Source organism: Equus quagga, chromosome 13 (assembly GCF_021613505.1).
Source record: "Equus quagga isolate Etosha38 chromosome 13, UCLA_HA_Equagga_1.0, whole genome shotgun sequence".
NCBI classification, from domain to species: domain Eukaryota; kingdom Metazoa; phylum Chordata; class Mammalia; order Perissodactyla; family Equidae; genus Equus; species Equus quagga.
Genome location: NC_060279.1, coordinates 90,825,601 through 90,944,712, shown reverse-complemented (window position 1 = coordinate 90,944,712; position 119,112 = coordinate 90,825,601). Strand labels below are relative to the sequence as shown.

Here is a 119,112-nt window from a genome sequence, read left to right as displayed (position 1 = left end):
CTCTTGGTGGGGCCCCCACCCCGCACCCGCCCCTCCGCCCGGCCCATCCATCACGGAGCTGGCAACTCCGGCGGCTCATTTGTCACTCGCCGCCTGCCGCCCCGCCAAGCAATCATACCATTAGCCATGGCTCGGCAGAGGCCACCGGGGCCGCCCGACCCGGCGGGGGGAGGGGCACGGCCCGCGACCCCCAGGGCCCCTTCCTGTCCCTGTCCTTTCTCTCCTTGTCCTCGGAATCTGCCTTCCTCGGCCCCTTTCTCTTTGTGCCTCTGGGTCTCCTTCCTGGGCTCTCTATCTCTGTGGCTCTCTTTCTCTGGATGATTCTCTGCGTCTCTGTCTCCGTCTCTCTCTCGCTCGCTCTCAGTCTCTCCTGTTCTCTCTCTGTCTCCCCGCCCTGGGCCCCCATCCCCATCTCTCTCTTTCTCTGGAGGCCCCTGTCTCCCCGCCTTTGTGTCTCCATTCTCCCACCTCTGCTCCCCAGTGCTGGGTCCCTGGTGCCTCTTGGTCTCTGTGTCTCTTTGTCTCTCCCTCTCTCTCCCTCACTGTCTCTCTGCCCCTGTGTCTCTCGGTGGCTCCAGGTCTCAGTGTCTCTGCTGTCTCTCTCCTTCTGTCTCTGTCTGTCCGTCTCTCCCCAGCCTCGCTCTGCTCTGGGCCCCGTCTGGCCATCCGCCGTCTCTGGTTTTCTCTCCACGCATCCTGGGGCCCTGGGTGCCGGCTGAGGACTGGAGGACCGCGTTGAGCTCTGGCACCGTCTCTGCGGGGGTCTCTCCCTCTCATGTCTCTCAGCGTTGCGTCAAGTCTCTCTTGGTCTCATTCTGTGTGTCTCCCGTCTGTCTCTGTCTCTGTCCCCCGTTTGGCTCTGTGACCCCCTCCCCCTTCTCCTTTCCTCTTCCCCTCCGCCGTGTGGTCCCTCCTTCGCTGACCCCGGCTGCCCCTTTTCATCCATCATCCTTGACATTTCCTTCCCTCCGCCTCGCAGGGAGAAAATTGCAGACAGAGGCCGGGGAACCGGGAGGCAAACAGCTGGGGTGGGACAAGAGGGCAAGTGCCTTGGGAAGCCCTGAGGACCGGCCTCTCAAGGCCTGAGAGGCCCATCCCTTCTCTCTCCAGGCCTGAGCGCCTGGAAGTTCTTGCTAGAGTCTGACTTCAATCCTCAGGAGGAGGCAGGACACAGCCCTCTCTCCCAACCTACATCTGTGGCCAGGCAGGGACATGGTGGATGGGCAGAGGCGGGGCACGGGGAGAAGAGAACCCCCGGTGACAGTGAATGGTATCCGTCCACTTGGCTAGGCTGTGGTGCTCGGATGTTTGGCCAAACATTATTCTAGATGTTGCTGCGATGGTATTTTTCAGATGAGATTAACATTTAAATCAGTTGACTTTGAGCAATGCAGATGACCCTCCGTGGTGTGGGTGGGCCTCATCCAATCAGTTGAAGGCCTTACGGGAATAAGACTGCGGTCCCCTGAGAAAGAGGGAATTCTGCTTCCAGACGGCCTTTGGACTTGAGCTGTGGCATCAGTGCTTCCCTGGGGCTCCCACCTGCCGGCCCGGCCTGCACGACTGGACTTGCCAGCCCCCACAATTGCACCAGCCAGTTCTTTAAAAGAAATCTCTATCTATCTACACATCCTGTTGGTCCTGTTTCTGTGGCAAACGCTCAGTAGTATAAACCCCAATTCTAAGATGCTGAGCGTGGGAGACACGGCCAAGAAACGAAAAGAACGCAAGAGTTCAAGATGTAGCATCCATCAACAGAGGAATGCAGAAACCAAATGGGCTACAGCCATGCAGTGGAATATTACTGAGCCAGAAAAAGGAACGAAGCTCCCATCCAGGCTACCACGTGGACAAACCTTGAAAACATGATGCTGAACGAAAGAAGCCAGACTCAAAAGGCCACGTATCGTAGGATTCTGTTTACAGGAAATGCCCAGAATAGGCAAAGCCAGGGCGACAGGAAGTGGATGAGGGGTTGGCAGGGGTGGAGGAGGGGAGATTGGGGAGCGACTGCTAATGGGTGTGGGGTTACCTTTGGGCTGATGAAATAATGCTGGAACCGGATAGTGGTGATGGTTGCACAAATCACAAATGTACTAACTACCACCGAATTGTACACTTGAAAATGGTTAAGATGGTAAATTTTATGTTGTGTGTATTTTACACATTTTTTTTAAAAAAGAGCTCAAGATGTAAAGATACATAGAAACAAAAAGACAAGAGGCAGTGATGAGTCAGCTCTAAGGATGCTGTGTTAGTTCCCTGTGTGCTGTAACGAAACAGCACACACTCAGGGCTGGCCCCGTAGCCGAGTGGTTATGTTCAGCTCTGTTTCAGCGGCCCAGGTTCACGGGTTCGGATCCTGGGCACAGACCTATGCTGCTCGTCAGCCGTGCTGTGGTGGCTCCCACATATAAAATGGAGGAAGATGGGCATGGATGTGAGCTCAGGGCTAATCTTCATCAGCAAAAAAAAAAAAAAAAAAAAAGTGCACAAAGTCAGTGGCTTACAACAATACACACCTCTTCTCTCACAGTTCTAGAAGCTCAAAGTCCACAGTCAGTCCCAGTGGGCCCAAAGCAAGGGGTCAGCAGGGCTGCAATCTGTGGAGACCCTCCTGGGGACTGTGGCATTCCTTGGCTTGTGACCACGTTGCCCCAACCCTCAAGACCAGCGTCCTCAAGTCTCTGCCCCATCTCCACACGGCCTCCCTCTCCATGTGCGGTGTCCTCCCCCTTCTTACAAGGATCCGTGGGATAGCATTTGGGGCCGACCCAGATCGCCCAGGGTCACCTCCCCATCTCAAGGTCCTTAACTGAACCACCCCCCCCAAAATCCTCTTTTGTCACAGAAGGTAACACATTCACAGGCTTTGGGTTTTGGGGGGTGGCTGCCTTTTGGGAGATTATTAATCAGCCCACCGTGAATGGCCACCAACGATTTCTCCCGCCCCCTGTGCACACGCGCCACCCGTCGAGAGGTGGCCTCTATGCCCCCATCCCTTGAATCTGGGGACTTGCTTTGGCCAACCGAATGTGGCAGAAGTGACCGAGGCCTGGAAGCTTCCACTGTGGGTCTTTTGGAACCCAGCCGCCATGCTGCTAAGAAGTTGGTCCAGCCAAACGGGGGATGGGGAGGGCTGCAGGGGGAAGGGAAGCGGACCAGCCCGAAGACTGCCACTGCCAGCCACCAGGGGGGGCGTCCTGCACGTCCTAGCCCCAGCCAAGGTCCAAGTGAATGGGCCACCCGAGGACCTCAGCCAACACCACACAGAACAGAAGAGCCACTGTCAACACACAGAATCATGAGAAATAATACTTTTTGTTTTTTTTTTGCTGAGGAAGATTCTCCCTGAGCTAACATCTGTACCCATCTTCCTCTATGTCATATGTGGGCCACCACCACAGCACAGCTGATGAGTGGAGGAGGTCCGTGCCCGGCATCCGAACCGGTGAACCCCAGGCTGCCGAAGTGGAGCTCACGAACTTAACCGCTATGTCACCAGGCTGGCGCCCCCTACATGTTTTTTTTAAGCCGCCAAATTCCAGGGTAGGTTGTTCTTCAGTCTAGGGGGCGGGGCTGACATTTGGAAACAGAGATAAAGACAGAAGGAGTGAAGATGCAGAGGGAGACAGCACGGCAGCCACAGAGAGAGAGAGAGAGAGAGGGAGCACGAGGTGGAATTAAGGGAACGGAGGAGCCAGAGTCACAAAGCCACAGAGACCTTTGGAAGCAGAGACAGAGGGAGCGACCAGAGGCAAAGACAGAGCGAGACGGGAACCGTCAAGAAGGGGGGGGGGGGGGGGGGGGGGGGGGGGGCTGGGGGGGGGGGGGGGGGGGGCTCCAGGTGACTGCAGCTGGCTGGCGTCTGCCCGCTGTTGTGTGAGGGGCCCCAGTGAAGACCGCCCAGACCCACCCGGGGGCCTCGGAACCCGAGAGGGAGCGCTGACTCATCATTTTGAGCACTGAGCTTTGGGGGTTTGGTTTTGCAGCGACAGACAAACCTTTCTGCAGAAGGGGCTGGTCATTGTCCCTCAACCTCCCATCTCTGACATCTTAAAAATCCTTGATGATTGCTTTTTCTTTTTAGACTCATCCAGACAGGCCAACGACCATCTTTTTTTTTTTTTTTTAATTTTTTGCTGGGGAAGATTGGCCCTGAGCTCACAGCTGTAACATTTGTTGTCAATCTCCTCTTTTCTTCTTCCTCCCCGAAGCCTCAGTACATAGCTGCATATTCTAGTTGTACGTCCTTCTAGATCTTCTATGTGAGCCCCCGCCACAGCATGGCTACTGACAGACGAGTGGTGTGGTCCCTCGGCCGGGAACTGAACCCGGGCCGCCGAAGCAGAGCGTGTTGAACTTTAACCACTAGGCCGTCAGGGCTGGCTCTCCTCTGTGACTTTAAATATGATGAGTCAGAATAAAAATGACATTTTTCCAGCTCCTCTTGCAGCTAAATGTGGCCGTGTGAGTCCCGTCGGGTCTCCGGGCCGTGGAAGGAGGCGATGTGTGGAGCCCCCAGGTCACAGCCTTACAGAGGGCAGGGGGCCTGGCCCCTCCCCCCCCTCCAGCTGAAACGATGCCAGGGCCACGACCCGTCCTGGCCTGAACAGACGAGGGCCGTCCTTGCTCTGTCCGAGCGACAGGATAGAAGAAATCTGGGTTTTTACTGCCCTCGTGAAGCAGGGCTGCCGTACCGCATGTGGACTGTCACACACGAGAGAAATAAACTCTGATCTTATTGGAGCCACTATTATTTGGGATCCTTGTCATTCCAAACCCATATCTAACTACTATTAATAAAAACATTAATGGGAGGCCCTTACGAGGGCTTCCGATACGTCAGGCACTGTTCGAATCACTTTACATACACGTCCTCCTATCATCTGTTATCATCTCCATTTTACAGATGAAGAAACTGAGGCCCAGAGAGGTTAAGGAGCTTGCTCAAGGTGGCACAGCTCGTGAGCAGTGGAGCTGGGGTTTGAATCCAGCCAGTCTGACTCCAGGACCAACATCTTCGAGTCTCTTAAGTCATTAACCCAGTTTGAAAGTCCGATGAACGTTATCGGCTCTCTCCTAGGGAAAACGCTGCTGCGTGTGCGGGATGCACACAAGTTCGGAGAGCTCCTGAAACCTGCGCACTGACCTGCTCGGTCTGTGTGGACTCCAGCTTAAGAATCCTCACCTAGGGGGCCGGCCCTGTGGCCGAGTGGTTAGGTTTGTGTGCTCTGCTTTGGCGGCCCAGGGTTGGTGGGTTCGGATCCTGGGTGTGGACATGGCACTGCTCACCAAGCCATGCTGTGGTGGCGTCCCACATAGAAGAACTAGAATGACCTATAACTAGAATACACAACTATGTACTGGGGCTTTGGGGAGAAAAAATTAAAAAGAGGATGATTGGTAACAGATGTTAGCTCAGGGCCAATCTTCCTCACCAAAAAAAAAGAACAACAAAAAAAAACCCTGAATCCTCATCTAGTCTATTCCCTCAGCCTCTGTCAGGGTTCTTGGGTACAGAAGTTGACTGACTGATTTTACAAAGCAAACTGTCCCAGTCAGCTCAGGCTGGGTTATGCTGCCATAACAAACATCCCCAAAACCTTCGTTCAATGAAATACAAATTTCTTTCTTGATCAAGCTACAAGCCCACTGCAAGTTGGCTGCACGTCAGCTTCACTCCAGGACGCCAGGCTGTTAGAGCCGTCACTCCCTATGACATTACGGGTCATCGAGGCCGAGGAAAAAGTGACAGGGCAAAGCGTGCGCTGGTTTCTAAAGCTTCTACCCACGGGGGTCACACGGCGCTTCCGCCCTCTTTCCTTAGCGGAGGCAAGTGGCTTGGCCACTACTGAATTCGAAAGGGCGGGAATGTGCAACCTCCCCACGGGGAAGGCAAAGGGACAATCTACCATTTGGGGTTTGTGAAAAAGGAGCGGAGGGGCTCAGAGGAGGCCTGAGTGGCCTGGAGAGCCCAGCACGAGGCTGTTTCTAGAAAGACAGCCCGAAACCACACCCAGAACTGAGCCGACGGCGGCTGAGCGAGCAGAGTCTTAGGCGCCCCTGTTTGCGTTGCCGCGGGACGGTGGCTGCTCCTGCCCCCAGCATCCGGGTCACTTCTGTGTCTGCCACCATCCATCCACCGGGAGTCAGACGGTGCCTGTCCCACCGTCCTCGCCAGCTAAGCGGGTCCCACGTGGAGCCTCCTTCCCAATTCAAGACTCGTGCTCGTGAGTCTGTCTGGTGGCACCTGAGTCACGTGTCTGGGCCCTGGAGGCAAAGGAGGCTGGGAAAGCGAGTTTCCCTCTGGAGGACGGGGGACTCTCCAGGCTGGAAATCCCCCCAGACGTCGTGAGCGTGTTCAGCAGCCAGAAATACGAGAAATATCCTCCACATTCTCACGTCGCAGATGAAAAACTGAGGTCCAGAGGGATCCGAGTTGGGACGAGAAGTTACCACCAACTCAGGGGCTGAAAACATCATTTATGCTCTTCCGGTTCTGGAGGCCAGAGGTCAAGTCAAGGTGACGGCAGGCCTGCCGTCCTGCTGGAGGCCGTCAGGGATGGTCCACGTCCTTGCCGTCTCCAGCTCCCAGGCGCCGCCCGCATTCCTTGGCTAGTGGCCCCTTCCTCACGTCGCTTCCACGGCTCGCTGCCCTTGTCGCATCTCCTGGATGTCGACTGGAGTCTTGTCTCCCTCTGCCCCTCTCTTCTAAGGAGCCTTGTGACCACACGCAGGGCCCCCCCAGATACGCCAGGAGAATGTCCCCCTCTGAAGATCTTGAGCTTAAGTCCATCTGTCAAGTCCCTTTTGCCACGAAAGGGAACAGTGTCACACATTCTGAGGATCAGGATGTGGATGTCTTGGGGGCCGTTACTCAGCCGACCACCGTGCCCACCAGCCTGGTCTCCTGGGATTGTGTCCTCTGGACCCCGGGAGGGCTGGGCCACTGGAGGCACTGGGGGGAGGTCGGGGGTCTGCCGGGCAGCTCCCACCGAGCTGGGCACCCTGGGGGCGCTGAATGCCGGCACCGAAGCCGCAACTCTGGAGGGGCAGCCCCCCCTCCAGATTCCAGAAGTCACCCGCGTCCTGCCGCGTCTTGCTACAGACCCTTGCCCTCACAGCTCCCATCCGGACCCCCACCTCCTGCCCTTTGATCGGCATGTGCCCCGCACTGCGCTGAGAGCCCCGGAGAGCAGGGCTCAGGGACATTTTGGTCCCTGCGGCGTCCCCGGCATAGCACCAGCCACACAGCAGGTGGGCAATGGAGAGAAGGAATTAGAGAACCCCGGGGAGGCGCTGGGCAGAGAGGAACCGACATTGCCCTCGGCCCTTTCTTCTCCCCCGGGTTTGGGGATCTAACAACTGGGACTCAAGTGGCAAAGCAGGTCCGTGGCGGGTCTGCGTTTCTCCGTCCTTCTGAGGCTGTTTGTTCCAGGGTGGCGACTGCCGGGTGTGTGTGTGTGAGAGAGAATGTGACATATGAAAGGGAGCAAGCAAGCTGGGGATAGCCACAAAGTATATTTCCATCCACGAGCCCTTCCTGTGAGCCAGGTATTATTCTGAAATAGAAATGTAAATACAACAGCCCAGTGAAGTAAGTAGCATTCGTCCCCATTTTTGTCCCATGATTATTATTGTCCCCCTTTGCTAGACGAGGGAGCTGAGACACCGAGAAAGCACATCATTGTGCCGTGTCATCGTTTAAATGCCTCCCAGGCTGACTCCCTCGGGACTCTTTGCATCCAGGTGAGAAGCGTGAGGTTTGGGATGGGATGACAGGACATCTGTGTGTCCCCCTTCTCGTCCACGTCCCCAGCTCTGGATATGCCCCTCTTTGAAGCCGAGCCCTTACGCATCTCCCAGCCACATCTTCCTGCCTCTATAGTGCCCTCCTTGCTCACGCCTGCTAAGACAGGGGCATCCTTGTCCCATTCTGCAGCCGGACCTCATTCTCCTCCCGGGCTGCGAGACTTCAGGCAGGTTGCTTTCCCTCTCGGAGCCTCCGTCTGCTCCCCTGGGGGACGGGGCGATTCCTGGGACCGGTGGTGGACTGAACGGGGCTGTGCCTAGGCAAGCCCAGCACAGGTGCCAGCAGCAGGGGTCACTGTTCTCTGGGACGTCAGACCCCAAATGCTCCCTGATGCCCTTGCACACCATGCTGGGGGTTCATGCCCTTTTCTCACACTACACGCCCTCTGGGCAGCCGCGCCTCCTCTCGTGGCTTGGTGACACCTCATGGCCAACAAATCCCAAATCTCTCGCAAGTGCAGCCCCATCTCCTGAGCTCCAGAGGTCCTTTCCCTGACATCTCTGGACGTCGCAGAGGGTTCTCACCCTCGGCATGTCCTCACCCGGATCCAGCATATTCTCCAAACCTGTTCTTCCTACTTATCCCCACTTGGTTTCCCAAGCCCAGGAGAGACCTCACTGTCTGTGCTGGAAATTCGCTCCCCACCCGCTTCCCAGATCCAGTCTCCCACCTCCCCCTCCCGCTCTGAGCCCCAGAGGCTGACCTGTATGCCCTATGCCCTATGCCAATGACCTCTGGCTTCTGGTGGAGTTCCTGCAGGGGGAGACACCAGCAGGAGGCTGGGGATCGGGGGAGAGTAAGGATGGGGCGCTCAGTCTCCAGCCCCCTCCTCTCTCGGGCGTGGTGGGCGGGGCCTGCCCCCCTCTCCGCCAAAGCTGCAAAGCTACAAGGCTTGGTCGTCCAGGTAGCGATCGGCTCACACCTGCAAGCTCGGGCAGCTCCCTCTACCGCTAGCCCCGGGTACTGCGCCTCCCCGCCTTTGTTCTCCCGGGCCCCGCCCACCCCTTAAGCGCTTGCTTTTTTTTTGGTGATTGTGCCAGTCTTCCTCTATTTTGCATGTGGGACCCGCCACAGCATGGCTTGAGAGAGGCGTGTAAGTCGGCCCCCGGGATCCGAACCCACGAACCCAGCCACCTTCCCCACTCTGACCCGGGCAGGCCCCAATAGGGCTTTCTCTAAACTCTCCCAGGCTGCTCCACTCCAGTGCACGATTTCAGTCCTGCCAGGGCCCTGCCCATCTCCAGGCCTCCAGTCTCGCAGGCAGCCAGAAGGAACGGTTGAAAATGTCAATCAGGCGGTATCAACGGCCCCGGCCCCCTCCCCCCTCATTTAAATCCTTCCAAAGCTCCCCTTTGCTCTTAGGGTAACTCTCAAGCTCCCTGGAGGGGCTGACGAGGTGTCTTGAGCTCTCACTCCCCACCCGCCCTGCACCCCACAATCCACTCACGCTAACCATTTGCAGGAATATGAAAGGCCGGTAACTCACGGGTCTGCACGCCTCTACAAAGGCTGTGCCGTGCGTCTGGAGTCACACACACTCACACACACACTCACCCCTCCTCCCATGTCAGGATTCTGAGAAAGGTACTCGCTTTATTCAGGAGACCCCCATCCACCCCAGCTCTCCTGCTCCGGCAAATTCGGGCCTTCCTTTTTTGTGTTCCCAGGAGGTCGGATGGAGAGGAATAATTTGTGGCTGATGGAATGTGGGCGGGACTGGGGAAGATCCCGGGAGACGACTGGGGGCGTGGCCAGGACGCCCCTGGGCGATGGTGGGGGCGGGGTTAGGGACGCTGCAGGGTGATGGTGCGGGCGTGGCTAGAGAAGCTCCTAGGAGATAAGTGGGGCATAAGATAAGGCTCCTGTGTGACGAGTGAGGCCATGGCAAGGGTATGCTTCTGGGTGACAGGTGGAGGGGGCGGCCACGAAGTTCCTGGGTGATGATGTGGCGGGGCTAGGGAAGCTCCTGGGTGACGAGTCGGGGCGTGGCCGAGGAACCTACTCGGTACTAAATGGGGCGTGGCTAAGGAAGCTCCTGGGTGATGGTGGGGGCGTGGCCAGGAGGTTCCCGGGTGATGGTGGGGGCGTGGCCAGGAAGCTCCCGGATGATGATGGGGGCTTTCCTAGGGGAAACTCCCGGGTGATGGGCGGGGACGTGGCCAGAGAGCATGACCAGGAGAAGCTCATTTGGACGTTTAGTGCAGCTGGTGCATGTGAGGGTAACCTGCAGCGGACTGGGGGCATGGAAATACCCAGATTACTTGGTCTATTTCACAGCTGCCCAAATCTCAGTCAGAGACCTCACTAGCTCCCTCCTCCTGAATCCCAGCTTCCCACGGGCAGGCTGTTGTTCAGGCAGAATTTCAAAGTTTTATGGCAACTTTTACAGAAATCACAGAGAAAAGAGACAGCGACTGGTGCTGATGAGCTAGGAGTAGAGGGGAGAGTGGGTAACAGGTCCGGGATGTTGAGGTGATGCACAACAGGACGATAGAACGCTAAAAACCTGTGGGAAGTAGGGCGTTACAGGGGTTGCAGGGTCATCCTCAGGGTCCCAAGAAGTGGGCAGCACTCCCCATACCCCGAGTGTGTCCTTTAGGCAGGAAACATCAACAGTAAGAAAATGCCGATGGCCTACCGACAGACGGGTGGCCTCCAAAGTTAAAAATGCCCACCCAGACCCTCTGGCCCCAGTCCCACCCTCCCACCCAACCCTGCTCCCCATCAGGCAGAGATGTGGCAGCATTTGCTGGCTTGTAGCATTGGTCCTCTGGGACCCTCGGTCTCCTCTTCGAGGGTCCTGCCCGGATTGGCTGGCACTGAGGGCAAAATGAGCCTTCTAGATTGTCAGGGGAGATCGGCTGGGCTCCCTTTTTCATTCCTGGCCTCCTCCCCAAAGCTGATTCTCATGGCCGGGGGAGTCTGCTGCCCTCTCAGAAAGAAAGTCTGTCACCCCCCCCCTTCCCCAAGACATGCACCCTCCCGAAACCCCCCTCCCCCAAACACACTATATACACACACACAGGCCCCCCCCTCCAAGGCGTGGCTGGGCTCTCGGAGGTAGTGGAGGCCAGTAGGGGCGCTGGAATGTGAGAAGTTGCAGGTTCCAATTCGCCTCCTCCAGCTCTGAAACCCCCAATTCTCCCCTCCCTTCTCCAAGCCTTGAGAATGAGGGTCCTCCAAGGGTCTGAGCCGAGAAATCAGGGAAGGTGTGCCCCTCCCTTAGGCCCACCTGTTCTTCCCCCAAACCCGGACTGAACGGAGCGCCCTTAGGGCGGGGCGAAGGGCTGAGATGTGTGACATCTGGGGATGGCTCAGCCTCCTTCAAGAGCCCCCCTGGGGGAGGGCTACGTTCTGAGGCCCCAGGGGCACAGGTCCGCAGTGGGGGGTCTTCTAGAGGAATGGGGTCTTAAGGGATGGAGCGAGGCTGAGTGTCTGGGCTGAGATGACATTCTCTAGAGGGTCGCTGGGGGGAGGTCCTCAGGGGAGGGGCCTCGAGCTGGAAATTCCCCCAGGGGTGTAGACAGCAGCGAACAAGGATGGGCTGCCTGGCGAGGCTCCCGAGGGGAAGGGAGGAGGCTGTTCGTGGGGACAGAGGACGGCGGGAGATGGGTTCCCAGGAGGAAGGGAGGCCGCGTCCCAGGAGAGGAGGCTGACTCTGGAGGCCACTGGAGGCGGGCGGGTGGGCAGCAGGTGCAGCGGTCTCCAGGGGGCGGCCCTAGAAGCCCCGGATGTGGCAGTAAGCCTCGAGGCTGGCGAAGAGAATATAGAGGAACCAGAGGCCCAGGAAGAGCGCGGTGGTGGCGAGCTTGGGGCCGCGCGGGCCGCCCAGCTCGCCGCCGATGTGCGGCCGGCGCCGGTAGAGCAGCACGGCGATGCCCACGAAGGCGAAGACGGTGAAGAGCGTGACGGAGAAGGCCAGCGTGCCGGTGCGCACCTCGAAGGGGCGGCCCTGCACCGCCCAGTACACGGCGGCCACCGACCAGGCCACGCCGAGCCCCAGGAACACGTTCACCGCGTTCGAGCCCGTCACGTTGCCGATGGACGCGTCCGCGCACTGGTCCTGCAGCGCCGCCACCTTGCTGGCGAACGTGTCTGCGGGGACAGCGACGCGGCCGTCATGGGGGGCCCCAGAGCAGGGATGCCGCCGGCCTGGCCCGGCGCCTGCTTTCTGTAAGACCCAACGCCACCCCCAGGGTCCAGACCCCCGTGTAGGGCAGGCCCCCTCCACGCCTGGAGCTCTGTGCAGGCGGGGTTCGAGGCCGTGGACCCCACCCAAGAGGCACGGCTGGTCACCCTCCCTGTGCCTACTCTCCCTGGGACCCGCTGCCCTATTTCTGTGGGACTCAATGCCTGCTTTCTCCGGGACATGTCTGCATTCAGTGGGACGCACTACCTATTTTCTAGGGGACTCACGGCCATTTTCTATGGGACATGTGACCTACTTTCCGTGGCACCCATTACCCATATTCTGTGAAATGGGCTGCCTATTTTCTATAGGACTCGCTGCCTGCTTTCTATAGAACTCACTGCCTGCTCTCCATGGGACTCGCTGCCTGCTCTCTCTAGAACCCACTGCCTGCTTTCTGTGGGACTCGCTGCCTGATTTTCTGGGAGTCAATCTCTGCATTCTATGGGGCCTGCTGCCTGCTTTCTATGGCACTCGCTGCCTGCTTTCGATGGCAATCACGATCTGCTTCCCATGAACCCACTGCTTGTTCTTCTAGGCGCCCGTCATCCTGTTGCCACCTGGCTGGACAAAACAGAAGGGCTAAGCCCCAGGCACATGCACACCTTTCCTGTCAATTCCCCCCTGAGTTGCTATCAAGCAAACAACAGCCTGGCTTCTCTGGCCGCCACCCATCCCTGAACATTGTGCTAGTAACTCAAGTCTCTCGTATGGGAGGCAGGCCTCAGAAGGCCCTTCACCAGTGCTCGCTCTCTACAGGACCCGCCGTCGGCCCTCCATCTGGGCCTCCAGCCACCGCCTGACTGGGGGACACACTGATGAGAAAACAAAGGCATCAGCTCCCCACACCCCTGTCTCTTCAATGCCCTGCCACCTGCTTTCTATGGAATCCCTCGTCTGCTTTCTACGTGTCCCACCACTTTAGTTCTATGGGACGTTCCACCCAGTTGCTTTGGGGAGGATTCAATCCACATATTGAATTTATGGGCTCCCCCGCCTAGTTTCTATTTTGCCACTGCCATATTTCTATGGGACCCAGCCTATGGGTTCTGGATGACTCCACCACCTTATTTCGGTAGGACCTTTCTCAGGCTCTATGCCTGGCTTCTCTGAGGCCCCACCCCAACAAGCGGTCTCCTGGGGGGTGTTACCGGGGATGGAGGTGCCCAGGGCCACGAAGACGACGGCATTGACGGAATCCTTGAGGCCAACGGTGCAGCCGAAGTGGGAGGCGAGGTCCCCAATGAGGGCGGTGAGCAGGCCAATGACCAGGATGCAGACGCCGAAGCAGGCCCAGCCGTGGCAGTACTCGGTGGGGGGCACGCAGGCGAACAGCACCTTCCAGAACACCGTCAGGAAGTGCATGACGTAGTCAAAGCAGGACGGCAGCCGCTCCTCCCGGGACCCGTCCTCCTCCTCCTCCTCGTCCCCTGTGGGCACACGACCCAGCTGGGGACACACCCATGCCTCCTTCCTTGCCTACGGAGCCCCCATCTCGTTCACCTTCCAGACTGTGAGTCCCATAAAACTGTTTTCCCAGAATCCCTTGCAGCTAGGAGACTGTAGGGGTCCAGGCAAAAATATTCACTTTCCCAGAATCCCTTGCAGCGAGAGAAGGCCATATGCCCAGCCAAAAATATCCAGCTTCCCAGTTTCCCTTGCGCCTAAGGAAGGCCATATCCGTAGCTAAAAATATTCCTTTTTCCAGAAGCCTTTACAGCTACCCACAGCCATGACCTCAGCTAGAAATATTGCCCTTCTCTGATTTATTGCAGGTAACAGTAGCCACCTGCTCAGCTAAAGACTCACTTTCCCAGAATCCCTTGCAGCTAGAGAGAGCCACACACCCAGCTAACATCAGTCACTTTCCCAGAATCCCTTGCTGCTGGAGAAGGCCACACACTCAGCTAACAGTCACTTTCCCAAAATCCCTTGTGTCTGGAGAAGGCCACACACCCAGCTAACATCAGTCACTTTCCCAGAATCCCTTGTGGCTGGAGAAAGCCACACACCCAGCTAACATCAGTCACTTTCCCAGAATCCCTTGCAGCTGGAGAAGGCCACACACTCAGCTAACAGTCACTTTCCCAGAACCTATTAAGGCTAGCAACACCCATGCCCTCAGATAAAAAAAAAATTACTTTCCCAGAATTCCCTGCAGCTAGGGGCAGTTACATCCTCAGCAAAATACTTGCCTTCCCAGAACCCCTTGCAGCAGCAGCCACGTGACCCAGCCTGGCAATAAGACATAAACAGGGTTTCTGGGAGGCACTGGCTTTGAGGGAGTGAGGGACTGGAGAGTGCCAAGCATTACATCCAGAAGGATGCTGACAAGAAACACGGCAACCCAGGACAGTCACTCAGAGCGAGGCAGGGAACAAAAGCCAGGCCGGCACCAGATCAGGAAGCCAGCGAGCAGAGGACACCCGGTGGCGGTGGAGGCAGACTGACAGATCCGAGGATTCAGGTCTGTATCCCCTTCCCACTTGTCTAGCTTACTGAGCCACTTGCGCTGTTAAAGAAAGAAATGCTTGACTCTGTAAGCGCTTAACTCAGTGGTCTGCGTGGTTTCTTGGTTCTGCATGTTCCATCTCAAAGAATGAGGTTTTCTTGGCCTCATTTGGAAACTAAAAGTGGGAACTCAAATGCAACAAGCATGCTGCCCCTTCCTAATCCCTCTTTCTTCCTGCCTGGAATATGGACTTGAGAGCTGGAGGTGCAGCAGCCATCTAGCAACCATGAGGGCAAAAGCTAAGAATGGGTAAGAAAAATAAAGGAGGAGCCTGGGCATTTAGTGACATTGCTGAGCTGCTGCTAACGTGATCTTGCCTCCTACGGGTTTTGTGGTTTCGTGAGAAAAATAAACTCTAGTGTGCTTAAGCCACTTGTGGTCAAGTTTTCAGTTGTCTGCCGCAGAAGGCATCTCTAACTGACCACACTGAGACACGCGAGGTCAGAGCAGGGAGGACGCCCTCTGGGGAGGGAGGGGGCTGTTATCCCTCCATCTCCAGGGGCTTTTCCCTGCCCTGCTCCAAACCCTGCAGGCTCTGGCCTCTGCTCACTCCTCCAGCCTTTCCCATCTACAGGGAGCTTCATGGTTATGTCTGTGGTCCTGGAGTCACCTCTCTGGTGTCAAACCCTGGATCTCCTGTGTGACCTTGAATCAGTGTCCTAACCTCTCTGAGCCTCCCTATCTGAAGAAATAGGAGTAATAATTGGGCCTGCCTCAAAGAAGGTTGTGATGACTTTACATGACATGAGTCAGGCCACGTAAAGTGCTCTCCATGGTGCCTGGCATGTGTCCTGTGTGACTGCTATTGTTGCGGTCATTGTTGAAGGCCCCTTCTGGGGCCTGCGGGGGATTCAAAGATGCTCCAAAGCAAGTCCAGCCTGCAAAGAGCTGATGGTCAAGGCAGGGAGTAAAAGAAATATGAAGCCCCCCTTAATGAAAGATGGGACGTGATTCAGGGCTGGCCCGGTGGTGTAGTGGTTAAGTTCACACACTCCGCTTCAGTGGCCCAGGGTTCACAGGTCCGGACCTAGCATTGTTCATCAAGCCACGCTGTGACAGCGTCCCACATAAAATAGAGGAAGATGGGCACAGATGTTAGCTCAGGGCCAATCTTCCTCAGCAAAAAAAAAAAAAAAAAAAAAAGAGGGATGTGATTCATCCCCTAAGGGAGCGAGCATCACCCTTCTTGTGCTCACATAAAGAATCAAGTGGCATTTGTTGAACAAAATGTAAAATGCTCAGGCCCCGACCCTGATACTGGGGCACATGAATTCAATGAGTTCACGCAGGAAACGGACTTCGAGGCTGCTGGACCCTCCACGCATCCTCATCCCCATGATGGTGGATCCTGTTACTGTTCCCACTGCCATTATGGCTTCCTTCCTCCACCTCCTCCGGTCCCATCACTGGCTTTCAACAGCCCCACGGCTGCCATCCGTTGGCCCCGTGACCCTCTAACGCCCCCGGGGTTGGTTTCACGCACCCTCTGATCTCCGCCAGGCCCCTCAAGGAACCGCTGTGGCTCCCACTGCTCTTGGAATGAAGCTCAGACTCCCCGCTCGCCTCCTCCAAGACCCCGCGCGGCCCGGCTCTGGCCACTTCCGACAGCCTCGGCTCACACCCCCCGCCTGCGCTCGCCCTCTCCCTCCCACGAGCCCGCTCTGGCTCCCGGAGCTTCCCCACTCAGAATCCTCCACGGCGCCGCAGCGCCCCCACAATGACACCCACGCTCCAAAATGGCGTAGTCTGGACCCTGCTCACCTCCGGGCTCATCCCCTGCCTCCTCTTCACGCCTTCTCCAAACACGCCACAATCGCGCACACTTCCAGACCGTTCTTGGTTTCCCTGGAACGCCTCCCCGTCTTCTCCCTCCTCCTGGCTAACTCCTATTTCCACCTGAAGACTCAGCTCAGAAGCCCCCTCCTCCAGGAAGCCCTCTCTGACCTTCAAGCTGGTCCAGATACCCCATCGGGGCTCCCAAGCTCCCTGGGGTCCCTCTTCCCGGCCCTGCCCACGGTGGGTGGTCACTCTCTCGTGACAGATCTGTTTCCCTCCCTGGGATGTAAGCTCTGAGAGGACGGGGCCTGAGCCGTCACGGTCATCTCCTTGTCCCCAGCAACATCCTGCACAGAGCCGGGGACAGAGCATCCAGCAGAAACAGGGGTCGAAAGACTGCAGCTTCAGAGCGAGACACCACAGCGTTTCTATTAGTCTGTCAATCTGGTGTCTCTAGATTGCGACTCGGTGTTTTTCCATCCCCGAAGCCTGCTTTCTTTGGATCCCACCGACCGGTTTCTTTCCAACCACAACTCCTCGTGTGTTGTCAGTTCCCACCGGCCAGGCCTCCCTGAGGGCAACCTGATGTTACATAAGGGACAGAAGCCCTGAGTTCCTGGATGAACCGTGGGACTTCAGGCCAGTCCCTGCTCTGTCTCTGGGCCTCAGTTTCCCCAATCTGTATCCCAAAGGGCCAAGATTGTCTGTGAATCCAAGTGTCATAATGTCTACGGCCACAGGGGGGCAGTGTGGGCCCATCTGCGGCCTAAGGAGGGTGGGAACCACACAGGTGGGAGAGGCAGGCCCGGTGGTGGCGGCCTCCATGGCAACCGAGGAGCCCAGGCTCTGTCTGGGGAGGCCCCGCCTCTAACCTGTTCCCACCCTCCAACCACCTGCGCCAGGCCCCCTCCTCCCCGCAGCTCCCCGATGGCCTTCGTGCCTCCGTGTCCACCCGCCTCTCTCCCCGGCCCTCCGAGGTTGACTGACTTCCTTCTCTACATCTCTGGTGCTCCCTCCGCATCTCTGTTCTCCGTGATTCCCTGTGCGCCTCTCTCGGTGTGCCTGTCCCTCCTGTTTGCATCTCTTCCCTGGCTTTTCCTTGTCTTTCTGTAGCTCGCTGTTTGTCTTTTTTCTCTGTGTCTGTCTCTCCACCTTTCCTGTCCTCTTTCTCTCCTCTGTGGTGCTTTGTCCTTCTCTCCCCATCCCTGTTTCTGTCTCTCTGTGTCTCTCTCTGCCTCCCTCTCTCTCTCTCTCTCTCTCTGTCTCTCCATCCCTCTCTCTTCCTCTCTCCTCCCTCCCCACTTACCTGCGCTCACCGTAATTGCCTCTAAAAACTGCTCCCTCCACGAGTGGGTCCCAATCACCAAGGCCAGGTTGGTTTTCTTGATGAGTTTGTCCACTGTGTTCTGGGGACGAGAGAGGCGGGCAGAGATCACCGGCCACGATCACCCCAGGCAGCTCCACGGGCGAAGCTGGGGTTGGGGGCTCACACCCCGTGCTCAGGGGTCACCCTTCCACACCCCCGTTCCAACAGCAAGCAGGTAAAAGGGGGGGAGGGGTGCTGTCCATGGTGCTAATGGAGGGACCTGGAGGACGGCCTCGGACCCTGGGTCCCCCCTCTCTGTGACTCTCACCATTGACCCCTCTTGGACCCTCCCCACGGAAACGACTCAGGCAGGACTCCAGGAAGGGGAGGCCCCGGAAAATCACCTTGAAGTCATACGACTCCTCGATGATGACCTCCAGCCGGCAGTTTTCCCCGAGAACCGGCTTGCCCATTTCCGCTATCCTCCGCGCCTCCTCCTCCTCGGCCGACAGCTTCCTGTCCCCGTCCCCTGGAGCAGGAGGGACGGGAGTCAGACTCCAGGGAGGCCTCCCTCTCCCCACCCTCTTAACCGGGCCTGCGCTCCTTTACTGCCTGCTCCCACAGATGAAGTAAACCCTTGGCTGCCCGCCTCTGCCCTCCCCGCCTGCCCCAGCCTGCTGTCTGACCACCAGCTTCCCCCACCTGAGACCCAGCTCCCGTGGCTGGCCCGTGAGGTTCAGTGGGTGGGCTCTGGGGTTCATCTGGTGGGGGCTGTGTGACCTTGGGCCATGCCTTAGCCTCTCTGTGCCCCAGTGCTCATAATGTAAAAAGGGCACAATCACAGTACCTACCTCAGAGGGTGGTTGTGAGGGTGAAAGGAGTTAATGCATGGGAGGTGCTTAGAACAGTGCCTGGCACATGATACATAGATAGTCAAAAATGTTACTTTCTTTCTTATTTATTTCCTTACTCTTTATTATTATTATTTATTTCTTTATTATCACCAACAGCGTCCTCATCAGCATCACCACCCTGGTGGAGGAGGCCTGGGCTATCAGATCGAAGCTCTGAAAGCATCCTAGGGTGTGTCTGAGGTGGTGAGGAAAGAGGGGAGTCCCGGTTTGGGTACGAATCTTGGACCCAGACCCCTACAGCCGGCCTTGAGCTCATTGTCTCCCCGGAGTATGCTGACCCTTTACTCCGAGCCCAGCACCAACGGAACTCTGGGTCTCAACACTGAGTGTGATTCTAACCATCACCCCAAATGTAATTCTGTCACCAACCCTGGCTCTGACTCCACTCCACCCCTAGGCCTAAACCCCATTCCCAACGCTCACTCTGCCTTGAACCTGACCATCAATAACCCCAACCAAATCCCACATTGGAACGCCAGTCCCAAGCCGGACCCCAAACCTCAGTACCAACCCCCGACTCTGACACCATCACTGACAACGAACTTGACCTTGGGGCAGAGACTGTGATGTGTGGTCCCCTTTCCCTCCTGGGCAAACAGCTGGACTACATTTCCCAGACTTCCTTGCAGTTGGGTGTGATCATGTGACAGTAATGGCCAATAGAACGCGGGCACGCATGATGGACAGCGCTCCCAGGCTTGGCCCACGGATCCTGGGATCCTCCGTATTCTCTCTTCTCCTGTTTGCCAGCTGGATGCAGAGGGTCCAGGGAGAATACCAAAGCTCCACGGGATGATGGAGCCACAAGATGGAATGACCATATGGCAGAAGAGAGCCACCCACCAGCCAGGAACCCTTTCACCAAACTTTGCCCGAGCAAGAAATAACTTTTATTGCATTAAGCTACTGGGATTGGTTACAGCAGCTTCCACTGCTTACCCTGACTAACACGATCTTTAGTCTGACCCGAACCCTAACCCCAAACCCCAATTCTGATCTCAACTCCGAAACTCCTCTTTCACTCTCTCCAAGCCGCTGACCTCAGCCGCAACTCCCACCCCAGTCTCTGCTCCGGGCCCCAATTCCAACCACAAGCCCCTCAAACTCCTCTCGGACTCCAACCTCAGCTTTGACCCAAATCTGACCCCAATTCTAACGTGATCCCATTGGGAACCCAGCAACACCCTCCATCTTAACTAGCTCTCCCCTTGACCCACTCCTAGGCCAGCTCCCAAATCCCAGCGCCACCCTGGTCCTGAGCAGCCCCAAACCTGACTCCCTCTGACCCCACCCCAAACCCAAAGTGGATTCTTTGACTTCCTTTTCCCGCAACCTCAACTACAAACAAGACAGAAGCTTGGTCTCCAAGCCTTGAACCGTGAGCCCAACTCACACTGGCTCCGCCAACTCTAAGGCCAGCCCCCAGCCCTGAATCTCCCCTTATCTCACCCCCAGCCTGCCTCTAACCCGACCTGGAAGGGTAGCTTGAGGCTCCGACCTTCCCCCAAGACCCCCTCCAACCCCCCCCCCCCCCCCCCCCGAGTCAAAGGCCGCAGGTCACTCTACTCACCCTGATTGAGCAGCAGAGCTGGGGAGAGACAGACAAGGAGAAAGTGAGATCCCTGCCCTGGGAAGCCCCAATCCATGAGCTTGAAGGAGCACCCACAACGGAGCCCCCAGGGGTGCCCCCACCCCGGGACCCTCCCCTCTCCACAGCCCGCCCCCCAGCCCTCACCTGAAATCCCTCGCTTCAGCCACTGCGGCTGGCCCAGCTCGATGAAGAAGTTATCCTTCTTCTCATATTCCTCATCATCAACTATCTTCACCTGCAGAGTTTTCCTGGGGAAGCGGGAGGCAGGACGCCCGGATAACTCGCCCATGAGCCCCCCAGTGTCTTGAGCGCCCACGCCACCCCAGGCTCGGCGATCGCATTAAACCCTCACAACCCCCCTGGGAGGAAGGCCCTCTTCTTGTTTCCATTGGACAGAAACGAGCCCCGAAGCACCTGAGGAAGCTGAGGTTTATTCAACAGCCATCAGAGGGATCCCGACAAAATCTAAGTTAGATCGGGTCCCTCCGCTGCTCAAAACATTCCCATGGCTCCCATCTCACCCAGAATAAAAGCCAAAGTCCTTAGAATGGCCAGCAAGGCCCCAGGCCATCTGGCCCTTATTCCCTTTCTGGCCTCCCACCTCCATCCTCTTTGCTCACTCCCTCCAGCTACATTGGCCTCCTAGCTGCTCCTTGAACATACCAGGCCTGCTGGTGCCTCAGGGCCTTTGCACTGGCTGCTACTTCCACCTAGAACACTCTTCCCCTAGGCTCATTCTCTCTGTTCCTCCAGTTCTCTGTTCAAACTTCACCTTCTTAATGAAGCCCACTCCCACCACCTAATTTAATACTGAAATCCATCCTTGCCCCCCCGCCCCAGCCCCTCTGGCTCCCTCACCCTGCTCTGCGTCTTCTTGGTTCCACGTCACCTTCGAACACACCATCTAATGTGTTTATTTTTGTTTATTTCCCTCCTTCCATTAAAATGTCAGTTCCACCAGGTCAGTGTCTTTGTCCATTTATGTTCTTTGCCTAGAACAGTGCCTGACATACAGTACGTCCTCCACAAACAGGAGACCCTCGGCTTCCTGCCCTCCGTCTCTACCACACTCGGAAGGTTAGCCGAGTACTCACTGATCTTCTCAGAGTCCCTGCTGCCATGGTAACCAGGGGGTGGCAGGGGAGGAACAGCCATAAGTTATCCGTCCCCCTCAGACACACGACCCACCCCCGTCCATCACAAAGACCCACAACCCCAGAAAGCCCACGGCTCTGCCCCTAGCAGCTCTTTCCGCTGCAGGAACCACAAAGCCTGGCCCCAGAACCCAGAAACACAAACACCCAGCCCACACAGTCACCCAGCAGAGGAAGCACAGCCAATCACACCGCCCACGCCCACACGCCATCACACCCCGCAGCCATTCCCTATGCAGTGGCAAAGTCGCACGGACCAGATGCCCGTTCGCACGACACCCCCACCACAGCCTGCAGCCTGGGCGCCGTCGCCAACCTGCAGACCCCCTCTGGGGTACCGGGCAGCCCTCCTTCCTTCCTTCCACCTCGCTCTTTATGCCTCCTGGTGTCTGTTTACTCCCTTCCCTGTGTCTCTGTCTGCATCTCTGTCTCTCTGCCCATCTCTCAGCCTCTCTGCGTCTCTCTCTCCATCTCTCTGACTCTCTCTGTCTCTGACCCTCTCTCCTCACCTCTCTGCCTTTCTTCGTCTGTGTTCATCTCTCCCCCTCCAGGTTCCTCAGTGTCCAGAGAATGGAATAACCAAAGTGAACACAATCCATGCAAAAGGGTCACTCAACGGACCCATCTCACTCACAGACGCCCAGGACACAGCAACACTCGTGCAAAGACAGACGCACACAAGACGGTCGTGTGGGGACACACGCCCACCCTCCACCCTCGCCCCCTCCCAGTGTCTGGATATTTTAAATTTTCGGGGGGTGGGGGGAGAAATGAGCTCCCCCTCCCCCCCAAAAAAGCGGGCGGGGAGCTGTCCGCGGTGCTGAAACGCCGCAGTTACGCGCAAGGCGCGGGGTCTCCTGAGACGCGCAGCTCACACACCGTGACACACGCGGACGGCCGCGGGCACGGCGACACGCTGGCGGGGTGACACACACACCCCTCCGGCGCTCCCTCTCTCGCAGACACGCCGTGATCCACTGTCACGCAGTGACGGACACGCAGGGACACGCGAGCCCTCGGGGGACCCCGAAGGAGGAGAAACTCAACCGGCAGGGGGACAGCAAGAGGGACTCGAGCTAGATCAGAGCAGAACTTGCCGAGAGCAAAGGAAGTAGCCTGCCTCCCCAGCCTGACATCCCGTCACCGTCACGCCTGCTCTCCTGTTTTCTGGAAGCTCCACTCTCCTGCCCCTGGTGACCTTTGATCTCTGACCCAGTGTCTTTCTCATCCTGTCTCCCGCCGTCTCTCGCTGACCCAAACTCTCCTCTCCCTGTCGCATCAGCTCTCCTTCCCTGAGTCCCACTGAGTCTCTCTCAGTGAGAAGAATGTCTCTCACCTCCCCGCCATCTCTCTCCCTTTCGGTCCTCCTCCATCTCAGTCTGTCTCTCCCTCCTCGGGTGCATCTCTGTCACTCAGTTTCCTTCTCCCTTTGTGTCTCTCTCTAAGTTCCTGTCTCTCTCTTGCGTTGTCTCTCCGCCACCCCATCTCTGGGCGTCTCTCCTCCGTCTCTGTGTTGATCCTGCCCGGGGCTGCTTCCAAGCACCTCTAATTAGCGCCTGCCCATCAGAGGAAGGATGTGTTTCCCTAATCGCTAATTAGCCTCCTGTTCTCTGTCTCCTGAAGCCACAGCTGGAAGCCTGGGCGGGGGCGGGGGACAGAGGGTGTCCCAGCCTGGGGAAGCCGTGTGGGGGAGGAGAGGGCCTGTGGGGTCGCAGCAGCAGCAGCAGGAGGGAAGCGGGTTAGACTCCAGGAAGGACCGGAACAAGCAGAAAGACAACTCTCTCCATTCTCTCAGCCTCTTGGGTGTGAGAGATGGGGCCTGGGATGGTGCCCTCAGCCCCCAACCCGAGTTCTCAACCCCCAGGCAAAGTGAGAGAGAGAGAGAGAGATGGAAAGGTATGACTGAAATAAAAGCCGAGTCAGAGAGCTGGATACTGGAGACAGAGATCTACAGATTAACAGAGATGCAGAGATGCGAGACAGGGAGCGCCGTGAGAAGCCGAGCGTAGCTGGAGGAGGAGGGGGAAGAGGAGCGCGGCGGGGGCTCCGCTCGGTGGGAGGAGCGTGGGCGGCAGGAGGAGGGAGACAGACGGGCGCGCGGGGGCGGCAGGGAGCGGGCAGAGCGGGGAGGCGCCGTCTGCATCCCAGGCAGGCGGTGGGGGAAGTGAGGCTGCAGGCACACATGGGGGGACTGGACATCTGTGGAAGGGGGTGGCCGGTGTCTGGGCCTGTGAACAGCCCTGACTCTGTTTCTGCGTGCGCGTCTGCGACTCTGTGTGTCCGTATGTGCCAGAGTGTGTGCTGCTTGTGTCTGTGTGCCTACAGACGCATCCACTTCCCCAGACCCCACCCCATCCTCCCAAATCCCAGCCCGCCAGCTTCCCCAGGCCCCGCCCCCACCGTCCCAGTTCCCCATATTCCTACTCAGTCTTTTCTCAAAGCCTCGCCCACCTCCCCCTTAGGTCTCCTGCTCTCTCCCCAGGTTCTTCGTTCTGCCCACAGGCTCCACCCTTCCATCGGCCCCTGCCCCATCTCCTTAGGCCCCGCCCATCTCCTTAGGCCCCGCCCATCTCCCTAGGCCCCGCCCCTTTCCCCTACCCCAGTCTATTTCCCTGCGTCTCTGCACAGACCCCACCCATCGCCTTAGGCCCTGCACCGGCTCCGTTCTGCAGACTCACCCTCCATTTCCACAGCCACCGTCTCACCTCCACAGGACCCTCCCCTCATCCCCACCAGAGCCCCCTCCTCAGGCCACACTCCCTCCCCACCAGCTAACAATGAAGTCCTCCACACTCTCTCCAGGCCCCTCTCCTATCTCCTCTCCCCTCTCTCCTCACCTGGCCCTTCCTCCTCCGCTCTCACCCTCTTCTCCCCAAACTGGCCGCCTCGTTCTCCCAGACCCGCTCACGTCTCATCCCATCACTTGGCCCCGCCCCGTCACTCCCGTCTCCTCCCTCCTCTGCCCTGCCCCGCCTTTCCAGACCTCTCCATTTCATGAGGTTTGGCCCTACCCAGGCACTGACCATTATAGAGCAGACCCCACCCATTCCCAAGGCCCTGCCCCTTTGCAAGACCCACCCACTCTCCAGCCACGCCTACCACCCGGGTTCCGCCCCTCCAAACGACCCACCCAGTCCCTAGCCACGCCCACCAGCCCCCGCCCCTTCAAAAGACCCACCCACTCTCAAGCCACGCCCACCATCCAGGCCCCGCCCCCTTAGAGCTACCTACCCACTCTCCAGCCACGCCCACCAGGCTCCACCCCTTCAGACAACCTACCCACTCTTCAGCCATGCCTGTCACCCAGGCCCCGCCCCTTCAGAAGACCCACCTACTCCCCAGCCAACCAGGCCCCGCCCCTTCAAACAACCCACCCACGCCCACCCAGCTCCTGCCTCTTTTGTCGGCCTGCCCCTTCGAATGACCCACCCACTCCCCAGCCTCGCCCACCAGGCCACGCCCCTCCGAACATCCCACCCACTCCCCAGCCACGCCCACCAGGCCCCGCCCCTTCGAGTGACCCACCCACTCCCCAGCCTCGCCCACCAGGCCACGCCCCTCCGAACATCCCACCCACTCCCCAGCCACGCCCACCAGGCCCCGCCCCTTTGGACGACCCACCCACTCCCCAGCCGCGCCCACCCAGGCCCCGCCCCTTTCGCCGGCCCCGCCCCAGCCACGCCCACAGGCCCCGCCCCTCTCGGCGGCCCCGCCCCTTCCCGCGGCCGGCGCGCTCACATGGTCTCGTCGTCGCCGAACTCGAGCTCGCCGCACGCGTCCTCGTAGTGCACGCCGCCGCCGCGCGCCGTGCCGTCCACCGTGCGGTAGGGCAGACGCACGGTGCCGCGCGCCCCCGAGCTGCGCACGACGCGCACGTCCACGGTGCCCATGCACTCGCTCACGTGCAGCAGGCGGTCCTGGAAGGAGAAGATGCCCGCGTGGTCGTCGTCCAGGATGGTGACCGTGGCCAGCAGCGGCGCCACCAGCCGCCCCTTGGGCCGCCCGCCGCCGTCGGGCTCGAACATGCCCTGCGCGTCGCCCACGCGCAGGTTCAGCAGCCGCACGAAGAAGTGCTCGTCCTCCTCGAAGATGTCGTCGTCGATGATGCCGATGCGCAGCTCCTTCTGCGTCTCGCCCGGCTTGAACACCAGCGTGCCCTCGCTGCGGCGGAGGAGGGGGGAAGACAGGGGTGAAGCTCGGTCCGCGGCTCTGGCGGTGCGGGGAGTCGGGGCGGGCTTCCCGGAGGAGGGGGCGGCGCCCCCGGAGAACTCACAAGTGTGAGGTCGGACAGGCATGAAACAAATAATCCTGAGGGTGAATCAGGGTGGGCTTCCCGAGGGGAGGGGATTCAGAAAGGGAACAAGGCAGAGTTGGTGCCTCCCCCTATGGAACCCATCAGGGTTAGGAGGGCCTGCATTAAATAGATGATGATGGAGATGCCATCAGGGCAGGCTTCCCGGGGATAGGCTTTCCTGGGCTGGAGTGCTCCAGGCAGAGGGAACAGCCAGTGCAAAGGCCCTGAGGCACGGGCGGGCCTGGAGCTTTTGAGGACCAGCGGGGAGGCCAGTGTGGCTGCAGCGGAGGGAGCCACGGGGAGAGGGTGGGAGATCATGTCCCAGACGGAACAGGGGCAGATGTCATAGGGCCTGGGTGGGCCACGGTGAGGACCTTGGCGTTTACTCGGAGTGAGATGGGAGCCGTGGGAACAGAGGACTGGGCTCCAGATGCCCAAGAGAAGCCCAGCCCTGTGGGAGGTGCAGTGGGAATCCCAAGATTCTGGAAAGGTGTAGAAGCAGAGGACAAGACCTGGAGTGGAGGGGTAAGGGGCTTCCCGTGGCTGCAGCCCTCAGCTTGGGGAACGCGGTCCATGGTGGCCAGGGACCCCCAGAGGGTGGGCGGGCCTGCTCTAAGCCCGGCTCCCTCATCTGTAAAATGGAGCTAGTGAGGGTGTCTAGCTCCTGGCGGTGGCATAAGGATTGAGTGAATCCCGAAGAAGCGCTCAACAAACTTAGCTAGTGAGATTTGCATATTAACGTTAGAATCTTAGAATCCTCAAGTTATGGGATGTTTGCAACGGCAACTGAAGGGAAAGTAGGACGAGAGATCCTAGCACCATCTTTGCCCAACTGTTAACGGATGTCACCAGTAAAGGGCCAAGCGGGTGGCAGGTGCCTCCTGGAATGATGCACCGAGGAGGACACAGCATCCTTTCCGCGGATCCCTGCCCCCGTGCATCGCCTGCAGCTGCTCATGACGATGCGTCAGACAGACCAGAGGGAGGGACGTTCTAGGAACGGGCCCGTCATCTTCGGGAGGGTCGGGCTCATGAGAGTCGTGGGAAGCCTGAGGGATGGCTCAGACCGAAGGAGACTCAGGAGGGATGACGAGCAGACACAGCGTGTGGCTCCGGAGAGACCGGAAGAGAGGACGGGAGTGGAAACTCAACCCTAAGGGATGTTACGGGGACAATGGGGGCAGCCAGGCCAGAGCGGTAGACCGGGTGATGATGTGGATTCAGGGTTAAGTTCCCCGAGTGTGGTCATCGGACTCCGACTGTGTAGGAGAATGTCATTAGTCCTAGCAGACGCACCCTCGAATGTCTGTGGGTGGGGGGTCATGCTGTCTGCACCTCACTCTCATATGGTACTCCAATTATTAATATTATTTTTTTTGAAGAAGAAGATTAGCCCTGAGCTAACATCTGCTGCCAATCCTCCTCTTTTTGCTGAGGAAGACTGGCCCTGAGCTAACATCCATGCCCATCTTCCTCCACTTTATATGTGGAACACCTACCACTGCATGGCGTGCTAAGCGGTGCCATGTCCGCACTCGGGATCCGAACCAGCGAACCCCAGGCCGCCAAAGCGGAATGTGCATACTAAACCGCTGCGCCACCCGACTGGCCCTATTAATATTCTTATATATTAAAATGAGGAGGATGCAAATGGAACAAAGTACGAACAATTGGTGAATCTGGGTGAAGCTTAGGTGAGGGCTCGTCAGACTTCTTGCAGCCCTTCTGTCCGTGTGAAATTTTTCAAAATAAAAAGTTTGGGAGAAAAAGAACATGGGGATTGCAGAAACCAGGCATCAGAATCACAGAAGGCTAGACCCACAGGATTCATATTCCCACACTGGATACACAGAATCTGAGAAGATGAAATTCGGAGGACCATCCAGTCAGAAACTGGATTGGAATACCAAAATGTGGGAATCCTGGAATTTTAGGACTTTAGATGCTTAGCATGTTAGGATCATAGAAGCTTAAGTCTGAGAATCTCGGAAGAGCTATGCTGTTTAGGGGCTTCAGAGATCATGTTTAATCTGGAGAAACTGAGGCTCACATGGCCACCCTAGCCCATGTCATACCTTTGGGCAAATTAGAAAAAGGCTTCTCTCCTTCAAGAAACATTATTTCCATGAGTCAGAAAATTGTCATAATGGACATACAAATCTACATTGGCCACTATGTGAAAAGAGCTTCCTTAGAGATAGTGCTCTTGGGCAGTGCACAACCTCAACAACTGTACATGGCAGCCCTGCCTGCCTAGACTGAGGCAAGAACTTGCCCAAGGAACACAGTCCAGGGCTAAGCTCGGACTTGAACCCAGGTGTTCTCCCTCCCAGTCCTGGAGTTCAGCTGCCTTGATAAGCGATCATGAATGTGAATGCCGACTGGGATGGAAGAGCAGGGATGGGCAGGAAGGTGTCAATGCTTCCTAGCTCTTTGGTTCCACCACCAAGCAGCACGTACTTACTCCTTCTCTTCAAGATCTGTGAAACAGAGAACTCGGCCCCCAGCAAGAGAAGGGCCAAGGATGAGGGACTGGCTGCTGCCCGATGGCAGAACCAAAGATCTGTGAACGGTTCAGCCTCAGCTTTACTCCAGGGAGAGGATGAAACGGAGGTGCGGCCGGCAGTTTAGCAGGGGAAGCTCTGCAAAGTCCCGCCAGCAACACTCTCTCTCCCGGGCTCGGCTTGATGTTGTCTCCTCAGTTCTTCCCACTCCCTGACATTTTTGCCTGTTCGCTGTCTGCTTCCTAATGGTCTTTCCCAGGAGGGTGTCAGCCACACTCGGGCGAGGATTTATGTGTTTTGTTCACTGCCGGTCTCCGCTGCCCTGATCTGCTTCTGGCGCATAGTGGACACGTGATCAATGGGATTAGGATGGAAACTACAGGAGACTCTGCACGTCACTTAACAAAATAGAGTGTGGGGCACTGATTCTTGAAAGAGTGTGGCACGGACAGAGGGACTACAAATAAGGAATCTCGCGGGCCGCATGAGGACAGAGGAGCTGTCTGACTTGTTTATTTTCTTATGTTGAGCTCCTAAAAAAAAAAGCATTCTGGCTTTCTGATGGAACCAAAGACCTGGGGACAATGGGCCGGCCTGGTGGCGCAGCGGTTAAATTCGCACTTTCCGCTTCTCGGCGGCCCGGGGTTCACCGGTTCGGATCCCGGGTGCGGACATGGCACCGCTCGTCAAGCCATGCTGTGGTAGGCGTCCCACAGATAAAGTAGAGGAGGATGGGCACGGATGTTAGCTCAGGGCCAGTCTTCCTCAGCAAAAAGAGGATTGGCAGCCGTTAGGTCAGGGCTAATCTTCCTCAAAAATAAATAAATAAATTAAATTAAATAAAGACCTGGGGACAACGTGGCCACCGTCTCTGTCTTCTTACCCTACTTAATTTTCCCACCTCGTGCTTAGCATCCCCTGACGGTTTTACATCTTTAATAGTTCATGACCTTATTGCAACTTGAGGGTAGGGATCTCAGCTGTCTTATTCACTGCAGTATGCCCCTGGCATATAATAGGTGTTCAATAAACATGCTTCCTTTAGTGATGCTGTGGCAGGGGAGGGTCCTTGTTCTCCCAAGTAACAATACACATCATGCAGCTGGAATCCGTCCAGTGCAAGAACCAACAGGTAGATAATGCACGTGGGAGGGACGGCTGCGGGCCGTGGACCTGCCACGCTCTCTGCCTTGTCCAGGCGGTGTGACACATGCCAGGGACGGCGTCTGACACAAAGCCGGCTCCCCAGAATGAATGAATGAATCAATCAATGAATGCATCCTGCAGGTCTGCTCAGGGCAGGTAAGGATGGGTGCAGGAGGGAGCCGGGTGTCGCATGCCTGGGACAGGGTCTGACGGCAAAGCCAGCTCCCCAGAGTGAATGAATGCATGAATGAATGAATGCATCCGGCAGGTCTGCTCAGGGCAGGTAAGGATGGGCGCAGGAGGGAGCCAGGTGTCACAGGACTGGGACAGGGTCTGACACAAAGCCGACTCCCCAGAACGAATGCACGCATGAATGAATGAATGCATCCTGCAGGTCTGCCCAGGGCAGGTAAGCATGGGCGCAGGAGGGAGCCTGGAGGCTGCGGGACATGGGAACCTGCCCCTTGCCAACAGCCGACCCCACTGCCCCGCCCCCCGCCCCGAGGGCACCGGGGACCCCCCGCCCCCCCGGGGCGCACCTGTACTCGTAGTCGGAGCCGGCCTTGGCCGAGCCGTCCTCCGTGCGGTAGTCCACGTAGAAGGTGCTGTTGCCCTCGCCGCCCTGGCACGTGACGGACAGCAGCACCGAGCCGCAGTTCTCCAGGCAGTGGTAGAGGCTGGGCTCGAAGAAGATGCGGCTGGCGCCGTCGTCCTCGTCCTCGCCGGGGCCCTCGGCCGGGCCGGCCCTGCGCGACGCGTCGGCCGCGTGTCTCCGCAGCACGTTGCCCGCGCCGGTCATCAGCCGCGTGGCCTGGATGCGGTAGAAGGCGCGGCTCTTCTGCTGGTGCAGCAGCGCGTAGTAGTTGGCGATGCCCACCAGCTGCTCCAGGTCCTTGTCCGGGTGCTTCTGCTTGAGGTCCTTGAGGATCTGGATGACCTCGCGGCGGCTGGCGTCCAGCTCGCGGGCCTCGGCGGGGCCCGGGCCCAGCCCGCCCAGCTCGCCCGGCGCGTCGGCGCCCACGAACGTGCCGTCCAGCTCGATGCTCTTCGGGGGGTCGCCCTCGGCGCCGATGATGATGCCGCTGCGCGGGTCGGTGCGGTAGCGCTTGTACACGTATTTGTAGAAGAGCAGGCGCTTGTCGGCCATCCAGGCGAACACCACGCACACCGGGAAGAACACGAGGGTCAGCAGCGCCTCCCACACCTGCGGGCGGGGGGCGCGCGCGCGCGCGGGTCAGGACCGCGGCGCACGGAGGGGGCGCGCACGCAGCCCGCCCGCCAGCCGCGTCCGTCCTCCCGGCCGCGGGTCCCCCGCATCCCTCTCCATCCTCGCCTGGACCCGCCCCCGCCTCTCCCCATCTCCCCCCCGCCTGGACCCCTCATTCATCCATCTCGCCCCCTTTGATCGCGCCGAGGACCACGCCCAGCTGCCCGAGCGCCGGCAGCTCGGACCACCGCGGCCACCACCGCCCAGCCAGACAGGGGACCCCCCCAGCCCCGCGCTCCCCGCCGCGCCGCCACCTGGCAGAGCCGGGGTCTCTTTCTGCCTCGCTCCTCCTCCATCTTTTTTTTTTTTTTTCTCCCTGCTGCCCCCCATCCGAGTCCCACCCGGGATGCCTCCACTTCTCCCAACCCCACCCACCGCCCCGGGGGCTGCTCTCTGCTCAGCCCCTCCCCGAGCTCCCTCCCTTCGCCCCCCACCCCCCACCGCCAGTGCATCTGGCCCTCGCCCGGACTTTCTCCTTCCTTAGAGTTCGTGGGGTCCTTGGGGACGGGATCCTGACTCTAAAAGAGGCACAGGCTTAGCTCGTCATCACACAGACTCCTAAACCCAGTTCCCGTGTTTACACGCCACCTCCCCAAGAAAGAAGGGCGATGCCGAGTTCAGACCCGGGTTCTAGAAGAGGGATGCTCGGCCCAGCCTCTCGTCTGAGCAATGGGGACATCCCCAAGACGGAGTGAGCTCACACACCCCCGGCACTTCGCATCGCGGGTTCCTGACACGTGGGAAACACTCGCGACGTGAATTAACATCACCATTATTATGACTACCAGCGCTCTTATCCTGGGCTCAGTGAGGTCCCCGACAGTCTGCCCACGGCTTGGCACAGGCCTTGGCCCCTACAGGCAGCATCCGCCAACTTGGCAGTTCGCCGTAGAGGCTCAAATGTTACCTTTCTCCTTAAAGATAAGGAAGCAAAGATTCAAGAGTATTTGCAACCGGATGGCCCCAGAGGTGTCTTTAAAGCGAGCCTGGTAGGGAAATTATCTTTTAGGATCCGATCGCGGCAACCCCTCTTCGCCCCGTGTTTACTGATGGCTGAGAGAAAAGGCAGGACTTGGAACCAGGGAAACCACACAAAGCCACCAGACAGGTGTGGGGAGCAGCCGAGCTCTCAGCATAAACTGTAAAATGAACCCTCTCGCCTTGTGTTAATTGAACGGGCCACTGTGTGTATTGTGGGGGATTCTCTCTCTCTCTTTTTTTTCTTTTTGAGGAGGATTAGCCCTGAGCTAACATCTGCTGCCAGTCCTCCTCTTTTTTTTTTTTTTTTTTTTGCTGAGGAAGACTGGCCCTGAGCTAACATCCGTGCCCATCTTCCTCTACTTTATATGTGGGACGCCTGCCACAGCATGGTGTGCCAAGCAGTGCCATGTCCGCACCCGGGATCCGAACCGGCAAACCCCGGGCTGCCAAGAAGCGGAAGGTATGCACTAACCGCTGTGCCACGAGGCCGGTCCTGGATTCTCTCTTAATCAGAAGACAATCTCAAATGCCTAGGAGTTGTTTTCCTGCCTGCAAGTCAATAAAAGGTGATTCTAGTAGATTCGCATCTTCCTTCAAGGAAGGAATGGGTGAGAGGACGTGTCCACCCTGGGAGCTGGGTGGGACGCCTTCCCATCTCGGTGAGCAGAACGCCCCCAAGAGGGAGTATGGGACATCTCGGGGGGTTATGGGTTGCCACCATAATTGGGGGGGGCATGTGGCCCCAGGGGGATGTCCAGCCACTTGTGGGACAGTCCCACATGATACAGAACCATGTCCCACCTGACTTTAGAACGATCTGCTGGACATTCAGGTTGGTGACAACCCTGCTTAGAATAAGTGAAGTGTAGATTCAGCTCTTTTTAAGTATCTATGAAGCATTTTCCTGGATGGTTTAAGATATGCTAGAGAGGGGCCGTCCAGGTGGCGCAGCGGTTAAGTGCACACGTTCTGTTTTAGCGGCCTGGAGTTCGCCGGTTCAGTTCCTGGGTGCAGACATGGCACCACTTGTCAGGCCATGCTGTGGCAGGCGTCCCACATAGAAAGTAGAGGAAGATGGGCACAGATGTTAGCTCAGGGCCAGGCTTCCTCAGCAAAAAGAGGGGGATTGGCAGCAGAGGTTAGCTCAGGGCTAATCTTCCTCAAAAAAAAAAAAAACATGCCAAAGACACTCATTTTTAATCTCGTGGCTACCTGCTCCTCTGCTGGACTCCTTCCATGGAAGGGTTTCTGGTCTTTCTCTTAAAGCCAAGCTTGTTCATTACGCTGAGGTGCTCGTGTCTGGCTCCCTCGTCATGACTTTTAACGTGGTGCTGCCTGAGCATCTGCATGTGGAAATGCAGCCTGTTCTATTCGAGATGCCTTTATATCAAGTTCGGGCATTGGACTGACTTTTTGGGGAAGCTAACTGCACAGGCACGTTCGTTAATGGGAAGACCAGCTCAAATTTACTCTGTTCCAGGCTCGCTATTCCAAGCCCTTCCGCACGTAGCAATTCACTTGGTCCTCAGAGCAGCCCTCTCAAGTCGGGACTGTGATGACCCCCACACGACAGGGGAGGACACTGAGGCACAGAGCAGGCAAGGAACTTGCCCAAGGTCACACAGCTAGGAAGCAGCAGAGGTGGGATTTGAACCCAGACCCTCCAGCTCCAGGGTCCCCACACCAAACTTGGAGGCTGTATTATGGAAGAATGTTCCATGAGCAGCGTAAAGGGATGTAACAAAATATCTGTTACAAATGGGAACACTGGGTATGACGGTCAGGAGGCGTTGGTCTAGTCCAACCCCTTCCATGGTTCAGACGTGGAAACGGCACCTGCAGAGGAAAGCTGGGGCAGACCCAGCTTCTCACTCTCCCTGTTCACTGCGTCTGGGAGGGATTGGCAGCATCTTTATTCCGTGCCAGTCCTTTCCTGAAAATGTCTCCTAATTCTGGCGTCCAGGTTCCTCCCTAAGGGGTCCTCTGTGGCTGCTTCTCCACCCACAGCTCCTTCTTAGGGGGAACTCTCTCCTCCACCCCCATCCCTACCCCACCTCTCGCCCGTGGGGTCTAAACTTCTTTTTCACAGTTTTAGCGTAAATTCTCATCGAAGACGATTTTGAAAACCGAAGCCAGGAGACCATCCTTTTTAACAGCGCCCGAGAACTGCCTGACGCATCGTTCTGTACTTTTCGCCGTGGCAGCCAGGAAACTCGGAACGACAGTCATGAATCAATCGCAGCAACTGTCTTGTCTCCCCGTGCCCTCCCTGGGCCACTGTCTCCCCCTTTCCTCACTGTCCTTTCTGACCCCTCAGTGCTGCCTTTAGAGCATCTGCAAAGATCCTTCCTAGAAAGAAACTGGCAAAACCTTACCGATATGCATGAATGAATTATACACGCGTGTGAATGGATCCTGGGCAGCCGCAAGTAAATTATGCATGTGTGTGAAGGAATTAGGCCAGGCCCATAAATAAATTATGCAAATGTAGGTGGCAGCCGTGGGACTGCGGGAAATAAATTAGGCAAATGTTTTAAAGGCAGCAGTATGCCAGTTAAGACACTGGACAAATGAGAGGCAAACGATGATGTGAATGTGGATGTAAATGATGCAGCTGTGGGGCTAAATTTTGTCTCGCTATTGGAATAAATTAGGCAAAGCGGTCTTTGCCGTGGACCGGGTTTCTACCTGTGTTGGATTGGATGTGAGTATGAATTACACTGACGCGGCATAAATTATCCTAACGTCAGAAGTCAATTATGAATAATGAATGAATTATGCAAACCACGATGACATATCTGGCAAATACAGAGCTCGATGCTGCAGATGTGGGGCTGGATCTAGACAAGCTCATGGATAAATTATGCAGATTGCACCAAGTTACCCGAGCCAATTAGCACCATCAGAAAACACAAGGCTGGATTATGCAAGCGTAGCATGAATTATGCAAATGGAGAATGTTTTATTGCAAAATTGGGAATAAATTATGCAAAAGACAGGGAGCGTAAGAAAACATGTGGACATATCTAGCTAGACTGTGAACGTGCAGCGTGCGCAACACAGATCACAGGGACTGTGTTAGCACTCGTGGCACCCTGGTGACAGTTAAAAGGTGCCCCTTCTGGATGGGTATATTGCCAAACAGCACCCCCTCTGGGCAGATGAGCCCTTTCCAGAGTCTGCAGCACCATCCAGACATGGCTTAAGAGCACCCGCTGGACTCCAGCCCTGACTTGCCTTCTCCAGGCCAATGCCCTTGTGCAGTGTGTGACCTGCACAACCATACCTGGCAGCCCCCTCAGATGTAAGCACGCATTTCTGCAAATATACGAATCGACTCTCCAAGCCCAGGGAGCCACCCCTCTGGATTGTGCAGACACACATGCATCAAGGAGGCGTCCATGGGTCCTTGCTCACCTGGACCACACCTGGGGAAAAGACGGCCAAGATGAGATAAAGCCAGACGTAAGCAAAGATACTCCAGGAGGCGGTGACAAAGAAGACCCTCAGGTGCTTGATCTTGCGGCTCTCGCCGGCCGGGATGACGTAGATACACACGGCGATGACCACAAACATGTTGAAGGCCGCGCTGCCCACGATGGTGCCGGGGCCCAGCTCACCCGCCTGGAAGTTGTGGCCGCAGACCTCGATGACTGACAGGAGGATCTCGGGCGCCGAGGAGCCCAGGGCCATGAGCGTGAGGTTGGACACCGTCTCGTTCCAGATGCGGACGGTGCCCACGCTGGTCTCGCCGTTGGCCTTGGTGATGGTGATCTCCTTTTCCTTCGACGTGATGACCTCGATGGATGCCATGAAGCGGTCAGCGATGATGGACACGCCCAGGAACATGTAGACCATGGCCACAAAGTAGACCACGGCCCGGGCTGCCTTGTCACCCAGCGACGGGTCGTCGGGCTCCCAAACGGGGAGCAGGACCCCCGGCTGGCAGCGGTTGGAGCCCTGGCAGCCCCCTGTGCTGGTGTCGCTGTCGTTGGCCGGGGGAGGTGGCAGGGAGGGGGTCGGGGTGGCCGCCCCCGAGCACGGGGGAGCCCCCAGGAGGAGCGCAAACCCCACCAAGGCCAGGGGAGCCATGGAGGGTGGTGGGGTCCTGTGGGGGAGGAGGAAGTCTGGGTCAGGAGGGCAAACTGCTGCCTGTCACACAGGAGAAGGGGAGTGGGGACAGGACTAACAGAGGGAGAGACAGAGATGCAGAGACACAGAGAGCTCCAGACAGAGACCAAGAGAGAAAGACACAGAAAGATCAAGGCAGAAGGACCCTCCTGCGATGCTGATGGGAGTGTAAATTGCTCTGAGCAATTCAGAAAACTACAACTGAACAGCACGCCTCCTAGGACTCAGCAATTCCGCTCCCAGGTATGGACCCGAGAGGAACAGGTCATGCATCTCCCCAAAGACACATACGAGAATGTTCATCGCAGCTTTATTCATACAGGCTCCCATCCTGAAACGACCCAGATGCCTATCAGCAATAAAATGCAGAAGGCTTTATGGAGTATAACATGGTGGAATATTACACAGCACTGAAAAGGGAGTAAGCTACTGACACGCTCAACAACACAGACGAATCTCACAGACATACAAGGGATGAATGAAGCCAGGCACAAAAGAACACTGACTTGAATAATTGAGTGTGGGAGGCAAGGGGCTGGAGGCCCTGAATTCATTAGGTGACTCTTAACGGGTTCCACCTTGAAACCCTCAGAGGGCGCCTGCTCGGCATTTGGGCAGGGGTGTCTGTCCGTCTGCCTGTCACAGGTGTGGTTGGGGAGGGGCTCCTGGAGAGTCTCTCACTCGCATATTTCCTCACAGTGGTGGCAAGTGTCTCTCTCCAGTATCCCCGGGTCTCTGTGAGGCATTCAATTCTGAGTGGCTGTGACATAGGAGGCCCTGTGTTGCTTTTCTTGGCCGGTTTGTGGGCGTGGGGTCTCTAGGGTTTCACTACTTCTCTTCTTGCCTCTGGTCCTGGCTCTGAGTGGCTATTTCTGTGCCCTGTCTAGGTTTTCTTTAAAAACACAAATCAGCTCACGTCCCCCCTCTGCTCACAACCCTCCATGGCTCCCATCTCAGGGACAGGACCAAAGTCCTCTCCCTGGCCCAGAAGCTCTCGCACGATTTGGCCCCCCGGTTCCCTGTCTGGCCTCTTCAGTCTCCCTGTCCCCCTGGCTCACTTGGCCCCAGCCACCAGACCTCCTCGCTCTTCCTCACACACCAGACCGGTTCGTGCCTCAGGGTCTTTGCACCTGCTGTTCCCCCTTCCTGGGACACTCTTCCTCACACATCCACTCCCTCTCTTCCTTCAGGCCTCCACGCAGAGGTCACCTTCCCTGACCACCCTATTCCAAAGACTCCATCCCCCTCTCAGGGGGCCCAACCACTTCACAGATGAGAGGACCAACCCTCAGAGAGGTTAAATGACTTGCCCATCCTCCCCCTGCCGTTGCTGTCGTAACCCAGTAGCCTATAAAAGGGGGACTGAGGAAGGCAGGGAGGGGTCCTCGGAGGGTCCGCCCTCCCTGACCTCTCTCTTGGGCGGCCTCCCTTCTCCCAGGAACTTCCACCTCTGTCTGAAAAGTTCTTCTCAGAGTCTAACCCACAGCCTTGCTCCCAAAACACACCCACATACGCACGCACGGTCTGGGAGCTGGCTCCTCCGGGGGAGAGAGGAAGAATGTTGGCAGAACTTCCCTGAGAGGGAGCGTGTGTGCACGTGTGTGCGTGTGTGTGTGTGTGTGTGTGTGTGTGTGTGTGTGTGTCTGTAGGCGGGGGAGAGGGGTGATCCTTAAAGGGCCACTGCACCATTAGTCCCCTTAGCGAGGCCCCTAATGATACATCTAATTAGCAGCCCCCTAATTAGCAACAACTGAGGCATAATTACAAACCCACCAGGATCCCAAGCAAAGACTCACGCTCTCTTCCCCCTCCTTCCTCCCCAGCTTTCAGGAGAAACCAGGGCCACCTGGGAGTCAAGAATTCAGCTAAAGCCTGGAACTCCTTCTCTCCCAGAAGGGCCGTGGCCTGGGACGTCCAGCCGGCGGGTGTTCCCGTCCCTGCCCTCCTGGCCCAGGGGCCGGGCGACTCAGCCTCATTCAGTCCCTTTTCCTGCAAAACCTGGTTTCCTCTCACTGAGGCCTTAGCGGAGGGGCGGCCAGGAAGAGAAAGCACTAGATAAATATTTGTGGAATGAATGGCCAAGAGGTCTGAGCCCTGTCACAGGGGACAGCTGCGCGCCCTCTGCTCGAGCCTCCTGCCTCTGCTGCATGCGTGCCCCGGAAACCTGATCTGGGTTTAGATTGGAGGGGCAGAAGGATCAGGTTGAGGCCGGGGTGGGAGCGGGGAGGGAGGGCAGCCGGCGGCGGGGGCCAGCTCTCCCCACCCTCGTGGGCCACCGGCCAGCTGGGTCAGTGGTGTGAGCCCCAGTTCTGCCTCCCACGCCTCCTGGGGCCTCGGAGACCTGATGCGTAGAGTCTGGCCTGCCGGGTGGGACCCCCTCCGTCCTGTCCCTCACCGTGGACAGGGGTGATGGTTTGGGGTGGGCAGGGGGTGCCTGACGCCCCTTGGAGGAATGCGGGAGGTGGGGTCAGGGGCCTCTAATTCTAAACACGCACACTCACTGCCAGAGTGAGAGCTAGGCTCTCCCACCACCATGCAAAGTCCCAGCTTGGGGATCCCACACACACACACACACATATAGGCTATGATACACCAGCGGGTAAACTGAGGCCCGGAGCAGGAAAGAGCTTGGCCAAGTCCTGCAGCTTCCAGTCAGGGGCGGAGCAGAAACGGAAACTCAAGGTGTGGGACTCCCAACCTGGTGCTCTGTTTAGCCCACCTGGAGCCCCACGCGGGCACCCAAGGACCTCACCCCGTCACCGCGTGGGCTCACACCTCTGCCCTTGCCACTCCCTCCCGCACACCTTCTCTGGGGCCCCCTCCCCTCCGGGAAGGAAGAGGATGTGCTGGCCAGGGACCTCTAGACTCAGAAGGACCCTCTCAGAACCCCCAAGGGGTGGTGGAGACGCTTCTGAGATCCATCCCCAAGGAGAGACAGGTCTGAGGCTGGCACGCCATGAGAGGGATGGAGGCGAGACTGCTGGAAGGACCGGCCTGGCCCAACCCAGTACCTCCTGCTGGGTCTGGAGTAGGAAAGGCGCCTAGTGATTGTCAAAAGGATGAATGAGGCAAGAGATGGACACCCGGCAAAAGAGGGATGCAAGTTAGGCTGCAGGCAGGACTGGCTCGGGCTCTCGGAAGAGGAGTGGGGAGGCTGGATTGAAGGGAGCCTGGCTCACCCTCCCTTACGAAGCGTCCAGGTTAGGCTGCCCACAGGACTGGTCTCAGGATGCCAGAAACCAGGCAGGGGAGGGGAGAGGAGCCCTCTCCTCAGGGGAGGGGTGGGGCGGATGCCAGCCCGGAGGGGGGAGGGAGCTCGGCTGAGGAAGGCAGAGGAGTTTGGGGGACTCCGCGCCTTCTCGGGGAGCCCACTCTGCGGGGGGGATCTTCTTCCTCCAGGTGCCCCCCCGCCCCCCGCCAAGGGGCGGAGACAAAGGTGTGTAGGAGGAGAGTTAAGCGGCTCCCAGGGAGAGGAAGAGAAGAGGAAAGGGAGAAACAGGGACCAGATGCCTGGAGACAGAGATGGGGATGAGAGGGAGACAGGGGTAGCGGGGAGAGAGGGAGACGCACGCGGAGATGGGAAGAGACGGAGACCCGGGAAAGCCGAGGCCCTGGAGAGACGGAGACAGACCCAGAGATGGCGAGAGAGGAAGGCAGAGGGAAGCCTCGCACGGAGAGACCCAGAACAGACCCAGGCGCAGAGACAGACAGAGAGACGGAGACGGGAGGGAGAGACCGAGAGACACGGGGAGAGACAGGGGAGAGGGACTCCGAGAGGCAGCCAGACTCCGCAGGACAGAGACCCCCGAACCGGGTGGAGAGACGGAGACGAGACCCAGACACAGGAAGACGGGGGCGGAGGGAGAGAACGCGAGAGGGGGGCTGCCCCGGACGGGGTGGGGTGTTCTCGCCCCCTCGGAGCCCAGGAGGCACCCCCTTCCCCAGCCAGCCATGCTCCCGGGGACGCAGGAGGCTGAGGATGTCGGCTGCTGCTGGCGCCCCCCGCCCCAGGAAGGGCCCTGGTCTCTGCACCCGGGATATGCAGCCCCCTGGTCCCCCCAAGAATCGAGCTCAGGGAAGAGCCGCTCGGGCGCCTCAGAGGCCCCCCCCGCCTCAGCCCGCCTAGGGTAACACCGTCCTTCCCCCACGCCGCCTCACTGGGGGTCTCTTACCTGCAGCTACAGCCTGGAGCAGGTCCCCCCAGCACTGGGCTGGCCGTGGTGGGCGACTCCGCCCGACAGAGAGAAAGAGAGGGAGAGGGAGAGAGGGAGAGAGAAAGAGAGAGAAGCTGGAGACTGAGAGGAAGAGCCAGGGAGGAGGGGAGGGAGAGGGGATGGAGGGAGGAGAGGAGGAGGGGGGAGGGACACGGGGGAGGGGGAGTCTGCGAGAGAGGAAGGAGGAGGGAAGGGGGAGAGCGCTGGGAGGGAGGAGGAGGAGCCAGCGAGAGAGGGGAGGCGGGCCGGAGGCAGGGGCGGGGCCTGGAGAGAGGCGGGGCGGGAGGAGGGGGGAGGAGGGAGCCCGGGCCACCCGCCCACCCTCCGGGTTCAGCACCACCGGCGAGGGACAGCGGCGGAGGGCGCTCGCGCGCACGTGTGTGCCGTGTGTGTGCGCGCGCGCGCGTGTTTTCCGGGGATGGTCATTCAGAGGCATCCCCCCCAGCACACACAGTCTCTGATCCATAAAAGGGCCAAAGATGCAAAAACAGCTACAAATAGTTCCAGGCTCACAGAACTGAGGGGAGGGCGAGGATGTGGAGCCAGAGTCAGATCCGAATTCACACCGGCAGACACACCCTTACAAAGCAAGCCGGAAACAACCTCAAAGGCACCCACTGATAACAGTAACAGCGGCCATGCCTATGTCCCTTACCACATGCCAGGCACTGCTGTAAAATTTTTTCTAAGTGCTTGACGCACGTTGACATAACCAATCCTCATGACAGCCCTTTGAGGTAGATGCTATTAGCCCCTAATTTTACAGATGGGGAAACTGAGGCAGAGTGGTGAAGTGGGCCTTCAAGCTCTACACTCTGAGGTGCTATATACTACACGCTGTCCTGGGCTGGGGAGCTGGCAAGAAGTCACGAAGCAGACAACAGAGGACCAGGGGCTAGCCCAGACGCTGAAGACAGACTTGAGCCCTGAAGTGGACACACACACACACACTCACCTCCCCAGGGTGCACACATGTCCCAGACCCACATCATCACTAAATTCACCCCCAGATCCCACCCCAGGGTCCCACTCCCACCCAGGATGGGAGATGATGGAGCGCCCCCACCCCCAGCAGGCAGTGGGGGGGACCCTGCCTGTGCCAAGAGTCCGTACCCACCGCCAGGCCTGGCTGGACACCCTCGGCCGGCTGCCAGGAGGGGAGGGACACAGTCCAGCTCCCTGCAATTTCCCACGCTGGAGCCTGGTTCTGGGAGATGGATGAAGACAGGGGTGGCCAAGAATCGGTGGGCTCCTATCTCTGAAAAACCCACTCTGAGACCGGGGGGCTTGGTCTTCACGGTCAGGGCGGGTGGTCAGACTAACAGGTGGACTTCCATAGTAGGAGGCAGACCCAACCCCTGCCCCAGGAAGGAAGGAGCACCGCCCCCCCCCCACCAGCCCCCAGCCTGGATCCCACTGGGAATTCCTCCCTGACCCTCCTGACCTGGATTCTATTCCTGGCCTGCAGTGGGGGAGGCTAAGACGCGTTCCATCGTCTCCGCCCTCCACTGGTCCCTGAGATGAAGGCCTCTGACTCCTCCTCCTGGAACCACAGAAGGGGCCACCGGAGGGGGCAGTTCCCACAGCCACAGGTTGGGGCAGCCAGCCCTGTCCCCATCTCCCCCATTCTCCAATCCTCTGAGCTTTTCAATTCAGTCTAATCTTAGTCCCCTCCAATGCAGTACATCCCAGGCCCTATCTGCCTGGGTCTCGTCTCAGTACTCCTCAACTGGGATCTAACCTCAGCTACTTTCTGCTGGGGTCTAAACTCAGCCCTTGGCACTGGGTCTAACTATAGTACTTTTTGTTAGGGTCCAACCTCAGCATTACTCATAGGGGGTCTAGCCTCAGACCCTCTGCTGCAATGTGACCATGGCATTCCCACAACAGTAATTTCCACCCATAACCTTTCCTCTGAGGCTCAATTTCCTTGTCTTTCCATTGGGGTCTAACCACAGCTCTCTCCACTAGGGTCTAACTTCAGCCCTTTCCCTTACATTCTAGTCTTTTCCACGGTGGTTTAACTTTGGCCTTTCTGCTAGTACCTAAGTAACCTCATTTCTTTCCTCTGAGGTCTACACTATGATTTCACCTCAATCCTGCTTCTGGGTCTAACCTTGGATCCTTTCTCCCCACATCCCCCCTCCCTCCACTCTTTCAGGCGAATCCAGCACCCAACGCAGAGCCTGGCACACATCAGGCACTCATGAAACGCTTGCCAAACGAAAGAACAAAGACAACTGAAAGTCTGGTTTCTCTGGACATATAAATAATGGTCAGTTGACCAGTTCTCATCAGGAGTGGCAGAGGGATCGGGTGAGATCATCCCATTTTCAAATGGGGACACCGAGGCACAGAGAGAGGAATGGGTTAGCTGGGGTCACAGGGCACACAGGGGCGGAGCTGGAGCAGGAACTCACAGCCCCACAGCCCTGGGGCTTCTGGAGAGACCACCCCTCCTTCAGGATGCTCCCCCGACCACGAGCAGCTGGAGGTGACTCCCCCAGTGAACCGCTCCAGGCTGGGGCTGGGTGGTGGGTGGGTGCTCAGGGAGCCGGGGTCTCCGCAGGCCCTGGACCCACCGCGTCCCCCAGCCTTTGTGGCTGACGTCTCCTCTGCTCCACCTGGTGCCGAAGCCGGGTCAGGACCAGCTCCGAGGCCTGGATCAGGCTGTGCTGTAGGGAACAGGAGAAGCGGGAGGGCGGGGCTGAGGCAGAGCGGCGGGCCTGAATGAGACAACCCTGGCGGCCGGGAGCTCGGCCACGGTGGGAGGTCAGAGAACAGACACAGCGTGTGGGGTGGAGACCGGTCTCTGTGACGGGGTGAAGGTTAGACCCAGGGGGACGGTCTTCAGTCAATTTCCAGGGGAGCAAACGGCCTAGACCCAAATGTATGGGTCTGAGGTTAGACCTCGGTGGAAGGGATGAGGATGGATCAAAATATGAGTGAGAGATTGCATTATATGGGAGTGAGGTTTGACCACTGGAGAGAGGCTGAGGTTAGACCACGGTGGGGGAGACAAAGGAGAGACCCTGGCAGACAAGGACAGGCCAACAGGACAGAGGAGGAGCACAGCAAAGTGGAGAATGGAGGAATCTACCACCACATGAGAAACGGAGTTAGAGCCTGGTTGGAGGGTCTGAGGTTAGACCCTATTGGAAACGACAGAGAGGAGATCACAGGGGAATGGCTTGAAAGAGACCATAATGAGGGATGACAGGATGGTGAAACCACAGTAAAAGGGAAGTCCTTTCTCCCCTAGTTGGACCACTGCCTCTTCCACTGTGGTCTAGCCTATGCCCTTTCCATTAGGGTCTAACCTTAGACCTCTCCCCTGGGTCTAACCTCAGACCTCTCCACTGGGTCTAACCTCATTCTCTTTTACTAGGGTCTAACCTTTGTCCCGTCCACTGTGGTTCAACCTCAGATCTTTTCACTGGGCTCCAACCTGTATCTTTTCTCCTGAGGTCTAACCTAGAGCATTCCATTAGGGAATGGATGGTAGGAAAAGGCGCTGGCAAAGAGTGCAGAAGAGGCAGCAAGGTCAGGCTCCAGGAGAAAGAACCAGGCTAGACCACACAAGAAGAGATCCTGGAGCCAGAGCAGAGGGAAGGAGAAGGCAAAGCCCAGATCAGGCGACAAAGGGAGCTGTCCTTGGCCCAGAGGACCCTGCCCTCCCCCAGTAGGGGCCTCCAGCCAAAGACCCCCTTGCCCGAAAGTGGGCTCAGGCTTCCCATGGGATGCAGCTGAGGCCTGATGGCCCGTGAATCCACCTCCTCGCGTGGCTTCTCCCCTCCCGCGACACGTCCCTGGGTGGACACGCCCCCGAGAAAGCGAGTGTGCAAAAACCCCCAGTGCAGGGTCCGCTCCGAGGCGGCCCAGCCCAAGAACCCTGGCTACCTGCAGGATGTGCACGCCCTTGAGGGAGACCACGGCCAGCTCCCGCAGCCCGTCCCCGGTCAGGTCCACGTGAGCCATGGCCAGCAGCGGGCTGGAGAAACTCCGCCGCCACAGCAGGCGGAATCCGCGCTCGGACTCGGGGCCACAGTACTTATAACAGAGCAGCTCCTGCAGCGGGGGGTGAGGGGTCGGGGTCACATGGGGAGGACGGGGGCGGGGGGCGGTGGAGGGAACAGGCGGTGGCCGCCCTACCCCTCAGGTCCCACCTGTCCGTAGGTGGCCACCAGGACTTCCGGCCGCCCGTCCAAATCGACATCGGTGACCAGGGCACAGAGGATGCTGTCAAACTGGTCGCTGCCGGGCAGGAGAAGCTGGTCCTCCAGGCCCCGGCTCAGGAGGTCCCTGAGGGTCCCCAGACGCGCTGGTCAGACTGCAGCGCCCACCCCCCGTGGAGCCAGACCCTGGGCCGGGCGCTCCTGTTCTCAGGTCTGGACACCCGCGTCTCCAACCCGGACATCTTCACATCCACAAGGGGAACTCGAATCATTCGCTCACACTGGCAGCACCCTACTCCCTGCTCTGGACACCCACACTGTCCCCTGGGGGCGGGACCCTCCCTCTCCCACATGGAAACCCACACGGCTCCTTCTGGGCATCCAGACACCCTGGTCCCAGCCTGGACCCCCGAGGAGCCTGGACAGCTTCCCCGCCCGCCACGGGCGCCACAGCTGGCTCGTCCTGGCCCACAAGAGCCGACTAGGGAGATTGTCAGAAATCCTGCAAGCCGGCTGGTCTCGTGCTGGTGGCTCAAAATTCACCCTGGTGGGTGTATTTACAGCATGGAAACCGGCACGCACCAGGGCTTTCTCGCACACGGAGCCAGGTGTTAAGCACCTGTCAGCACACTTTGTCTACCTACTCCTGGAGGAGTGGGCCTCTCGGTCCCCATCCCAAGGCCTCAACATAGCCCTACAAGTTCCAGACTTACACACTTGCGTTCCCCTCCCTGGATCATGCACACCTTTCCCTGCCCAACCCCGAAAAACCTCCCCCAAAAGCACTTTCTGCTGAGCTTGACAAGGTTAGACCACGGCCCGAAGGCATGAGGTCAGACAGCAAGCGTGTGCCCCAGGCCCCTCACCGATACACCACTGCTGGCTCCAACATGCTGGCCACGAGCACGCTGTACTCGTCCTGCTGGGGCCTGTCCTTGGTCTCTGCAGAAGGGATGTGAAGGGGAGGGGGTGGGTCTGAGGGGACAGGGTCCAGGCTCCTCATATCCCACCCCCTGTGGTAAGAGGGATGCAGGAGGAAGACTTGAGGTTGTGCTACAGAGGGAAGGTTAGAGGTTAGACCCTGAGAGCACGACTGAGGTGAGATAGCAGTAGGTGGAATGGGCATCAGACAACAGTTTAGAAAGTCTGAGGTTAGACCACCATAGTAGAAGAGACGAAGGTTAGATGACAGCAAAAAAAAGTCTGAGGTTAGACCATAGCGGAAGTGGGAAGCCTGAGGTTAGCTCACAGAAAGGAATAGTGAAGAAGCCAGAGGGGGGGATCAGAGGAAGTCACCCTAGGGGTAAAGGTTAGCCCACCAAGAGAAAGGCAGCAGTTCAACTCTAGAATAAGGGTCTAAGGTTAGCCCACCAGGGCGAGTAGCTAGAAGTGAAAATCAAGAGTAGAGGCAAGGGAAAGGGCACACAGGAGGGTGGGCTGGGGAGCTGGACACTCAGGAAGAGGGGGACAAACATGGGGGGGAGCTGGGCCTGCAGAGTTGCCCCACCCCCACCCACCCCATGCCCAGAGCTCACCCTCGGGGGCCGAGAGGCTGAACAGGATCACCCGGGAGATGGGGCCATCCTGCAGGACTGTCCACGTCTGCAGAACCTCTGCGTGGAGGGCGAGGACTCAGGACCCTGCCCCAGCCCTCAGCCGCCCCCCAAGGTCCCCGCCTGCCGCCCCGGCCATCACCTCGACTCCGCTGGTCCACGTGGGCGACACGGACATATCCGCTCTGACAGCCGAGAGCCGAGAGTCGCCGGGATGTGCCGGGGAGGTTGTGGACGTGAAGCCAGAGGACGCTGGTGGGTGGGCGGGGGGACAGAGGGGCCAGAGGGCCATCACCGGGTCCCAGCCCCACATTCTGCCTCCCCAGGAGCATCTACCCGCTCCCTGTAGCCCTGGGATCCCACTGGGCCTGATTTCTCCGAGGTAACCCCCGCTGCCCAATTTCTCTAGTGGTTACTCCCCACCACCTGATTTCTCTGAGTCCATTTCCCGTTTCCTCTGGGTTCACCACTGTGGACCAACTGCTCTGAAGTCAGGCCCATGGCCTGCTTTTTCTGAGTTCACCCCCGCTGCCCAATTTCTCTAAGGTCATCCCCACCACCTGATTTCTCTGAGGCTGCCCGTGTCGGTCCCCGCTGGCCTCTCTCGGGGGCTCTCCTACCTGCTGGTGAGGTTCGTGAGCTCCGGGAAGAGGTTTTCCACGGGCTGTTCCTCAAACTGATGCAGCCCCTCATTCTGGGGGAACCAAGCCCCGGCCCCACTTGGAGTCAGAGGCCTCCCCAGGGGTGACGCCAGCAGGGCTGTCCCCACCACGCGCCACCCCACCTCCGGCCCCACCTCACCTCCTTGTAGAGATGAATGGCAGGGTCATTCCCACTCAGGAGAAACACGGTCTCCAGTTGATCCCCGACCTGAACCCTGAAAGCAGAGAAATCTAGCACCCCAGTATGGCAGAACCTGAGTGTGATGTGTTTTAAAGCCCTCCGCTTGCAAAACTCCTTGTCTGCAAGAACCCTAACATTCTGGGGTCCACCCACTGGATCCTGGGCTAGAATCTCAGAGTCTGAGCTCCTTACTATCCTATCTCCTTGAAATGCAGAACTGGAGAAACGAGCCCTCACGGAATCTCAGAATCACCGAAACTTGGCGAGCTAGAACCTTCCACTTCTAGAGCCCTCACCTACCAGAATCTTCATTCTGGATGTGGATTCAGGAACGGAACACGGAGCTCTAGAACCGGCTGCAGAACCTCAGAACACTGAAACCTCTCTAACCGAGAGCCCGGTGTTCCAGAAGTTCTGTTTTCTGTCTCCTTTGAAATACCAGAACTTTTAGAAATTGCCATCATGGACATGCAGACTCAGAAAATGGTAGAACATCCAAATCCTAGAAGCCAGAATTCTCACCTGCCAGACCAGAGGTTGGCAAACTATGACCTCAGGCCAAATCCTCTATTTTTTTTTTTTTTTTAAAGATTGGCACCTGAGCTAACATCTGTTATCAATCTTCCTTTTTTTCCCTTCTTCTCCCCAAAGCCCCCAGTACATAGTTGTATATTTTTAGTTGTGGGTCCTTCTAGTTGTGGCACGTGGGACGCCACCTCAGCATGGCCTGATGAGCGGTGCCACGTCTGCGTGCAGGATCTGAACCAGTGAAACCCTGGGCCGCTGAAGCAGAGTGTGCAAACTTAACCACTCAGCCCCGGGCTGGCCCCCAAATCCTGTTTTTGTCAATAAAGTTTTATTGAAACAGCCACGCCCATTCATCTACATAGTGCCAAAGGCTGTCTTCTCCCTACAATGGCAGACTTGCTCACTTGTGACAGAGACTGTCTGGTCCCTAACAGAAAAGGTTTGCCAACCACGGCGCTAGACCATTGGTGTTCTAGAATGGAATCCAGAGCTCTAGAAAGGAATTCTCATACTCAGGGTTCTAGAACCTGAGGATTCTATCTCCTTGAAATACGACCAACGTTAGGACTTGATTGTTACAGAACCTCAGAATTACCAAACTGTAGAACTTTCAAGTCTTGGAATCTCGGAGTTGACAATTCTAGAAAACTCGGCATCTCGGGATCTTGGAATGTCCGAATCTAGAACATCAGAACCTGAGACTTCTAGATGTCTAGAACACAGGCATTCAATTAACTCTCAGGTTATCTAGTTCAGGGACGACACAACACTAGCCAAGTCTGGTCCATGGCCGCCTTAAAATGATGCTCTAAAAACAAAACTAGAGTCCGCTTCTCTGTGGGCAGGTGTGTGGCCTCCAGTTCGCTACAGCATCCCTCCCCACGCACACATACTCATTGTATGACGCCCGCGGCTTACGCACTCTGCATGGCACAGCTGGAAAGGCGTGAACTGGAGCTCCAGGTTCAGGCAGCTCTCTGCAGGGGGAGCACGGGCTGATGTGCAAGGGGCCCCGCAGGCCCCCTCCCGCCCTCCCCATCCCTCCTTCCTTCCGGGCCACACTTACGGGCAATGGAGTCGAGGTTGTACTCAGAGCCAGGCTCGTAGTCACAGTAAATGTTAAGAAAGGGGCTGCCCTTGTCCCCGGAATCCTGGGGGAGGAAACTGGCCTCAGCGGAGAGTAGAGGCGGCAAGAAGGATGCGGACCAGCCTCCGTGGGACGCAACCCGTGTGCCCGGAGGAGGGAGCGGGTAGGTGGAGGGGGCCTGGGTACCTTGATGAACGTGATCCCCACAACTAGGCCCCGCTTTGGGGGCGACTTGTTGAAGGTGTCGATGGAGACAATCTCGGCGTCCACTGGGAGGGGACAGTTCAAAGTTCGCGTTTCAGGCAGGCTCGTGACCCCAATATCCCCAATCACGGTGACCCCTGACCTCTAGGACTCGGTCATCTCTATCCACTGCAATTACCATGACCTCTGGGTCCGCTTGAGTTCTCACCACCGACACCACGGAATGAGGGATTCTAACCTGAGTCTGAGCAACCTGGAACCCTAACTTCTTCCGGGCCCCTGTTATCCCTGCCCTCTGACCCAGTGCCTCCTGATGTATAACCCTTGACCCCTCCTCAACCATTGCGGTGACCCGCCCCCGAGCCTCAGGGGCCTTCTCAACACCACGTCCCAGGACCCCCGGCCCCAGGGCGCCACGCACCGGGGATGTAGTTGAACTGCAGCTCCTTGGCCACCGGCCGGATTTTCTGTCGGAGGTCCTGGTAGCGGAAGCCCAGCACCTTGCCTTTAAGGGTGGCGGCCAGCAGCTCCCCGCGCCCGCCCGCGCCGCCAGCCAGCCCGTACACGTTGCTCTGCGAGGAGAAGCGCGTGAAGCTGTCCTCGCGCAGCGGGCAAGGCCCCACTGCCACGGCCGCCTCCCCCATCACGCCCCTCGGCCGTGCACCCCCGGCCGCCCCCGCCGCTCCCGAAGCGATCTGGCCCGCCGGCGGCCCGCCCGCCGCGCAGACTGATGACGCAGAGACGCCGCCGCCGCTGCCCTTGACCAAGATGGCTGCCAACCGGGCTGCCTGGGTCACCGCCGATACTTTGCCCCAACGCGCCTGCGCGCTCCTCCCGTTCCTGTGGAGGGCCAGGGAGGGGGCTGCCGCGAGCGGACTGTGGCCCGAAGATGGGAGGTGGCGGCCCTCGCTGTGGCTTGTGCGCGCAAGGTAAAAATAAGAATCATCATCATAAAACTCACTATAGCCCTCACGTGCCAGGAGCCGTTCTGAGCGCTTTCCATCTGTCGATTTATTTAAAACTCACAAGCCGCCTGGGGCGGGGACTACGACATCTGTTTTAAGGATGAAGGAATTGCGGCACAGAGAGGTAAAGTATTTGTCTAAGATCACACAGCTAGCAAGAAGCAGTCAGTATTGGAGCCCAAAAAAGATAGCTCCATAGTTTATTACTTTGTAAAATGCATTCTTCTTACCCCAAGGAAAAAACATCTGGCTGGCTGTTTTGGCAAATAACCACCTCCTTTATCGAACGCCTACTTTGTGCCAGTCAATGTTGGCCCTGATTATGTCATTGAATCCTCACGACCACCCTGCTATTGTTACCCCGCATGCATTTATTCAGCTTTACTATGTGCCAAGACGTCCTATACAAATTTATCTCAATAAACGTTTGCAACGACCCTGGAAAGAGGTTTATCATCCCATGTAGGGAGTGAAACAGGCTCAAAGAAAGTCCCCTGACTGATACGCTAGTGAGTGGTGGAGAAAGGATGCACCCTGGCTTTCTGACCCCGAGGTCTTCAGCGGGGTTCCTGTGTATGCTTTTTTGTCCCTAGAAGGGTCTCAGGGGTTTGGGGACTCTCTGTACACTTGCATATCGTTTCCAGAAGATGTGAGCTGGCCAACCGTTCTGGCCACCTGGAGTCAGCTCGTCACCCCCGTCCACACAGAAACACGCACTCGCACACGCACACCACGAGATCCGTGACAGCAGGGACTGGGTCTCCTGTGGTCACGGTCGCACCCCCAGCACCTGGGCAGCAGGGCGTGACACCACGCAAGCACTCTGTAATGTGTGTTAAACCCACAAACCCCGCAAGGCCCTGTGCCCAGCACCTAGCACACCATTCCCTACGGGCCGGGAGAGGAAAGTCCCCCAGGACAGAGTGGGTCTGCAGGGCGGCGAGGAGAGGAGTGGGTGTCCTCTCCAGGGTTCCGGCTTGGTGACCTCCCGAGCTCCCGGAGGGCAGGGCTGGCCGTGGTGTCTGGGGCTGCGTCCCTGTGTCCAGGCCAGGGCACGGCACACGGCAGGTGCCGGGTGAACACTTGTCGAGTGAAAGAACGTGTGGTGTAGTTCCGCCACTTCTCAAGAAGGTTTCCTCTGGGCTGCCCTCTCCTCACGTGGTCAAGTCTAAACTATGGTCATTGAGTGTGTGTTGAGTGAAGGAAGGAAGGAAGTTGTAGGGTGCAAAGGAGAGAATTGCCCTGTCCAGTGGTTTCCAACACTAGCTGCACATCTGAATCACCTGTGGAACTTTCAGGACAAAGCAAAAAACAAAAAGCCCCAAAGGGTGAGGAAGCTCGCCAAACCAGTTCAGGGTGTGAGCCAAGCCTGCGCCCCCCCATCCACCTGAAGCTCCCCCGGGCTGGGGGACCGCGGTGCAGGTCCCTGATGGCACAGACTCGGCGCTGCCCCCCAGCCCGTGCCGTGGCAGACGTCGGTGACCCAGCTCAGGGCCAGGGGCCCCCGCTGAGCTCCAGAAGGCCAATGTCCATCTATGGCAGCTGGGGAGCCGACGGGACAGAGGAGCAGGGCGGGGGGTCTGCCTCAACAGGGCAAACCTGGGCCTCCCCAGGACTTCTTCCAGGCTCCAGGCTGGATGGAGCGCCTCCAGGGGAGCTGCCCTGCCTCCACCCCGGCCTGTGGCAACTGTCCGCCTGGGCACTGAGCCTCTGCTGTCCCCGCAGGGAGGAGGGCCCGCGCAACGCACTCAGGCCTCTCAGAGGCAGGCCCGCCGATGTGACAGGGTGTGTGGCGGGGTGCGGAGCAGGGTGGCTGAGGGCTCCTGGCACCTCTCCTCCACTCCCCGTACCTATGGGCCCTTGTTCTCTGCCCCCGGGGCTGCTTCCTCCTCCCCTCTCCTGCAACAGAAGGAACAAGAGCCACTGGGGCCTCCCACCCTCCTTCCAGGGAAACGTGGACATGGGGCGAGGACGGGAGATTTGGGGGGCCTCTGCCACCCCTTCTCACCCACTGTTGCATCCCATGCTCCAGCCAGCTCTGTGGGGTGGCACTGCCACCTACTGTCCCAGCCTAGGAACCCGAGGCCCACAGAGCCCAAGGGCCCAGAGGGCGCTCGCTGCATCCAGACAGGTATTCCCAGACTCCCAAGCCACGCCCGTCCCCGCCCCATGGCCCGAGCTCCCCTCCCCAGACCCCTGGCCCCGTCCCCTCTCCGGGCCAGGCTCGCCCTGAGGACGCGCACCCTCCTTTCCCAGAGTGTGCCCAGGACCCGAGGGGCACCAGGAAGGACAGAAGACGGAACGCAGGCCCTGAGGGTGAAGGGGCAGCACAGGTGAGCAGGAAGAGACTCATGCCGCAGTGCTGTTTTTATTTCCTTTCTTGAGCCAGCTGCAGCTTCTGCCCAGCAAGACCCCACAGCACTAGGGAAGGAGCGGAGGGCGGGCGCGGGATGTCCCTCTGCGCTCAGGGCCTGGGGTCTCTCCTGAGAGGTCAGCTGTGGAGGCTGGGGGAGGCTCCTGGTGCGGGGCTGGGGGGGAGCCCACCCCAACAGCGAGAGCACATGTTGGGGCTACCTGTGCTCAGGGCTCGGCTGGGGGACGAAGTGGGGAGACCGAAGGCAACCTCACGACTCAGCTGGTTGGAGGACGGGGGTCAGATGCTGACCCCACCCCCTGGCAGCAGCTACAGCAAATAGGTCTGTGTCAAAGATTGCGTCTTTTGGGGTGGAGAAGGGCACCTTTGGGGGCTTAAATAAAGGGGCAGAGGGCGAGGGATGCAGCGAGAACAGAGGGGCCGCCTGGCCGGCAGGCCCGCCCGAGGCCGAGGCCGCGCTGGACCCCGCTGTGGCAAGGAGGCTCCGTGTGCAGGGAGGGGCGCGCAGCCAGGCCTCAGGTCCACCTCTCCGGGCTCACGTGATCCTTGCTGGAGGGAGAGCGCGGGCAGGAGGGGCTAGCGCAGGTCCTCCTCGTCGCCCTGGATGGTCTTCTTGACGCGGAGCAGCATGGTGGTGAGCCACTGGTCCAGCCGCGAGATGGAGTCGTACTCCTTCACCTGCGACAGGGCACGCGGGGGACCTGCCGGGGCGGCCAAGCCCACGCTGGGCCGAGGTTCCCTCCCTGCCCCCCGGCCGGGAGCTCGAGGGCCCCAGGCCCTGGATTCTCTGGACGTGCCCCGCTGGCCTCGGGCCCTGAGGAGCGAGGGGAGGTGAGGCCCCAGCCAGCCAGAGCGGCTCCCTGTGTCTTCACGAGCCTGAGGTAGGGCTTCCCTCGGGGGGAAGAGATTTTGCAGATTAAAGGAAAGAGGTCCAGCCTCCTTGTTTCATGGATGGGAAACTGAGGCCTGCAGATGGGAAAAAGGCCTGTTCCTTGTGCCCTGGGAGGGGGAGGCCAGAGAGGGACCCATGCCCTGTGGTGCCGCCTCCTCTCCCTTCTCCGTGCTCCCTGGCTGAGCTTCCCAAGGCCCCCCATAGGGGCTGTGATGCCTGAGGGGCACCCAAGGAGACACACGCCTGACAGACACGGTCTAGAGAACCGGAGGAGAACTTGAGCTGGACACACCTGGTTCCAGAATGTTCAGAACAGAGGGAGGGAGGGAGAAACCACTCTGTGGGGCGGCTCCCTCAGGGAAGGTGGCGCTGGATGGCGGGGCCCTCCCAAGCGCTGCTTCTGCCCCCCAGCTCCACTCCCCCTTCCCCTGGAGAGGGGATGACACGACTCGTCTCCCTCCCCATCTGTGCCTGTGGGTCGCCAAAGCGCCCGAGGTGGGACGGCCCTCACCTGCTCACCCGGGGATCTGAGTGGTGCACAGGCCTCGGCCTTCAAGGGCAGACGGATGCGGGTTCGAATCCCAGCTCCGCCCCAAGGCACCAAGGACGAGTGTCCGCACCCCATTTGGCCTCAGGGCCACCATCTTCCAGAGGGCAGAACACACCCTGCACCTCTCAGGGCAACTCGTGAGTGAGGATTCCGGGGTGACTGGAGAGAGCAGGGAGCACACAGCAGGGGCCGCGGCCGGAGACAAAGGGAGAGGCTCACAGAGAGTCTGAGAGGACGGCCACCCCGCCTGCCACTCACCGCCTCGGTGTAGCCGTCCACGTTCTGCTCCTCGTGGGCTTCTAGCAACTTCTGTGGGGAAAGTGGCAGGCAGGGGTCAGGACCCAGGCTGGCCCGAGGGCTGCCCTGATCAGATCCACACCCCCATCGGGGTGGGAGAGTCGGGGGCACCCCCATGCTGACGGACAGCAAACAAGGGGCTGTGTTCCAAGTCTGCCCTTGGCTTCAGAAGTGGCTCTCGACCTCCCTGACACAGAACCTCGTGTGTGCGTGCGTGCATGCGTGTGAGTGTGTGTGCGTGCATGCCATCACGCGGCCTCCCAGCTCTGGCCCTGGCTCCAGTGCTGCCTGAGCCCTACTGCTCTCACGCTAACGGGACCCCAGGCCTCCAGCTTCCCCATCCACGGCTCCGGCCACCGGCCTCCAGGCCCAGAGGCAGGAGAGGGGTGGCAGGCGCCCAGCACCCACCTTCATCAGCTTGCACTCTCGGGAGTCGGAGAACGCGGGGAACAGCTCTTCGTACTTCTGGACAGCCAGCTGAGCATCGGCGAGGGCAGAGGAAAGGGAGGGGGCAACCTGATCAAGCGGCCTTCAGAGCCGCTGGCCTAGCAGCTGAGGGCACCTGGGCACACCTGGGCCCTGAGCCAGCTCTGCGCCCCTCTCCTAGCCCCCAGTGTCACCTGGCTCTGCGCCTGGTGGCAGAGACAGCTGCGGGCGGAGGAGGGCGGGGGGCCAATGAGAACCCTGCCTCCCCGATACAGCCCCCATGCCAGGCCTGGCGCTGCGCACTTCTCACATGGGACCGTCAGGAGGACCCAGGAGGCTCAGGGGACAGTGACCCGATTTAGAAAGCGGGGACAGACCAGAGGGCAGTGATCCACTCAGGGAACAGGGTAAGCGGTGGGGCAGGGACCTGAACAGCCCAACGCCTAAGCCTGAGCTCTCATCTGCCGTGCCAGGTGCAGGAGCAGGAAATGCCAACTCCGGCGGAGTACCAGCTCCTCCCCTCCGCATTCTCTGCTCCCCCTGCCCAGCCCTGGCCCCTCCCTTGCCAAGAAGCCCTGAAAACGGGTGGTTCAAATCATGGCGCTGGGAGTCAGAAAGATCTAGAATCCTGGGCTGCACTTGACTCGCCATGTGGCCTTGAACAGGGACTCTGGTCTCAGCCTCAGGGTCTTCATCTATAAACGGATGAAGGGGAGCCGGCCTCACGGGGCGCAGTAAGGATTTGACACGTGCTCTCACGAAAGAGAGAGCCTGGCACCGAGGGAGCCAGGAGCTGGCAACTCCAATGCTACAGAGACCAGGCAGGTAACATCAGAGACCGAACCGTGCTAGTGCGAACAGGCATTTCCTGCCCGAGGCCAAAGGTCAGGGGCCAGATGTGAGAGAGACTTGCCTCTGCTAAGGGGCTGAGGGGTCACTTGGCCTAGTGAGCCACAGTGCGGGGGCGGTGACCCAGGGTGGGGGCAAGCTCAGGTGGGCTCACTGGCCGGGCTCACCTTGGCGTTGAGCATGTCGATGCAGAAGTGGCAGAGGGCCGCCTTGAAGAAGTAGTCCTTGGCGCTGTACTTGAGGAGGGGGCTGTCCATGGCAGTGGTCCCCACCTGTGGGCACGTGGAAGCAGCTGTGTGAGCTTGGGTCGGGCAGCCAGAGGGCCAGGTCACTACCAGCACCGGGGAGCAGCTGGAGCTGGGTCTGTGCCCGGGGTGAGGCCTGTGGGGGACCCTGAGGGCAGGAGGCCAGGGACCAGTCCTGGGGGATTGGCAACCGCCACACGAGTGACCGAGGGCCAGGGCATGATGGGGCGGTGTTGCCACAGGGCTGAAGCCAGGTGTCCGTGGGCCTCCTGAAGTGCCGACATGGTGGGAGGTGGCGGCCCTGCTGTCATGCCCGACAGGAGGCTGGCATGTCGGCGGGCAGGGGGCGGCAGGCTGCAGGAACACGGGAGGCGGCGCCCGCCCCTCTCTCCTCCAAGGCCAGCTGCCTGCCTTTCTCCGGGCCAGGCTGAGCCCACCAGGACGGCTCGGGCCCGCCCAGCCCGCCCCGCACAGCAGAAGAGAGTCTGTGCGCCCACGTCACGCTCCTCCCCGCTCCCGCCATGCTGAGGGGCTGGGCACCCCAGGCCAGGGCAACTCTTCTCGCTCCCACCCGCCTCTGCTTCTTCAGTTGGCCTCGCTCGGGGGCCACGCAGGACGCGCTCTGTGAGGAGCGTGGGAAGGGCACGTCCAGGGAGAGGGCGGTGGCACCAAGTGGGGCTGTGGCTGGAGAAAGTGTCTGGCCAGGCTGAGCAGAGGGCGAGGGCGAGACGACAGAGGGAAGTGGAGAGAGAGGGAGGGCGGCAGAGGAGCGCTGTGGGACACCAGCCCCCAACCTGTGCCCACCTGCTCGTAGATGTCAATGGCCTTCTGATACTGCTCCAGCTGCGCGGCGTAACCGGCCACCTTCAGCAGACACTTGTTGGCCGAGCTGCACAGGGCAGAGAGGAGACGGGGGCGGTCGGTGGCTGGGCAGGGCCCCAGGGCTGGGGCGGCAGGGGGGAGCCGGATGCCAGTACCTGTTGGACTCCTCGCCTTTGTAGTAGTCGGCAGACTGCTCGTAGTGGGCGATCGCCTGCGGCACGGAGGGAGGAGAGGGCGAGCGGCCGTGGTGCAGCCCGGGTCACTTGCAGGCCCGCCCTCGCTCTGAGTGCTGCCAGCGCCCCACGCCCCTTCCCAGTACTCAGACCCAGAGGGCTCCCCCAGTTGCTAGCAGAGAGGGGCCCTGGTCCCGAGACGGGCTGCTGCAGCCCTGGCCTCTGCTGGCCTGGCAGGCCCTGGCGGCCACTCACCTTCTCGATGTCCACCAGCTCCGTCTCATAGATCTCAGCAATGGAGATGTGGTGCTTGGCTGCGATGGTGAACCGGCCCTGGGTGCGACACGGAAGGGTCGGCCTGTGACCAGTGGCGACCTGAATGCCTCCAGCTCAGCCACGCCCCTCCGGTCCCCAAGGCTGGTGGACTGCTGCCCCCCCCCGCCGCCCGAGGGGAGGTGTGTGGAAGAGACCGCCCATCAAGAGGCAGAGATGCTTCAGGGGCTCTCGAGGGGGGCCCAGGTCTGTGTGCTGCCCTGACCGGGTAGCCCTGGGCAGTCACTGCACATCCAGCCTCCACCTCCATCCTGGCCACGGGGGCAGGTGGCGTGGCGCCAGGGAGAATGGGACTGAGCACCAAGCCTGCACCCACCCCCAGGGCTGGTCCATGGCCACCCGGTTGCTGAGGGCAGCAGGAAAGGGCAAGGCCCCGGGTTCAGCCAGGCCTAGTGTAGGGTCTCAGAGACCCGTGTGGAGGCCTGTGTCCCCGGGCTCAGCCAGGCCCTGTCTGGGGTCTCAGTGACCCCTGTGTGGAGGCATGTCCCCTCGGGCTCAGCCAGGCCCTGTCTGGGGCATCAGTGACCCCTGTATGGAGGTGTGTGCCCCCGGGCTCAGCCAGGCCCTGTCTGGGGTCTCAGTGACCCCTGTGTGGAGGTGTGTGCCCCCGGGCTCAGCCAGGCCTAATGTGGGGTCTCCGTGACCCCTGTGTGGAGGCATGTCTACCCGGGCTCAGCCAGGCCCCGTCTGGGGTCTCAGCGACCCCTGTGTGTCCCTGGGCAAGTCACATCACTTGTCGGGCCCCCTCTGCTGCCTGTCGAATGGGATGACCCCAGGGCCCCCACTGGGCCCCCACTGAGCCCCCGCATAGGGCTGCTGGAGAGGATTAAATCCCTCAGCTGGGGTGCTTGGTCCAGAACGGGCACCACAGTCACTGTTGTAAGTACAATGCGACAGCATCGCCTGGGCCCCACAGGGGCAGGACCCCTGGTTCTTGCCTGGAGGAGGGATATGACAACACAGAGGTCGAGCGTGAAGAGGCAAACAAGAGAATGACCAGGAGCCTGCCCAGTTTGGTCCATGGTCCCAGCTCCCTGGCCTTGGCTGGCAGCCGCCTCTCCGGGGCTCCTGTCAATGGGGATGCTCCCTGGGGCAGGGCAGGCCTGAGCCGACTCTGGGCCCTGCCTCCCTACCCCCTGGCCTGCCAGGAGCTGCTGATCAAATGGGATACTGGTGGGCAGGCTGGGCAAGGGGAAAGCGCTGGACACACATGCCCCAGTCACCGTATCTTCTACAGATGAAGACAATGACGGCCCATGGGGAGGGGAGAGGCAGGACCCGATCTGGGGTGGGGCCATCAGCCCCTGGGATGTGCTGGGACTGCAGCCAGGAACCATGCGGGTGGGGAGCTGGGTGAGGACCCAGCCAGCCCAGCCCAGCTCAGTGACCAAACTTCCCTGGCTCCCACTCCCCTCCCCGCCTGCTTCTGGTGCTGGAAGAGAGGAGGTGAGGCTGGGGCAGTAAGGTGGACCAGGAGGGGGACAGACGGACGTGCGGCAACCCTTACCATGTCTGTGTAGATCTCAATTGCTCTCATCAAACAGTTAATGGCCTCTGGGGAGAGAAGAAGGGAGGAGGGAGGAGAAAGGAGTAAGTGAAGGCACTGCCGCAGCAGCTGAGGAGAGGAGGATGCCGGGCAGGCGCTGCGGCCACTGCGCAGAGACCAGCAGGCACTGGGAGATGCCGGGTCTATGCTCTGCGGGGCTGGGAGGGAGGGAGAAGGCGGCCCTGAGTCTCAGGATACCTAGTTGCACTAATTTATTCTGTAGATGGTGACCTGCTGGTCACAACTTCAGGGAGGAGCCCTGCCGACGTGGCTGCCTCTCCCTCGGGCCGCCATGATGCCACCACATTCCCAGCAACCCCAGGGACACAGCTGGCCCTGGGTCGGGCTGACATCCCGACTCCCATCCCATGGGTGTTTTGAGCCAGATCTGTCAAGGCCCTGCCTCAAAGGCCAGAGCTGCTGGCAAGGGGAGAGGCGGGGCCCGAGGCAGCCAGGCCTGCATCGCCGGACACCCAGGGTCCACCCGGGCTTGGCCACCTGTTCACTGTGGGACCTGAATCAGCCACATGCCCCACACCTGTCATGGCAGGAGGAGGCGGGATGCCGTGACACCAAGGCCCCTTCAGCGGGAATCTCACCACGTCTCTGCCCAGGCCTCGGCCCTCGGCAGAGCTGTCCATGCCCTCTCTAACCCAGCACAGCTCCCCACCAGCTCCTCAACCACAGGTTTCACCAACAAACCCACCCAGCGGGATGGGGTGGCACCTGAGAGGACCAACTGGGCCACTTCTGATTTACTATCTCTTGCAAGACTTCAAATTGGGGGATGCTTTTTTTCTTTTTTGACAAGTTATTTGGAAGAGAGAGAGAAGCACGAGTGGGAGGCATTTTCTAGCAGACAGAGATGAGCTCTCGGGCGGATTTTTTTTTTAACATCGTTTTAATGCATCTCAGGAGGAAAGGGTGTGGGGGAGGGGGAAAGACAGAGAGTCTGGACAGACCACAGGACCTGGTCTCTGAGCCGGGGCCAGGCTGAAAGTTTGGCCCGCAGTCCAGGACGTTTGCAAGGCTCCTGATGCACCACTGGGTCTCCAGTCGGCCGGGCGCACTGGGCCTGAGGTCACGCGGTGCAAGGCCTGGCGGCTGCTCTCAATGGACTAACAGCCTCCCTGCCCGGGGGACACGAACAGAGGCCCTGAGCCTCAGACCGTGGCTGGGACTTCGGGGAGCCCACACGGCCCCTAAACTTACATGGAGAAAGTGGGTATCTGTGAGCACTGTTCCGGGGGAGGAAGGAAGGGTCTATAGGTTTGGTCCAATTCTGAAAGGCCTCCGGGGCCCCAAAAAGATCCAGAGTCCACCATTTGGTCACAGCTCCCTGGCCAACAGTTGGAAGCTGGGCCAGTGGAGAAGAGGAAAAGAAGGAAAAAGGGGGCAGAGGAGAAGGCAAGGGAGAGAACACAGAAATCATGGCTGGAAGCGGTGGTACTTCAGCACTCACGCACTCTCTAACAGAGCGCTTCTGGAAGGAACTGATCAGCTAACCACAGGGTGCAACCCAGATCGCAACACCGTGATAAGGACCGTGATAAGGACAGAGAGCAGAGCGTGGGGCGGCAGGGAGGGGCTCTGCACAGGCTCCTCCTCCATCCTCTGCCCCAGGGGGAGGGGAGTGGCCGGCAGGCCCCCAGGCAGGTGACTGGTGGACCCCCCTCCCTCTCCTGGAAACACCTGGGGTGCCCCGCCTGGCACCTCAGGCAGGGGTGGCAAAGGCTGCCCCAGTGAGATCAGCAGCCGCAGAGGGGAGAGGCTAGAAGTCCCCCGGCAGGACACCCCGCAGCTGCCACCCTGGGCCTGCTGGCGCTGGCGTGCCGTCAGCAAAGAGCAACAGCAAGGAGCAACAGCGGGGAAGAAAGCTTAGCCGAGGGCGGCAGCACGGAGGCACCGGGCTAAGCCCCTTCACGCCTGTCCTTGCTCTGCGACAGCTGGCTCTGAAGGCAGCAGGCTGCCAGCTGACGCCCACATGAGTGCCACCGACGCACTGGCTGCAGCTGGCTTATCTCGTCACCAGGACCCTGAGGAGAAGCAACCAGCACACCCATGGCGGGCACAGCAAAACCCACCACACATGTCCACCACCCCCTCTGTCCACCCTCAGAAAACTGGAGCCAGAAAGGGGCTCCGCAGTGATGCAGCCCGGGATGGCGCGGGGGCATGAGGCCAGAGAGGGAAGGCGCAGCTCAGGGAGACAGGGCGTCTGCCACCCAGGGCCCTCTCCCCAGCCCTGTGCTCCAGCCCCTCCGGTCAGCGGCAGGCCCTCTCCCATCACGCCTCCGGACTCAGCCCCAGGTGCCTCCTCAGTAAAACGGGGGTCAAATGACAGAACCCCACGAGGACATGGAATGGCTTAAAGGAAGATGCTGAGTGTCTGGGTGGGCAGTAGGCACCCGGTAAATGGCAGCAGGGGTAGGGCACGTGGGGCCACTTCCCCGGCTCAGGTGCATGCAAGCACACGTGCGTCCTGAGGTCCAGCCATCAGACAGGCAGGTAAAGGCCTCCCTGGCCTGCGTCCACCCGGAGCAGCCGGCAGTGGCTGAGAAACTCTGGGGAAGCACGGCTATGGGCGTCACCTCCCCACCTCCAGCCACCAAGAGGGCAGCAGGCCACCCTGGCCCACACTCAGAGGGAGAGAGCGAGGACAGGAGCCAACTCCTCTCCTTCCGCCCCACCCAGCTCCGGCAGGCCTTCGGCAAAGGTGCACCCAGCTGCCTCGAGGGGAGCGCCTCCAGGACTCCTGTCGGAAGTGCTGCCACACCGAGGCGTTCCAGGCAGGTGAGGCAACCAGCAAGGCCCCGGGCAGCTGGCTGCTGCTGGGGAAACTGGGCGAGTTTCCAAGGGGGCCCTCCAGCTCTGTTTCACAAAGCACGGGGCCAAGGGGCGGAGGCTAGGGGAGCCCAGGCCAGGACCCTGCCTGACGGGAGCCAAGGGCCGCCCTCACCGGATTGTTCACTACAGGCCAGATGCCACACGGGCAAGTCTGTGCTTCATCTCACGTGTAGGACCCCGCTTTACCAGACCAGGAGATGGAGCCCAGAAGATTAAGTGACTGCAAGGTCATGGGGCCAGGCTCCACCCAGACCTCAGAGAGCATGCTGCCCACATCCCCCCGGGCCCTGACTGGGCGGCAGTGGCGCTGGGACAGCTCAGTGCTCCTCCCTGCTTGGCACTGAGAACCAGGGCTCCAGCCGAGGCACCCGCGCCCAGCTCTGCCCAAACAAGGCTCTCCTCCACACCACCGCCTCTCACGTTTCCTGAAAGGTACCCCACCCCAACCCCACCCCCCAGGGCAGTGAACTGTGCTTGCTGATCCCTGGAGAAACCAAGTTGGTCTCTGTGCCCTACAATGGGCACGTCATCACCCCTAACGACAGCTGCTTTCTCATTGGCCTGGGACGCCTCAGCCACCCCGCCGGGCTTCCTAAGGCCAGGCATGGCCATGCCCCTGACCCTGGCCCTAGCACCCAACACACACCCTGCAGAGCCTGGAAAGGCTCAGACCAGAGGCCTGGGAAGAAGGCGACATCACAGAGCCAGGTGGGGCCTGCTTGTGCAAAGCGCTGGGCTTGATCAGAGAGCAAATGGTGTTGAGCACACGTCACGCAGCCTGGCACTCCGCCGCAGCCCAAAACAAGGCCTTCCAGTCACTCCGGAGCAGCAGCTGAATGTCACAGATGCTAGGGCCACATCTCCAGGCCAACCAGTTCCCCAGGGAGCAGAGGAAGGGCTGGGGTAGGGGTTCCATGAGGGACACACAGATGTCCCTGGGCGATTCTCGATGAAAACAAACCCAGGGTCGCCTGGGGTCATCATCACAACACCCACGCGGCCTGCTGTGCCCAGCGCCACCAGCCAGTCGCACTCAGCTTTGTGCACAGAGTGACAGGGCCCCCCCAGCCACGAGGCCTCCCTTCGGGTTCTTGCTAAGCCTGAGCCCACCATGTGACCGCTCAGATCAACATTTGTGAGACCCCCGGCTGCAGACGAGTGACTGGTCAAGTCTAGGGGACAGAGAAGAGCTCCCTGGTCGACAGAGATCAAACCCCTGACTGGGCACTGAATGTCCCCGAAGGCGGTAACGGACCTGCCAGCAACGCCAGAGCACTGGTATGTGAGCCGGCGCTCGCCAATCTTTGCAGAGACCTCCGGGAACTGCTGCAAACTGTCCTCTCCTGGGAAGGATGAGTCTTTATTCCAAGATTATGCAGCTTTTTTTTAAAAAAAATTCATGTACTTCCTATTCTGAGAGGACGGTGACCATAGATGGTCATTAAAAAAAAGTCTTTGCTTGCTAAAATTAAAAGTTAGCAACCTACGTCTGGCACCAAGATTAAAAAGATAAATTAAAATTCCAGCTCCATGAGACTTGAAAGCCTGGCACCCGTCGGGCTGCGCTTCCACTTCAGGATGAGCCCAGTGGGACAAAAACGGTCTCTCATGATGAGTCAGTCCCCAGCACGCGCTCACTTTAAGGAGCCTGCTCTCCAGCGCTGGCAGCCCAGGCTCTCCGACTCTGGGGGGCGGGGGGTGGGGGGGTAGCCAGGTTAGCCAGGTTAGGAGGATTTCCGGTAGGTTTCGGTAACGACTCCTACCTGGCTCTGGCTGGCCTCGGGAGCCCCTCCCAGCCTCTTCTGCATGTTAATTCTGACAACAGAACAGATTTCCTCCCTCCTGGGCGTGCGGTGGCTCTGAAATGGGACTCCCACTCCCAAATGCTCCCAGGCTCCGGGAGGGGGCGATCAGCTGCACACACCGAGCGGAGGGGGAGGGGGAGGCTTGGAGCGAGATGCAAATACCACCCGGAAGGGAGCCAGCTCTGAAATCAAAGTGCTGCCCCCGCCCCCAGCCTGTCACATGTCACCCATGTCGGCCATGGAGAGAAGCTGAGCCGCCACCGACTGGAGGATTGCTCCACAGCGCACCCCGCAGGGGCTCTGGGCAGCCAGCCCGGGACCCTCGGCAGCCCTCACCTTGGGGGTCAGCCTTCTTGAACGCGTTGCCTGCGTCCACAAAGCAGGTGGCTGCATCGTGCTTGCTCTGGAGCTGCAGGTGCAGCTGGGCTGCCTGGCAGAAAGCGTTTCCGGCAGCTGCAACAGAGAAGAGTGACCCTGGCTGGGCGGGGCTCCATGCTCTGTAAGCCCCTCAGACACTGCCTGGGAGGTGGGCGAGCTCTTGAGAATGTGGCAAGGGCCCCCGAGACAGGAAGACACTGGCCTCAACCTCAGGCCTCCTGACCCCAGCAGTGCCCCACTGGGAGTCTCAAACCACAGGGCTGGGAGCCACCACCCAGAGGCAGAGCCGGAGGGGTGCGGGGAAGAGAGGGGCAATCGAGACTCACCTACACGCTTCCCTGTGCACAGCCCCTTTCCGAGTCCGAGCTTTCTTCCCCCGACTCCCATCTCTTCCTGTCTAGCTTGCCCCACCCCTCTGCTCCGTCCACATTCTAGTTCCTCCCGCAGTCACTACAAGGCTCGTGGGCAAGGCACTAGGGGGGACACAGAGTGTCCGCTGCCCCCAGGAGCTTCATGTCCAGAAAGGGCAACAGGATGTGGGCACCAAGGGCTTGAGTATGTGGGGATAGGAGCCCATGGCCGGAGCAGAGGGCAGTGGAGGCCACAGCTGAAGGCCACTCTGTGCTGTACTGGCTGCACACTGGCACCTTCCACAGGTCCCAAGCCACTCTGTTCACGCATCTCCAACCCTAAAGTGCCTTGCAGGAGACAGCAGGCTCTCTCCTCGGGGGAGAGGGCCCTGTGCTAACTGGGAGCTCCACAGCCCCCTCCTGCAGCTCCGAGGCTGCTTCCTTCATTCTCCTCCAGCTGGATTCCAGTCAGAGCCCTGGGCTGGGGGAGGACGAGAGGGCCCGCCCTGCAACTTCAGAGAAGCAGGGTCAACAGGCCGCCCGGCTTTCCAGGGCTGCTGTGACGATTCAATTCAACAGTGCGTGCTTGGGGCTTAGCTGAGCGCGCAGTGAAGAGGAGCTGTGATCAATGTGATCACTGGAGCCACTGGAGCACCCCCAGCCCAGAATTCAGACTCTGACGGAAGCACCAGGGAACAGCTTCGGGGGAAACCTGAGATTCTGGATTTAAAGGGAAAGCCCTCGAAGAGCTCATCAATCCACGTGGGTATGTCGGGACTCAATAATCTATTTATGCGTCTCTCCTTTCCGTCCCTCTCTCCAAGGCCCTAGGACCCCAGCTGTAAAACAACCCAGTGAGCTTAACACAGCCAGAGGGCAGGCCAGTGGGTTTCTGCCTGGAGATGCACCAAAGGAGGGGCCGCAGGCTAACGTCCCAGCCAGGCTTTCAGGACGGAAGCTGAGGGAAAGAGGCAAGCGAGCCACGGAGGAGCTCTGCTGGGGGTCACATACCGCTCCAGTTCTTGGCCATTTTGAACATGTTTGCCGCTCTGGCGTAGATCTCGCAGGCTTCCTCCACTTTGGATGAGCCCCTGGGGAAAGAAGGTAAGGAGAAGATGGAGTCTGTGCCAAAGAGAAAGCAACCTTCTGCCCCAGCCCCTCACGATCTCCCTGTGAGGCCAGCTCCCCGCCGGCAGCGGCAGCCCAGGTCTCTGCTCCAGGCTCGAGAGACGCAGTCCAGGGTCCCGCTCCCTCACAGAGGCACGCCTGATGTGGGCTGCCTGGGCGCTCCCTGGGGACGGCTGGGTGGCACTCACTGTGATACCAGCCCTCATATCAGTTCCCCCACACTGAACCCACCGTATATGGGGTTAAAACCAAAGCACTCAGCCCCTGCTTATTCCTCAGCTTCCTGGCCCCAGAACCCACTGTACCCCATGGAGACAAACGGCCAGGGACAGCCACCTGCATTCATTATCTCCTCCTCCTCCCCCTTACAAGCAGCCCCCTCAGGCTGGTAGTAAAGCTCCAACCAGAAAGGCCGTATGCTCCCCCTCCCCTACCTAAAAACCCCAATAAAAACCCTACCTTTTAGCTTTTCGGGGTGTTAGGGATTTCAGCGTTAGCTGCCCTCTCTCCTTGCTCAGGACTGTGCAATAATAAAATTCCTACTTTCTTCCACTACACCCGGTGTCAGAGATTGGCTTGCTGTGCAACAGGTGAGCAAACTCACTTCAGGTTCCATATTTGGTGACCCAGGTGGGACAACGTCCTAAGTGGACGTCTCGCCTGTGGCACACCGGCCTCTGGCTAAAGGCCTCTCTTGGAAGCTGTCCTGCAGCTGCCTGAGCCCCTGGTCTCAGGGACAGCCCCAAGTGACTGGCTGCTGACTGGATGTGGTTGGCCCACAGTGCTTTTGCTGTGGTGGTGGAAGAAACTAGGTTCAGGATCCAGGAAGAGATCTCTTGTAAGTCGCTGGTAGTTTTTGTTTTCGTCCTTGTGCTAACCTTTTCCAGCAGGACCAGCTGGAAATAATGGGTACCTGGCAGCCCTCTGGGCTCTGTTTGCTTTGAAGTTGCAACGCCCCGGCCAGATTTTGGGAAGTCCCCTGGGTGTGCACACCGAGGTCCCTTGTCCTTGCTCATTTGGGAAGATCTCTGTGGCGGATCTTCATTTGTTGGGTGCCCCCCGAGTGTAGGAAACGGACTAGGCTGGGACTGGAAGCACTTTGGTTTTTGGTTTTGGTTTTGGTCTTTGTTTTGGCTTCTCTTTGTGGCTGAGGGTTTTTGGCAAAGTTCGCTTGTTTGGTATTTGTTGTTGTCTGTCTGTTTGTCCTTTTAAAAGTGTTAACATGGGAGGTGCTGCGTCTATTCCACCTAAGAGCCTGTTGGGAAAAACTCTGGCTGACTGGTCGGCCTGTAGTTATAAGCCAATGTCTAAAGAGGGATGACGTTCCTTTCTAACACCACGCGGCCACAATATTCTTTAGACTCCAGAGGAAAAAAAAATGGCCTAAAAATGGATCCGTAAGTGGGGAAACTTTTCAGAGAGCTCTCAAAAACAGCTGTTTTATTGGTACCTATGAAAAGACCAAATTAAAAGGAAACTACAATGACTAGTCTCAAACACTTAACCCAACTTGGGGTCTCAGCTTCTTCTCGTGGCCTTACAGACGCTAATGCAAACATTATGTTAACAAAGAGAAATGAGAAAGAGAAGAGCAACAGGACTCATTCCAACAAGATGGAAATCTTCAGCTAGTTATTAAAAACAGAAACAGGATAAATGGAACAGACATGAAAAATGTTAAAACAAAGGTTTTGATAAAACACTGCCCAAGGGTGGATGGCCCCCCAACATGAAAGGACAGCAGACAGGCCTGTTCTACTCCCCTCAGTTTGAAAAAATTAAAAAGCCTGAAGGCAGAAATCACAGTGACAAACCTGACCAACAATTGTGTGGGGCAACAATTAGGCTACTAAGGTTGATGAGACTATAAAAATTAAAGTTTTTGAGCTCATATTATATAAAGAGGTTATGTCAACTGTGCCTGAGTGTTTTTTGGAAATGGATGTCATGCCTGGCTACAAAATGCTTCCCGTACACAGTATCATAATACTGCAACTTGTTAATGGGGTTCTAATATAAGTTATCATTACAGGCATAAGTGTTGACAAAATTAAGATAAAGTTTTGTAAAAATTGATATACTTAAATGGGGCACTTTCAGTTTACCCCAACTGATGTATTTACAGATGTAATTGGAAAAGCCAGCTACAACAATGGGAAGCCTATTTTAATCTTTTGAGGCTTCTAAATAAAATCAGGAATACGTTACAGCCTCTTTAAAAGAAAATAACCAATTAAACATGCCAGCAGGTGAAACCAAATCTGTGGCTTCTCTCTCCTCTCTGTGGAGCTTCCCAGCAAGCTGAGCTCCACTTCAACTCCCCCAAAATTCCTGACCTAAAATTAAGCAAGTAAAAATAAGTAAACTTTTGAGGTAATTTAAAATTGTAATGGCCATTCTGGGGAGCCTCTGTTTTGGGTGAGTCCACCTTGAGGTCACCCTTAAAAGAGTGGATTCAAAATCTCTCAGAATGGAATGCAGTCTTTGATTAACACACAGAAACTTCTGAAACACAAACTTATTTAACATGATATAGAATACACTTTGGTACATGAAAGCCTGTTTAAGTTTGCTGGTTTGATTTAAATAGGCACGTCCTCAAAGTTACCAGTGTTGGATACGATGCAGACACACAGCCTGGGTTTACCGGTCCAACGAGCTCACGTCATCTCTGTGACAAAATTTATCAGCAAGAGTAATGACTCAGTATAACAGCTAATTTTGTTTGCTGTCTCAGGAGGTTTTTGTAGACGATCTAAATATGATTGCTAAAGACCGGTAAACTAAACAAATGTAAAACGATAAAAGTTTTTGGAAAAACTTTATAACAATAATTACATATTATGGTGTATGTACTTAAAACAGCTTAAAATGATGGTTAACTACTTTAATGTCACACGAAGTTTTTAAGAGTAATTTAACCATAATTGTTAAAACTGGGTAAGAGTTTTTTTTTTTTTTTATTAAAGATTGGCATCTGGGCTAACAACTGTTGCCAATCTTTTTAATTTTTTTTTTTCTGCTTTATCTCCCCCAACCCCGCTGTGTACATAGTTGTATATCTTAGTTGCAGGTCCTTCTAGTTGTGGGATGTGGGATGCCACCTCAACGTGGCCTGACGAGCAGTGCCATGTCCGCGCCCAGGATCCGAACCCTGGGCCAGCGCAGCAGAGCGTGCAAACTTAACCACTCAGCCACAGAGCTGGCCCCTGGGTAAGAGTTTTTAAGTACAATAATTATGTTTCATAGTCTGCATACTTAAAAAACAGTTTCCAAAATCTTTTTGGAAACAAACTTTATAGCTTTACTAAGTTAAATAATAACAGTTGATTGGGTATCTAGGTCATTTCCACATAAGATAAAATATTAAAGGTTAACTACTAAGCATAGATTTGTCTGCCTTTGGTTTCTTATCTCAAAGAAACTGAAAAGTGCTTATGTTTATTGATAAACGTGTTTTATGTAGGCTGAGGAATTTTCTATGAGAAAACAGATATTTCTAAAAGGTCTGTATACAAGGAAAGTAAAATATATGTTTTCAAGTAAAAAAGGTATAAAGAGTGGAAATATTTTTGTTTCTTGAGTTAAGAAAGATAAATTTGTCCTAAAGTACCAAGACAAATTCTGAATGTAAAAAATAAGTAGCAAAAGCTTTGTGAAAGTAAAACCCTACAGAGTTTTATGTATAGTCAAGTTGGCTGAGACTGAAATAAATTTATAAAGTCCATAAGTTTCAATATCAAAAGTAAGCTGGTGCAAAATCAAAATTTGGTTTTCTTGCCCAGAAGGATAATATTTTTAAACTTTTGGTGTGTTCTTAACAAAGAGGTTATAAAAGATTTTTCTTCGCCTTTTAATGTTTTTGACAAGCTCCCCCCAACAAATATTCAAGTCCTGAATAAAGGCTTTCTTTTGACCTGGAAGAGGAGGGAGAGTTTCTCTGGGGATTTTCAGAGGCCCCTGGGACTTCAGAGAGAAACTTCCTCTCTTCCTACAAAAAAAGAAAGCTAAGCTAACTAGGCTTATTCAGTATATTAGATTACATGGAAAGCATTGTCAAATAAGTAATAATAAACTTTCTTAAATGGTATTATGTGGATGAGTGTTATTAAGTATATCTAAAATTCTGATCTGTTCTGATTGTCAGCCAAGATTCTGGTTATTATCTCAAAGTATTATATGTCACAAGAATGGTCAAGTGTCCTTGTCAATTACTATTTTTGAATGTCTTATTTACAGACAGTTGTTTTACTCTGATGTTTTTGTAAACATGTCTCATCTTCAGAGAAATTCATGGAAAGGACTCTGATGCTCTAGAACACAGGTTTCTGATAAACTTTCAGATTATAAAACTGAACTGGGTAGGAAATTACAGAACTCTAACAGATAAACTGATGACTTCATGAAACTGCTGACAGAAGATTAAGATCGAGAACCAACTACCCGGGACTAAATGAACTGATGAGGATGATTTATAATTTTTACAACTTTTGCTTGAAATACAATTGATTTTTTAAAGGGTTTTTTTTTTTCAGATTTAGAAAACTTTTTTCTCTATTCTCTTGAGGAACTATGATTTATAGCAATTTGTAAAAAAATTGAAACGCTTGTCTTTTTCTCCCTGTATTATCCCTCCAAAATGTAAAAACTCCTGATCAGTAAGGATTCTCATTCTCGTGGCAATATGGTTGTCTGCATAAGTTCAATAAGAATCTGTTCTTCTAACAGGACACAATTGGAAACACTGGTTATATTACCAAGGCTTTGACTGGAATGTTATATTTGAGGAAAACATACTAGGCTAGGATATGACCAGACGGCTTTTGAGGAACGAAGGTTGACTTTCCTTTGAAGTTCATCTGAGATTTCCTATAAAGGGTTCCAGAAAAGCAGATTCAAAAGAGCCTATATAATCGATTATTCTTGCTGTACTTACGTAAATAATTATGTCAAATTTATTAAAACTAGACTTATTTTGCAAACCATTTAGCCTTAATTTGGCTATGTTTAGTCAAATTGAGGGTGATTTTAGAGGAAAAAAATTATGTTTCAATAAAAACTATAGGACACATTCAGGATACTGGATTCTAGTTCTGTAACTGAGGGTTTGTTTTATATCTGTTAACTGGACTGGATCCTGACTTCTTCTAGTTTCCTGAAACATCTGGCTACAAACCGCAAAACTACCAGTTCCAGGTTTTTTCCATCATTTTCATTTGGGATCACTGAAAACTAACCCAGCCTTTCTTCCCCAGAAGTCTTGCAGATTGAAGCTGGAGGATTTAACATAAACTTGAGACACCCCGTCTACTGCTGCATAAGTTGCTCAGAGAGCTACCTGAGTGCCTGATGACACCATCAGAGACATTTCAAACGGCAAAAGATGCTTCAACCCTGACTCCTAGGAAGCTTCTTGACTGGCTGCCCCCTGGACTCAAGACCTAGTTCATAATTTGCTCCAACCATTAACCTTGTCTTTCTGCTTTTGTTTCTCCAGATGAAAAAAAAAAAAAAGTTGTTTAAGGAAGATTAGCCCTGACCTAACATCTGCTGCCAATCCTCCTCTTCTTGCTGAGGAAGACTGGCCCTGAGCTAACATCTGTGCCCATCTTCCTCCACTTTATATGTGGGGCGCCTACCACAGTATGGCTTGCCAAGCAGTGCCATGTCCGCACCCGGGATCCGAACTGACGACCCCCAGGCCGCTGAAGTGGAACATGCAAACATAACCACTGTGCTACCAGGCCAGCCCCAAGATAAACTTCTTATTAAACATCTGGTTACTTACTTACACAATATGAATCTACCTTTGGGAGCCTACCTGCATCACTACCTTGTTAGAAGACCGGTTCAAGGAGATGGAAGAACCTGCGCCCCAATTCAGCAGGAAGTACCTAGATTGGTCACCCCAAATCCCTCAAGAATGAGGCATGAACATAAAATGGGGGGGGGGGGGATTGATACTGGCCCTCATATCAGTTCCCCTACACTGGACCTAGCATGTATGGGGTTAAAACCAAAGCACTCAGCCCCTGCTTACTCCTCAGCTTCCTGGCTCCAGAAGCCACTATACCCCATGGTGACAAACGGCCACGGACAGGTCACCTGGATTCATTATCTCCTCCTACTCCTCTCTTCAAGCAGCCTCCCCAGGCTGGTGGGAAAGCTCCAACCAGCAAGGCCATATGCTCCCCCTCCCCTACCTAAAACCCCCAATAACAACCCTTCCTTTTAGCTTTTTGTGGCATTTGGGATTTCAGTGGTAACTGCCCTCTCTCCTTGCTCAGCACTGTGCAATAATACAATTCCTACTTTCTTCCACTACACCTAGTGTCAGAGACTGGCTTGCTGCGCAACAAGTGAGCAAACTCCCTGCAGGTTTGATATCAACCACGGGGCCTTTCTGGCCTCCTGATGGGGCCTGCCTCTCAGAACTTCTTCCACTTCCTGTCCAGGGTGCTCTGTGACCACTGGTTCCCAGGCTTTCTGCAAATCCTTTCCCTAAGAAACCGCAAAACATTCTGGGGGAAGAGCCCCACCTGGGGCACCTTGTCCCTTCCCCAACACCTTAATCCTGTGCCTTGCACACTGCCGTTGTTCAAAGAAGATCTCTCAGCACTGAAAGTATGTCATTGCCAATTCAGGACCGGACACATACATTATAATACAGACACACAGAGAAATTCTATTTTAAAATGTGTACACAAAAGTCCCCATTTATGTTAAAACAAAAAAAGCTGAGAAGAGAAATGTATATGTTCATATAAACATAGAATATTTCCAGAAAAATACACAAGAAACTGGTTACAGCATTTTTCTCTATGGTAGGGTCTGCAGAACTGGAGGCCAGGTTTGAGAGACAGACTTACACCCCTTGTTTGTACTGTCTGAATTTTTTTAATCATCTGCACGTTCTAGCTATTCAAGAAAAAATATATATATATTTTAAATGTTAGGATGTGTATTGTGTCCTGTGGTCCTGCAATGAATTACATTTCTAGCAATTTATCCTAAGAAACTAATCAGAGAAGCTACAAGGATGTTCAGCACAGCATTATTTAAAATGGTGAAACCACCCTCAAAAACTTATTGTTCAGGGGCCGGCCTGGTGGTGCAGCAGCTAAGTTCGCCCACTCTGCTTTGGTGGCCCAGGCTTGCTGGTTCAGATCCCGGGCGTGGACCTAGCACCGCTCATCAAGCCATGCTGTGGCGGCGTCCCACATACAAAACAGAGAAGACTGGCACAGATGCTAGCTCAGGGACAATCTTCCTCACCAAAACAAACAAAAACAAACCTACAGTGCAACAGCTGGGGCCTGGGATACACAGAGTAGTGCATTTTTAAAAAAATAAAGAGCACCCTGTTCGGGCAGCTTTACCCTGGCTTCCCAACCCCCAAGCAGAGCATAAGAACTCTTCCAGAATTGGGGGACCCTTTGTTATCACCTCAGCAGGAGTCCCTGCCACATCCTTCTGTCCTTCCGCCTCCAATAATCTAACCAGGCTCAGCCCACGAGGTCTGTGGTCTCTGCAACTGTTCAAACTCCCGTCGCCCACAGAACCAGGAGAGCAAAACCCACACGCAGGAGTCCCATCAAGAGGACTGGCAGACTCTCTCTTCACTGACATCAACCCGCGTTTTGTTTTGAAGGAAGAAAACAGGGGAGTATGTCCCAATTACAAGCCACATGAATGATCTTCACCGTCCTACCCCTCCCCCTGGTTTCAATTGGCCCTGGAAACTCGCCAACATGGCTGCCGAGGGCCTCTGGTGTGACTCTGGGCGCTGTGTTCCAGGGGCCTCTGGTGTGACTCTGGGCGCTGAGTTCCAAGGGCCGCTGGTGTGACTCTGGGCGCTGCACTCTGGGGGCCTCTGGTGTGACTCTGGGTGCTGTGTTCCCGGGGCCTCTGGTGTGACTCTGGGCGCTGTGTTCTCAGCACTCCTTCACTCTGGAATCACACCAGAGCCCCAGAGCAACCCTCCCTGCAGATTCCACTCAACAGTTCCGAGTGAGGCCCGGAGCCAGGATTCTTAATGGTTTCTTTCCCCTCCTGAAAGCCCTAGTACATAGTTGTATATTCTAGTTGTAGGTCCTTCTAGTTCTTCTATATGAGCCACCATAGCATGGCTCCTGACAGATGAGTGGTGTGGTTCCACGACCAGGAACTGAACCCAGGCCACCAAAGTGGAGCGCACTCAACTTAATCACTGGGTCATCAGGGCTGGCTCTGGAATCAGGAGTCTTAACAATAGTCCCAGACGACTCAGAAGATCAGGTGAGTCTGGGAGGGAAAACGCTGACCTAGTCCCCCTGCCCCTCCTCCCCCCAGGGCTGGCGGGCTGGGCCTGGAATCCCAGGCTCCTGAATCCACATCACATCCAGAAAAGTCTGGACGTCTACCTCTGCCTGTGGGGGCTGCGCTGACGCTGTCTCCCCAGCCCTCTGCTGCCCCCAGCAAGTGACACTGAGCAACGAGCTCCTCTCACACTCGCCCTGCTGGGTGCCCCAGTCTTCCCTCCACAGACCTCACCCCGGCTGGCACAACACACCCTGCACCCACGGCCCCTTGTGGAGTGACTTCTGCAGAACCCGCTCCTGGCCGTGGAGAGGGGAGGAACTGTCACAAGCTTCTGGCAGCAGAGGTTTCAGAAGGCTCCCTTGGGGCCAGGCCGGTGGGCCTTCTCTGGACTGTTCTCTTAAGGGAGCCGGGCGCACACACAGACCACAATCACAGGTCTGCCCGCCCCATGGGTCCCCTAGCACAGCCTTCCCTTCTTTGTGGGTGCGCTTCAGTGCTGCCCAGACCCAGAAGTTCTCTGACAGAGCTCAGGCTCCTGGATGGGCACAAAGCCTGTGTCACCGACAGGCCCAAGGTGGGGTGATCAACAATGAGCAGTCAGCCCCAGCTGGTTTGCTTCAGCTCAGTGGGTCCGCGTGGCCACAACACAAAGCCTGCTGGCTGTCGGGCTGGAACTCCAGGGTCCCAGACAAAGCCGGAGCAGCCCTGCACTGGTCAGCGCTTCTAACGGCGGGGTGGAAAAGCCAGAGGGATTAACGTCCGCTCAGGCCTCTGGGCCTGCCTCCTCCTGCTGTGCAACGCTTGGGTCCCGGCCATTTTCTTGGCCAGGCGATGACAGGGGAGGCAATCTCTGGAGCCCCAGCCTCCTCTTTTAGAGATGGAGGTGGAGTCCCCACAGGGGGAAAGTGACTTGCCTGGGGTCACTGGCAGATCCTGAAGGAGAAGCCATCCGCAGGGCCGTTTATTCATCTGGGGAACAAATACCTGAGTATTTATACATGCCAGGCACTGCAGACAACGGCAAGAAACAAAGGAGAAGGCCTGGCCCTGGCAGCCAGGGAACCAGCACCCCATCCAGAGGGGTTAAGCTCTCGCGGGACTGGGGCGGAGGGCTCCTCTGGACGGGCAGGTCAGGGAAAGCCACTGCGAGGACGTGAGACTGGAGCTCAGCCCCAGTGATGACTATGGAAAGAGGGGAGAGCAGTCCAGGCAGCAGTCACAGCATGCACAGAGGTCTTGAGGCAGGAACAGGCCTGGCCAGTTCGCCAGGATGGCTGCGGTGCAGGGAGGGGCAGGCGGTGAGGCTGGAGGCCAGGAGAAGGGTTTAGGCCCTATTCTGCTGTAACAGGATAGTTCTGGCAGGGAAAGAGTGACCAGAAGGAAGGCGTGCCCAGCTCCACAGCTCTGCCACACTGACCCACCTGGTACATCTGCCTGGTTTACCACAGGGCTTATCGCCCAGCTCAGATCAGCTCATGTCGCTCATCTAAGGGTGGCCTCCCAGAGGCCAAAACCCACAAATCCCCCGAGGGGGAGAAACCAGGCCTTCTCCCTCTGACTCCTGCATAAGGAACGAGAGCTGGGCCAGCCTCCTCTAAGAACTGGGGTGGCAGCGTGAGCCACAGCTGACTGGCCCGCCCCCACGCTGCCTCTGCTTCGCTCTCCCCATCCCACGGCTCCGAGCCATGCTGGGAATAGAGGGAACTGGTTCGGGCCGGCCTGGTGCAGGGCTGTCTATAATTATCGCTCAGCTGTGCTTTCTCCCCCTCCCCAGGCGGAGGAAGCAGCCTCAGGTCTCCCAGGCGCAGCCACCACCTTCCGGGGCCTGCCATATGGAGGGGAGCGAGCGGAGCCAGGAAGGCACAGCCGGCCCGGTGGGACTCAGGCCAGGGGAGGTCTGCAGGGAGAGTCTCAGCCTCCCGCCCTCTTTCCTCCATCCCCTGGGCACCTCCTGGCTCCCAAACACGCCTCCACCCCACCTGCAGGCTCCCAGGGACTTCAGAGGGCAGGACAGATGGAGTCACTCCCACCTGAGGCCCTCAGACTCCCCAGCCCTCCTGCCCCTCGTCCTCGCTGCCCGTCGGTCCCGGCAGCACCCGGGCGGGCAGAATGCCTGCTCTCAGAGGCTATGCTCCGTCACTCCTCCCTACGCCTGAAGGGGCACAGGGTACCACCCCGCTTCACAGAGGAGGAAGCTGGGGCTCAGACGGATTGAGGGGCTCGCCCAAGCTCACGCTGCCAGGAAGCAGCAGGGCCAGAAACAGGCCTCAGGCCCTGGGCATCAGCCCTCCCTTCCCTCTCACTCGGTCAGTGACCTGGGAGCCTTCTGTCCCTGAGTCCCAGAGTCTTCTGGAAAATGGAGGCTTCCAAGGGTCCCTGCCTGCTCTCGCCTCTCCTGCAGACCGAACAGCCAGTGCTGCTCAGGTTTACCCGTGCTCTGGGCTGCAGGCCTGCTGAGCGGCCCCTAGCAGGGGAGGATTCACTCAGCCGGCCCCCACAGCCCAGCCCCCTGCAGAGCTGCAGGCAGCAGGAACTCCAGAGAGCACGAAGGTCCACGCATAGTGAGCAGCTGGCCATCAGCCTGCTCCTCTGCTGACTGCCCCAGCCGCAGGAGCCACAGCAGGGGGCCTCGGCCTCCCTCCCGCACGCGCGGCCTGCAAGCGCTAAGCCACTTGCGGCCTCCTCCACGCCTGACGGTATGGGCTCCTGCAGGGCAGAGCCCACAGGCCCCAGGGACAACAAAAGGACACGGCTTTACAAGCTAACTTCCCAGCTCTGAAACTGTCCCAGGACACTCGTGACATGCCTGTATGGGCAAGGGGTAGAGAGAGAATGGACTTGGGGGCCGAGTGACCTCGGCTGGGATCAGTCTAGGCACTCTGCTGACCGTGTGACCTCGAGCGAGCAATCTCTGAGCCTCGATTCCTCTCCCTGGAAGATGGAGAGGAGGAAGCTGACCCGGGAGCTCTCTGTGGGATTAGAGGTGACGTGCGTGCAATACCTGGCACGAGTGCAGCCCGGAGCAGGTGCTCAAACGGCTGCTATTACAGGAAGGAGGAGAAACACGCTCCAAGGGCTGCCAGCCACCTGGCGAAGGGAATTCTCGAGTCACGTGGGGCAGTGGAAAAGTCTCAGCCCGTAGGCAGGCAGGCAGGCCTGCATTCAAGCACCTGCTCACGGTCGCCAGCCCGGGGTCCTCATGTGTAACCGGGGAGGAGACGCCCCGCCTGGCAGAGCATCTCTCCAGGTAGCGCCTGGGAGAGCCTGGCACACGGCAAAGGAGAGCATTGCTCGCATCAGGCTCAGAGAGAGCCGAGCCTGGAAATGTGTGCCCCCTTCACCATCTCGGCGTGGGCTTCACCTCCCGCACCCCCAGATCAGCTCAGTGTCGCCCCGCCCCCTCCAGTTTCCACAGAGCCCTGGGCCTCCCGCCTCCCCCAGCCCTTACCACATCAGGCTGATAGTTCTTATCTCTGGCCATTGCCCTCCCGCCTGTAAGTGCAAAGGCGGGGCCCGCGCCCTCTGCACCCCAGTGGGATCACTTCATCCCAGCCTAGGAGCTGCACGTTTCTCTTTCGTAAAAGATGTTTCAGAGAGACTCGTGCCTCTCAAAACGTCTGCATGAGGAGGCGGCAAACCCCCGTCCCGTGAGACGCGCAGAACCCCTGGACTGCAGTGAAATGATGCCCGGGCTACCCAGAAACCTTGCGTGCCCTCAGGAGAGACTCCACCCCGACACTGGGCAAGATGTGCCAGGTTCCAGCTGTGTACGTGGGAGTTGGCAGGGCACTGGGAATGGCCGCAAGGCCCGCTGGAGGGGCACTGGGGGTCTCGCGGCTCTGCGGCTGGAAGGCGGTCTGGAAGCTGTCACTGCCACTGCAGGCTCAGCTCCGGGCCCAGGCGGGTCAGTACAGGGACCCTCCCTGACCTTGGCAGCACTCCTTCCCTCAGGAAAGAAAGCCGGGTTCCAGGCTCCTGGGGGCCACTGGGGCTAGAGATGGTTCAAACAGGAACTCATCTGTCAACATTTGACCTTTAGGATCCTTCTGTAGGCATAAAGGACACGCGGCCATCTTTCTCTCTCCAGGCCTCCAGCTCCACTTCCAATAACAATACCTAATAACAATACCTAATAACAATAATAGTAAGCACTTAATAAGCACTTACCAGGGCCAGGCACGGTGCTCCGCCCACTGCACCAGCACAAGCTCATTTACTCCTTAGAATAATCCTAACAAGTAGGGATTACTATGACTTTGATTTCCCAGATGAAGAAACTTCCTACGCCTGGCGGTATCGGGGTGGAGAGAAGTTCTTACTTTGGATTTGGGGGACAGGGTGAGGGTGAGCCATCAGGGAGGAGGAAAAGCCCAGGGAGCTGCTCAGAATGTGCACAGTCCCAATGCGGGGGGTGGCGGGGTTGGGGGGGGGTTTGAGGGGGAGGAGGGAGCAGGAGCGATGTACAGGAGCGCTGATCCGCTAACTGGCCGGCACCGCCTCCCTCGCAGGCTGCTGGCGCACCAAAGCCCCCTAGCGTCTGGCAGCCCAGAAACACGGAGGAGCAAAGAAGGCCCTAGCCTCCGAGGACACGGGGCTGCCCCGGATCCCAGGGGGGCTATGCTCCTTGGCCCTCTGGACATGAGCAGCGACCCCTCAACTTGGGATACTGTCATCGCTGAGGTCCCTAAAGCGAGAAGGAGAAGCAGGAGGGACAAGCTGAGTGACACGCCTTCTCCAGTGCCCGGAAGCCATGAGGGCCTTGAGAAATGATGGGTTGTGAAATGCTGAACATGTGCAGCTCCGGAGGAAGGAGGTACCAGGAGTGGTTCCTGCCCATGTCCCCTTGATGTCCTGACCCCTCGATGTTCTCCCAGCTCTCAGACAGACAGGCTCCGGCCAGGGGTCTCCCACCTACATCCCTGCCCTCTCCTCTCACCTTGCTCCCTCCCCTCTCAGCACCATCTGGACTGCTCCCAGAGCTGGAAGGGACCGGGATGAAAACACCTGGTCCTTCTTTCAAAGGTTTGGAGAAAACTGCCATGACGGCGAGGAGGAAAGCAGAATCAGGAGGATGCTCCAACATCCTTCCTAAATGAAGGGCCCAAAAGGGGTCCAAGCCTCAGGGAGAAACTAGTGTGGCTGTGAAACTGCCTTGGCATCAGACAGGCCATCTGGACACAGATCTCCCACTTACTGGGGGACTGGACAAACACACCAAGCTCTCTGAGGCCCCGTCTGTCCAGCGCCACACGGATGCTGTGAGGGTTAAATGTGAGGACGTGGATGAAGTGCCTGGCCCAGGCCTGATCAGAGTCAGGGTGGTGGTGTTAGTGCCATCGAGTGGATTCGGACTCCGAGCACCCCATGGACAGCAGAGCGGAGCCTGCCCGGTCTTTCTGCGCCATCCTCTCCCCTTCCGGCCTCCATCAGACAAGGCTCCATTCTATTCACAGGGTTTTCATGGCCAATTTTTTCGGAAGTGGGTGGCCAGGTCCCTCTTCCTAGTCAGTCTGAGTCTGGAAGCTCCACTGAAACCTGTCCACCGTGGGGGACCCTGCTAGTACATGAAACACCGGGGGCACAGCTTTCAGCATCGCAGCCACCACAGTGTGACAACCAAGAGCCGGGAGGTGTGGTTCCCTGACTGGGAAGGGAACCGGGGCCGAGGCGGTGAGAGCACAGAATCCCAACCATGAGATGAGCAGGGCCGGCTCAGAGTGAGTACTTAATAAACACCCTCTGCTGTTATCACCGTCCTGGCCCTCACTGTCCCCCACACCAGCTGCTGCCGTCCTTCCTGAAAGGCAAAGGGGAAGCCTCCAGGACCGGCCCTGCTAGGCACCGAATGTCTGTGTTTTCCCAAAATTCACGTGTTGAAATCCCAACCTCCGAGGTGAGGGTACGAGGAAGCGGGCCCTTTGCAAGATGATCAGGTCACAAGGGTGGAGATCCCAGAGCTAAGATAGTTCGACACTTCTACCTGTTCCCTCCACGACACAGGGACAGAGCGAGAGGACAGCTGTCCCTGAAGAGGCGGGCCTCACCAGAAACCCAGTCTACTGGCACCATGGTCCTGGACTTTCCAGCCTCCCAAACGGTGAGAAATACATTTCTGCTGTTTCTAAGCCACCAGTCTGTGGCATTTTGTTATGGCAGCCCCAAAAAGACCAAGACAGACCCCCAGTAAGATCCTCAGTGCTCCCAGCACCTCAAGTCCAAGCCCCTCTCCCTAGGCGCTGTGAGACGGCGCCTTGCTCTTGTCCAGCTTCACCCCCTCTTCTGCCCATTCTAAGTTTACACGCTAACACGGAACTTCCTGTCTCAAATGTCACCCACTGAGCTTCACGCATCTGGGCCTTGCTCAAGCTGTCCCCTCCGCCTGGAGCAGTGCTCCCCCACCAGAGGGCACCCCCAGAACTCCTGTTCATCCTCCCAGATGGAGGCCTCTCCCCTGGGAGCCATCGCTGGTCCATCTGGATCTTGGTTCCCCGTCATTCCGGGCTACAGAATTGTTCGCACAATTCCTGCTGCCTGGAATGCTCCCCGAGGCCCTCACTCCCTAGGACCAGGACTGGCTCGTCTTGGGGTTCCCGGGGCCCAGCTCACTCCTCACGAAGGGCCTTCCTCCAGTCCTGCAGCTTCCTCCCAACTCAGGAACCTCCCCCGAATGGCATAATCTAGCCCTTAGTTGCCCTTAACGATTTTGCTTTACTAGTGTTTGGCAAGTGTTAACCTTGCCTTCCTAGCCCAGGAGCACGTCTCGGCGGCTGATTTAGCTGCTCCCTCCCAGCACAGTCCAAGAGGACACTAACCCCCAGTCCAAAGGGACCAGAAACCAAAAACTACCCAGGAAAACCAGCACCGAGAACGGAGCTCTTGGCACCACCCCAAAACACGGCACCTGAACCTCTCCCCTCGTGAAGGAAGCAAAACACGCACCAGCCCTCTCTCCACTCGAGACCCTAAAACAAAACATTCCTCACCCACTCAATGCAATGCAGCAGCCCCAGTGCTTCTCCACACCCGGAATCCTCAGCCACGTGATTCAAGTTCTTTTCCTAAACACTGTCCAACATCAAACAACCAGGGGCGGCTCCATGTCCTCCCCTGGAAAGAACCACCTGCTTCTTCATTTCTCACCACCCTCCGACACCGTCTCTCCTGGCCCTCCGGCCCGCCTCCCAACCCCCTCCGCAGCCTCCTGGCAGACTCTCCCGTCCGCAGCCTTCCCCAGTCTCTGCCTCTCGCTGCTGCCAGACTCCAAGCCGCACCTGCACCACCGTTCTCCCTAACTCTCCACAAAGCCCCCAGTCCCTCTGGGTCTCCGCCAGTCCCAAAGACAGCACAGCCTCTCCAGTCCCCTCCAGCTCTCTGCTTCCTCTGCCCCGAGCCTCAAGCCCTTCCCCTAACCCTACTAAGTTCCCAGGGCCGCGAGTCCCTGTCCCACAACCTTTCAGCTCCTCCCTCCTCGGACCCCTCCTTCCCTGCTCCCCACCAGGTCCGCAGAGGCTCCACACCTGTTTCCTTCCTGGAAGTAGAAGTGATAACAGCTAACACTCGCAGAGCATTACCCGCATGCCAGGCTCAGTTCTAAGCGCTTTACGATCCTAGCATCAAATATCTGAGACAGGTTTTACCAACGATCCCCTCTAACAGGGAAATTAAACAACCCACCCGAGGTCGTGAAGCAGCAGAGCCACTCTTCAAACCTGGGCTTCTGGCACTCCCAAGCCACTAAGAGTCCTCCAAGGTTGGTCACCAGAACGACTTTCACGAGCTAACGTGAACTTGATCTGAAATGTCTACCAGACTGTCGGCTAATTCTGTCTCCCGGCCCCGCGCAGGCCCTAGTCTCAACAGCCGGTCGTCCTGCTCACACGCCCCATCCCTACTCCACGACCACACATTGTGCTTTCTGCCCCTTTGGGTTTCCTCCTCCTCCTTCTCTCCCTCTTATGGCTCCATCTCCTAAACCCAGCCCCCACCCCACCCCAGCCTCCAGCCCCGCAGCGCAGGCCATCTCCCCCGGGAACATCCGCTCAGCTCTCCATCCACTGTAGGGTCTTCCTACACCGATCTCCATCACCCAGGGCCGCGCTCGCCGCGGGCACCTCCCAGTTCATCAACGCGGGCTCACCCAAACCCACCGCCGCCGGCGCCGGGAAGGCCGACGCGTGCGGGAGGCGCCCCTCGGCCCAGGCCCCGCCACGCCCTTCTGGGACCCTTCAGACAGGCCCTCCCGGAGCTCCAAACGCTTCTCGACCCGTCTTCAGCCTTGGGTCCCCTTCCTGCCGAACGACGGTGTCGCCGCGGCCCGGTGTCCTGGGTCCAGGGCCCCCCCAGCCATCTCAGGCCGTCTCTCCCGACACCGCGTCGCCGCAGCCCGGCCCCGGCCCTCCGCCCGGGTCCCCTCCGCTGCCTGGGACGCTGTCCCCTGGTCCCGGCATCCCCTCCGCCCCGACCCCGCCGCCTCGGGCAGTGACTCCGGCGTCCTCCCAGCCTCGCCCCAGCCGCCCCTCGGCGCCGTTCTCACCCAAAGAGGCCCGAGAAGAAGGACTGCGAGTTCTTCACTTTGCGCTCCGCCTCGGCCAGCAGCGCCATGGCCTCCGCTTCCTTCCCGGAGTTGTCCATGGCGGCGGCAGAAGGACTCAAGAGCCGCCAGACCCCGGCCCTCGGAGGACTCAGCGGTGGCCGAGGGGCGCAGACGGGTCGGGGGAGCTTAGCGGGCTGCGTCGACGTCGCACCGTCGCACGCCCCCTGCGGCCCGGCACCACGTGACGCGCGCCGACCAACTAGCGGCCTCGTAGCTCGGCGTGCCCCCCCCCCCGGCCCCGCCCCCGCCTGCCCGGGCGCGCCTCCCCGTGACTCACGGTCTCCAATCGGCGACCCCCTGCCTCGACGCATGCGCACACGTCCGCTTAGGGAGACCCTCTCTCTTCCTGGTGCGCCGTACGACGCCCCACGTGACTCGGCACAAGCCAATGGTAGCTCCCACCGTCAAGGCCCCGCCCAGTGGATGGATCCTTCTCCACCAATCAGCAGCAGCCTCCGGCCCCGGCGGTCGCTCTCCGCGGCGAACTTGGGCCCTAGTCAGCTGACCGCAGGCCGTCACGTGACAGCGCCCGGCCCCTGGCGGAAAGCACGCGCGCCCCGCCCGGGTCTGACAGCTCTTGGCACAGAGCTTCGTCCCCGCCCCGCGCCCGATCGCGCGTCCGCCTCTCGGGAAGGCCTCGGCGGTGAGAAGGGACCGGTCTGCCTTCTCTTCCGCCCTCTGCCGGCAGGCGCTGACACTGGTTTGGTGAGGCCAGGGGAATACTTGAGAGGCGGTGAAAGAAACGGAGAGCGGACGTCCCCTAACTCTGGTTTCATAAAAAATAGCTGGTGGGAGCGTGTTAAAAATTCAGGTTCGAGCAGGCCTAGTGCTCAGATCTTAGTTTTTAGTACCATTCTCCAATAAAAGGAACCAGGGCCCCTCGGATAAATGGCTGGTTTTAGGACTGGGCAGGAAATGACACAAGATGAGCCTGGAGCACCTTGTAGCGCCAGAGCGCTCGCTCGCTCCCTGTGTCACTCACACACACACACGCACACGCACACACACACGCGATGCCGTATGTCAAAGAGACACCCGGGCGAACTGAAAGAGCTCCCAATGGCCAAAGCGGGAACGATCTGAGCAACAAACCAAAGGAGTATTGGATCATAACCCAATGTACAAAATATCCATGAGCCTATGCTGATAGAAATGACTGAATAAATAAATGAGGCAGGATAGACAAATACTCCGTGCAGAAGAATTCCAAATAATTTATGTAAATACTCCACCCTCAAGAAGAAGGTGGAGCGTAACTCTTCACTCCTCAAGTGTGGCCTGTGCACAGTGACTTCCGCCCAGTACAGTGTGAGAAGGGAGGCAGGGAACCAAGTTTACAGGGTAGAAACCTGACGAACTGTCAGCCGGGTGACGGAGGTTAACCGCAGCAGTGGGAAGTCCCGCTGACAGCATGCACCCTCAGTAACGTGAAAATGTCATTTCACCTCTGTGTGCTTTCTCCCAGTCTACTCATGAGAAAAACATCAGATCCCACTTGAGGCACAGTCTTCAAAATACCTGACCACAACTCCTTTAAACAGTCATCAAAAACAAGGAAAGTCTGAGAAACTGTCACAGCCAAGAGGAGTCTAAGGAGATACCACTACTAAATGTAATGTGGTGTCCTGGGTGGGATCCTGGAACAGAAGAGGGACATTAGGTAAAAACTAAGGAAATCGGGATACAGTATGGACTTTAGTTAATAATAATGTATGACTAGTGGCTCATTAATTGTAACAAATGTACCATACTAAGGTAAGATGTTAATAATAGGGGAAACTGGGTGTGGGGAGTGTGGGAATTCTCTGTACCATCTTCCCAATTTTCCCATAAATCTAAAAACTATTCTTCTAAGAAAGCTGCTTTTAAAAACTTTCAGTTCCAGGTCCTACCCACCATGATTCTGATTCTGAAAGTCTGTGGTGGGGTACACGAGCATTTTTTTACAGGACCCCCAGATGATTACGAAGCAGATAATTCCAGGAGTGCCGCTTGGGAAAATGCTGTTATCTGAGGATGGGCTGGGGGTGGAGGTTGGCTTTGGGAGGGTGGTTAATCCCCAAGAAACCTTCGCCCAGCTCTCTTCTGACATTCAGAGACTCTTCTGCACCACCCACTTGTCGTTGCCACTGTACTCTGACCATAGATCAGGTCGGGGGTAAGTCTGGATTACCACAAGCAGTTTCAGTTCCGTGCCCGTCTAAGCAGGACTATTATAAAAGCTTCCCTTTGTTTTAAGCTGTTAAATTTCAGGGTAATTTGTTATGCAGCAATAGATATCTAATATACCACCCAACCCTTCAAGCCAGAGTCTTTCATTTACAGAGTCATCAAGCAGAACCTGTTATTTAGGGTGGGACCCAAAGAGTAACGGCAACAGCATGAGTGCTCGCTGCTCATTACACGGTAGCTACTCGGTTCAGGTGGCTACACCCTGCCAAATACTTAATTTCCATTTTCTCATTCCACAGATAGATAAGGGTAGGCATTTTCCATCCCACTTTACAGAATGAGGAAACTAAGGCTCAGACAGGGAAAGTGACTTGCCCAAGGTCACAAAGAAGAGGAGTCAGAATGTAAATTCTGGTTCATCTGACGCCTGCGCCCTTTCTCTTAACCACAATGCCCCAACGGCTTCAAACTCAACTTCCTCCTCTGCTCCTCCTCCCTCCTGAGCTGGAAGATTTACTTAGCTGAAGTGTGGCCCCTCTGGGAAACCTCGTGACACTAACCCCCCCTTCACCCTGCCGGTCCCTCAGAACACAGCACTCGCTGCTGTAGACACAGTCACACCTCGATGCAATGAGTCCTCTGATGTGTCCCCCTGTTCTCCATCTGAGGTAAGGGCATCTACTCGGCCGCGCAAACCCAAACCTACCACGCCAGCCTTGATCTGTCCTTCCGCGTGACCTGTGACCCATCACTGGGTCTGAGGCTACTTGTAAGATGCGTCCCTAATCCCCGAGTTTCTGTCCCTCTTCACTGCGACCCCAGGCCACGGTCACCCCACCATAAAGCCTTCCATCTACTATGCGGGCCTGCACTCTAGCCTCCTCCAGCCTCCACATGGCAGCCAGGCAGCTCAACGCCCTCCGCTTGCCAGAGTTTGCACTTGGCCACACCACAGCCTGGGATCCAGATCTCCTTCCCTGGCCGTCCACCTACTGCCAGCTGCCACATCCTGTCACTCCCTGGGACTTGGCCCCCGGCTTTATTTTCTTCATGTCTCTTTGTGGCGAACACCAGGTCTGCCTACCCATTTCTGCTTCCTCTTCTCTTCCTGGCCAACAGAATTCCAGTTTTGATCCAGGTGGCCACGGACTTGAGGGGGCACCTGTTTCTTCCCAGTCCTGGAGGCCAATCCTGCGCGTCCAGGATAACTGTGGCCATCTCCTGCCCGCCTGCCGGGGATCGGTTTAGAAAGAGCACGGCCTGCAGCTCCGGCTGCTGAGACCTGAGGGGCCTTCGTCCGGGGGCTACTCCCAGCTCTGCTCATTCTTGAGGAGGGACCCGAGGGAGGGAGGGATGTGTGTCTTCCCCGCACCCCCGAAGGTTTAGATGTTGGTGAGCGAGGAGGGGAGTGTTGCTGCTGCGGCAGCCAACACACCGAGGCTGGCCGCTGCTGGTGGTCCTCGGTTTCCCGGCTCAGCCGCTGCCCACGAGACATCCTGATTGCTAAAACCTGTGCTGACTCTTCTGTTAACAACTTAGGACCAAACGCCTGCCCACGATCGATAGCTAGAATCACCTTCTCACTTATTTATTACTGCCACCTCCCCGCTCCTAACATGGAAACTCCATGAGGACAGGGGTTTGTCCTCTGGCATCACTGTGTCCCCATTGCATGCACCATCTGGCGCATGCCACAGTAGGCCCTTGCTCAATGAGTGAATGGCCCCCAGCTTCTCCAGGGAGGGGACCTGGCTTGCTCGTCTGTTTGGGTCCCGCGAGTGGCAGGGGCTCCAAAGCCTCTGCTGGATCAACAGGCCAGGGAAGCCAGGAGACAGCTGCTCAAGAACCCAATTTAATAAGATTTCCAAGTCGACACGTACAAAAAAAACCTAACAATGTACAAGTCACTGCAAGACTAGGGACTGAATTTGGAATGCAGAGAGACCCCCCAGGTGAGGGGGCCCCAACAGGTTGGAGATCTGAAGGTATTTTCCCACTGATTCTCTATGTCTTGGCTTTATCTAACAAATGGAACCAAACCCTCAAACTGAGCTGAGATTTAAGAGCTCCGCAGATCTAACGTGGTCCCTCCCAGAGCCTCCCTGCCCTGGGAGGAGTGGAATCGAAAGAGGAGGAGAGACTATTAACCTAGAGAGAATGGAGCCTCCGGCACCAGCCGACACAGACTTCACGGTGGTCCGATGACCGTGTGCTTCTCCTGCCTATTTGTGACCAAATGCCTGCCATGTGTGCAAGCTGGGCTGACCAGTGGGGGAGAGTTGGGGTCGGGGAGGGCAGAGGGGTGCCCTAAACACCTTGGAGAGGCTGAAGGGAGATGTGACGTGACAGGGCTGGAGGTCCCCTCCGCGACCGGATGCCTGGCCCGGCTGCCAGCCGGAGTCACCACTGCAGGGGCCCGATGTCAGCCCCGATCTCCTCCTCCTCCTCCTCCCTCAGCTGGAAGGGCTTCACCGGCCACTTCACCCTGACAATGGGCTCCACGTGGTCCTGAAGCCGGTGCCGTTTCATGTGGGCATTTCGACTCTTGATCTTGTCAAACACCCTAGGAGTCAGCCAGGGACAGGAGTCAGAGCAGGGGCAGGCAGGTCGCCCTGAGGGCAACCGCAGGGGGCTGAGGGCAGGCTGGCGTGAGCACTTCGCGGAAAGGGCCGGTACCTCTCACACTCTCGGCAGGGAAAGACGCCCTGGCCCTCCACGCTCCCCGGTGGCTCTGGGGTCCGCTTGGGGCCAGTGTTTGGGCAGGAGTTGAGGATGGACTCCCTCTTGTAGCTCTTGGTCTTTATCTTTAACTCGGAGGGTGGACGGTGGCTGGGTCTCTCCCGAGGGCTGCAAGTGACCTGTAGGGGGCAAAAACAGCGTTAAGGGCAAAAGCCCTTCTAAGGGAGATGCCGGGATCCAGGGCACCGACATCCTCTGCAGGAAAGCCCCTCCCATGGGGCGCCCTCCCCCAGCCGGCGACTTGGATGGGCAGTGGGCCTTGGATCAGCGCTGGACCCCAGACCCCGGACCGTCTACCTTTGCTTCTGTCCTGTCCACCTCATCCGAATCTCTCTTGACTCTCTTTTCCAGCCCGGGAGCTCGGCTGCAGTCAAACTTGATCATTTTCTTCCAGATGTAATAATACTCAACACACTGGGCTACAGTCTTTGTCTGGATCTAGTGAAAGGACACAGAAGCCAGCTGTGGGCAGTGGCTCACAGCATCCACGAGTATCGCAGTGGACCCCAAGTCCCCTCCCCACGGGGCCAACACCACTTTTTGAAAGCCCTCCTGAAACATCTTTCCCCTCTGGCTTGGCATGCCCCTTTGCTACAAGGGGCGGAGAATCACAGAGTCCTCCCGGGTGATGAGAGTGTTCAGAACGAAAGCACCGTGACCAACGCCATCTCAGCTCTGCAGGCTCTGAACAGCAAGCCCACCCCAGGAATCCTTCCCCATGGGAAGATGCACACGAAGGTATGCCACAGCGACGCTCACGGTGACATCAGGCCTGATGGCCACAGGTTTACCAACAGGGGCTAATTAAAGCAGAAGGCCGTCATGCAGTGGACCACACAGCCTTTGCAACAGCTAGGCAGAGCCCCACAAGGCTGAGCAAAGTGGCCCACGAGCGTAGGGGGAGGTTCTGAGAGCACGGCTGGATCTGAGGGCGTTTGGAGCCTGCCATTTGCTCTTCCTTCCACTAAGAAGTGACCCCATTAACGACAACTTCTGTAAAATCAAGAAGGATGGGACAGTTTAATTGTTCTAGGAAGAAAATTTCTCAGGAAAATTAAGCTGGCCATTTAACATCAGGAGCTCACTTTAGAGAACATTTTCTCCACGTGGATTTCTTTCAGCTTCGTGTGTATTCACAATCTGGGAGTCAAAACAGTACATCCTCTGCCTGCCTAAGAAATATCACTAGGTTTAAAAAGAAAGCTGGGCTTCTGCTTCTAAAGAAGATGGAGCAGCAGGAACCAGATTTACCCTCCCATCCACAACAGTGAAAACAAACAGTCCAAACACATGAGACAACGGTGGGTAAGACACTAGGCATCAGCCAGGGCAGGGGGATCCAGGCAGAGCCCAGTGGACTCCCCAAGTTGAGATTGAGTGGAGCGTCTGGGGCGACCAAGGTGGTGAGAGTCACAGGACAAAGTGCGGCAGAGGAGAGAGCTGCACAGAAGAAGGGCTCCAGAGACCTGGAGAGAGCTCTCCTCGAGTTCAGCCAAGTGCTGACCAGCCCGTGCTTTGAGAAGACTGCCCACCGCTGGGTAAAGAACCATCCAAAAGGATCAGAGGGAAAGGTGTCTGTCGCTAACACATGGCTGGGAACGTGTCTGCTCCCACCAGCCGGGGGGCACACCTCATAGTCCAGGGGGCATTGGCAGAGGAATGAGAGGGGTTTTGCCTCAGTAATGAGGAATGATTAGACCTAGACAAAAAACTGTTCTGGGCCCATCTAAAAAAAAAATCTAAAAGCAATGCCCAAAAGGAAGAGGCTGTTTTCAAGTACCTGTGTTCTAGAACATAGTTCAAGAATATTTATAAGAACGCAAAAATATCCAGCACCCAACGAGCTAAAATTCACAAGGCCTGCAACCCAGTGAAAGATGACCAGGCACGCAAAGAAGCAGGAAAATATGACATACGATGGGGGGAAAAAATCAACCCAGAACAGATACATATGTTAGAATGAGCAGGGAAGGACATTAGACTGTATAATATATGTTTAAAAAGTAATTATAGACATGGAAGATAGAAAAGAGACACAAATAGAACTTCTGGAGATGAAAACTACAATGTCTGAGATGAAAGCTACACTTCATGAGATTAATGGCAGATTAGACACTGCAGAAGGAAAGATTAGTGAACTTGAAGACACAGCAACAGAAGCTACAGAAAATGAAACACAGAGAGAGAAAAAATCAATAAAAATGAAGAGTATCAACGAGCTGTGGGACAGTTACAGGAAGCCTGACACACATCTCCTCGAAGGAGAAGGGAGGGACAGAAGAAATATGTGAAGAAATTAGGCTGATTTTCCCCAAATTTAATGAAAACTATAAACCCACAGATCTAAGAAGCTCAACCAACCTCAAGTACAAGAAAAAAAATGAAGAAAACCACACAAAGCACATCATAATCAAAATGCTCAAAACTAGTGATAAAGAGAAATTCCTACAGCCAGCCAGCCAGAGAAAAAAGACACATTATAAACAGAGGAACACAAAGACAAAGAAATCAGAAGATTTCTTGTTGGATACAATAAAAGCCAGGAGAAAATAGAGGAACATCTTTATTACTGAAAGTAAAAAACTGTCAGGCTAGAATTCTATACTTAGCAAAAGATCTTTCAAAAATGAAGGCAAAATACTCTTTTAGACTTACCAAAGCTGGAAGAATTCATTACTAGCAAACCTGCACTACAAGAGATGTTAAAGGATTTACATTTACTTTCTTCTGGAAAATGACACTAGATGGAAATATGGATCTACACAAAGAAATGCAGAGCAATGAAAATGGTAACGACGTGGGTAAATACACACGACTTATTATTTAAATTTCTCCAAAAGACAAGTGACTATTTAAACAAAAGCACTGATAACATATCGTGGGGTTATAACGTACGTAAAACGAAACGCGTAACAGCAACAGGATAAAGGTCAGGAGGGGAAGTGGAAGCACGCTGCTGTAAGGTTTTCCTTCTGCACATGAAGTGGTATCAAACTCTTGAAGGCAGATTGTGATAAGTTAATGATACGATAAACTATAAACCCAAAAGCAACCACCAAAATAAAGAGTTACAGACAGTACGCAAACAAAGGAGATAAAACAGAACCCTAAAGTTTACTACATTAATCCAAAAGAAGGCAGAATAAGTGGGTACGGAAGTAAGAAGAGATGAGACAAACTGAAAAGAAACAGCAAGACGATGGACTTCATCTAACCACTTCAACATCACACTCAGTGTGAATGGTGTAGACACCCCAGTTAAAAGGCTGACTATTTGACATGGAATAAAAAAGCAACACCCCAACACATGCTCCTTACAAGAACACACTTTAAATAAAAAAACAAATAGGTTGAAAGTAAGAGGATGAAAAAAGATATATATGCAAACACCCATCATAAGGAAGCTGGAGGGGCTGGCTCTATTAATATCAGAAAATATAGATTTTAGAGCAAAGAGTAACACCAGGGATAAACAAAATCATTTCATAATGATAAGACGGTAAATTAATCAAGAGGACATAAGAATCCTAAATGTTTATGCTTCTAAATCGGAGCTTCAAAATACATGAAGTAAAAACTGACAGAACTGCAGAGGGAAACAGACCCACAATTACAGCCAAATATTTTAGTATCTCATTCTCAATAATTGCTAGAACAAGTTGACAGGAAACGTACGGAAGACCGGAACCACACTGTCAGCCACCCTGAACTGACATTTTAGAAAGATCTTGAACAAAACAGCAAAATACACTTTCCATGAGTGCACTCAGATCTTTTACCGAGATGTAGACCGTGTTCTGGGCCATGAACAAGGGTCAAGAAATTTAAAATGATTCAAGTCATACAAAGTATTTCTCTGATCACAATGACATTCAATTAAAAATCAATAACAGAAGAGACGTGGAAAATCCTCAAATATTTGGAGCCTAAATAACACACTTCTAAATAACTCATAAGTCAAAAAAGGAATGAAAAGGGAAATGAAAAAGTATTTTGAACTGAATAAAAATGAAAATCCAACACACCAAAATTTATCAAAGCAGTATTGTGAGGGCAATTTATAGCACTAAACACCTGTATCAGGGAAGAAGACAGGTCTCAAATCTATGACCTCAGCTTCCACCTTCGGAAACTAAAAAAAGAGCAAATGAAACCCAAAGCAAGCAGAAGAAAGGAACCAATAAAGAGCAGAGCAGAAATCAAGTATTTATTTATATATTTTTTAAAGATTGGCACCTGAGCTAACATCTGTTGCCAATCTTCTTTTTTCTTTTCTTCCTAAAGCCCCCAGTACACAGTTGTAGATTCTAGTTGTGGGTCCTTCTGGTTGTGGCATGTGGGACGCCGCCTCAGCGTGGCCTGACGAGCGGTGCCACGTCAGCGCCCAGGATCCGAACTGGCCAAACCCTGGGCTGCTGAAGTGGAGCGCGTGAACTCAACCACTCAGCCATGGGGCTGGCCCCCAGAAATCAATTAAATAGAAAATATCAACATAACCATAAGCTGGTTCTTTGAGAAAAATCAATAAAGTTGATAAGCCTCTAGCCAGAGTGATCAAAATAAAAAGACAAATGACTAATATAAGGAGTCAGGTGACATCACTATAGTCTACACACACAAAAAGGATAATATGAGGATATTATGAACTGTATGCTAATATATCATCAACTGAGAAGAAACATACAAATTCCTTGAAAGACAAAAACTACCAACAGTCACTCAAGAAGACATTGATAGCCTGAATAGCTCTACATCTGGTAATAAATTGAATTTTCAGTTCAAAACCTTCCCACGAAGAAAACTCCAGGCTTAGGTAGCTTCACCACCAAACAGTTCTAAACAAACTCTTCCAAAAAACTGAAGCAGAGAGAACACTTCCAACTCATTCCGTAAGGACACTGTCACCCTGACAGCAAAGCCAGATGATAATATGACAAGGCAAGAAAGCTACAGACCAACATCCCTCAGGAACATGGATGAAAAATTCTAAACAAAATTTTAACAAACAGAATCCAATAATATATATATAAAAAGGACAATATACCATGACCAAGTGGAGCTCATCTCAGAAAGGCAAGTTTGGTTTAACATCAAAAATCAATGTAGTTCATCATAGGAAACTAAAAAAGAACAACCATACGAGCATCTCAAAAGACGCAGAAAAAGCATCTGATACAATCCAGTATCCACTGCTGACATAAACTCCCAGCAAGCTAGGAACAAAAGGAACCTCTTCAACCTGATGAAGGATTTCTACAGTAAACCTACAGCTAACATCATACTTAAGAGGTAAAAGACAGAGTGGCTTCCTTTCGAAGGTCATGAACAAGACAAGGACGTCCACTCTCCCCACTTCTACTCGAAAGTGTCCTGGCGGCTAATGAGCCAAGAAAAAACTGAAGACATCCAGATTGGGGAGGAAGAAAAAAAACTCTATCTGCAGCTGACGTGATTGTCTATGTAGAAAATCCAACGGAATCTACAAAAAACCTACAAAAACTACTAAGTGAGTTTAGCAAGGCTGCAGAACAGATCAATATAAACATCAATTTTATTTCTATACACACAAGCAACAAACTATTGGAAATCGAAATAAAAAAGGACCTTCTGTGACAGCACAGAAATCAGAAGTACTTAGGAATAAATCTGACGAAAGGTGTGCAGCATCTGTATGCTGCAAACTTCCAAACATTGCAGAGAGAAATTAAGGATTTAAATAACTAGAGAGGTTATGCCTTGTTCCTGGGGCAGAAGACGCAATATTGCTATGATGTCAGTTCTCCCCAACTGATCATTGAGTCAACACCGTGTCCATCAAAATCCCAGCAGAGCTGAAGTTTTTTAAAGAAACTGACAAACGAATTCTAAAATTCCTATGGAAATGTAAAGGACGTAGAATAAAAAAAACAACTTTGAAAAAGAATAACAAAGTTGAAGGACTAACATTTTCTGATTTCAGGACTTCTTAGAAAACTCCAGTAATAACGACAGTGTGGTAATAGCTTATGGTAGACAAATGGATCAATGGAACAGAACAGAGTCCAAAACAGACCTGTACATATATGGCCAACTGACATTTAACAAATGTGGAAAGGCAACTGAGTGGATAAAATATGGTTTTTACAACAAAAGGCACTGTAACAATTAAATATCCACATGGAAAAAATGAACTTCTGTCTATTCCTTGTAGCCCATACAAAAATTAACCCAGAATGGATCACAAATCTAAATGTGAAACCTAAAACGATAAAACTTCTAGAAGAAGACGTAGGAGAAATCTTTGTGACCTGGAGTCAGGCAAAGATTTCTTAGATATGACACCAAAAGCATGGTCCGTAAAAGAAAAATTAATAAGTTGAACTCAAAATTAAATTTTTTTCTTCAAAAGACATTCCTAAGAGACTGAAAAGCTGTAGATTTGGAGAAAATATTTGCAAAGCATATATCTGGATAAGGGACTTGTATCCAGAACAAATAAAGATCTCCTACAACTCAAAAAGATGCCAACACCCCAACAAAAACACAGGCAAAAGCTGTGAACAGACACCTCAGCAGGGAAGGCCCACGGCAAATAAGCACATGAACAGATGCTCAGCATCATTAGTAATCAGGGAAACGCACTGAGATACCACACACTCATTAGAACGGCTAAAATTAAAAAGACCGACCACATCAAGTGTTGACGAGGGCGTGGAGCAACTGGAGCCTGCGTACCCACTGGTGGACATGTGCAATGGCACAACCACTTTGGAAAACAGATTGGCAGTTTCTTAAAAACTTAAACATATACCTGCCGTACGGTCCACTCGTTCCCCGTAGGTATTTACCCCTGGAAAAAGTACATATCCATATAAAGACTTGTATGCAAATGTTCACGGCAGCTTTATCGTAACTGTCGATCAGTGGAAACCACCCAGATATCCATCGACAGGTGGATGATTAACCTGTGGTGCATCCACACAATGGAACACTCCTCACCCATAAAAGGGAGTGAACCACCAGTACACGACAACACGGACGAATCTCGAAATCTCAAAATAATTATGCTGAGTGTAAGAAGCCAGACAGTGCCAATCAATTCATAGTGACAGACAGTAGATAAGGAGCGGACCAGGGACGGGGCGGGGCAGGAAAGAGGGGTTCCCAAGGGGCAGGAGGAAACTTCGAGGGGGATGGATGCGTTCATTATCTTGGTTGTGGTGATGGTTTTACAGGTGTACGAATATGTCAAGACATCAAATCTTACGCTTCGATTATGTACAGTTTTGTGTACATCAAGTTACAAAAAGAACAAAAAAAATCAGTAAGACATTAAATGTAGTGTGAGCTCATCCTTTTCTGAGTACCTGCATCTACGTGTGCAGCTGGCCGGGGGGTCTAGTGGTTAGGATTCGGGGCTCTCACCCTGGCCTGGGTCCCCTTCCCAGTCAGGGAACTGGCAGGACAGCGGCTGCTGCATGTGGCTGTGATGCTGAAAGCTGTGCCCCTGGGATTTCAAACACCAGCAGGGCCCCCGTGGTGCACAGGTTTCAGCGGAGCTTCCAGAGTAGACAGACCAGGAAGAGGGACCCGGGCACCCACTTCCGAGGAAACTGGCCATGAACACCCTGTGAACAGCAGCGGAGCGTGTCTGATGGAGGCAGACGGTGGCGCAGGGCTCCACTCTGTTGCACACAGGGTTGCCGGGAGTCAGAATCGACTTGACGGAACTAATCAAACCCAATATATGTGTGTAACACCTGTACGGGCAGCAGCCTGAAGTGTACAGCCAAACAGTGGGAAGTCGGTCAGAAGCACGGCTGCGGGGAGGGACGTGGAGGGCTTTATTCTGAGCACGTGACGCATTTCTGTACTGTTTGGACTTGCTCACAACCAGGGCTTTTTTTTGGAGGAAGACGGGCCCTGGGCTAACTACTGCCAGTCCTCCTCTTTTTGCTGAGGAAGACTGGCCCTGAGCTAACATCCGTGCCCATCTTCCTCTACTTCACATGTGGGACGCCTACCACAGCATGGCGTGCCAAGTGGTGCCATGTCCGCACCTGGGATCCGAACCAGCGGACCCCGGGCCGCCAAAGCAGAACGTGCACAGTTAACCGCTGCGCCACGGGGCCAGCCCCGACCAGGGCTTTTGAAATGCATTAACTGCTTACAGTGGGAGCAGAGCGTGCCCTGACGGCCCTCTGCTCCAACTCTGCTCGGCTGTGGGAGGTGCCCGCCCCCGCTCGCCTTACCGTCTTGTGTATCAAATAGAAGTCCTTCTTGTGGGCACAGAACGCCTTCTTAAAGAGCCTCTTCTCTATGGGCGTCCAGATGTCCGAACCTAGCGGAGAAACAGCCAAGAGAGGGGAGGACGTTTCTCCTTCAGGGACCGCAGCCCCGGCTGAAATGCAGGCCACTCATCTTTTCAAAGCTGCCACTACCGAGAGCCGGTTAGGTGCCGAACATTCTGCGAAGCCCCGAACCTGCTTTATTTCATACAATCCTCACAACCACCTTAGCAGGTCGGAACCATTACTGTCCCCACTTTACAGATGAGGCTCCCACCACTTAACGGTCTCGCGAAGGGCAGGCGGGGGCCCCGGGCTGCCTGACTCCCGGGCTGCTGTGCTCAGACGCTGAACCTGAGCCTCCACCTCCCTGGGGCCAGGAGCACCCCCTTCCTGGAGGGCAGGGCCCCCTAGGAGACCCCTGGTAAAGGGGACGGTGGGATCCAGCTAGAAGAGAACGGCGCCCCCTGGGCTGCCCTGGAGAGGATGAGCCCTCCGGAAAGGCCGGAAGCCCCGAGAGAACTCCGAGAGGCTCAGGCAGAGCTTGAGACTGATGGTCACCAGGGGTCTCAGCCGGGCGGCGCCCAGGCCGCAGCCTTGCTCCAGTCACCTGTGTAGCGGTAGTCGGTGAGGGGGTGCGTCCGCGGCTTCTGCGGTCCTCTCAGTAAGAGGGTCTCCAGGGCAACCTGGAACAAGAGGAGGTCAGGCCACCAACCGGGGGAGGGCGGGGAGGGCGCGGCCCACCTTCATCCTCTCCTCATTCAGTAGCGCCCTCCCTAAAGCCTGCCCTCCCCCGGGGCCACCCCAAGTGCCTGTGAGCTGTCTGAGGCACACGGACTTCACCGCTAGGCGTACCGCCGCACGCAGCTGCCATCACTTTTTCAAAGCAAGAGCTTCTCAATGGAGGAAGCGGCGTGTGCGTCTATTCTGGCACGAGCTCCTCGCTTCATCAGGGACCAGTCTGGAGGAGCACCGCCCTGGCCCCGTCTTCACAGCACTAATCATTATCTGACAATATTTTTAATACTTTTTTTCTTTTTTTTACAGAGGAAGATTCACCCTAAGCTAACATCTGTTGCGAATCTTCCTCCTTCTTCTGTTGCATCACAGGTTTTCACACGTGGGTTTTTAATCAAAACCATAAAGCTCAGGAAATAAACCAGATTATTGCAGGACCTAGGCTGGGTCTACTGGGTTCCCCCTGAGATATGTGCTCTGTTGTCGCCCCAGTGAAATAACTGGCTGGCTGAGGCCATGTCAGTGCATTTCCCCTCCAGTTCACAAGGACCATGCCAATCCCAAAGCCAGGGGGAGAAGAATGGGGGGGCTTCTTTCAGTTTTCAGTGACTGCAAACCCCCAAGCAGATGGCACACGGCATGCACCCAGAGCCCCCAGCCCCAGGAGAGCAGGGAGCTGCCCCAGGCGCCCCGAGCCCTGGCCCTGCCGCCGCCTCACCTGAACGTTGCCGTGGGCTTCGTGCAGACAGTGCAGAGCGAGCTCCAGGTTGGTGCCCCCGCCGGGCATCACGCTGGAGCAAGCCACGTTACAGAGCTCAGTCACTGTGTTTCCAGCGAGCGGTCCCAGCGGAGTGTGAGGGAGAGGAGACAGAGGGAGTGAGCGAGGGCCAGGAGGAGACATCCCCAATAGCAGGGGCGCAGGGGGGAGGGTCCTTGTCACCATCTCCCTCACATCTCGTTGATGGCAGGCTGAGGGAAGGGAGGGACAAGGAGGAAGGGCAGAAACTCTGCTCCTGGCACCTGCTCTGGACCAGCTACTGTGTGAGATTGGGGGGGGGGGGGGGGGGGAGAAGGCAGCACGGGAGGAGCAATATGGGGCCAAGGACTAGCTTCCCCCGGGGACGGTGGGACGGTGCTCCCTGGTCAAGGCAAGAACTGGGAGGAGAAACCCCGTGGAGATGGAGGGGGAAGCAGGGGCCTTGGGAATCTGGCCTCAGCCACCTCTATCCTGCGTTTCTGGGTTGGTCATCACATCTCCCCATGGCTTCCAGACCAGAGAAGCGACATGCTCATCAATTCCAGCCCGCGATCTCTCCTGGAGCTCTGGGATCTCCGCCTGAAACCGGCTTCCTATGTTGATGTGTCTAAAAGGAGGCCACACACACACAGGCACGCAACACATACAAATGTGACTAAGACGGGAAATAAGAGAGACACGTGTGCTGTGCCCTGCTCTCCGGCCACAGCCCCATTCTATGGAAGCCCTGCGCCATCTCTCAGATGCACTGGGTGGTCATCACCCCTGCCAGACACAGGCAGGCATTCCAGAAACCTGTTGAAGGATGTTTCCTTCCTCCAGTTTTCTTTATCACTAAATTTCTGGCCTCAGGTGTTTCGCTTGGGGTCCCGGACGGGGGGTACCTGCTGACACCTGTCACACTTCTACATCCACAGCCACGCCCCTCTAACCACATTCCATGGACGCTCACGAGTCTCACGCTGTGCCATCAAGCCTACCTGGAACCTCCCGGGAAGTCTGTCCCTCATGGGCCCAACTCTGGTCTATCTGGACAGAGGAATATTGAGAGAACTTCCCACATATACCTGGAGAAACCCACCACCTCTCTCCTGGGGAGGCTCGGTTACTAGACCTCATCCCCCTGGGATGAAGGAGCCCTTGGGAAAAGCGACGCTGGAATGCAAGGTGGGTGAAAGTGTCCCCACTTTGGGAGGACCCTCAGGTTCTAAGTCTGTTCCAACTCACGGTTCAATGCTGATCTTAGTGTCGTCCTTCACCACACAGATGCCAAAAGAGCCATCCATTTGACCTAGAAAACACACAGTGAAAATCCTCAAGAAGACTGACTAGAAGGGATCCGCAGGGCCCCTTCTGCCTGCCTTCACAGGGCAGCTGAAAGCAGACTCTTTCAGGTTATACGGTATGCAGGTTCCTCAAAAAATTAAAAATAGAACTGCTAAATGATCCGGCCATCCCACTTCTGGGTATTTATCCCAAAGACCTGAAATCAGGATCTCGAAGAGATCTTTGCACTCCCATGTTCCTTGCAGCATTATTCACAATAGCCAAGATGTGGAAACAACCTAAGTGTCCACTGACGGGTCAATGGATAAAGAAGATGTGATATATACATACAACGTAATACTAATTAGCCTTAAAAGAGAAAACTTCGCAATATGCAACAACACGGATGCACCTTGAGGACATTATGCTAAGTGATAAGCCAGTCACAGAAAGAGAAATACTGCACGATTCCACTTCCATGAAATATGTCAAGTAGTCAGATAATCAAAGAATGGAATGGCGGTTGCCAGGGGCTGGGGGCGTGGGAAATGGGGAGTCGCTAACCAATGGGCATGAAGTTTCAGTGAAGCAAGAAGCAGCAGCTCTAGAGATATGCTGTGCAAGGCTGTACTTGTAGTCACAATTCTGTATTGCACACTTAAACATCTGTTAACAGGATAGATCTCATGTTAACTATTATCACAATAAAATAAAATTTAAAAAAAGACTGCATGGAAGGGGGATAGGACTTCTAAAAAATGAATAATAAGGAACTCAGCAAAACAACAAAGTAGCTGATGAAAATTCTATTAAAAAATAGTAAGTTAAAGTCTCTGGAAGTTGTCCTAAAAGCATACAGCATTTTAAGAAATACTCACTCAAGAAAATCAACTAAACCTTGGTAAGAACAGTGAGATTCTGTGGCAACTGCGCTGTGACGCGCGCCCGCATCCACCCAGTCCCCAGCTCTGCGTAACAGCTCTACCCAGAGTGCTCCACTCCAGGCAAGGGAGCCAAGAAGACAGGGGTCCCTCTCTCCCCAGCTCTCATGCTTAAAGAATGAAAGGAAGGTATAGTAAAATTTCTCATCAAAGAGAGAATATCATTAAGAGACAGAAGTCATAAAAAGAGAACCAAATGGAAACTCTGGGGTTAAAAAAGTACAATAACCAAAATGAGGCTCAACAGGAGATTTAGGGCAGCAGGAGAAATGATCAGCAAAGTTGGAGACAGATGAAGAGAGATTATGGAATCTGACGAACAGAGAGAAAAGAGAATGAAGGAAAATGAAGAGAGAAATGGGGGACATCATTAAGTGCATCAACATATGTGTAATGGGAGTACTAGAAGGAAGGGAGAAAGGGACAGGAAAGTATTAAAGTACTAATGGCTGAAAACTTCCCAAATTTGATGAAGAACAATATACACATCCAAAAAGCTTAAGAACTCCAAGTAGGATAAATACCAAGAGCCCTACATCCAGACACATCATAGGCAAAACGTCAAAAGCCAAGGATGAAGATAAGATCTTGAAAGCAAACAGAGAAAAACAACTCGTCACATATGAGGGCACCCCCCCCCCCCCCCCCCTGAGGTTAACAGCTGACTTCTCATCAGAAATGATGGAAGTCAGAAGGCAGTGGGCTAAGACATTCAAAATGCTGAAAGTAAAAAACTGTTGGGGCCAGCCCAGTGGCATAATGGTTGCGTGCATGTGCTCTGCTTCGGCAGCCCGGGCTTTGCAAGTTTGGATCCCAGACATGGACCTACGCACCACTTGTCAAGCCATGCTGTGGCAGGCGTCCCACATATACAGTAGAGGAAGATGGGCATGGATGTTAGCTCAGGGCCAGTCTTCCTCAGCAAAAAGAGGAGGATTGGCAGCAGTTAGCTCAGGGTTGATCTTCCTCAAAAAAAAAATGGGCAAAGGTTCTGATAGACACGTCTAAGAAGATCTATAAATGGACAATACACATGTGGAAAAATGCTCAACATCATTAGCCATGAAGGAAATGTAAATCAAAACCACAATGAGATACCACTTCACGTCAACGAGAATGATTATAATAAAAAAGACAGACAATAACAAGTATTGGCAAGGATGTGGAGAAACTGAAATTTTCATATAAAGCCAGTGAAATTTAAAATGGCCCAGCCATTCTGGAAAACAGTCTGGCAGTTCCTTAAATGGTTAAACACAGAGTTAGCCTATAACCTAGCAACTACATTCCTAGGCATATACCCAAGAGAAATGAAAACATGTCCCATAAAAACTTGTACATGAATATTCCTAACAGCAGTATTTGTAACAGCCAAAAAGTGGAAACAACCCAAATACCCATCAACTGCTGAATGGATGAAATGCGGTATATCCACACAATGGGCTATTATTCAGTCATCAAAAAGAATGAAACATCAATACATGCGACAACATGGATGAATCTTGAAAACGTTATCTAAATGAATAAACTACATGCAAAATGGCACTTTATATGATTCCAATTATATGAAACGTCTACAACAGGCAGATGCATAAAGAGAAAAAGTAGATTGGCGGTTGCCCAGGGCTGAGGAGATGGGGGCTACGGGGTGCGTGTGTTGTCTGCTACTGGATACAGTGCTTCTTCTGAGGGTGATGAAAATGCTCTAAAATTAGATTGTGTGAGGGGTGCACAACCCTGTGAATATAATTTTTAAAGTGTATACTTTAAGTGGGTGATCCATACGGTATGTGAATTCTCTCTCGATAAAGTTATTTTGAAAATCACTCAAAGGGCAGGTGGAAGAGTGGTCAGGCTAAATGGCCTCATGGTTTTCTTTCGGGCTATAAGGCTCTAAGCGCCTAGAAGACTGCTGGCCACAGACAGCCCCGGCCCCGGAGGCCCGCCATGGACGCGCAGACGGCCAGCCCAGCCGGACTTACCGCGCAGGGTGCTGAGGAGCTTGTCGGGGCTGGCCTGGGCAGACGCGGCGCAGAGTGTGCTGAAATACAGCCCCGAGCCCTCGCGGATGGGGCTGAGCATGGGGGGTGGCGTGTAGGCCGAGCACTGGAACAGCCCCTTCAGGAGGCGGTCCACCAGGAACACGGGCGAGCGCAGGCAGCTCTGGTGGCAGCCTCCCGGGCCCGGCTCCCCAGGCGCGGAGGGCGGCGGAGGCAGGAACAGCACCTTGGGCTGCGGGCGCTTCTTCCGCCTTCTCTGCTGGCTGCTCTCCTTGCTGTCTCTCTCGTCCCCATCTTTCTCTTGTCCCTGGAGAAAAAGAGAGTTCACAACCACAGGGCTCACTGGAGGCCTCCTCCCACTCAGCCATCTTCACGATGGGCCAGATGGGACCAGGGGACTGCCCACAGGACAGAGAGAAGTACGACACGCACACACCTGTGCATCCGCACGGGCAACCTCAGCCAAGGAGGCCAAGCAGGGCCACCGCGCCTGGGCCAGACCCCGGATCCTAAGCCTGGCTACATTCTCGTGCCCACAGCCCCAAGGAGAGGCCCTGACTCGGAGGATCTGGAAACGTGTGAGGCTAAAATTGACCATCAGAGAGAGGGGGCCAGAGACGCAGTGCAACAGTGTGACAACATGAAAAACCTCCCCTCCAAATGACAGCAGCTCCCGTGAGATGGACAATGGGATCCAGTCACGGACTCGAGGGGCCTGTGGGTCCACACACTCTGTCCCCGAGTCCAGCACAAGCGTCTCCGGGTGAGATCCTCAGCTCCAGCTGACGGGACTAATGGCCTGAACTTGCGAAGCTCACCCGCACGTGGTCTCCCCTCCTGCCAGTCTTCCTCCTCCTCATCCTCCAGGTCTCGGTTCCAACACCCCCTCCTCCAGGAAGCCCTCCCTCACCTCCTTAGGTTGGTCTCCCCCAGGTCCTCTGCACCCCCCAGGCCTGCCCACCCTGGGTCATCATTGTCTGGGGAGTGGTTTGTCTACCCCATTGGACTGTGACCCCCAGCAGGACAGGGCTGGGGCTGCTGTGGTCGCTGCAGAGTTCCTAGCACTGCCCAGCACAGGACTGGGCAGAGGACGCTCAGTGGATGTTGAATGACTGAATGAACGCACAAACCAAGTTCTTCTGGAATCAGGATCTCCCGTGGTATCTGGTTCGGGCTTTTCCCACAGCTTCCACGGGGAGGTGTGGAACCAGAAGGAAGGAAGGGGCTAGTAAACACCCACCTTGGCCGTGCTCCCCGGGGGTCGGCTCGCTAGAGCCCCAGGCACTGACACAGGGGTCCCCCAAGAGGCTGTGGCTGTGTTGTCCAAAGACTTCTTGGCTCCCGGGGGACTCTGCCCGTCCCCCTCTGGCCTCAGCACCTGTCTCGGGGGCTTGCAAAACTCTGCGCCAAACACCTAGACATGGAGAAGGGATGGCACTCTCAGAGAAACAGCTGGCAGGGGAAAGACGGGCGGCCTCTGGGCAGCGAGGCTGGGGGCAGGGCCAGGGCAGGGACCACCCCCTCCGAGAGGCACAGCCCTGACTCCCGGCCCCCTGGCCAGGCTTCCCCCAGCAGGACGTGTCCATCCTGAGACCAGTGACACCCCGCCGCTTCTCCCCTAAGCCTGTCAGAAACCCTGTAAGCAGAGAACCTGCGGCCGGCGCCCCGTCACCTGCTGCTCCTGCTTCCCTCGAGGTGACGGCCACTGGTCGCTGTGAAAACACATGTGGCTGCCCAGCCCTCTCTCGGTATAAAACATCTGGCTGCAATTCTTGCAGACGTAAGTGCTCCTCGGCTCTGCCCAGTCTGCAGGGCCCCCGTTTTGCTGGTTACTGTGGGTGGACATGCAGGAGGGAAGAAGGGGAGAACGGGACTACGATTTTGTTTTTGGTTTTTCAGTCTGAGCCACTGGCAACTCTTGACGAGCCCTAAGACGTGGAGACAACACCCCAACTCTTCAGGGCCCGGCGCACGCCTCCTCAGGGCGGGAGCGTCCCGTGCTCGCTCACCCCGGGCCAGCGCAGGAAACCCCCCGAGGACTCCTGCGCGGGGAGCCCCCCGGGCGGGCGGGGAGCGGCTTCCGAACTTACCATCCGCCCGCCGTGTTCTCCTCCTTCAGCGGATGGGGGAGCCGGTAGATGTTCCCACCCTGAAGATGAAAACACATCTGAGCCAGCAGCAGGCGGGAGCTGAGCAAGAGCTAAACTCTGAGGCTCCCAGAAGAAACACAGGTGTCGTTCTCTGCGACCCCGGGCTAGCCAATGGTTTCCTGGACGACGCCAGAACAGAAGACAGAACAGACAAAGCGGACTTCACCAAAACTTAGAACTTCTGCGCCTCCAAGGACACTGTCGAGAAGGGCAAAGACAGCCCACAGGACAGGAGGAAAGAGTCGCAGGTCATCTACCTGAGAGGGGACTTCTGTCTATCACACACAAGGATCTCTTACAGCTCATGACAAAAAGATAACCCAATTTAAAACTGGGCAACGGATCTGAACAGACACTTATCCAAGGAGGACATACAAACGGCCGACCTCAGTAGCCATCAGGAAAATGCGGATCAAACTGTAATGAGCCACCCTTCACACCCACGACGATGGCTGCTCTGAGAGGAAACGACGGGACCGTAACAAGCGTTGGTGGGGACGTGGAGAAGCTGGCGCCCTCCACACTGCGGTGGGACGTGGGACGGCGTCACTGCTTTGGGAAAGTCTGACGGTTCCTCAGTTAGACACAGAGTGACCCTATGACCCACCAATTCCACTCCTAGGTGTTTCCCAAGAGAAATGAAAACATACATCCACACAGAAACTGGTACACAAAGGCTCACAGCAGCACTGTTCACAAGGACCAAGCAACGGCAACAACCCTAATGCCCAGCCCCTGACGGACGGATAAACCAGATGTGATATATTACTCCAAAGGAAGACTATTCGGCCATAAAAAGAATGAAGCGCTGATCCAGGCTACAACATGCAGAACTTTGAAAATATCATGCTGAGTGAAAGAAGCCGGACACAAAAGGCCACGTAAAGGATGATGCTAATTATAGGAAACGTCCAGAATGGGCGGATCCATAGAAACAGAAGGCAGATCCGCGGTCGTCAGGAACTGGGAGGGATGGAGAGATCGACAGTGACAACTAAGGGTGTGGGGTTTCTTTTTGGGGTGATAGAAATGTTCTGGCAAAGAGCAGTGATGGATACACTAAAAACCGCCAGACGGTACACTTTAAGATGGCGAATTAGATGGTATGCCAATATTGAAGCTGTTTAAAAAAGTTAAAAAAAAAAAAAAAGGTAGCTGTGGCGTGACAGGAAGGATGCTGGAGCTCAGCACGTCACCAAGAGAAGTGGCGAAGCTGCCTGCACCCAGGACCTCACGGCACGATGTGGGGAGGAACCAAGCTGATGCTCCACAAGCACCGACGGGCGGCAGGACCCGGACTCACGGCCAGAAAAGACTTGGCGTTTCACGTGGGGAGACTCGAGGGGAAAGGAGCTCTATCTCATATCCTCTGAAGAAGTCAAGGAGGCGAACCCACAAGGGAGAGAAAGGCAGAGAGAAAGCAAGCACAAAAAGCACAGTGAGAAAGCAGCACGGCACAGGGCGTCTCTGACAACTCCATGCAACCCTCGTTCTGGTTTTGGGGTTTTTTTGGCAGGGGTGGGGCTAATGGGGGGAACCACAATCTCTCTGAACCTCATCCCCCCCATGAAACTGCATCTGAGAATTCAGAAGTTAAATGAAATGCCCGGACAACTAGAAACGTGGAAACGTCTAACGAATGAGACTCTCGCCTCATGGGAGGTGAGGTCACAGGAGAGAGGGTCCCGGTACCTGGATTCTGTTGAATATCGTCAGCTTGGACTTCGGGTCCCGGGGGGGGTCCACCGGAGGCCCGGCAGACGAGAAGGAGGCCATGGCCACCTGGCTGGGAGACGCCGCACAGCACATATCCATTTTCACCTTCTCCTTCCGGAAGCCAGAGAAGCGCTGGGCCCTGGGGTTGCTGGAGAAGAGCCTGTAGCCTCCGCCCCTGGAGCAGGCCAGGCCCTTTTCGCCCTTCGTGGCTCCCAAAGCCATGCCATTCTCAGCCTGGGCCTGCTTCCCGGGGAGCTGGGCTCCGGGCAGCTCGTCCCCACCTAACTGGGTCTGCCGTGGGCCCCCGGGGGAGAAGATGTCCCCCAGGTCCAAGGTCCCTTTCGAAGATCTCAACTGCTTGGCCAGAGAGATGTCTGGATTCCCAGTAGGGTCCAGACATGACACTGTGAGGGACTGTGCAGCAGTGGCCACTTTGGGCCCTCCCTTTGAGTCCCGCCTCACATTGGCTGGGGAGGCCTCTCTAGGGAAGGCGAGCACGGTTTTCCTCCTGCGGGCTGGGGATCCCTCTGGCTCCGGGTTCCCAGGGCCAGGGTGGAGAGAGTCAACAGCGGGTGCCAGGGCAGGGGGCTGCTGCGGCCACGGCCCCTGCAGTGGCTTCAGGGCGGCCTGCTTGCCCTCGGGCACGGGGAGCTGGGAGGAGGCTGCGGCCACCTGGGCATGGGAGAAGATGCGCTGGGACTTGGTGAGCATCTGGAACACCTGCCTCTGCTCGTGGCTCACCAGGGACTCCTGCGACTTCAGGAACAGCTGCCGGAAGAGCGGTGTGGCATCCGACGACGGCAGCCCACTAGGCTTCTGGACACCCTGGAGGCCGGGCTCCCCAGGGCTCGGCCACGTGAAGGAGTCGCAGTCAAACTTGCTCTTCTTGGAAGCCCAGGGGTCGTCTTCCTCACTGGCATACCTGGGGTCGCCCGACGCCTCTGCAGGCGCCTTCAGGAGCGAGGGAGGGAAGGGCAGCGTGTCCTCCAGGCTGGTGCCCGGGCCAGGCGAGGGCTCCCCCACAGGGAAGGACTCGGAGCCCTCCTGGGACGGCAGCGCAGGCAGCTTGTGGACAGTGAACATGTTGTTCCCTTTGCTCCTGGGGCAGCCGGGCCGGTTCCGGAGCCACTTGAAGTTGTGGCTCGATGGCTGGGAACCGGCAGACGCCGTCTCGCCTCGGAAAACAGGCAGGCAGGCAGGCAGGGGGCCGCCCTCCGGCCAACCTTCCAGGGAGGACGGGAGCTGGAGCAGCGACGGCTCCGACTCGGCTGGGTCAGCGCCGCCATTCTCCGCCGCCCTCGAGTGGATGGTGGTGAACACGTCGGCAGCAGTTGGCTCCTTCCGTGGGGGGCAAGGCTCCTCGGAAACCTCAGGGCCCAGGATTCCCGAGGCCGCTGTGGTGCAGGAGGAGCCCGACGAGGGCGGGCAGGGGTAGGCCACGCTCCTCCCTTCGCCGCTGTCCGAAGGCCCCGCCAGGGCTGGGCCGGGAGAAGCGATCTTCTGATGGACGATGCTGCTCACAATACAGCGCAGGAGGTCTCTGTTGGGCAAGAGGGAGCCTGGGGACCTGGCTTCCGAGGGCCCCAGGGAGCGCAGGCCGCCCGGTGCAGTGGGGCCGGCCGCCTCGTGGGCGTGGGGCGAGTCCCCGCAGGCCTCCTCTTCCGGGGGCGCTTCCTTCAGGATGCACAGGCCGTGCTGGACCTCGTAGTGCCGGCGCAGTGAGCGGTAGTCGCAGTAGCTCTTGCTGCAGCCCTGCTCGATGCACACGAATGGCTTGGTCTTCTGGTGGGTGAGCATGTGCCCCGTGCTGAAGTCACATGTGAGAAGGAAGTCAGCGGGCGCCCGGCGCGGGCCTGCCACTGCAGAGCCCAGACGCGTCCCCAGGGCCAGGGCACGTCTGCACCACAATTCAGAACCTGTACTCGGCGCCCCAGGACAGACATGAGCGGCCCCCGCCAGGGTCAAAGCAATCTGGAAGGGGCGCTCCTGTCCCTCACCTTTAAGCAAACCCCTTATCTGAGAAAAAAATCCACAGAAGCCAGGCTGGAGGTCCCCAAAGTGGGTTCCCAAGGAACACCGGTCCTCCAGAGTAGCTCCCTGAGGACCTGGGCTCAGCTAGCTAATAAGCCTTGAAAAAGCACTATTTACTCCTTGGTGGTTCACAGTGCACAGCAGCAAATTTAAAAGCCACATAAGGAGACAGACAGAGAGACATCTGTGCAACTTTCGATGTCTCTCAGACTTATTGGCTCACAGGACCATTTTTTCAAATGGCCCCTTTTAGCATCCTTGAGAACCAGAGTTCTGCAGAATGCACCGGAGGAAATGCTAACTTGGGGATGATCTTTCCTTCAGCAAAGGAGTCTTGGCCTTATCATAGGATTCCTCTAAGGAGACAGCTATCTGGAACCCACTATAGCAAAAAAAAAAAAAAAAAAAAAAAAAAAAATTCACAGATGCCCAATCAGTAAAAACTTTCTAGAAAACAGCCAAATTGCCTATAATTTCTGCAAATATAAATGAATACGAATATGTATCATATTCATATCATACTGATACCGACGTTAACGTGTTATAAATATAAACAAATGAGTAAGTCAGCCTCCGGGTTCCCAAGAGTCCTACTCTGGACAATCCTATTATAAACGGGACACACGGGGATGCCCAAGAAACAATCAGCTCTTCCCCAAGGCTGACCCGTGGCCTCCCTCTGAGGGAAGCATCAGAGAAGGAATCGGGAGACCCAATTTCTAGCCCCAACTGATCCCCACTTGCCACATGAGCATTACTTCCTTTCCCTGGGGAGGGGGTGGGAGAGGGGATGAAATGAAGGGGAGATTAATCAAAGCCCCCTGGAAAGGTTCGGAGAGCTATAACAAAGCAAAGGATTGGCCTCTCCCACTGGCAAGTCTCTTGGTTTGAAAAAAGTCCATCTTTCCTTCCTCACTAGCAAGAAAGGCTTATTGTTTCCAAGACATTAAGAACACAGGGAATTCTGCTCCTAATCCTTATAATGGGCTTTCTTTTTAAAATCAAGTTAAAAAAAAAAAATCAAGGGGCTGGCCTAGTGGAGCAGGTTAAGTTTGCATACTCTGCTTCAGCAGCCCAGGGTTTGCCAGTTTGGATCCCAGGCATGGACCTACACACTGCTCATCAAGCCACGCTGTAGCAGCGTCCCACATAAAATAGAGGAAGATTGGCACAGATGTAGCTTAGGGCCAATCTTCCTCACAAAAAAAAAAATCAAGAATTTTTAAAAAAAGGAGTTACAAAAGAAATAGAAGAATTACACTCTATTGCCATGTTCTAGAAACCGGTGTTTGAGAATTTTTCATGCCCCTGTGTTATCTCAATACATATTCCTTATGAAACGCAGATCCGTTCTCCTCAGACACCTACCAGGGACTCCAAATATTTCTCTAGAGTGCGCCCAGTTCCCTCCAGGATGAAATCGCCCCTGGAGTGAGCCATCACAGGCCTCTAAACCAGCAGCACTTTCCCCCCTGGTGTGAATCTGTGGTTGGACGAGTGACCTCTGCACGGCAGCGTGCCAATGGAGCCGTGAGGAAGCAGAGGTCACACTCGGTGGGGGACAAGGTAGCGGGAAACCCCAGAGAGGGCTAATCTGGGAGGGGACGAAAGGACATGGGACCATGGCTGCACCTCCCCCCCCGCCAGCTGGGTCGGCCCAGACTCCCACATACAGGTGGTCTTGACGCTTGAAGGCCTTGCTGCAGATCTTGCACACGTGCTTCCTCTCCTGGCTGTGCGTCAGGTAGTGCTTGCTGAGCGAGCTGGCGCTGCTGAACACCTTCCCGCACAGGCTGCAGTCCAGGAGCAGGTTCTGCGGGGAGCTGTGCGGCCGCCGTCCCTTCCGGGCGCTCCCTGAGGTAGCCCTGCCTCCGTCGTCAGCGTCTTTGGGCATCTTAAGTGCGCTGAGCCCCAGGTCTAAAGAGAGCGAGAAAGCATGGGTTACAGGTACTTGGGGAGACCGAGGGTGCGGCTGGAGCACCCTGCAACTCTCAGAGCCACGCAGACTGAAAGAGTGGGCCTGAACTCCTCCTCCAACTCCTGCGGCCCTCAGTGCAGAGTAAGCAAGGTTTGGGGCCAGCGAGGGAGAGAAGGACCCTGGGCAGGCCATGCCCGCAGGGCAGCCCCCGGTCCTGGTGCGACACTTGGATGATGGCAAGAGGGGGAAGCACTTCCAGGACATGGTGACCGAGAGTGGTGGAGCTTGACGACCACACATCCATCGCACTCTTGGAAGGACAATCCAGAAATACCTCATCTCCAGCCTGGTGTGACTCCTTTCTCCCAGCCAATTCCACTTCCGGGTTTTTAAATTAAGGAAATTAACATAGATCCGTACAAAGAATTAGCTGCAAGGGAGTCATGGCAGCGCTGTTTTTCCTGGAGAAACATTAGAAACAACCTAATGTCTGACAAGAGGGCAACGGGGGGCTGCATCCTGGTTTCAGTGGCCGAGGACACAAGCATTTAAGATAAAACTGTAGAAAAATATTCTGTGACATCAAAGGATGTTCATGCCATACTACCGAGTGAGACAAATGCAGCCTGTTACAAAACAGAATCATCCTTGTCTTTAAAACAGAAAATAAATTTGAATCGAAAACAAACTGAGAGAATGGGACTGACTGGTAGGTTATGGGCCATCTTTATTTCGCTCTTCTTGTGTTGCTGGGTTTCCATGTTTGCTGTATCCCATGGGTACAACAATGGGAAGGTATTTTTAGGGATCGCGTCATCTGAGGACCAGGCAAAGGGATGGGGATGTTCAGGTGTGAGAGGGCGCAGACTGCTCTCTCTTGCTCCGAGGCACAGAGATGGGTTTAGTGACTACAGAGTAAAGGAAAGCTGACTGCACAGCCCTGGAGACGTAAGGGCCAGGCACGAGGGCTCTGCAGGCTGACCTTGGCTTCCCGGCCCCTGTAACGCCCGCTCCGGTGCTCCGAGGCACTCAACAACCATCTGACGGACGGATGCATCTTGGAAGATTTTTCCACCCCTTAGACTGGTCTTCAAGATGGACGGGATTGCCTAACGAGATGGCAAGTTTAGAAGTCACCATTTATCTAGGATGCTGCAGAGGCGGGATCCGAGAATCCAACAGGCCAGGGCACGGGGAGGGGGCTGACTGAAGGACCCCAAACGCTCATTCTCTGTGGCTGAGACGCAGCAGGAGAGACAGAGCAGAGAGAAACCTGAAGTGGGAGTCTCGAGGCCCCGACTGTCATCCCAGCTCTGCCTCTGGCCGGGGGCCATCAGTCACTAACTTCCCTGGCCTTCATCTCCTTCACATGAGAAATTACTGTGACGAGTGGCCGAAGGATTCCAACAGTCTAAACAAGGAAAAACAGAACTCTTTCACAGCAAAGTCCTCCGGCTTGCTAGGTCACTTTAAAAATGCCCATCAGGGGGCCGGCCCGGTGTCACAGCGGTTAAGCACACATGTCCCGCTTTGGCGGCCCGGGGTTCACCAGTTCAGGTCCTGGCTGCGGACACGGCACCGCTTGGCAAGCCATGCTGTGGTAGGCGTCCCACATAGAAAGTAGAGGAAGATGGGCACGGATGTTAGCTCAGGGCCAGTCTTCCTCAGCAAAAAAGAGGAAGATTGGCAGCAGATGTTAGCTCAGGGCTTATCTTCCTCAAAAAAAGAAAAAAAAAGCCCATTAAAGCAACTATTAAACTAGAAAACAAAATGTTGTTTCAAACAATTGGCAAGGACACTGACAAACAGCCTGCAGAGTCAATGGCTGGGAAGCCACACGATCTTCCCAGACAGCAGTGTTATGAGAGCTCTGAAACTGTGTTCTCCAACGGCAAACCCACTTGGAGGAAGAGGTTCAAAGAACGAATCCAGAGGAAAACTCGATATAAAAAGTTGTTCACAGAAACACTGTAGCCGTCTAACAAGCAAGAATATGCTCTAACAATACAATGGAATAACTATTAGTGTGATAGTTGAAAAGTCTACCTTCATATAAGAAAGCAAACACACTAAGTTTTAAAAACTTCAGAGAGAATTATACACTTAATGCATCTGTGCAGAAACACGTTTATCTGAGTGGCTTTACCCATGTTTTTAAAAATTGACGTGTGGGAGCCAGGCTGGGGATTTTTCTTGTTATTATTTTTCTTTATTTTCTAAGTTTTCTTTAATGAATACGTATTTCTTTTCTAATGTGCATTGATATGGACCTGACTTTAAGTTGAAGAAGTGTAAAGAGTTAAACTTTAATGTTCAGTGGATTCCTTTTTTCATAAGAAAAAAATTTAAGTTTAAAACAAATTAGGGAAAGTTGAACTAGATTAACTATTTGCAACATTTTTGAGGGGGGCACAAACCCTATAGAAATCTAGCGAAAGCTAGTTTCTCTATCCAGCAAAAGGCACACAGATTTGCAGTACCAGCATTTCTCAGGTAATTTCTGCAACTGGGGTTCAGAACCCTAATTACTGGCCCGGTGCGTCTAACACTGCAGACATCCCATGATTCTAGGATCTCCTGTTTAGCCCCCGTTCCAACGTGAGAGCCAAGCTGGCTCTCGGAAAACTAAGGGAGGTGCGTCTCTGAGGGAAGGGCGCCCTTGTCCCCAAGGCTGTACTGGTCCCTGTCTCCACTGCCAGGTCTTGGCCAAGAGCCACTCTCCAGACAAGCGATATCATGTGTGCAGGGTCTCAGGAGTTTTCCCTTTCAGCAAGTCTTCAGGGCGTTTCTTGAGCGGCTTGTCCCAGTGAATATCTGTTTGGCAGGGCCATTTCAAATGGGGCCTCCCACATGCATGGCATGATTATAAATATTGAAGAGCTCCAGCTCAGTCAACCCATGTAAGCAAGTTACCCAAGAACCCATGAAGAGGGTTAAAAACAAAAAATCGGGGGCCGGCCCTGTGGCTGAGTGGTCAAAGTTCCACGCCTCTGCTTCGGCGGCCTGGGTTCGTGGGCTTGGATCCCACACACAGATCTGCTCCATTCGTCGGCCATGCTGTGGAGGCGTCCCACACACAAAGTAGAGGAGGACGGACACAGATGTTAGCTCAGGGCAAATCTTCCTCACACACACACAAATTGGATTTATCTTGTGGGGGAAGCTTGAAGGCACACCGAAAGATGTCACCAAGGTCTCTAAGTAGTCCATTCGTTCTCCCTTCGTTCCTCCACTGCTGATGAGAAAGATTCAGAACTGAAGCAGTGGACTGCCTGAAATTAATTCTAACAATATTCGTAAAAATAACTACTATCTGGGGCTGCCCCGTGGCCGAGTGGTTAAGTTTGCGCACTCCACTGCAGAGGCCCAGGGTCTCGCCAGTTCGGATCCTGGGTGCGGACATGGCACCGCTCATCAGGCCACGCTGAGGTGGTGTCCCACGTGCCACAACTGGAAGGACCCACAACTAAAAAATATACAACTATGTAGTGGGGGGATTTGGGGAGAAGAAAGAATAAAAAAACAAAACAAAACAAAAAAACTATTATCTGCCCGGTGTTTTACAGTGTATGAAGTGCTTTCACATTCATCTCTTCCTTTGCCTCTCACTGCTACGACTCGGGGGGCAGGTCGAGTGGGCATCATTGTCCCCCCACTTTACAACAAAGACACTGAGCCTTAGGAAGGTCAGACCACCAAGGAGCAGAGGGACCGGATCTCAGTTCCTTCTGGAAATGTGAGGAGGGCTTCTGAGATGTGGCAATGGATGGGGAAGTCTCCCATAAACTCAGCCATGCCACACACAGGATCAGAACAGCCCCAAATGCCCAAGTTCCTCAACCTCATTCCCTAGGATGGGGGTTCAGGCTCCCTGACTAGGAAGTCGGGAACAATTCCCAGGTAGATAAAAGGTAACTGCTCCCTAATCACCTGTGGAAGAGAGCAGTGTTCTCCACCAGTCTGCGCAGAATCAGTCCCCAGCTGGCCCCAGGACCCTTCAAACAGCCTGCCAGGCCCTTGACCCCGTGGACGGCCTCACCTTGTAAGGAAGTCTGGGACTCCGGATCTGCAAACTCCTCCAGCAGCTTCACGGAGTCGCTGTCCCTCCCTGAGTACAGGGACAGGGTGTCCAAGTTGTCCTCCAGGGCCTCGCCGGGCACATCAGGTGTTGGGAGGCTGGGGTCCAGGTCGGAGCTACTCAGGTCAGCATAGAGCAGGTCTCGTGGGCTGGGCCCCAGGTCCCGGTTGAGGGTGTCACTGCAGTTGAGCCCCTGGCTCTTGGAGAACGAAGGGAGGTGCGTCTCCGAGGGAAGGGCACCCTCGTCCCCAAGGGTGTACTGGTCCATGGCTCTCCGGGGCCAGGTCTTGGCCAAGAGGCACTCTCCAGACGAGCAAGGCCGTGCAGGGTGTCAGGGAGGAGAGAGCCCTGGGTGGTGTCTAACTCCTGAAAACGAGCGAGGAGACATCAAAGTTACGAGACGGCAACACAGAGGGATGGACAGAGCGAGGCCTGGGGTCTGTCCTCTGCCCCTGAACAGCCATGCGACCCTGGGCAAGTCCTTCAGCTCCACGAGCCCGTTTCCTCATCAGAGTGCCTCCACCATAAGGCTGTTGTAAGGAACAAATGAAAGGATTTCTGGCAACATGGGGGACTAAAGTGACCTCCTTCTCCAGCTGTAAGTATACAGGAATATGAGAAAAGATCACTTTTAACATGCAGCCAAGTTCACGGGACAGGTAAAACCCCAAGTGCCAGTAAGAACGAGAAAACCCAACCCCAACGGTGTGAGCACAAGTCGGCCCAAGGGGAAAATCGGATTCAGATGTAGAGCCTAGAGCTGCTGTCCAATATGGTGGCCACTGGTCACTTGTGGCCAGAACGCACTTGACATGTGACTGGCCCCAAATTGAGACATGCTGTGAGTGTGAAACACACACTGGATTTGGAAGACTCAGTAAAAAGAATAGTAAGTTTTCATATTGATTACATGTTGAAATGATAATATTTTGGATACAGCAGGGTAAATAGAACATTATTAATATATAAATATTATTAAAACGAATTTCATCTGACTCTATCTTTTAACGTGGCTACCAAGAAGTTTTAAATTATATATATGGTTCATATTACATTCCTATTAAAGAGCATTAACCTGGAGGCTGGGACCTGGGGTCATAACAGACACACAGAAAAGGACACGGGGCCTCGAGCTCACAGGAAATGGAGACCTGGGACCCTGGAAGAGCTGTGCCATCCACAGAAAACCCACGTAAACGGAAAGAAAAACTGCACACAAGCCTAGAAAAGCATCCCACAAACTGGAAAAACAACAGGACAGTGAGAGACAACAAAACCTAGTATAAGAAAAGAAAAGGTCACTCTGGGACAAGAACAAACATTTTTAAAAAGAGACAAGTGGCCGGCCCCGTGGCCGAGTGGTTAAAGTCTCGTGCTCTGCTTCGGTGGCCCAGGGTTTTGCCGGTTCGGATCCTGGGCGCGGACATGGCACCACTCATCAGGCCACCTTGAGGCTGCATCCCATATGCCACAGCTAGAAGGACCTACAACTAAAATATATAACTACGTACAGGGGGATTTGGGGAGAAAAAGCAGAAGAAAAGAAAAAAGAAAAGACTGGCAACAGTTGTTAGCTCAGGTGCCAATCTTTTTTTTTTTTAAAAAAAAAGACAAAAAAAAAAAAAGACAAATAGAACTTCTAGAAATGGAAGACATTTAAATTAAAAACTTACCGGAACGGTTAAACAGCACAGAGAAATAACAAACTGGCAGAGCAGTCGGAGGAAATCCCCCCAGAACTCAGCTCAGAGAGATAGAGAAACAGAAAATATGAAGGAGCAGTTGAGAAAATATGCATGGAGAAGCAAAGGCAGAAGTCTAACGTATGTCGAACAGGGGTCCCAACAGGAAAGAGGGGAGAATGCAGGAGGGACGGGAACTTCCCCAGATGATGGTGGAAGACTTTCCAGAATCATTAACACTTGAATCCAGACGTAAAGATGCGACTGTTGAAGGCGTGCGGTTAACAATGACCCAGCACTGCAGGGCAGGGCCGGATAAATGAGAAGGAATTCACTCCTCCACACCCAGGAGAACTCCAGAACACTAGAGACAAAGAGAAAATCCTAAAAGCCACAAGAAAGACAGGGAGGTGGTCTTCGAAGGGATGCCGGCTCGCCTGAGGGCAAACTTCCCCACAGAAACAGCTAGAAGACCAGAAGGACACCATCTGCAGCCTGAGGCAGGGCAGGACTCGGCAAGGAACTCAACACAGGATCTTTACAGACACAACAGGCTTTTCCAGACCTAAGAGTTTACCCCACAGATCTCGGCTTGGAGACTACTATAGGTTTTAAATCATTGGGAAAAAAGAAAGAGATGATGATTAACTTGATGCTTTAAATGCGCTAAGCGTAACTACCAAGAGAAGAGGAATAAACTATGTAACATCTAAACTAGCAGAATTTATCCCCCCAAAAAAGAGAGAGAGAGAGAAAGACTCAAATTACTAAAATTAGAAATTAAAGAGGGGACATCACTAACGACCTTACAAAAGATAAAAGGATTATAAAGGAATACTATAAACAATTGCATGCCAACAAATTGGGTAACTTAGATAAAAATGGACAAATTCCTAGGAAGATACAAGTCACCAAAACTGACTCAAGAGGAAATAGACTGTCTGTATAGATTAAAAGACTGAATTAGTAATTTTAAAACTTCCCACCCATGCCATCACAGAAACACTGAAAAAATCAACTTTATTAGAACTCTGGAAAATAGTCAAAGGTTTACAGCAACCAAGCGAAACTTTATCAAGAAAAAGGAGACCCAGCAGGAGAGCCCTGCCCGTCCCCCTCCCCCAGCACAGCGGCCGCCTTGGAGACGGTGCCCCTGCTCCCTCTGGTGTGGGCTCCCGGCCCTGGAGCGAGCAGAGAGCACCTTGTTCTCAAAGAACTGAGGTTGTCGTCTTGACCTGCAGGATGGCTCCTGAAGGTCCAACATGAAGCGCTCCACCTGACTTTGCCTAACTTGGAGCTCTCTGAGGGCAGAGAGCCGCTATGGGGAGGGCACTTGTTGAAAACATTAAAGACAATGGAACAGTTGCTACAGTCTGGGGCAAAGGGTATTAGTTGGGGCCAACGGCAGACATGCCACCAAAAGCCTGGGAGGAAAGGCTGGAGGGTGAGATGCTTGGAGAGCAAGGGCTTTGAAAATCATCCACAACGTCAGTTTCTTACAAAGCTAAACATGGTCTTACCATACGACCCAGCCACTGCACTCCTGGGTGTCCACCCCAGGGAGCTGAAAACTTACATCCACACAAAAGCTGCATACGAACTTTTACAGCACATTTATTCATAACTGCCCCAAACTGGAAGCAAACAAGATGTCCCTCAACAGAGGAATGGATACACAAGCTGTAGCACATCCATACAATGGGATATTACTCAGCAATAAAAAGCAAGGAGCTATTGGGGCTGGCCCGGTGGCATAGTGGTTAAGTTCGTGTGCTCTGCTTCAGCAGCCCAAGGTTCGCTGGTTTGGGTCCCAGGCACAGACCTACACACCACTCGTCAAGCCATGCTGTGGTGGAATCCCACATACAAGAGAGGGGAAGAGGGGCACAGATGTTAGCTCAGGGCCAATCTTCCTCAGCAAAAAGAGGAAGATTGGTGGTGGATGTTAGCTCAGGACTAATCTTCCTCAAAAAAAAAAAAAAAAAGCAGGAAGCTATCAAGCCATCAAAAGACATGGCAAATCCTTAAATGCATATTGCTGAGGGAAAGAAGCCAGTCTGAAAAGGCTGCATGCTGTGTGAGTCCAACCACGCGACATTCTGGAAAAGGCAAAACTACAGAGACAATAAGAAAGTCTGTGGTTGCCAGGGTTCCGAGGGTACGGAGGAGGGATGATGGGTGAGACACAGAAGGGAGTTTTAGGGGAGTGAAACTATTCTGTATAGTCCGGTAAAGGTAGACACATGACACTACGCATTACTCAAAACCCACAGACCCACATAACACAAAGAGTGAATGACCCTAACGTAAACTGTGGACTTTAGTTCATTAAAAAAAACCTTGCACACATTCCGGGGAATCTAGAAAACCGTGTGCCTAAGACAGGCACACCCTCAGGAGAGCTTAGAGCGTGGGGGAGGCTGAGCAAAGGTCACGGCAGAGCTGTGAACTGCCCACTGCTGCTGAAGGTGAGTCCCAACGCTCACATGCAGCCCGCCTACAAACACTGGGGTTTTTCTTTTTCCTGCTCCAGGTGTGTAAGGACATCTCTGTACATCACAGGCTGACCACCAAACTCACGGAACAGAGATTCCACTCACCACACACGACGAAGAATACAATCTTTACAAAAATAGCCTGGAAAAGTCACTACCCAAATGAACAATTACAACCCACGGTGGGCAGCCAACACAAAACCCGGGGTGGCAGGGAGAACGTGACTTCCAGAGTCACCCCGTTATAATTACGAAGTGTGTAAACAAATAAAGTGGGGCCCACTCAGAGGGCCATCCGTCTCATACAAAAGGAATCAAACAACACGCGGCCTTCTAAACGTCTGGCTTTTTTCACTAAGTAGAGTGTTTTCAGGCATATCCCCATCACTTCATTCCTTTTTGTGGATGAATACCATTCCACTGTCTGCATAGACCACATTTTCTACATCCATTTGTCTGTTGATGGGCATTTGGGTTGTTTCCATTTTTGGCTATTCTGAACAATTCTGTCCACACCTAGACATTTAATAAATGCTTGATCACTCATTGATAACATATCTAGCGGATTCTAGAATAACTAGAGTTTGGGCCTGGATTCCTAGGCCGTTGGTTTCTACCATTTTTAAATTTTTCATGTTGAGCTGTAAGAGAACAGCTGCCCCCCCATGTCTGATTGTCACATTACGTGGCTACCTGTGTGTGTGTGTGTGGCCTACTTCGGGAGCTCAGACTAAAGTTGACTACAGCTCCACAATCCTGAGTCAGAACTCTGGGACCCAAGTGAGTTTCAGAATTCAGAATCTGGGGGATTTAGACAACATATTTTAAGTAACTCCCAGGGGGGTCCAGGGCAGCACCTGTAACCAAATCATTCCTGTGCCGACACCCTAAATGGAATGTGGAATAAATGGAATAAATGAAGACAGCAAGGAGCAACCTGTAAGTTCAGGTTTGGCCACCAAAAGAGGTTTGAGACCCCTGGGCATTCTCAGACCTTTCTGGGATTCTAAATGGCAGAGAAAGGAGTGTGGACTATATGAGTTTATATTCCGAGGCAAAATGAATTTCTCTGCCAGTTCCAAAGTTCCTTCTGCTGTGCTGCTGGAACTGCTGTCACTCAGGACCCCAAGGGGGAAGGACTCCATCTCCTTCATCTCTCGAGAACAAAAGCAAGCTAGAGACAAAAAAAATGAGGCATTCCTTAAAAGAAACATAAAGCGGTATTTTACAAAGTAAAACTGGAAGCACAGCCCCCTTGTCAGGTTTCATATGCTTTGGTTCACGCACTCCCCACAAGGCCCCAGAGCTCGGTTCTATTAGCACTTCCGTTCTGCAGAGACGGAAAGGGACTCTGAGCGGCGAGGTCATGGATCTTAAGTCACACACTTACAAGCAGTCGAGCCAGATCTTAAACCTGGACATTTCGACTTTAGAGCTTGTGTTCTTACCTACGACACGATACCGACTCCTGACAAACTGTGTAGACAGCAGGGTGCCCATTGAACCACAAAACACCACAGGTGCTGGGTGGGGGCGGGAGACAGAATCACCTGCTTTCCAACGTCCCCTCATCGTCCACAGAAGACTCGGGTCTAGTCAGGACCTCGTGCAGGCAAGCCAGAAGTCCAGAGGCCGTGCTTTGATATCGACATCCTTTTCCAGATAGTAAAGCAACACACCCCCCTCCCCGGGCCAACATTAAACTTGCTCCTATTGCGTCAACAGACAACTTCAATTCCACAAGTGTTCGCAGCTTCTACGTACAGAGTTCCCTGCTAGTCCCTGTGAGGCAGGGTTTGTGGTCCCCTGGAATCTCTGCAGACATTCCCAAGAGTCCAAATATTCTTCCCAAGGGTTTAACGATTTTGTGTTTTCGTTTGGAGAAGAACCTCCAAGAAGAAAATCAGTCTATCTGGATTATCAGATTACCGCCTGTAACGGGGTACCACCATTTGCTTTCCACGTCCAGGATACGTTTACAATCGCACGAACGCCGAAAAAAACCTACTTTAACGGCCCCACGCCAATGAGAAGAGGATATTGGTGGATTTAGCTCATAATGATGCCTTTGGGCTCAACTAAAGGCCAACAGACACTGTGGGACCGACGGAGGTTTCGCTGCTGTTCAAACTAAGAGGGACGGGGGAGCTGAGATCTCCCAGGGCCTGCTAAACCCAGAAGGGCCAGGTGGGGCAGCCTGCAAAGTATTTGCTTCAAAGAAGCAGTTAAGCATCAGCAAAACAGCATCCCCCTCATTAAACTAATGTTTGTCATTTGAATCACATTGGTTTGGTGGCTGCGTATTTGCAAGTTGATTGCAAGCTGATTGTGGCTTTACAGTGGTGCGGAAGCCATACGCTTTAGCAAGAGCCGTCTTGTGTTATCATCATTTAAGCCTTAATAGCTTAAAAAACAATTTAAGTCAACACTGGGGATCCAAAGCAATTTTAAGTCTTTTCTCTTAAAAAAGGCCCATCATTCCATGCCTGGTGGGGGGGAGGAGGACAAAGGGACTCCCCCATGAAATGCTGCAACCTCTCAGGAAACTAGACTACCAGATGGTTCTGAACTGCGGCAGGAAGTCCACAATTGGGTAAAGAATATTTATCTTGGCATTTTTTGGAGGGAAAAGAGGGAACAATCTGAACGTCTACCTATTCCACAAAGATGTTTTATTTAGCGTGTTTGACCTACACCATGTCTTGAAATACTGGCTTAGTTACCAACAATTGACCAAATGAGGAGATTTCAACTAAATATATGGACTTCTCTTGAAAATTATTAGATTTGATATTCGCAGATAGTTAACAGTAGGATAGAGTGAGGGACAAATGCCATCTCTGGATCAGGCTGTGGCCTCCAATGCCCACCGTCGTCCTCACTTCTCTTCCTGCCCGACCCCTGTAATAATCATCATTAGAATAATAATCTGTTGTTAGTGCCGTCCAATGGATTCCGACTCCTAGTGACCCTGTGGACAGCAGAGCAGAGCCCTGCCCGGTCTTTCTGCGCCATCCTCTCCCCTTCCGGCCTCCATCAGACAAGACTCAATTCTATTCACAGGGTTTTCATGGCCAACTTTTTTCGGAAGTGGGTGGCCAGG

At 55.4% G+C, this 119,112-nt stretch overlaps 4 protein-coding genes across 5 annotated transcripts; all 4 read right to left on the bottom strand.

The window, feature by feature from the left end:
* Positions 1-11,462: 11,462 nt before the first annotated feature.
* SLC8A2 (solute carrier family 8 member A2) lies at positions 11,463-39,818 on the bottom strand. The gene is made up of 10 exons (XM_046683430.1): positions 39,754-39,818; positions 34,868-35,558; positions 29,742-30,406; positions 24,997-25,419; positions 20,249-20,352; positions 20,084-20,101; positions 18,004-18,128; positions 17,600-17,699; positions 13,157-13,435; positions 11,463-11,911 (listed from the first exon to the last, which is right to left on the bottom strand). Exons 2-10 carry the CDS (start codon positions 35,540-35,542, stop codon positions 11,535-11,537), a joined length of 2,766 nt encoding a protein of 921 aa, XP_046539386.1. The 5' UTR covers positions 35,543-35,558; positions 39,754-39,818; the 3' UTR covers positions 11,463-11,534.
* Positions 39,819-42,042: 2,224 nt separating this feature from the next.
* Positions 42,043-48,887, bottom strand: KPTN (kaptin, actin binding protein). Its single transcript, XM_046680418.1, has 12 exons — positions 48,607-48,887; positions 48,168-48,250; positions 47,961-48,045; positions 47,817-47,871; positions 46,325-46,400; positions 46,144-46,217; positions 45,666-45,775; positions 45,506-45,583; positions 44,837-44,912; positions 43,962-44,097; positions 43,696-43,863; positions 42,043-42,470 (listed from the first exon to the last, which is right to left on the bottom strand). The coding sequence occupies exons 1-12, from the start codon at positions 48,827-48,829 to the stop codon at positions 42,342-42,344; spliced, it is 1,293 nt and encodes a 430-aa protein (XP_046536374.1). The 5' UTR covers positions 48,830-48,887; the 3' UTR covers positions 42,043-42,341.
* Positions 48,888-51,499: 2,612 nt separating this feature from the next.
* On the bottom strand, positions 51,500-81,243 carry NAPA (NSF attachment protein alpha). Of its 2 annotated transcripts, XM_046682773.1 has the most exons (11): positions 81,000-81,240; positions 64,049-64,128; positions 62,646-62,762; positions 57,619-57,665; positions 56,034-56,111; positions 55,761-55,816; positions 55,588-55,672; positions 54,706-54,810; positions 53,672-53,740; positions 53,225-53,275; positions 51,500-52,202 (listed from the first exon to the last, which is right to left on the bottom strand). In XM_046682773.1, exons 1-11 carry the CDS (start codon positions 81,095-81,097, stop codon positions 52,101-52,103), a joined length of 888 nt encoding a protein of 295 aa, XP_046538729.1. In that variant the 5' UTR covers positions 81,098-81,240; the 3' UTR covers positions 51,500-52,100. The 2 variants fall into 2 exon arrangements, with proteins under 2 accessions (XP_046538729.1, XP_046538730.1); XM_046682774.1 differs by lacking the exon at positions 53,672-53,740 and having other exon boundaries at positions 81,000-81,243.
* Positions 81,244-85,075: 3,832 nt separating this feature from the next.
* Positions 85,076-112,191, bottom strand: ZNF541 (zinc finger protein 541). The gene is made up of 15 exons (XM_046683497.1): positions 111,794-112,191; positions 107,510-107,753; positions 103,782-105,612; positions 102,030-102,088; positions 101,612-101,771; positions 101,180-101,353; positions 99,922-100,246; positions 96,960-97,023; positions 96,197-96,339; positions 95,694-95,797; positions 94,848-94,923; positions 94,202-94,290; positions 86,268-86,408; positions 85,908-86,089; positions 85,076-85,794 (listed from the first exon to the last, which is right to left on the bottom strand). The coding sequence occupies exons 1-15, from the start codon at positions 112,098-112,100 to the stop codon at positions 85,632-85,634; spliced, it is 4,062 nt and encodes a 1,353-aa protein (XP_046539453.1). The 5' UTR covers positions 112,101-112,191; the 3' UTR covers positions 85,076-85,631.
* Positions 112,192-119,112: the final 6,921 nt, after the last annotated feature.

Excerpts from the sequence above, each read along its gene's own strand:
- ZNF541 (XM_046683497.1), bottom strand. The coding sequence starts at position 112,100 with ATGGACCAGTACACCCTTGGGGACGAGGGTGCCCTTCCCTCGGAGACG. Across the intron at positions 95,798-96,196 it reads CCCAGAAACGCAGGATAGAG|TGACTGAGCTCTGTAACGTG; the intron begins GTGGCTGAGGCC and ends CTGGAAACACAG. Across the intron at positions 94,291-94,847 it reads CACCGACTACCGCTACACAG|GTTCGGACATCTGGACGCCC; the intron begins GTGACTGGAGCA and ends TTTCTCCGCTAG.
- KPTN (XM_046680418.1), bottom strand. The coding sequence starts at position 48,829 with ATGGGGGAGGCGGCCGTGGCAGTGGGGCCTTGCCCGCTGCGCGAGGAC. Across the intron at positions 45,776-46,143 it reads CTCACGAACCTCACCAGCAG|CGTCCTCTGGCTTCACGTCC; the intron begins GTAGGAGAGCCC and ends CCCACCCACCAG. Across the intron at positions 44,098-44,836 it reads GAGCCAGCAGTGGTGTATCG|GGACCTCCTGAGCCGGGGCC; the intron begins GTGAGGGGCCTG and ends GGGGACCCTCAG.
- SLC8A2 (XM_046683430.1), bottom strand. The coding sequence starts at position 35,542 with ATGGCTCCCCTGGCCTTGGTGGGGTTTGCGCTCCTCCTGGGGGCTCCC. Across the intron at positions 30,407-34,867 it reads TTTCCCCAGGTGTGGTCCAG|GTGTGGGAGGCGCTGCTGAC; the intron begins GTGAGCAAGGAC and ends CCCCGCCCGCAG. Across the intron at positions 11,912-13,156 it reads CCTGGGCACCTCCATCCCCG|ACACGTTCGCCAGCAAGGTG; the intron begins GTAACACCCCCC and ends CTGTCCCCGCAG.
- NAPA (XM_046682773.1), bottom strand. The coding sequence starts at position 81,097 with ATGGACAACTCCGGGAAGGAAGCGGAGGCCATGGCGCTGCTGGCCGAG. Across the intron at positions 62,763-64,048 it reads AATGGCCAAGAACTGGAGCG|CTGCCGGAAACGCTTTCTGC; the intron begins GTATGTGACCCC and ends TCTCTGTTGCAG. Across the intron at positions 52,203-53,224 it reads TGGACGGCTACACCGAGGCG|GTGAAGGAGTACGACTCCAT; the intron begins GTGAGTGGCAGG and ends GCCCTGTCGCAG.